The following is a 128270-nucleotide window of genomic DNA, read 5'->3' as shown; positions in this document are numbered from 1 at the left end:
AACATACATGGCTAGGTTCAGGAACTCAATGCGAAGCTCTGGCAACGCCCCACAGGGCAGGGAAACTTTATATAGGAGCTGCCTCACAGCGATAGGCTGGAGCAGCAATTCTAGCACACACCCATTCCTCATAAAAGCAGGGGAGGTGTGGCCGTGTGCACCCCAAGCACAGCCAGACACAAATCAGCATTGCAAAGGACACCTGGCAGGAGCTGGAAGACTGAACACACGTGAAAAGTCATGCACAGTGAAGAGGACCTTTCAACCCGCAGATAGCTTTACACAGCAGCAGCCAGGGACCGCACAAGCGGGTGGTCATGCAGCGCAGCGGAACCACTCAAGCATGTACGGCTACGCAGCAAAGCCGGGAACTGAGCAGCATCCATATAGGTAGCAGACAACAGTATCCCAATTAATTAAGGGGAAAGGAGCAAAGGGTTAATGCAGAGACATGCAGAGTAATGCCGGGGAAACAAGGTACAAACACACCAGTGTTACACATACCCTCATCTGCCGCCTTGACTACTGTAACCTCCTGCTCTGTGGTGTCCCCTCTAACACTCTCGCACCCCTCCAATCTATTGTAACCTCTGCTGCCTGACTAATCCAACTGTCCCCCTGCTATTCCATGGCCTCTCCCCTCTGTCACTCCCTGCACTGGTTCCCCATTACCCAAAGACTCCAGTTTAACCATGACATACCTGCATGCAACCTCCGATCCTCACAAGATCTCCTCTACTCCCTTCTTCCCACAATGGCATACAAGATTTCTCCCGCACATCCCCCCTACTCTGGAACTCTCTACCACAACATAGCAGACTCTCACCAACCATCAAAACCTTGAAAAAGAACCTGAAGACCTACCTCTTCCGACAAGCCTACAACCTGCAATAACCACCGATCGACCAAGTTACTGCACGACAAGCTCTACCCTCACCTACAGCATCCTCACCCATCCCGTGTAGATTGTGAGCCTTCTCGGGCAGGGTCCTCTCTCCTCCTGTACCAGTCGTGACTTGTACTGTTTAAGAATACTGTACTTGTTTATATTATGTATAGGTGGCGCCCCTGAGGATCCAGTCGCCACAGAGGTACTGCACCTCAGCCACAGGTGTGGTACTCTGCTCTCGGGTAAGAAGGGGGCACTCTCCAGGACCCAACACTAGACCCCTCCGGGCCCAGGAGGAGCTGGGTAGAGGGAGTGAGTCGAGGAAGTGGAGAAGGGGAGGAGCTTAAGGGAGTGACAGTTAGGGCAGTGTGTTCATTTGGTGCTGGGGACTGGAGCAGTGAGGCACTCGTCCCTAGACTAGAGAAAAGAGAGAAGAGAAAGAAGGGGTCCTAGGGGAACGGTAAGTGAGGAATCCACCCGTGGCACCCGAATCCATGCAGACTGTAGTCTGGTGAAGGGACCAGGTCGCAGTAGGGGACCGGCCCCCGACTAGTAGAGAAACCGAGGACTCGGTTAGCTAACCGGAGGTTGCAGCACACATTCGCTGAAAAGGCAGCTGGATAGGATCAGGGGATCAGGAGAACATCACCTGACAGGATCCGAGGCTGCTGGCTTGGGACACTGTGTGTGAGGCTCACGGCAGGAGAGGAGGGAGCCAGCTCAGTGAGACGGCCAGGAAAGGAACATCAGAAGGGGGTTCTGGGACAGTGTACCCCGAATTACCTGAGAACTGGCTGGACCACTGACCCGGAGGACACAACACCCTGGCAGGGGATTGTAACTGGAAGAACTTTGAGTAAAAGTGTAAAGACTGCACTCCACTGTGTCCTCCAACTTATTTACTATGTCATCTGCCCTGCACTACAACCACCATCATCACATTTAACACCATAACTGCCCTGGGGCCTAGCTCTACCTGTGGAGAGCTGTACCAATAAACTGAGTCACCAACTGCCCCAGTGGATCTGAACTGTATGTTGTTGGCCATATCATCATTGCCGAACACCACAGGTGGCGTTACAAATTATTCCCCATCTTTATTCCCCAAAATCATCTTTATTGCCATTACATGCCCAGGGCCATGGACCGGGTCACTGCTGCCATGACAGAACCCCCTGAAAAACCGACTGGCCGAGACCGAGTGCCTCATGGCCCTGGTGGGTGCTGCATTTACCCCTCCTCACATGAGCAGGCGCCTCGAGTCACTGTGACCTCTAGTGCGCGCGCCGATATGGTGCTCTCCCCACTTTTTTCCTGCATAGTTATTGCCATGTACACATGGTTACTAGCGATGACTATGCAGGGAGGAAGTGGGGAGAGTATATTATCGGGGTGCAAACCAGAGGTCACAGTCACTTGCCTGCGCAGAAGATCCCTGAATACAACGCCAACGGATGGAAGGGTGAGGTATGTATTTCTGAGCGAGTGCAGGGTGCAGACACAGGATTCTGGGACCGTAACTGACGCAGATGGGAGGGAGGAAGTATTAGGCTGGAGTCACACACAACCATTAAAAAAACGGTCCCATTTTAACGGTCCGAAATCGCACAAAGGTATCTTAACCATTGATCCGTTTTTGATGCGATTTTTCTTCATTGATGCGATTTTAATCGCATGTAAGGATCCGTTTGACATCCGTCTGGCGAGATTTTCTTGCAAGATAGCTAAATGGACATATAATGGAGCCCAATGACAGGTTTCCCCACACAAAGAATGAATAGATCTAGACACATATATATATATGTATATATATTTTATACATGTCATAGAGACACATTAATATATATATTACAAATTCATACAGTTCATCAGTGCAGATTAGCCGCAGAAACACAGAAACATTTGCCGGCTTTTGGATAATTATTCTCCTGCCCGACATGAAATGACACATGGTTTACATATAGTTAACCATTTCATTTCATGTTTTTTTTGTTATGTCTATCACTATTAATTAGAAGAGGGTTTGTGGTGAAAATTTTGGACTTGTAGGGGTTAATTTAAGGGGTTAATTCGTTGTATTAAATTGCAGGGACTCCTGCTGACGTCACTGAGGCTACAGGGAGTCCCCATAATTTCATACAACGAATTAACCAATTAAATTAACCCCTACAAGTCCAAAATTTTACCCACAAACCCTCTTCTAATTAATTGTGATAGACAGAACAAAAAAAACATGAAATGAAATGGTTAACTATATGTAAACCATGTGTCATTTCATGTCAGGCAGGAGAATAATTATACAAAAGCCGGCAAATGTTTCTGTGTTTCTGCGGCTATTCTGCACTGATGAACTGTATGAATTTGCAATATATATATTAATGTGTCTCTATGACATGTATAATATATATATATATATATATATATATATAAATATATATGTGTGTCTAGATCTATTCATTCTTTATTTAACCGGTCTCTGTGATTTTACTGTATTGGAAGAATTGCCGGCTTTTGCTAAAGGACACCGGGTGCGATTTTATCGCAAGTCACACATCTAGTCCGTTTTTAGTCCCATTTTTTCTCGCCCCCATAGACTTGTATTGTCGAATCCAATCCGAAAATCGGTGACAATCGCAGCATGCTGCGATTGTCTCGGTCCAAGGATCGGATCCGATCAAAAATCGCATGATGGGAGCTGCCCCATAGAATAACATGGGTTCGAATGCAATGAGATTTTTTATCGCATTGCATTCGTCCGTTTTAATCGCTAGTGTGACCCCGGCCTTACAATAAAGAGAGGAGGCAGGGATTTTTTACAAGCATCGCACGCCCCAGAACCTGGGAGAAATCATTAACATAAAGAATATAACATCTCTCAGCAACCAGACCATTAATGTGAGGCATACAGGTAGGACTAATGCAAGATTTCTATTACCTGTTTGCCCATATTAATAGATCATATACGTCCTGGGGGGTGACAGATTCCCTTTAACCCCTTCCTGACATCCGACGTACTATCCAGTCCACGGTACCCGGGCCCGTATGACCGTGGACGGGATAGTACGTCTCAGCGATCAGCGGCGCCCACGTGATTATCACAGCTGACACCCGGCACAATGTGTCAGGGGCGGTCACAGACCGCCCCCGACACGTTAACCCCTTGCACACCGCGATCAAACATGATCGCGGTGTACCGGGAGTTAAAGGGAAGCATCGGCAGGGAGGGGGCTCCCTCCGTGCTTCCCTGAGCCCCCCACGGCAGCGCAATGTGCAGCACTGCTGCGGGGGGCTCCTTTCCTCCAGGCCCCCGAATCCAAGATGGCGACGGGGGCCTTCGGGGGCCTGCAGGAAGCTGGCTTCCTCAGTGCCTGCAAAGCGCAGGCATGAGGAAGTCTTCTTCAATGCCTGTGACAGATTGCTGATCTGTCACAGTGATCTGTGATGTGACAGATCAGCGATCTGTCACAGGACAGTGATGTCCCACCTGGGATTATGTAATAAAGTAAAAAAAAATAAAAAAAAAAGTGTAAAAATAATTTTAAAAAAATCGCCAAATAAATTAGCAAAAAAAAAAAAAATATTCCCCAATAAATTCATTTTTTGAAAATAAAAAAAAAAAAACAATAAAAGTACACATATTAGGTATCGCCGCGTCCGTAACGACCCGCCCTATAAAACTGTCCCATTAATTAACCCCTTTAGCGAACCCCTTAAAAAATAAAAATAAAAAACAAAGCAAAAAATAATGATTTATTATCATACCGCCAAACAAAAAGTGTAATAACGCGCGATCAAAAAGACGCATATAAATATCCATGGTACCGCTGAAAACATCATCTTGTCCCGCAAAAAACCAGCCACCACACAGCATCATCAGCGAAAAAATAAAAAAGTTATAGCTCGCAGAATAAAGCGATGCAAAAATAATTATTTTTTATATAAAATAGTTTTCATTGCATAAAACCGACAAAACATAAAAAAAGTCCTAAATGAGGTATCGCTGTAACCGTACTGACCCGAAGAATAAAACCGCTTTACCAATTTTACCGCACGCGGATCGGTGTAAACGCACTCCCCCAAAAGAAATTCATGAAACGCTGGTTTTTGTTCATTCTGCGTCCCAAAAATCGGAATAAAAAGCGATCAAAAAATGTCACGTGCCCGAAAATGGTACCGATAAAAACGTCAACTCGTCCCGCAAAAAATAAGACCTCACATGACTCGGTGGGTCAAAATACGGAAAAATTATAGCTCTCAATATGTGGTGATGCAAAAACTATTTTTACAATAAAAAGCGTCTTTTGCAACAGCTGCCAAACATAAAAACCGCCATAAATAGTAAATCAAACCCCCCGTTATCACCCCCTTAGTTAGGGAAAAATAATAAAATAAAAAAAAATGTATTTATTTCCATTTTTCCATTAGGGTTAGGGTTACGGCTAGGGTTAGGGCTAGGGTTAGGGTTAGGGCTAGGGCTTGGGTTAGGGCTAGGGTTAGGGCTGAGATTAGGGTTAGGGGTGTGTTGGGGTTCGGGTTGGAGTTAGAATTGGGGGTTTCCACTGTTTGGGCACATCAGGGGCTCTCCAAATGCAACATTGCGTCTGATCTGAATTCCAGCCAATTCTGTGTTGAAAAAGTCATATGGTGCTCCTTCCCTTCCAAGCTCTGCCATGCGCCCAAACAGTGTTTTACCCCCACATGTAGGGTATCAGCCTACTCAGGACAAATTGCAAAACAATTTTTGGGGTCCAATTTCTCCTGTTACCCTTAGGAAAATAAAAAATTGGGGGCAAAAATATCATTTTTGTGGAAAAAAATGATTTTTTTTATTTTCACGTCCGAGCGTTATAAACTTCTGTGAAGCACTTGGGGGTTCAAAGTGCTCACCACACATCTAGATAAGTTCCGTGGGGGGGTCTAGTGTCCAAAATGGGGTCACTTGTGGGGAGTTTCAATAGTTTAGGTACATCAGGGGCTCTCCAAACGCACATGACACCCGTAAACCATTCCATCAAAGTCTGCATTCCAAAACGTCACTGCTTCCCTTCCGAGCCCCGTGTGTCCATACAGTAGTTTTCTCCCACATATGGGGTGTCAGTGTACTCATGACAAATTGGACAACAACTTTTGGGGTCCAATTTCTCCTGTTACCCTTGGGAAAATAAAAAAATTGGGGACTAATAGATCATGTTTGTGGAAAAAATACGATTTTTTTATTTTCATGCCCGGGCATTATAAACTTCTGTGAAGCCCTTGGGGGTTCAAAGTGCTCACCACACATCTAGATAAGTTCCTTAGGGGTTCTCGTTTCCAAAATGGGGTCATTTGTGGGTGTTTCCACTGTTTAGGTACATTAGGGGCTCTCCAAAGGCAACATGACACCCGCAGACCATTCACTCAAAGTCTGCATTCCAAAACGTCACTACTTCCCTTCCGAGCCCTGACGTGTGTCCATACAGTAGTTTTCTACCACATATGGGGTGTCAGCGTACTCAGGACAAATTGGACAACAACTTTTGGGGCTCAATTTCTCCTGTTACCCTTGGGAAAATAAAAAAATTGGGGACTAAAAGATCATGTTTGTGGAAAAAATACGAATTTTTTATTTTCACGCCCGGGCGGTATAAACTTCTGTGAAGCACTGGGGGGTTCAAAGTGCTCACCACACATCTAGATAAGTTCCTTAGGGGGTCTAGTTTCCAAAATGGTGTCATTTGTGGGGGGTTTCCACTGTTTTGGTACATCTGGGGTTTTCCAATCGCGACATGATGTCCGATCTCAATTCCAGCCAAAAACGTCAAATGGCGCTGCTTCCCTTCCGAGCCCAAATAGTGGTTTACCCCCACATGTGGGGTATCAGCATACTCAGGACAAATTGCACAATAACTTTTAGGGCCCTGTTACCCTTGGGAAAATAAAAATTGGGGTGAAAAGATCATTTTTGTGGAAAAAATATGATTTTTTAATTGTACCGCTGTACGTTATAAACTTCTGTAAAGCCCTTGTGGGTTCAAAGTTTTCACCACATATCTAGATAAGTTCCTTGGGGGGTCTAGTTTCCAAAATGGGGTCACTTGTAGGGGGTTTCCACTGTTTAGGTACATCAGGGACTCTCCAAACGTGACATGGCGTCCGATCTGAATTCCAGCCAATTTTGCATTGAAAAAGTCAAACGGCGCTCCTTCCATTCTGAGCTCTGCCATGCGCCGAAACAGTCGTTCCCCACCACAAATCAGGTATCAGCGTACTCAGGACAAATTGCACAATAACTTTTGCAGTCCAATTTCTCCTGTTACCCTTGGTAAAATAAAAAAAATTGAACCTGAAGTATTTTTTTTGTGAAAAAAAGTTAGATGTTCATTTCTTTTTAAATATTCAAAAAAATTCCTGTGACGCACCTAATGGGTTAATAAACTTCTTGAATGTGGTTTTGAGGACCTTAAGAGGTGCAGTTTTTAGAATGGTGTCACTTTTGGGTATTTTCTATCATATAGACCCCTCAAAGTGGCTTCAAATGTGATGTGGTCCTAAAAATAAAATGGTGTTGTAAAAATGAGAAATCTCTGGTCAACTTTTAACCCTTATAACTTCCTAACAAAAAAAAATTTTGGTTCCAAAATTGTGCTGATGTAAAGTAAACATGTGGGAAATGTTAGTTATCAAGTTTTTTGTGTGCCGTATCTCTGTGATTTAAGGGCATAAAAATTCAAAGTTGGAAAATTGCGAAATTTTCTAAATTTTTGCCAAATTTCCATTTTTTTCACAAATAAACGCAAGTTATTTGAATGAAATTTTACCACTAACATGAAGTACAATATGTCACGAGAAAACAATGTCAGAATCACCAGGATCCATGGAAGCGTTCCAGAGTTATGACCTCATAAAGGTACAGTGGTCAGAATTGTAAAAATTGGCCCGGTCATGAACGTGCAAACCATGGGGGTGAAGGGGTTAAAAGATGCTAAAAAGAATGAATTCATGCCCTGCAATATAAAAGTGATGTGCTTAGCCATCTTGGTCTTCATTTACCTGTTTCAGGATGTGAAATCTGTGAAGCAGCCTGAAATATAATATGTAATACGCCGGATATGTGATACACTGAGCATGTCATACGCCAGGAACGTCATACACTGGGCATGTGATACACGGGGTATGTGATACATCGGGCACATGATACGCTGGGAATGTGATACACCAGGCATGTAATACGCCGGGCATGTGATAAACTGGGAATGTGGTACACCGGGTGTGTGATACGCAGGGTATGTGATAGGCCAGTAATCTGATATGCTAGTCATGTGATATGCTGGGCATATGATACACCAGGCACATAATACGCTGGGAATGTGATACGCTGGGCAGATAATACGCACGGTATGTGATAGGCCAAGCAAGTGATACGAAGGGCACGATAGCCCAGAAATGTGATACGCTGGGCACATGATATATGGGGCATGTGAAACACCAGTCACGTAATACGCTGAACATGTGATACGCTGGGCACGTGATAGGCCATATGCACAGACTCTGAGGGACATATCTGTGGTCCATGCGTAACAAGTCCAGACCACGCCGCTCATGGGACAAAGGACCACAGGCCACTCGGGCAGGCGCCATCGACCACGCCGCTCATGGGACAAGGGACCACAGGCCACTCGGGCAGGCGCCATCGACCACGCCGCTCATGGGACAAGGGCCCACCGGCCACTCGGGCAGGCGCCATCGACCACGCCTCTCATAGGACAAGGGACCACAGGCCACTCGGGCAGGCGCCATCGACCACGCCTCTCATGGGACAAGGGACCACAGGCCACTCGGGCAGGCGCCATCGACCACGCCTCTCATGAGACAAGGGACCACAGGCCACTCGGGCAGGCGCCATCGACCACGCCGCTCATGGGACAAGGGACCACAGGCCACTCGGGCAGGCGCCATCGACCACGCCTCTCATGGGACAAGGGACCACAGGCCACTGGGGCAGGCGCCATCGACCACGCCGCTCATGGGACAAGGGACCACAGGCCAATCGGGCAGGCGCCATCGACCACGCCTCTCATGGGACAAGGGACCACAGGCCACCCGGGCAGGCGCCATCGACCACGCCTCTCATGGGACAAGGGACCACAGGCCACTCGGGCAGGCGCCATCGACCACGCCTCTCATGAGACAAGGGACCACAGGCCACTCGGGCAGGCGCCATCGACCACGCCTCTCATGGGACAAGGGACCACAGGCCACTGGGGCAGGCGCCATCGACCACGCCGCTCATGGGACAAGGGACCACAGGCCACTCGGGCAGGCGCCATCGACCACGCCTCTCATGGGACAAGGGACCACAGGCCACTGGGGCAGGCGCCATCGACCACGCCGCTCATGGGACAAGGGACCACAGGCCACTCGGGAAGGCGCCATCGACCACGCCTCTCATGGGACAAGGGACCACAGGCCACTGGGGCAGGCGCCATCGACCACGCCGCTCATGGGACAAGGGACCACAGGCCACTGGGGCAGGCGCCATCGACCACGCCGCTCATGGGACAAGGGACCACAGGCCACTGGGGCAGGCGCCATCGACCACGCCGCTCATGGGACAAGGGACCACAGGCCACTCGGGCATGCGCCATCGACCACGCCTCTCATGAGACAAGGGACCACAGGCCACTCGGGCAGGCGCCATCGACCACGCCTCTCATGGGACAAGGGACCACAGGCCACTGGGGCAGGCGCCATCGACCACGCCGCTCATGGGACAAGGGACCACAGGCCACTCAGGCATGTGTCATCGTGACCCAGTAATCCATGGAAAAGCTTTCACTGCCGACACCAGGGAACTTCTGGCCTTTCGGGAGGACTGACCGAAATTTGCAAAAACTAATAGAAAATCCTCTGATTTACCACATACAATTTAAGGGCCTGATCAGATACAACCATCGCCATGACTGCCTGGGCCCGAACTGTGAGAACACACCATGCTTTCTGTGCTGTTTCTGCGTTTTCCCTCGCTCCCGATGAGCGTGCATAGTGCTGGAGGCCATCCCCGCCCCCACCACAGTCCGCACCGCCACTTAGTCAACAATCACCACACAGAACAACAAAGAGCGGATAGACGCGCATGCTCAGTAGGAGGCAGTCGCTGGCGGAGTCAGTGCGCAGGCGCAGGTCCTTCATCTGCCGGAGGACTGCGCTGTGCAATCGGCTGCGGCCCTTATTGTCAGTCCCTGCTGTCCAGCAGCAGCTCCTCCTCACAAGTGTCCGCTCCGGCCTGTACACAAAGCCTCGTCTTCTATTGGCTCTGGTGAACGATCTTGGTGGCATCAGCGCGCGATATATCACCATGGCACTAGTGATCGGGTGCCAGAGAGGGGGCCCTGACCTCCTCCTCTTCTAGGGGAGCTGTCACCCCTTCCATCCAAGCTGCATTTTCCTCCTCTGCTACCCACTAACATGCAGCAGGGAGGACCGGAGTGCTGGGAGCAGCGGCCCATGCAAGTGACCCCCCGGAGCCTGATCCTCAGCAGCAGGGAGGTGGACAGGAGAGCAGCCCTCCTCTTCCAGCTGGCCTTCAGCTCTTGATTTGCTCCCTCTTCCTTCTACCCATCAATCCTAAATCCCTCCTCACCACATCGCACTATTGTCGGCCGATCCAGGGATTTACAATGGAGTCGGTTGGGAAGTTTGAGTTCAGTAGGAAAGATCTGATCGGCCATGGAGCTTTTGCTGTTGTGTTCAAAGGCAGGCACAAAGAGGTAATGTACGTTACAGCCACAGAGGTTGGCACGATCTGATTGCTCTAGTGGAGCCTTTGTCTCAGGGGATGGTGGCCGATCTCTGTCTCAGGGGATGGTGGCCGATCTCTGTCTCAGGGGATGGTGGCCGATCTCTGTCTCAGGGGATGGTGGCCGATCTCTGTCTCAGGGGATGGTGGCCGATCTCTGTCTCAGGGGATGGTGGCCGATCTCTGTAGATTGTCTCTGGGGATGGTGGCCGATCTCTGTCTCAGGGGATGGTGGCCGATCTCTGTCTCAGGGGATGGTGGCCGATCTCTGTCTCGGGATGGTGGCCGATCTCTGTCTCAGGGGATGGTGGCCGATCTCTGTAGATTGTCTCTGGGGATGGTGGCCGATCTCTGTGTAGATTGGCAGATAACACAATATATACTTTTTATAGGATTGTTTCAATGATAATGGTAAGCAGCCAATAATGTAAGGGTCTGTACCGTGAAATACTGGGCAAATTGTTTCTGAGCAGTGACCTGGTGGCAGTGGGGGATGTGTGATGAGCTGGTGTCATGGAGGCTTCTCACTTCTGTGTGATCAATTGCTTTAGAGGAACAGCACAAACCTGTGTGATAGGGATATTACCATGTGTGACAGGGATCTGATAAAGCTATGAACATGTGTGATAGGGATATGCTCCTAGCACATGACCTGCGCCCATGGGACCCAGCGCTGCAATTTAATAGGGACATTTGTATAATAAAACTGGCTAAGATTAGATCTATTCTTGGAAGCTCTGCATGGGGCAGAAATTAAATCCGTCCCATAGAGTTTGGACCACCATCAATTCCCCACCATCTCACAAGAAGTCTGAATTAATAAATAATTCTGGGCTGGGCAAGTCTGGGCAAGGACCTGTTCAGGAACAATGGTACCCCAGTGTATACTCTATAGTACACTGGATCAGAGCTAGTGGTACCCCAGTATGTACTCTATAATAGACTGGATCGTACCCCAGTATATACTGCACACTACACGGGATCAGAGCTAGTGGTAACCCAGTATATATGGTACACTACAAAGGATTGGTTCTTGGAGTACCCCTATACTTTACACTATTCAGGTTCAGTGCTAGTGGTACCCCAGTATATACTGTATACTACATTGGCTGAGTGCTTGAGGTACCCCAATACTGTACACTCCACAGGATCAGTGCTGGTGATATACTGTACACTACACAGGATCAGTGCTGGTGATATACTGTACACTACACAGGTCAGTGCTTGAGGTACCCCAATACTGTACACTCCACAGGATCAGTGCTGGTGATATACTGTACACTACACAGGATCAGTGCTGGTGATATACTGTACACTACACAGGTCAGTGCTTGAGGTACCCCAATACGGTACACTCCACAGGATCAGTGCTGGTGATATACTGTACACTACACAGGATCAGTGCTGGTGATATACTGTACACTACACAGGTCAGTGCTTGAGGTACCCCAATACTGTACACTCCACAGGATCAGTGCTGGTGATATACTGTACACTACACAGGATCAGTGCTGGTGATATACTGTACACTACACAGGATCAGTGCTTGAGGTACCCCAATACTGTACACTCCACAGGATCAGTGCTGGTGATATACTGTACACTACACAGGAACAGCGCTGGTGATATACTGTACACTACACAGGTCAGTGCTTGAGGTACCCCAATACTGTACACTCCACAGGATCAGTGCTGGTGATATACTGTACACTACACAGGTCAGTGCTTGGGGTACCCCAATACTGTACACTCCACAGGATCAGTGCTGGTGATATACTGTACACTCCACAGGATCAGTGCTGGTGCTATACTGTACACTGCACAGGATCAGTGCTGGTGATATACTGTACACTACACAGGTCAGTGCTTGGGGTACCCCAATACTGTACACTACACAGGATCAGTGCTGGTGCTATACTGTACACTACACAGGATCAGTGCTGGTGCTATACTGTACACTACACAGGATCAGTGCTGGTGATATACTGTACACTACACAGGTCAGTGCTTGAGGTACCCCAATACTGTACACTCCACAGGATCAGTGCTGGTAATATACTGTACACTCCACAGGATCAGTGCTGGTGATATACTGTACACTACATAGGATCAGTGCTGGTGATATACTGTACACTACACAGGTCAGTGCTTGGGGTACCCCAATACTGTACACTACACAGGATCAGTGCTGGTGATATACTGTACACTACACAGGATCAGTGCTGGTGATATACTGTACACTACACAGGATCAGTGCTGGTGATATACTGTACACTACACAGGATCAGTGCTGGTGCTATACTGTACACTACACAGGATCAGTGCTGGTGCTATACTGTACACTACACAGGATCAGTGCTGGTGATATACTGTACACTACACAGGATCAGTGCTGGTGCTATACTGTACACTCCACAGGATCAGTGCTGGTGATATACTGTACACTACACAGGATCAGTGCTGGTGCTATACTGTACACTCCACAGGATCAGTGCTGGTGATATACTGTACACTACACAGGATCAGTGCTGGTGCTATACTGTACACTACACAGGATCAGTGCTGGTGCTATACTGTACACTACACAGGATCAGTGCTGGTGATATACTGTACACTACACAGGATCAGTGCTGGTGATATACTGTACACTACACAGGATCAGTGCTGGTGATATACTGTACACTACACAGGATCAGTGCTGGTGATATACTGTACACTACACAGGATCAGTGCTGGTGCTATACTGTACACTACACAAGATCAGTGCTGGTGATATACTGTACACTACACAGGATCAGTGCTGGTGCTATACTGTACACTACACAGGATCAGTGCTGGTGATATACTGTACACTACACAGGATCAGTGCTGGTGATATACTGTACACTACACAGGCCAGTGCTGGTGCTATACTGTACACTACACAGGATCAGTGCTTGTGATATACTGTACACTACACAGGATCAGTGCTGGTGATATACTGTACACTACACAGGATCAGTGCTGGTGCTATACTGTACACTACACAAGATCAGTGCTGGTGATATACTGTACAGTACACAGGATCAGTGCTGGTGCTATACTGTACACTACACAGGATCAGTGCTGGTGATATACTGTACACTACACAGGATCAGTGCTGGTGATATACTGTACACTACACAGGCCAGTGCTGGTGCTATACTGTACACTACACAGGATCAGTGCTTGTGATATACTGTACACTACACAGGATCAGTGCTGGTGCTATACTGTACACTACACAGGATCAGTGCTGGTGATATACTGTACACTACACAGGCCAGTGCTGGTGCTATACTGTACACTACACAGGATCAGTGCTTGTGATATACTGTACACTACACAGGATCAGTGCTGGTGCTATACTGTACACTACACAGGATCAGTGCTGGTGCTATACTGTACACTCCACAGGGCCCCTATCACTCTGGAGGATCAGTGTGGTGCTTGTGGCACCTCCAGTATAAACTGTCCACTATACCATAGTGCCCCCTCCCAGTGTGGCCTGCAGGTTGGCAGCCCCTCTGCAGGGTCTCTTCCTGTCCTGTAGTGCTGCCCCCATGCGATACTGATGGGTCTTGTGTTCCGCTTTCAGAAGCAGGACTTGGAGGTGGCCGTGAAATGCATCAATAAGAAGAACCTGGCCAAGTCCCAGACTCTATTAGGGAAGGAGATCAAGATACTGAAGGTGAGCGCAGCCCTGTGCGGTTTCTGTGCGGTCTCTGTGCGGCTTGCTGTAACCATGCTCTTCTCATTGCAGGAGCTGAAACATGAAAACATTGTGGCCTTGTACGATTTCCAGGTAAGAGATAATACCGCTGCTAACCCTGCGTGCTGTGTGTAACGTCACACAACGGGACTGTGGCCTCTGCGTCTCAGGCTGCTGTAAAACTACAATTCCCAGCATGCCCGTGCAGCGGCAGGTTCGCTGCGAGTGTTCCCGGTGTGCAGCGCTCCCTCCCGGCACAGCCTCGGCCGCGGCTCTGCCGGCTCCTGCTTCCCTGTCACGTGGCCGCCTCCTTGTTTGTTGACATTTCTGCTTATTGAATTCTCATTGGTCCCGCGATTAATTACGTCACGGAATTCTAAGAAAACCTCGCCCAGCTGTCAGGCTGAGCAGAGCCTCTCGGGAGTTGTAGTTGGTTACAGCCGTTGTACGCTCTTCTGATGTGACGTGGAAACTACGACTCCCATGTAGCCGTGCGCGATGTAAACACATTTTCTTGCTTTGGCATCCGTCCTAGTTAGATTATTTGAAGAGGGTACAGTTTGTGTACTGTGTCCCAGGCGAAGGGTGGCAGGGAGGAGAAGTGCTCAGTCATTGTACGAGGAGGCAGCCATCATTATTTGGACAATCGCTCTGAGATCTTAGATTGTAATTATTGACATTTTACAAGACGGGAGGAATATGTGTGACAGTGTGTGATCTGACCCTGTGCTGTCACCTTGTGCTGTCAGGATGCCTGTCATTAAAGGGACTAGGAAGTCTGGGTGAACAGGTCCTTTAGGGTTGATGAAGGCAGAGTGTTCACACCTGCAATCTTCTTAGCTAGGATTGGTGACGCTTTTCGAAACCAGTACAATTTGTGGTCCAAGAGCCTCGGACCATCAGTCCCATGTCAGTAACATCTATGCATACACCACCCGTGCCCACCTGCCCCCACTGACTGCAGCAGCCCACAGGACGAGGACCGTCCGCTGAGTACAGGCTGCTGCCGGAAGCCTATAGCCACTGGGGGGGATGGGTACGCTGAATTACTGATGGCTCCTGATCCCCAACTAGAAGTCATAGCCGATGCCGGGCCTGGAGATCCTACAGTGACGTAGATATTATCTCAGCTATAGGGAGTTGTGCTTTAAGGACCCTCGGTGTGCTGGCACCAGGGATGCGGCTGCCGGTCTGAGATTTCCTTGCTGGCTAGTTTGCGCATTTTCCTGCTTCCAGTAATAGATCTGTGGTCGGGCTTAGCTCATAAAGCAATTTCCTGTTAGTTACGCTTGGTTTTAGAGGTGGCCGGTCACCAAACAATTCACCACCGCTGCACAATAGATCTCTTCAAGGAATTGTCCACCTCTGAACAACTCCAGTGTAAGGTCCTATTGTGTGGGCCTACAGGTGGTGGGGGCTTATGATCTCTGGGAAACCTGAGAGTGCAGCTTGTCTTATGTGACAGGACTAAGGTGAGCTGCGTCTAGATGTAGACTTGTGCAAATGTCCATGCCCTTCCTCCATGTTTATCTTTTGGGATTCTTCTGCCCAGAAGATAGCCTATATCAGGACACGGGCCATCCACATACAAGTTTAAAGCAATATAACAATTAAAAAGGATCTATTTTTGACCAAAGGGTGTCCTATCTCCGCTAACCTTTGCTTCTGATTGTTAGGTTGTCTGATCCTTTGTTTCTTCACATGCTGTCTCATGCATTTCATTCAGACGCCTATACCTTTATGTACTTTGGATCTTTTTTTAATGCTAAGTAAAACATCTAGGGCAGATCTAGATTATAAGTAGTAAATATTAGTCCATTGAACTCCAGCAGAGAAACTCAATGTCCCCTGAGGCCTCCTTCATCTCCATGTCTGCACCATGGAAAAACAAAGTGATCCTTGTTCCAGTGATCCTGGCTACTGTCTGCCACCTTCATCTCCTGGCATCTGCACCCAGAAGGGCTGGTGGCACATATAAAGGTACCGCAGTGCGTGCTATATGAGTGTCAGCCACCCTGCCAGGCACAGCGGGAATCACACAACCATCTGACGTGTTTGGGGTGTCCCAATTCTCCTCCCAGGGCAGAAGAATTAGCTTTCAACATGTCATGTTTTGTTTTTGGGGGATACAAGTTGTTGCCACAAGTGTTTGGGAGTTACTCAATTCCATGTCCTCACAGAGAACACTGGTATGCTCAGTCGAGCCGAGAATGCATGTGTATGGGGCACTCATAAGATATATCTGTCAGCTAAACTTTAGTTCTTCTGACAGCTACGTAAGGTGTTGACATTTCTATATAATGTGAATTACCGTGCTTAATCTCCCTACCAGAATGAAAATCCGTCATTGTCCCCCCACCGCCAGTATGAAATGGCCACATACACATTAGACTAAAGATGTCTGAACTCACCAATTATAGCATGGTCATCTAATGTACAGTGGGTACGGAAAGTATTCAGACCCCTTTAAATTTTTCTGTTTTTTTTTTCATTGCAGCCATGTCGTAAATTAATAGAAGTTCATTTTTCTTCTCATTAATGTACACTCTGCACCCCATCTTGACTGAAAAAAAGAGAAATGTAGAAATTTTTGCAAATTTATTAAATACGAAAAACCGAAATATTACATGGTCATAAGTATTCAGACCCTTTGCTGATACACTCATATTTAAGTCTCATGTCCATTTCCTTGTGATCCTCCTTGAGATGGTTCTACTCCTTCATTGGAGTCCAGCTATGCTTAACTAAACTGATAGGACTTGATTTGTAAAGGCACACACCTGTCTATATTAGACCTCACAGCTCACAGTGCATGTCAGACCAAATGAGAATCATGAGATCATAGGAACTGGCCAAGGAGCTCAGAAACAGAATTGTGGCAAGGCTTAGTTCTGGCCAAGGTTACAAAAGAATTTCTGCAGTACTCAAGGTTCCTAAGAGCACAGTGGCCTCCATAATCCTTAAATGGAAGATGTTTGGGACCACCAGAAGTCTTCCTAGACCTGGCCGTCCAGCCAAACTGAGCAATCATGGGAGAAGAGCCTTGGTGAGAGAGGTAAAGAAGAACCCCAAGATCACTGTGGCTGAGCTCCACAGATGAAGTAGAAAGATGGGAGAAAGTTCCACAAAGTCAACTATCACTTCAGCCCTCCTCCAGTCTGGCCTTTATGACAGAGTGGCCCGACGGAAGCCTCTCCTCAGTGCAAGACATATGAAAGCCCGCATAGTGTTTGCTGAAAAAACACGTGAAGGACTCCCAGACTATGAGAAATAAGATTCTCTGGTCTGATGAGATGAAGATAGAACTTTTTGGTGATAATTGTAAGCAGTATGTATGGAGAAAACCAGGCACTGCTCATCATCTGCCCAATCCAATCCCAATAGTGAAACATGATGGTGGAAGCATCATGCTATGGGGGTCTTTTTCAGCTGCAGGGACAGGACGACTGGTTGCCATTGAAGGAAACATGAATGCGGCCAAGTATAGAGATATCCTGGATGAAAACTTCTTCCAGAGTGCTCTGGACCTCGGACTTGGTCGAAGGTTCACCTTCCAACAAGACAATAACCCTAAGCACACAGCTCAAATACCAAAGGAGTGGCTTCAGAACAACTCTGTGACCATTCATGACTGGCCCAGCCAGAGCCCTGACCTAAACCCAATTGAGCATCTCTGGGAAGACCTGAAAATGGCTGTCCATCAACATTCACCATCCAACCTGATGGAACTGGAGAGGATCTGCAAGGAAGAATGGCAGAGGATCCGCAAATCCAGGTGTGAAAAACTTGTTGCATCATTCCCAAGAAGACTCATGGCTGTACTAGCTCAAACGGGTGCTTCTACTCAATACTGAGAAAAGGGTCTGAATACTTATGACCATGTGATATTTCAGTTTTTCTTTTTTAATAAATATGCAAACATTTCTACATTTGTTTTTTTTTCAGTCAAGATGGGGTGCAGAGTGTACATTAATGAGAAAAAAATGCACTTTTTTGAATTTACCAAATGGCTGCAATGAAACAAAGAGTGGAAAATTTAAAGGGGTCTAAATACTTTCCTTACCTACTGTATACAGGCTATATGTATGTGTATAGGGGAGTAGGGAGGTATACAGGCTGTATGTACAGTAAGTGTATGGGGGAGTAGGTAGGCATACAGGCTGTGTGTATGTGTATGGGAGAGTAGATAGGTATACAAGCTGTATGAATGTGTGGGGGGGGAGTAGGTAGGTATATAGGCTATATATGTTTATGGGGGAGTAGATAAGTATACAGGCTATATATGTGTATGGGGGAATAGGTAGGTATACAGGCTGTATGTATGGGGGATTAGGTAGGTATACTGGCTGTATGTATGGGGAGTAGATAACTATACAGGCTGTATGTATGGGCGAGTAGGTAGGTATACCGGCTGTACGGGGGAGTAGGTAGGTATACAGGCTGTATGTTTCAGCTACTATCTAATCTGTATTTGTCCAATATATGTAAAGAATATTGTATTAGGAGAATAGAGCTGTGTTTTTCTTGGCATTAGGGCTCATTAGTAACAAAGGAAGTGATGTTAGACCTCAGCTATGGTAGAATGGCCATCACCTTGGCACTTGTTTGATGCATAATGTGCCTTGGACCTGCTTTCTTATGTAATAAATGCCAAATGTTACATCAGGCCTTCGGTGACATGAGGACGGGCATGTGAATAACGTCATTAGTCATCTCAGGGCGTTCTTGCTTTCTTTAGAGTTTTTAGAGTGAATCACTAATAATGGCCAGGAACACTTTGCCAGGCAGTGAGCACGTTTAGCTGGAGCCGACGTAATTGTGTATTTGCCTCCAGGAGATTGTGTGAATGCCATGCACCATCATGACAGCAAATGTCGGCTTTCTCAGCTTTACTCCGACTGCAGCATTTGAACATTGAACATTGTCTTACATTTCTAGAAGAGCATTGAAGAAGTCATGTTTCTAGCTCTGGCTGGTCACCCAGTAGTCACCCAGTATACAGTTATATCTCAGCTACTAGTGATATATTTATCGAGGACCTTTGTATGTTGGAATTTTCGTAGCAAAATGAGGTTATATATCATTGAAGACACTATATGAAAGAGAAAAATCCTGTAAATCATAGTAACATAAGCTAAACCACGGGATGGAATAAATTGTCTACTGATATTCTGCCGTGCTTGATGTTGATGTGTATTGGGCGCCATACAGATGATGTTAGGGAAGATAAAACTGGGTCATTTGGAATTCCCTGATTCTTTTGTTCTTTGTGATATAAGCTGCCACCAGAACTCTCTGGCAGCTGCATTCTTCTTTCTTCCCTTTGAAAACACGTGACCGATTGACTGAGTTGAATGTTCATGTGTAGTGTAAATTGGAAGAGATAGCTGTTGGCTGAACAAGTGTTTGACTAGCTTGGGACTAACGATGAAAAGTCCAAAAATCCCTGCCCGTATGGACCTTATTACTTGCTTGGTGAATCTTTAAGTAATGAAGACTGAGAAAATACACATGTAATCTTAGTTTAGTTAATACGTATATTATAACTTTATCCACGGCCCTTGGTGTTTAGCAACGTAAGATATGGACGTGCTATCAATGTGTGGTTGGTAAGTCCAAAAAGTTCTGACTAACATTACACATAAAGTAATTTGCATGTGTATAAGCTTCTCGCCAGCTGACTCAGGAGCCAAGCTTTCCAGTCTTGTAAATATAAAGATATCTCTTTCCTAATGGCTTATCCCCATGCATGGTACATCTGCTGGTTGTCCTTTCTAAGAAACACAAGGCTGGTGACGAGCGCCAGAAAGCTGTTACTTTTTATAGTGTAATAGGTCATTTTTCCCAAGTGGTGCTAGTGTCAGACATCCATTACCTTGGGATATTTCTGTTAGATACACAGGACTAGTTCTTAAGTATGTGGAAAACCAACCAAAAATGTCTGTTGGGTTTGGTTTCTATCTCTGATCATCGAGAAGGTTCCTTTTTGTACCTATAGTAGAATTTGTATTTCCTATAAATAATGAATTAGTTTGTGGAGAAATAAAATAGTGACATGAACATTATCACCATCACCAAGATGTTATTAGCTCGTGTGACGGTGTGTGCAACAGACCAGGCCGAAGATCAATCCAACAGGATTTATTGAGACCGAGAGCATAGAACATAAAATATCAATAGCGTCTCTTAAGAGTCCACACAAAGGGAGCAGATCTGGGGGTGCCACCTGGCAATCCGACGCCAGGAAAATAGAAATAGTCCTTGGGTGAATTCAATGGATCCAGCAGATGAGGGACACAACACGGTCCCACATGGCAGCTTCTAACAATACACACGGTCACTGGGATCTCGCCTCAGCATAAGATCCCAGGCCTATCGGCTCCATTCAGTCTTACAGGTTTTGAGTATTGGAAGAGTCTCATGCTGAGAAGAGCAAAGACATAATCCCCACTAGATGTATTACAAGTGAGGTGGACCTAGGGCTTATTACATAACAGTCCAGGAACACAGGCTGGGGGAGGGACACGCTGTTACACTTGGCTCTAGTAAGGATAGTGGTTCTGAAATGGTTAATCATCTAACTAAGGAGTCTATAGGAAACAATGCTATTTTGTATGACGAGCTGGACTATTGTCTCGTTCCCGTGCCACCTGTTGACAACAGGTGAATTATAGGGTGTTATTCCAACACATTACTGTAATTCTATTTTACCTAATGACTCATAGCTATGTCACCACTTTGCTATGAAATGTGGGATTCCTCGGCCATCATTCATCTTATCATAGTCCGCACAGCCAACATTAATTCTGTGCTCATGGGGCAAAACGTGAGAACCAGCTCAACTTGTAGTGACACTCACATATCGTGTATGAATTAGGAGGAATACAAGATGACAACTTTTTTAGTTGTTTTACTTCTTTTGATGTTTTCTTGACCCTGAGTCAAGACCAGTCATGACATGAGTGAAGGGCAAATCAGTTCTGTTCCACCACCACATGTATACCCGAGAGCAACAAATCGATTAGTAGCGGGAGAGGTTCTTCATTTCACCACCAGTAATTTGCTTCATCCTTCTGCACAGCGTCTAATCTACTTTGAGCTGAAATATGTCTGACCATCTAGTAGATAGGGACACGCTGGTTAACAACCACAGATGGAGCTGGCAGGCAGCAAACAGTCATGCTTAGGCTAGTTTCACATTAGCGTTTTTTAGCGCTGCGCTTCATGCGCCATAGAAACGCATGCAAAAAACGCATCATGCATGCGTTTGCTTTTTAGGCGCATGCGTTTTAACCAGTTTCTAGCCATGTTAACTCTTAAAACACATGCGATTTTAAACGCAGGCGTGCGCATGTCCATGCGCACGCCTGCGTTCCCATAGACTGTAATGTGTTGTTTTGGCGCATTCCATGCGCATGCGTTTTTTTGACACAGGTTTGACGGACCAAAAATGCAACAGGTTGCGTCCGGCGCGCCTAGGCGCACACTACAAAAAAATAATGCACACGAAAACGCGTGCAAACGCTAGACCATGCGCCCCCATGTTAAACACGATGCGCTGCGCTAAAAAACGCTAATGTGAAACCAGCCTTAGATGGGTTGTCCGGTGACTCTCACTTTGGGACGTGAGCATTGCTAAAGACTTTGGCCAAGTTCACATTTCGCAGTATTGCGACTTCAGTAATTTACAGTACAATACATTCTTGTGCAGGTTTTCACTGTGGATTTCACCCTAATTAGTACTTAAAAAATGGAGTAGGGTGAAATCCACAAATAACACATGTGTTTCATGTCAGATTTGTGGATTTGTTACCAAATCTATAGCAGAGATTTTATGCAGGGTGTGAACATAACCCTTATGTCTTCACGTACCTTCCAGGATGCATCTTTCGTCATCTATTAAATGAATAATGCTGGTGCAGAAGTGAGCGGCACCGAAGAATCCCTTTAAGTTATGCTCAATACAGAAATAAGGTGCTCGTATGCTTAAAAATATCTATCAGCCTAATTCTAAGGCGCGTTCTTTCAGGCATCACATCTGCTGTCTGGGGAGGAGTAAGGTAAACCCCAATATCAGATATATATGGCAGGAAAAAGCCTCCAGGGTTGGCATGACTTAGACACGTATATGCCCAATGTGGACCTATAATATTTTATAACTAGTATAACAACCTGACTGCTGCCATTCTATGCACTAGTTTTTCCTAGTACTCTTTCTTGGAAATGTATTACCGTAGTTGTTTGCCCAAGTATTCCAGAAAAAAAAATATTATTTTGACCTAAGATTTGCATAAAATTGAAATTTAAAAAAAATATCTAAGTTAGCAGGAAATGGCATTGGCCTTCCAGATGTCCTATATTTCACACCATATATTAGCAGACTTCAACACTAGTGTAGATTTTAAGTTGTGGCACAGCTTTAAGTGCATATATTGTATCTGTTATTCACAATTCATTTTAGAACTGACTACAAGTGACCCCACTGTTGTGCTTTGAAGACCACTAATCTCCTAAAGGTGGTACTTCAGGTTTTATGTATGTACATTGTATCTATAAATAAGAGCAAATAGCGCCAATCAAAAATGCTAAAAAATAACACACATAGTATTAGCGTTTGAGTCCACAGCGTGGGCATGCGTCTACTTGCGTCGTTTTGAAGTGCCCTCCGAACGCAACATGTTGCATATTCTTGCGCTCGGCGGGCATGTCAAAACGACGCACGCGGAGGCATCCGCATACAACGCATGTCCCTGCATACACAGTGTTAAAGATAGGTACGCAGGACTCATGCAGAAGTTGGCAGACCTTAAGGAAAGAAGTCCGCAGCACCACGCTGCGTACTCAAACGCTAATGTGAACCCGGCCTTAGCTAAAATTAACTGATGCCTAAATGTGTAGGAGATTTATACATTTCATTCCTTTAGGTTCCTATGCACATTAAACTAAAGTCATCTGAACCCGCAGATATTGACAGGAAAAGCCAACAGATATGTATGGGAGCCTCCCGACCTTCGCCGTACTGATGATGTTGGTGGAGAGAAGGTTCCAGAAAGTCAGATTTCTGACGACCGATCCTTTTGTTCTCCCTGGGGATAAGGCGCAGAACCTTTCATAGAGAACACAAGGGCATGCAGCCGAACGGTCCCATGTATGGGGGGATTTAGGACACGTAGCTGTTGCCAGAATGATTGTTCCCCGACAGGTATCTAATTGTATGGGGGGCTTTATTACTCAAGTTTGTAAGGTGTCCTGATGCTTATCAGTGAGAACTGGAGAGTTAAGCTAGTCTGACCTGTTTCTTTGATTAATGAGAATTTAATGGTGGCGTTGTTTATAACTTGGAATGAACGTCTCTGATTATTTCCTCCATGGACCTGCTGACACAATCTTGTCCTTGACTGTTAGGAACAGAAATAAATAGCATCTGATATATTACTTAGAATCCGGTGACAGCTGCTGTACGTCTGACCCCAGTGACCCTCTGCCGCAGGTGAACAACCTGGGCCCGACCCATTAGAGGATTCTTCCCCAATCACAGTCAGACTTGCTGAGCTGACACCCATGACTGCTGTGCGCTGCCGGATATGTTAGGAGTTATTCATTAGTTGGTGACGTGTGTCTAAATGAAATGCAAATGAATATTACCATATGTAGACTCATAAAATAACGCACACAAACAGACATGCTAAGCATAACAATATATCACACTATTTTTACAATGCAATAAGGCAAAAAAAAATCTCAATATCAATTTTATTGCTGTAATCAATATGTACAAAGAATAATGATAAGTCAGTGTAAAACATCCAGAAAACAGTAGGATTCTCGGGTATTGGGTTGAAAAAAAAAAAGTAGTCAAAGACTTGTAGATGTCTAGCAACCATCATGCGAAAATTGTATACTATATATGCTCTAGTTAATAAGTAACTAGCAGTAGATGGTCAATCTAGTAGGGCAGATGGTATGGTGTAAAGACAATAAAATCATACAATAGACCATTCTGATATACATGCTGACAGTTAAAAAAAGGTAAAAAGCAGTGCACACCCACTACATATGTTGTAGGTTTCGCCAGTCGGTCTGCCACCTCTAGAGATTTTATATGGCTAGCATATCCTGAAAATCCTGTAAGGCCGGGGTCACACTGTCGAGGAATACAGCCGAGTGAGAGCACGCATTACACACGACAAATGATTCTCTATGGGGTCCCTCGCACCAGCCGTATATTTCTCATCCGTATTCTACGGTCCGTGCCAATCGCAGCATGCTGCGATTGTCAGCGTACTACGGCCGTAGTACGCCAATGCAAGTCAATGGATGCGCAAAAAATACGGATTACACACGGACCACACATGTGACTTGCGAGAAATACGCACCCGGTGTCTTTTAGCAAAGCCGGCAATTCAGTGCGCTATACAGTAAAATCACACTGACAGTTTTAATAAAGAAACGAAAGAATAGATATATACACATAGAATACATAGAATGTATATATATATATATATATATATATATATATATATATATATATATATATATATATATATATATATATGTGTCTATATCTAGTCTTTGGTTTCTGTTAGAAACCCTGTCATAGGGCTCCATTATATGTCCATTTTGCAAGCCTGCGAGAAAATCTCGCCATACGGATGCTTACATGCGCAAAATACGCGACCGCACCTTGATTACGGAGCACTGTTTAGGGGCCATTCATCCGTATTACGCATGTAAAATACTGACCGTATTTTGCGTTGGTTAGTGTGACCCCGGCCTAATGTCTGTTCACAACTTTAAGGCTATGTGCACACGGTGCGTGTTAAAACGCACACCAAAAACCGGACTCCTTCCCAGAAATCGCGCGTTTTTTTCCGCGCAATTTCACCGCGATTTTACCGCGATTATGATCGCGATTTTGCCGCGATTTTCGTGTGCGATATTCAAGCACTTTCCAAGCGATTTGAAGCATCGCTTGGAAAGTGATTGACAGGTTGGTCACACTCGTCAAACATAGTGTTTGACAAGTGTGACCAGGTTTTTACTATTGAGGCCGCCTATGCGGCCTCAATGTTAAAATGCTAAAAAAAATTTAAAAAAATCGGTGTATATTTACCTTCCGGCGTCCCGCGCTGCATTCCCGGGCCTCAGCGTTCCCAGTAATGCCTTGCGAGACCTGTGATGACGTAGTCTCGCGTTGCTATAGCGATCTCGCAAGACCGCTAGAGTCACGCGAGACTACGTCATCACTGGACGGTGCCGCAAGGCATTACTTGGAACGCTTAGGCCGGGAATGCAGCGCGGGACGCCGGAAGGTAAATATACCCCGATTTTTTATTTTTTATTCTTTTTTTTACAGGGGTATGGTACCCAGGGCCCGGAGGACAGTCTCCTCTCCTCCACACCGTGGGTACCAACCGCACATGAGACGCTTAACTTCCCGCATGGTGGGCATAGCCACATGCGGGAAGTAAGCGATTCTCATGCATTCCTATGGGTGCGGAATCGCGGCAATTCTTTGCGATTCCGCACAAAAGAATGAGCATGCTTCGATTTTTTCCGCGATGCGATTCCGCCGCGGAGAAAAGCGCAGCATTAGCACAGCATGTGCGGAATGCCATAGGAATGCATGGGGGGCGTTCTGTACACGATTTTTAAACGTTTTCGCGCCGAAAATCGCGGCAAAAATGCTTAAAAATCGCTACGTGGGCACACAGCCTAAAACTACGTAACAATGTTTCTTTTATTTTTACACATTGATGCATAAACATTGTTACATCAGGCGCTCACCAAAAGCCCCCCCCTACACATTAGACAGCCGTCGGCTAAACAATCTCCAGGACTGTACTCGACCTGGCGCTCTATGAGAGATCCGCTGCCTTTCCCCTCTCACATTGACTTATCTTCTCAAGAACAAAAGGATTAGCTGTTGGAAATCCAACAGGGCGGATCCTTCTCTTCCCCAACAGCATCTGTTAGGGAGAGTCGGGAGACCCCTATGCACATTAGACTCTCTGACAATCCCGCGGAAGTCAGAGTGTATGATCCACTTGCTGGATTTCTTCAGTTCTACTTACATTGTTGGGTGCCCTCTTGTCTAGTTAGTTTTATTATTTCGAGTTTTCAGAGACTCCCTCGTTGTGCTTCTATATTTTATGATACGTTTTCAACACGTGTCGGCAAGACATATTTGAGCAATAGGTCATGGTCCGTTTTCAGCGAGAACACCTGCCTAGATAATACAATTTCAGAACGTGTTGCCTGTGTAGGCTCCTCTATATGTTATGAGCTCATAGATATCCTTACTGCACCTATGTCCTAGCTCTACCTTGCTGTTTTTTATTGGCAGGACCATGACCTTATTTTGTTTCCAAAGAGCGGGTAGCATGAGGACAAGCAAGAGGATTTAGGTCAGCTGTAATTCACATCAAACATCAGAACAGACACAACGAAGACTTAAGTAGCCCAGATCCTATTTATTAAAGAAGTAGCTTTGCAGGCTTAGAAGCAGGTCTTGCTTGTCGGCAGCTGTGACTAGCCATCTCCATCTGTATTCCTGTGTTACTTCCATAAGTTGTTATTCTTTTATTTCATATTGTATCAGGACTGGCATTAATTAACTAAAATGTTACAATAAATTGTGTCCAATTCCATTACAATACTAAAATATTTAAAAATGTGTGTACTTCAAAAGGAGAAGCTCCTGTCATCCGGGATTTATTCATTTGGATTTTTTCTCATCTCTTATGTGGTCACATTTTAGAAGTCTCCTTGACATCTATTCCTAAACTGATACAACAGTTGAAGGGCAAATTGGATTCCTTGGTCGTAAATCAGAAAAAAACAAGAATTGACAGTAAATCATGGATAGCAGCTAAGCATTTCAGTTATCTATGGAATGTGAAAGAGTTAAGTGGTATATGCCCATTTAAAGGTAATAGTGGTTTAACTTGCTTTTCAAACTCTGTTGCCTGTGTCTCAGGACTTATTACAAAACGTAAAAATAAAGCCCATACCATTAGTATTAAATTAATGTGGCCAACATAGGAACACATGGTGCGTCATCACACTGCGATTGATGAATACATGAACTCCGTAATAATAAAGAATTGTGGGGGAACCACAAGCGAATAACCATGGGATCCAAGCCAGACCTATAAAAATAATGACTACCATATTTCAAGAAGAAAGATATAGGCCAAAAAAAGGGGGATCACCACACAACATGGAAATCGCATAGAAAATATATTTTTTTTTATTAAACACCAAAAAACACACAAATTTCTTTTTAAAAACAATAAAAGTCACTATTGTGACATATATTGACTATACATAGGCATGTAATAAAGCCTGTGAGCCAGGAGACATAAATGCAAGCACCTTTATCAAAACACAAAAAAGCAGCATACCATCAATGAAATAACTGGCATGGAAAACATGTGTTAAGTTCATTAAAAACGGAAAACCCCCACACTGAGAACACAGTCAAGATTTTGAAAACATGCGACAATTATACAAACTTAAAAACTATATTTGTGAGCTGTAAGGGTAACAGCCAAAAAGTAATATAAATCCATATGAGCTAATACTTCACCCAGACATGGAGTTCCCACAGTTGAAACAAGATGAGGTTGTATAGCAAAGCCAAAAATCCTCCACGTGGAAATAGGTCTCTAAATAGTTGCTCAAGTGGTGACCGGACTGCAAGTACCGTAATAACCTGTCCGAAGATTATACAGTAAATTCATGGTGCAAAAAAGCGCAAGCAAATAGTCAGCCTCTGTCAGTCCCAGTATGGAAGTATGGAATACATGAACTCCAATATTGCTGTAAACGTTAAAAACGTAAGGCACTTATCGTAGCGTGATCACAAAAACCGTCCAACCACGTCAAGGTGTACCTTTAATATGGATGGTCCCTAAACAGTAATGAGGCTCATGAAGCTGCCGTCACACTGTCTAAGGCCTCTTTCACACTTCAGTTTTTTGCATCAGTTATAATCCGCCAAAAAGGCGGACAAGCGGATCCGTTCTCAACTGATGTGAACGGATGGCACAGGATCCGTTTTCAGACGGATCCTGAAAATGAAGAAATTTAAAGGAATCGCTGGCCGGGAAGGAGAGAGAGAGAGAGAGAGAGAGAGAGAGCAATCCGTCACAAAAACCAGTGACGTTATAGCGATATTGCTAGCGATAGTGTCCATTAGCATTAAGTAAGCCGCTGCCAAACACTATGCGGGACCACCACCTCATTGTCAGCCTCTTATTTATCCCATCGACCTGCATTAACAATTTTATTAAATATGCATTAGAAAGTGGCCCTAATACAAACGATTATTCACGTAGAGTTTCTCTGGTATGATGGAAAAAGACTCCAATCACTACCATACAGAATCTATCATTCATTTTCATAATGATTATTACTTATTATTCTCATTTACAGTATATAATGCCAATTGATTCCACATGACTGTTCAGATCACCGCTGTCCCCATTGGGGCTCACATTATAAATTCCCCATCAATATTGTCTTTCGAATGTGAGAGGAAACCAGAGTACCAGGAGGAAACCCACGCAAACACAGGGAGAACATACAAACTCCTTGCAGATGTTGTTCCTGGTGGGATTTGAACCCAGGACTCCAGCGCTGCAAGGCTGCAGTGCTAATTATGGCTAGGGATGGGTTAAGGAGGGTTTTTTTATCGGCAGATATCTGCCCATTGAGGGCCAATTAACAATATATTGAGACCCTCAGCGCTGATAGGGACAAAATCAATGTTAGGGTACCGTTACACCTAGCGATGCACCAGTGATCCCGACCAGCGATATGACGCGGTCAGGATCGCTGGTGCATCGCTAAGTGGTCGCTAGTGAGCTGCCACACAGGCAGATCTCACCAGCGACATCGCTGGGGACGGTGGTCGCTACTTACCTGTCACACCAGGCGATCCTGCATCCTCCCGCCCGGCTCCACGCGTCGCTCGTCGTCACAGCAGGAAGCGCCGCAGGAAGTGACCGACGAGGAATGGTCCAGGAGCTTCTCGCGCGATCAGCGATAACCAGCGGGGGAGCGGGTCGGAGGTAAGTATCACATGCAGCGATATCGCTAGCAATATCGCTGCAGCGTCACAAAATCGGTGACTTTACAGCGATATTGCTAGCGATATCGCAGTGTGTAACGGGGGCTTTAAGCTATGTTCACACGTTGCATTTTTACGACGTTTTACAGTAACAGCAAAAGCTATGATGTTTGTAAAATTTCAGGCACGTGATTGTTTTTTTTTTCCCTGACTGAATTGCACAACTGCAGTGTTTAGTCTGCGGCATGTCGATTCAGAATTCTTACAGTGTTTTTTCACCCGTAGAAAAAAATGAGAAAGTGAAAAACACTACAAAAAACACATGGGTTTTTTTTTGCTGTGTTTTCGCAGCATTGTTTAAGCATTTTTGGTTAATACAACTAAGTTTATTAAACAAGTACTGTAGAAAAAACAAACCTGTAATCCACACCCAAAAAAAGCGTAAAAAATGCTGAAAAATGGGTGTTTTGAAGCGTTTTTACTGCTAAGAGAGCAGGTTTTGACTGCAGAAAAAAACACAGCAAAATTGCAGCACGTGAACATTGTCTTAATGCGTTGTATGTGTGTTGTCAGCAGCACGGCCCCTGGTTACATGGGGAGATGTGCTGCCGAGAAAGGTTATTTATAGGCCCACAGGAACGATCCAGTCATTCACTGGTAAAGCGGTGGAATGTAGTCAAACCAGTAATTAGGAACAAGCTCGCCGTTCTGCCTGTGTGAAAGGGTGTTGAGGCTTTGGTTACATCATGGCTTATGTCAGGAGCATTTCCCAACCTATACCTTGTTGGAGGCTTCGGCGTATTCCATGTTATGACCATAGAGTGGCCAACAGTGTTTAAAAAAAAAAAAGTATATAGGAGAATATAGTTAGAAGTCACACTTTTACACATACCAGAAGGACAGAGGCCAAAAGGACTCTCTTTTGGTTTCTGTAGTGTAAAAAAAGGGATTTTGGATACATTAGGCTCATGCCGCTTTTGATTTTTTTTTTTGCCACATATACTGAATGTAATTGAAAAACACTATATAGTGTATATATATATATATATATATATATATATATATATAGCCTTAAAAGCCATGTCCACACACAGCACTTGTCTTGACACAAGCTTTTAAAATGACGGATAATTACAGCAAATTTGAACACTTTTTTTTTTCCAGGCCATTTCGATCACCTGAATAGTAGGTGATATGAATTAAATTTGTATAAATGGACAAACCCACAATGAAATTCTCAGAAGCTTTTGTTCTGGACATTCCAAAATGTAAAAAGGGTGATAACACCAAGATATTATGGGGTCATTGTAGGCCCCACTATTGGATAGTCTTCATTTTACTTGCCTATAAGGCCTCGTGCACACGTTGAGTATTTGATGATTTTTTTTACCTCAGCATTTGTAAGCCATTACCAGGAGAGGGTGATAAATGCAGATGTGACGTGTTTCTATCATATTTTTCCTCTGATTGTTCCTCTCCTGGTTTGGCTTCCAAATACTGAGGTAAAAACCTCAATAAAAACTCAACGGGGCCTAATACAGACACATGCAATGTCTGAGTCTTTTACTGCAGTAGTCCTCCTCTGTAGACCACTGCCCAATACTGATACCACTCATTGACATTTGATGACCTTTGGCCATGTTAGTCAATAGGTTTCTAAACCCCCCCATGGGTTAGCGGAGGGGGGATGGTCACCTTCTGGTCACACATTGTCATACAGTCTAATTGAGAGCGGCAGAGTATTTCCAGCTGAATGGTTCCTCTGCCTTTATATCTCAATCCCCTGGAGCCTGTGAATGGTGGCAGATGTCCAGCTACGAATGGAGGGGATGGAATGTTTCAGGTAGTGTCTATCTATACCGCCATAGTAACATCAGTCTCCTGCCTCATCTGTAATGCAATTGGCTTTGTTCTTGTCACTGAGAAGAGGCTAAATGCTTTTGTGGGAAATATCGCATCACCCGGGATTATCTATAATACATAATCTACAGCTCTCACATGGGATTAAAGGCACGGTTTACTTCAGGTTGCTGTTGTTATACTTAGGATTTATTATACTTGCTCATATAACGCCAACATATTCAGCAGCGCTTTACAGATTTAGTCATCTGTATTGTATAGGCCTGTGAAAGTGGAACCATTATAATTAGAGTTGAGCGAATATCTTCGGTTCCCCGCTTATTCGGCAAGCTATAGCGCTTGAGAAGAAAGCAATGGGTGACGCAATACTCACAAATTGGAGCGTATTATTGCCGCTGCTACTCCCACATGTGTTCACCTTTATAATATTATGATTTGTTATTTCTCAGTCTGTAGGAGGCCCACTGCCCCATCACAGCAAACCCCTTATTGGGTCCATGACGTAAAGGTGCGGCGCCATGTGCCCATCACCTCCTCAGCGAAACTGCACTAGCTGGGCAAATGACCTGGTGCCCCACAGATCCCACGCTGCAAGTCAGAGCCCCCTGATGAAGTCCATGTATACTACGGATATAGTGCATTTATATATTGACCTACTGACCTTGGATTCAGACACTGTACAGTGAGATCTGTCAGGGCACATCAGACCATGAATTGTTGACCAGGAACCACTATATAATAAAGTTAAACTACAGAAGTCGCTTCAGTTTCCAACTATAATACCATGTTTACACGTTGAGTGAGTATTTGGTGAATTTTTACCTCAGTATTTGTAAGCTAAAACCAGGAGTGAAACAATCAGAGGAAAAGTGTAATAGAAACCCATCACCACTTCTGTATTTATGACCCACTCCTGGTTTTGGCTGACTGTCCATACCCTATAAACCTGCCCCTCTCCTTTCCCGGCGCAAAGAAAGACACTAACACACACTCTTCAATGAAAAATATTTTTGGGAGAGTAACCAATCACAACAACTCTCTTCTTTTAACACCCAACTGTTGGAGGGGTAAGGTCGCAGCACTCCAAATTAACCATCGGAAAATTGTGGGGATTTGTCACCCGACTCCCGGCACATGTTACCCATTCTTGCTTTTCCGCCACTGCTGCGACTTTCATCACATTGAGACAAAACCAAACCATAGCCCACTAAACCATCCGGGCGGGAGGGCCGCTCTCGATCCACCGGGGTCAAAGAGGCCGAGAGACCCCAAGGTCATCAGTTTATACCTTCTGAAAGGGGAGGAACCAGACCCGGAAGAACCCTTTATCAGCCAATGAGCGCATCACCATTAAGGTAAGAGACCAAATCTCTTAACCCTTTCCATGCGCCCCTAGGAAAGAAGGAGAAGGCAAACTGACTCCTTCTACCCACGGCTGGTCAGTCAGTGGACCCCCGCATACAAAGCCGGGCTCCCTCATACAGATACTGAGGTAAAAAACTCACCAAATACTCAATGTGTGCACATGGCCTAAGAAAAGACACTCATCGGTCGTATCCCTGCCTCTGATGCGGGCTCTGTCACTCTCCGACAGTGGCATTAAACATGCGCTCTACGGAAACACCTCACAAGACCCACCTATTGGCGCCTCCGTCACATGATTGCGGCGATCTGATGGATTGTCATAGCCAGCCGAGGATCTGCAGAAGACCCCATGCCTGTCATCGTAAATCTATCAACGCAGGCCTGTGTCTGGCGTTCATAGGAAATCCTGATATATGCTGAAGCCCTGCTATGTGTAGCACAGACGGTCGCATGATCACTGTTTCAGGTCTCCTAATGGGGCTATTGAAGCCAGTAAAAAATAAAAATATATATAAAAAAAAAATTAAAAGAAAACACAATAGTTTTTGCTCCATTCAAAATAAAACAATTTTTAAAAAATACACATTTTTTCTATCACTTCATTCAGAAATATCTGATCATGTCCTATCAAAAGATAAAGTAAATTAATCCAATCAGTAAACAGCGTAGCGACAAAAAAAATTGAAAGCCAGAGTTACATTTTTTTTTACCATCACAACATTGCAATAACCGGTGATCAAAACATTGTTTCTATCCCAAAATGATATCAATAAAAACGTCAGCTCGTCGCGCAAAAACTAAGCTCTCACCCAGCCCCAGATCATGAAAAATGGAGATGCTACGAGTCTCGGAAAATGGCGACATTTTTTCTTACAAACTTTGGATTTTTTTTCATCACAGAACCCATACATGATTGGTATTTGTGTAATCATAATGACCTCGAAAATCATATTGGGAGCTCAATTTTAACATTTATAGCTGACAACTTGCTGCATCAGCCACGATCAGTGTTGTCACCGTCCATATCTGTTTAACCCCTTAGATGCTGTTGTCAATAGTGACTAGATGATATAAATGTTTAAGAGTATGGGCTTCTCCCTCTTTATCCCCATCGGCACCCTGAGATCATGACTGTGTGATCCTGATGTTTGCCATGGCAATTCACGAGCAAATAGCGGCCTTAGACTTAAGGTACTGTCACACTTAGCGATGTACCAGCGATCCCGACCAGCGATATGACGCGGTCAGGATCGCTGGTACATCGCTAAGTGGTTGCTAGTGAGCTGCCACACAGGCAGATCTCACCAGCGACATCGCTGGGGACGGGGGTCGCTACTTAGCTGTCACACTAGGCGATCCTGCGTCCTCCCACCCGGCTTCACGCTTCTTGCTCATCTCTCCACAGGAAGCGCCGCAGGAAGCTGACGACGAGAAACAGTCCTGAACGTTCTCGCGCGATCAGCGATAACCAGCGGGGGGAGCCAGTCGTAGGTAAGTATCAGACACAGCGATGTCGCTAGCAATTTCGCTATAACGTCACAAGTTATAGCGATATTGCTAGCAATATCGCTTAGTGTGACAGTACCTTAAGAGTCTGCCGACTACAATGACCTGTTCAAAAGTCAGCGACATTTAGGTGGTAAAAATCAACTTTTTCATTCCTATCACGTCGCTTTGTATTAGTTCCTGAAAAGCACCTGAAGGGTTAATAAACTACCTGACAGCAGTTTTCAGTATGTCAGGAGGTGTTGTTTTTAAAATGGTATCACTTTTGGGTTTTTTCCAATATATAGGACCCCTAAACTCACTTCAAACCTGGATAGGTCCCTAAAAAAAATTTGGGTCTATTGCTCGTGGTATGGTTCTGAGTGGAATGGTCTTAGTATTGGAAAAAAATATCCCTGGAGTTATTGGTCTACAATGCCATTAGCTATAGAATCACATTTAAAGGGAACCTGTCACCTAGTTTTGCCGCTATAAGATTTGGCCACAGCCTTTTGGGGCTTATCTACAGCATTCTATAATGCTGTAGAAAAGTCTTCAGTCTGACCTGAAAGAGAAGAAAAACAAGTTTTATTATACTCACCCGGAGGCGGTCCAGTCCGATGGGTGTCGCAGGTCCCGGGTCCGGCGCCTCCTTTCTTCTAGCGATGACGTCCTGTTCCTTTCTTCGTGTCACTCTCCTGCGCAGGCGTATTGATTTGCCCTGTTGAGGGCAGAGCCAAGTACTGCAGTGCGCATGCGCAGGCGCCAGTCCTCTCTGACCTTTCCCGACGCCTGCGCACTGCAGTACTTGGCTCTGCCCTCAACAGGCCAGATCAGAATGCCTGCGCAGAAGCGCGGCACGAAGCAAGCAGGATGACGACACCTCATGAAGATGGGAGGTTAGATCGGGGGCTTAGCTACAGCATTCTAGAATGCTGTAGCTAAGCCCCGAAAGGCAGTGGCCGCATCTTCTAGCGGCAAAACGAGGTGACAGGTTCCCTTTAAGGGTATGTTCACACATGGCATATTTGCAGCATTTTTTCTGCACCAAAAACCAGAATGGTGGCAGGAAGAAACCTTGCATAAAATAGTAGGTGCATTTTTACTTGCGTCTTTCACCCATTTGTTTGAGTAAAAAAGGTTGCAAAAACGTTGAAAGAATTGACATATTGCATCTTGGGGAAAAACGCAGCAGGGCAGAAAATGCGTGTCCAAAAAAATGAAGCGTGCTCAAAAGCATGCGCATGAGATTTCAGAAACCTCATTGATAAAATAATGTTGGTAATGAAAAATGTTCCTAGTTTTACTCACCAAATATGCCACGTGTGAACATAGCCTTAGAGACCTGAATCACATAAGGCTCCTGAGCTACTGGTTTGGGGAAAAAAACAACCATAAAAGAAAAATCATGGAAGCTACAAGACACACACGTAGTTACCACTATCACATGACAAACTTTAGACATAGAACATTACAACGCCCACGTCCAATATTACAAGACCAGAGAAGATCACATGTTTCCGGGGGGCTTTAAATAGTCATCTGTATCTGTAAACGATCCAGCATATAACCTAACGTCAATCCAAATTGCAGTTGCACCTGGTCCATGGACGCAAGGAAGTCCCGAATGGTCCCTATGTCCTATATGAGATCAGTACTGTTGATGGTTGGGAGTCCTTTTTGAGATCTTGTATTGGGGCCTTCAAGTTTCACGTTATGAAACCAATTGTTATAGGAATTTGGTCCTGGGCATGTGTCTGTAGTGTTGGGCATGTACCAGTTACATGGCGGGACCCTTAATTACTGGTCCAATTCTCTTACAACTTTTGGAGAAAATACACTATTGCTCTATTAATCCCAAGTGTTTCCTTTACATTCATAGTTAGGATAATAGAGCATAGTCGAAGTTATGAAAGAATCTTTACAGCTTTTTAAAGGAATGGGATCTTCAGAAAGTTACCTATAGTTTAAATTCGGATTTTGTATTATATATACATGTACGTACATACATTTTTGGCAGTATTTTTTTCCATATTACGATCTATGTTAAAAAAGCAAAATTAGAAATCCTATTAAAAATAATGAAAAAAAAGACAGCCAATGAGGCTGTTTTAGACACAGTAATTTCCTGTTCTTTTATGATAGTCACTTGAACATTAGCAGCAATAGACTGCCTCAGACCCCATGTTTTGTATTGAAGCATCTAATGAGCGTGTGCAAAGCTCATTGTGAAGCCGGGAGCAAGGGGACATCGCCTATTGTTAATGGTGGATCCTGTGTTATCAGCTGTGTACTTAGAGGTGTCACCTGTTATAGTAACCCTACCTCTGTTGATAAGAAGCCTCCTGAATGTACAGGAGGTATGAGTCTAAAAAGTCCCAGCAGATAATGTGAAAACTACCAGATCATTAATAATACTGATCATGAGCTGAATACCTTCTGTCTTTCAATCCACATATTATCAGTGGTATTGGATGATATTATTATAATATTGGATGGTTTTGGTTGACATTTTTTAGTTGTGCCTATATGTGATCAGTGTAGGTGACCTCTTATTAGATTACTATTGGATGCTGGTTAGTAACATTGCTTACTGGAATTTGTCCTGAAAAACGCACCATTGTATGAGCACATCCGGTTACACAAGATGACTTGCAGCTAACAACAAGTGTGTGTGTAATATATATCTAGACATAAATTACACCAATGTATAATATATATGGCCATTCCTTGTCTCCTGTCTTCAGCAGGTGCCTAGTGTCTGACTCCAATGCATTGATAGGGAAATGAGGGAGGGTGAAACAGGAGCAGACATGTCCTTATACCCCCAACGTCTTTGTCCTTTCTATATAGCAGAATATCTGGCCTATGTGCTCCTGACACCAACAGATGGCCTGCAATGGCCCCTTATCATTGTGAGACAGCTGCGAAGAGTGGGCAGAGCTGGCAGGCCTGTTACCAGGCAGAGTAGACACCAGAGCTTGCATTCAGCTCTTTGTCACTAGTGATCGCCTCTTGGGATTTTAGGTGGGAAAAGAGAAAATGTTGTTACTCTTACAACTGAGGTCTGATACTATAAAAGTTGGCTATAATTTTTCTTATAAGCAGCTAGTGAGCTTCCATGTCTCCTACAACCTGTACGATAGGATGGCTATTAGGCTGGGGTCACACTGGCGAGGAATACGGCCGAGTGAGAGGCGCTAAAAGCACGCATTAGACATGGACCAATGATTCTCTATGGGGTCCCTCGCACCAGCCGTATATTTCTCATCCGTATCCTACGGTCCATGCCAATCTGCTGCGATTGTCAGCGTACTACGCCCGTAGTACGCCAATGCAAGTCTATGGGTGCGCAAAAAATACGCATTACACACGGACCACACATGTGACTTGCGAGAAATACGCACCCAGTGTCTTTAGCAAAGCCGGCAATTCAGTGCGCGATACAGTAAACTCATACTGACAGTTTTAATAAAGAAACGAAAGAATAGATATATACACATAGAATGTATATATGTATATATATATATGTATTCTATGTGTCTATATCTATTCTTTGGTTTCTGTTAGAAACCCTGTCATAGGGCTCCATTATATGTCCATTTTGCAAGCCAGCGAGAAAATCTCGCCATACGGATGCCATACGGATTACATACGGATGCTTACATGTGCAAAATACGCGACCACACCTTGCTTACGGATGACATACGGAGCACTGTTTAGGGGCCATTCATCCGTATTACGCATGTAAAATACTGACCATATTTTGCGTCGGTTAGTGTGACCCCAGCCTTAGAAACGAATTGGGTTTGATAGTTGAAGCAGAATTTGTAGAGATGTTCTCCCTTGAAGATTTCTACACATACAAAGAGCGGTGGAACACGCAATGTCTTATGCTGGGATGAAGAAAGCGTCTGTATACCTCTGTATGACATGAAAGGTTATGGAGGTACAGAAGAGGCCCCATGTACCTTAGTGAGATCCATGTTATAGACCCGTACAATACGGACCTGCAGTGTGAACATGTACATAAAAGCCCTGCGGTTAAATACTGGGGAATTATACTAATAGGTTCTTTACATTTCCTGCTGCAGTTTTACAAAATTATGGGGGGAAAAAAGTGGCATGACTGCAGCGTGTACATAAGCTGTGTAACGGCAAAGTGGCTCAGTGGTTAGCACTGTTGCCTGGGGTTCTGAGTTCAAATCTAATGAAGTATACATGGTGTTTGTATGTTCCCCCCCCCCCCCGTGTTTGTGTGATTCCCCTGGTTACTTCGATTTCCTCCCGCACTCCATAGACATACTGATCGTGCGCCCCACTCGGGTAGTGAGTGCCAAAGCGCTGCAGAATATGTTGGTGCTATATAAAGAAATGGATGGGTAGTAAATATACTGTAGAGTAATTGTGGTCGATTACAAGTTCTTTGTCCCTCTTCTTTTTGTGCGATGCAGCTTTACTCCCCCGGTCTTGTTGAATCCTTTTGCTTCGCCCCTAGGCTTCTGGGTATGTTATTAACTAGGCCGCAGAATGTTAATGGATAATGTCATGGTCAATAAATCAAAACAAACATTTCTCAGAATTCCCTGTTCTTTCAGTGCATTGTTAGGTGTCATAAAATAAATACTGCACAAATGGCCTGGCCATGTCAGGCAGTACATGCAGGTGTACCATATCCACAGATTAGCTGCATTAAATAACAACCAACAATAAAACTTTTGCTAGGCAAATGATGACAGGTGTAAATTTGCACATCTGGTTTTGCATTAATTTGCCTGATAACCCTTTGTGTGCTGTATTGTGCCGCATCCACGTATCATATACGGCACCCTTGTCCGTCACCCTGGCCTGAGTAGAAGCTGTGTGAGTCAGTAATCGGATCCTACCTGATGTGTGTTTCTATGTTTTCAGGAAGTGGCCAATTCCGTGTACCTGGTTATGGAGGTGAGTTCCTCTGCTATATTCTCACACATGCACACAGCATTGGTTGAAGTGGTTATCAGTTGGGTGCCATTGCCCTATATTGGTAGACAATAATACAGAAATGGTGACTTTTCTGTTACGTGACAACTAGGCTGCGACTTTGGTGGGAACAAGGTTCACATGGTCAATTATATCACTATTTGCCTCTGTGATATTGCAGCATAAAAGAGAAGGGGTCGCATTGCAACCTACAAAGTACTAGCCTAAATGTCCTGCAATTCAAACCCCTTACTTTTTTAACTTTCTCTGAGAAATCATCCTTACATATTCAGAACCTGAAAGGTGATAGAGAAACTCCCACTCTCAATTAGCTTGGGTCTACCTGTGGAACTGGCAATTTTTGGGCAGCAGATTACATTAATCCAAAACTAATGCTGCCTATACAGTGGGGAAAAAAGTATTTAGTCATCGACCAATTGTGCAAGTTCTTCCACTTAAAAAGATGAGAGAGGCCTGTAATTGTCATCATAGGTAGACCACAACTGTGAGAGTCAAAATGAGAAAACATCCAGAAAATCACCTAGTCTGATTTGGCAAGATTTACAGTGTCTTGCAAAAGTATTCAGCCCCCTGGAACTTTTCAACCTTTTCCCACATATCATGCTTCAAACATAAAGATACCAAATGTACATTTTTGTTGAAGAATCAACAACAAGTGGAACACAATTGTGAAGTTGGACGAAATTTATTGGTTATTTTAAATTTTTGTGGAAATTAGAATACTGAAAAGTGGGGCGTGCAATGTTATTCGGCCCCTTTACTTTCAGTGCAGCAAACTCACTCCAGAAGTTCATTGTGGATTTCTGAATGATTCAAAGTTGTCCTAAATGACTAATGATGATAAATATAATCCACCTGTGTGTAATGAAGTCTCCGTATAAATGAACCTGCTCTGTGATAGTCTCAGGGTTCTGTTTGAAGCACAGAGAGCATCATGAAGACCAAGGAACACAACAGGCAGGTCCATGATACTGTTGTGGAGAAGTTTAAAGCCAGATTTGGATACCAAATGATTTCCAAAACTTTAAAATGGAAGGAGTATCATACCACTGCAAATCTACCAAGACCCGGCCGTCCTTCTAAACTTTCATCTCAAACAAGGAGAAAACTGATCAGAGATGCAGCCAAGAGGCCCATAATCACTCTGGATGAACTGCAGAGATCTACAGCTGAGGTGGGACAGTCTGTCCATAGGACAACAATCAGTCATACACTGCATAAATCTGGCCTTTATGGAAGAGTGGCAAGAAGAAAACCATTTCTCAAAGATATCCATAAAAAATATTGTTTAAAGTTTGCAACAAGCCACGAGAGACACACCAAACATGTGGAAGAAGGTGCTCTGGTCAGATGAAACAAAAATCGAACTTTTTGGCAACAATGCCAAACGATATGTTTGGCGTAAAGGCAACACAGTTCATCACCCTGAACACACCATCCCCATTGTCAAACATGGTGGTGACAGCTCATGGTTTGTGGCTGCTTTTCTTCAGCAGGGACAGGGAAGATGGTTAAAATTGATGGGAAGATGGATGAAGCCAAATACAGGACCATTCTTGAAGAAAACCTGTTGGAGTCTGCAAAATACCTGAGACTGGGATGGAGATTTGTCTTCCAACAAGACAATGATCCCAAACATAAAGCAAAGTCTACAATGGAATGGTTCACAAATAAACATATCCAGGTGTTAAATCACAAAACTCAAGATAAAAAGCGGACGGCACCGCTGTTACCGTATGACTTCAAATGATGTGCGGCATACAGAAGCCCAGCAGCTGGGAATCTTGGGTGCCAGACCTGGAAACAGTCAATCCTGGGAATCCATGCAAAGAGAAAAGGTCGCACTCATCGAGATGAAAGGTTCACTGATTTATTGACATATGAACATGTCAAGTCGGGGGAGTGACATAAGGAGTGCAAGAAAGGCTGACAACGGCCGTTTCGCGCTGCTCGAGCGCTTCAACGCGTTGAAGCGCTCGAGCAGCGCGAAACGGCTGTTGTCAGCCTTTCTTGCACTCCTTATGTCACTCCCCCGACTTGACATGTTCATATGTCAATAAATCAGTGAAACTTTCATCTCGATGAGTGCGACCTTTTCTCTTTGCATGGATTCCCAGGATATCCAGGTGTTAGAATGGCCAAGTCAAAGTCCAGACCTGAATCCAATCGAGAATCTGTGGAAAGAGCTGAAAACTGCTGTTCACAAACGATCTCCATCCAACCTCACTGAGCTTGAGCTGTTTGACAAGGAAGAATGGGCAAGAATTTCAGTCTCTCGATGTACAAAACTGATAGAGACATACCCCAAGCGACTTGCAGCTGTAATCGCAGCAAAAGGTGGCGCAACAAAGTATTAAGTTAAAGGGGCCGAATAATATTGCACACCCCACTTTTCAGTTTTTCAATTTCCACAGAAATTTCAAATAACCAATAAATTTTGTTCAACTTCACAATTGTGTTCCACTTGTTGCTGATTCTTCACCAAAAATGTACATTTGGTATCTTTATGTTTGAAGCATGATATGTGGGAAAAGGTTGAAAATTTCCAGGGGGGCCGAATTCTTTCGCAAGCCCTGTATTTTGCAAATTATGGTGGAAAATAAGTATTTGGTTACCTAAAAACATGCAAGATTTTTAGCTCTCACAGACCTTTAACCTCTTCTTAAAGAGGCTCCTCTTTCCTCCACTCATTTCCTGTAGTATTGGAACCTGTTTGAACTTGTTATCAGTATAAATGACACCGGTCCACAACCTCAAACAGTCACACTCCAAACTCCACTATGGTGAAGACCAAAGAGCTGTGGAAGGACACCAGAAACAAAATAGTAGCCCTGCACCAGGCTCGGAAGACTGAATCTGCAATAGACAAGCAGCTTGGTATGATGAAATCAACTGTGGGAGCAATCATAAGAAAATGGAAGACATACAAGTCCACCGATAATCTCCCTCGATCTGGGGCTCCACTCAAGATCTCACCCCGTGGGGTCAAAATGATCACAAGATCCGTGAGCAAAAATCCCAGAACCACACAGGGGGACCTAGTGAATGACCTGCATAGAGCTGGACCACCATAACAAAGGCTACCATCAGTAACACACTACACCGCCAGGGACTCAGATCCTGCAGTGCCAGACGTGTCCCCCTGCTTAAGCCAGTACATGTCTGCGCCCGTCTGAAGTTTGCAAGAGAGAATTTGGATTATCCAGAAGAGTATTGGGAAAATGTCATATGGTCTGATGAAACCAAAGTAGAACTTTTTGGTAGAAACAAAACTTGTGTTTGGAAGAGACAGAATGCTGAGTTGCATCCAAAGAACACCATACCTACTGTGAAGCATGGGGGTGGCAACATCATGCTTTGGGGCTGTTTCTCTGCAAAAGGACCAGGGCGACTGATCAGTGTACTTGAAAGAATTATTGGGGCCATGTATCATGAGATTTTGAGTGCAAACCTCTTTCCATCAGCAAATGCATTGAAGATGAAATGTGGATGGGTCTTTCAGTATGATAATGATGATCCCAAGCACACCACCAGGGCAACGAAGGAGTGGCTTCTTAAGAAGCATATAAAGGTCCTCAAGTGGCCTAGGCAGTCTTCAGATCTCAACCCCATAGAAAATCTTTGGAGGGATTTGAAAGTCCGTGTTGCCCAGCGACAGGCTTAAAACTTCACTGCTCTAGAGGAGATCTGCATGGAGGAATGGGCCAACATACCACCAACAGTGTGTGCCAACCTTGTGAAGACTTACAGAAAACGTTTGACCTCTGTCATTGCCAAAAAAGCATATATAACAAAATATTTAGATGAAGTTTTGTTAATGGCCAAATACTTATTTTCCACCATAATTTGCAAAATCTTGTCAAATCCGACAAGGTGATTTTCTGGATTTGTTTTCTCATCTTGACTCTCATAGTTGTGGTCTACCAATTATGTCAATTACAGGCCTCTCTCATCTTTTTAAGTGGGAGAACTTTCGCAGTTGGTGGCTGACTAAATACTTTTTTCCCCACTGTACATATTACATATTTGTCAATGGATTCCACCAAAATTATCTAGCATGTTAGACTTGGATTTTTTCTTCTCCTTGAGAGATATTTTGGACATGCGCAGTATCAGAGGTGTGATTGGCTTTACACTAGACATCCCCCACACATTGAGGGCAGCATGCAATGATTTTGTCGGAACTGGCCATCCATACAATGTGCCGAAGGCCTTCTGATTGGACTTCAATATGCCTGATCCTTTTGTTCCCTGAAAAAAAAGCCACACAGATCTCTGTCAGTGACGTACCCCCTCTTCCTATGCAGAACACATGCATGCCCACATGTAGCCCTGCCACTACCATTGTAGAGTATTACATATTGTCCGGTGTGTGTTTTTTGCAGACTTTCACAATGTTTATTTTCTTTGTGCTTTTCAGTACTGCAATGGTGGCGATTTAGCAGATTACCTGCACAGTAAGTAAAAAAAGTATTTTATTTCATTCAGTATTTGTAGTCTGAAGACAGTTAAGGCTAAATGCACACTGTGTCCATACATCTAGCCATTATATACACCTGAAAGTTTTCCATACATACAGTGGCTTGTGAAAGTATTTAGCCTTGGCATTTTTCCGTGTTTTGCTACCTCACAACCTGGAATTTCACAGTTTTTTTTAAAGAGTTAGCATCAGTTCATGTAAAGAACATGCCTACAACAGTGAACATTTGGCTTTCTTTTTGTTGTGATACAAACAAATAGGACAAATTAACCGAAAACTTCAGTGTGCATAACTATTCACCCCCTAAAGTCAGTACTTTGTAGATCCTGTTTTTGCGGGCAATTACAGGTGCCATTTTCTTTGGATAAGTCTCTATGAGCTTTCCACATTTTGCCACTGGAATTTTTGACAATTTCTCAAGGCAAAACTTCTCCACCTCCTTCCCTGCAGCGTGATGCTGCCACCACCATTTTTCACTGTTGGGATGATGTTCTTAGGGTGTTGAGCTGTGTTGATTTGACACCAGACATAGCATTTATCTTGGTGGAAAAAAAGTTCAGTTTTGGTCTCATCTGACCACAGCACCTTCCTCCATACATTTGGGGAGTCTCCCACATGTCTTTTGGCAAACTTAAAATGAGCTACACAATTTTTGTGTGTAAATAAAGTTGTTGTTTTTTTGTCCACGCTTCAGTCCACCTCTATGGAATGTACTTTTTATTGGGGTCGTATGGACAGATACTCCAGTCTCTGCTTGGGAACTCTGCAGCTTCTTCAGGGTTACCTTTGGTCTCTCTGCTGCCTCTCTGATCAATGCCTTCCTTGCATGGGCTGAGAGTTTTGGTGGGAGGCCCTCACTTGGCAGGATTGTTGGAGCACCATCAAATCCATTATCATCAAATGGAAAGGACATGGTACCACGAGGGATCATCAGAGATTGGGACATTTTATTCTAACCCAACCCTGACTTGTACTTCTCAACAACTTTGTCCCAGACTTATTTGAAGATCTCCTTTGTCTTCATGGTGTTGTTTGATTAGTGGTGCCACTTGCTTATTGGTGTTGCAGCCTCTGTGGCCTTCCAGAAAAGATGTGTATATATACTGACAGACCATGTTAGATTGCACACAGGTGGAGTTCTTTTCACTAAATATGTGACTTATGAAGGTAATTACTTGCACCATAAATTTTTAGGGGCTTCATAGCAAAAGGGGTGAATACATATGCACATGCCAATTTTAGTGATTTGATCCTATAAATGTTATTTATGCCTATATTTTTGTTACTTCACTTCAACAACTTAGACTATTTAGTGCTGATGCATCACACACAAATCGGATGAGAAAAATATTTAAACACAGGTTGTAATGTAACCAAATAGGTAAAAATCCAAGGGGGTGAATACATCTGCAAGCCACTGTTTATACTTTAGGCCGTCATTCACCAGACCAAGGTGACAGTGTGTTCTATTGGCCTCCGTCTGGCAGATGTGCAGAGGACCCCTGCAAAGAAAAGCATACAATATGGAAAACGTTTGTTAGCAGTGGGTCCCTATGGTGGATGGATGCCTTGGCATCAATCCTGACTGTGCACACTGTCGGCATCATACCTGTACCCTGGCTTTCGTGCACAATGAACTGATTGAACATAACTGATTGAACATAACATAAAAGCTACATAAAAACCACAAAAATTGAACTGGAGGAATAAACCGTCTATTTCTTACAGACTTGCTGCAGCATGTTGTGCCATAAATGTATAACGTGCCTACTGCCAGATTATGGCTGGTAATCGGATCCGGTGGTATTCAGCGGGCAGAATATTTAACCGCTTTGTACATGTCCGATTTAGTTGTTGTGTTATTATGTCTGATTATTTTATGTCTTTCTTTGCCGTCATTGGAGATGTTGTGTTTTATGCTCTTGTTACTTGGGTTGTGTATGATAGAGATATATCCTATGAATTAGCATGCAAATCTCTGTTTTGATGACTTAAAATGTAAATTATTATTTACTATCTAGGATATTTCTCCCGGGAGGAATAGGAATATACTGTACAATTAAGTGTCAGGATATGTCGTGAAATAGCCAGACTGCTGAACGTTTTATGGCTGCCTCAACAGCAGACAGGATGATAAGGCTTGTGCCCCAAATTTTCTGTTCTGCCTATAACCACCATCTGGCCAGACATAGACTAACCATAAGGACAACAAAGACACTTTACATATTATTAGATGCCACTCTGTGTGCCTTCATGAAATCCTCCTTAAAGAACATATACTTACATCAGTGCTAAAAGTAGAGCTGCCATTACAATATTAGACTTGAGTGTGTTTCCGTTCGAACCTCGCGTCATGTAGATACTCCTCCCATGTAGGAACCCCATGTACAAGTGTTGGATTACAGAGCACATATATGGGATATAACCCGTATCATGAGAACCATCCTTCAGCCTCTGTCTTCCGGATGGGATCTCACAGGGTTCACTGCCATTTTGGAGGTGGTTGAGCCAGTCTTCTAGTGTGCTTCAGGTATTGCCTAGGTTGTAGATTATAAGGTATAGCATTGATCTGATTGTATAGGATTTCAGGTCCTGTAGTATTCATTTAACACTGATTTTTAGTGGGACGATAATTGCCAAACAAACGTACCTGGTTTCCAACTATGAGTCCATATAAACGGGCCAGCAATCGCCTGTTGAACGACAAAAACACTTGTTCAGTGGATGCGATGATTTTTACACCAAGTTAAAAAACGTTGTTAATGTCAGCATATTATCCTGTGTAAACAGGCTGTGCGCTGCCAATAATATTCTATGGACACAGAATGCTCGCATTGACAAACGTCCTGTGACTGTGGTCTGCCTGTCCATACATACCATTCTATGAGTGCCGATGTAGCTTGCATGTAGCTGATCAGTGGTCCTTTAACAGCTGCGCTTGGCCCGTGTAAACCCAGCATAAGACGTTAGCATAAACATATGTGGAGCACTGGATTATCATCTTGGGAATGTCTTGATCTTTTCCATTCTCTTCGCGTGGACTTGGCGCTGTCTGATTTTCCATGCTAGGCAGTAATGTTAGTAAATTCTGCCAGGATGTTCGGATGTTGCACCAGACTGCTCCTAGGAGTGACCGGGTCAGACAGCGTGTGTTTACCCTGTGAAACCGATCTCATGTCAAGCAGATGAGAGGGAAAACGTCTAAACAAACAGCCCCGTTCCTGGGAGAATCATTTGGTCACATCGTCATCCCAGAGAAATAAACAAAGGATATAGTTACTTCCAAGCACTCCTGGCAAAGCAGCGTCCTGAGAGCAAAGAGACTGCTTATTATCGGGTACCGCAGAGAGCTCTGATGAGTACTTGGCTTATTAATCCCCTGTGGCCTATCCTACTGCATGCATATACTACTAGGGTTTATCATGCTAGTGTCTGAGGCGGAAGACGAGCCAGTCACAGGAAGACTCGGTACTCTTTATAGCTCACACGTTATTTGCCTTGTCAATTTTTGTTTAACAAGGTGGATATTGTGCAATATAAATGACGCATATTAAAGTCGCAGAGGAACTCTCCACAAGGAAAAGCTTTACCATTTTTGACCCCTGTCAGAAGCCTCTCACCCAGCCAAACAGATCTCTTGCTTTGCACTGATGAGGGTAAAATATCCGAAACATGTCTGTAAATGAAGTTTTGGTCTGACAAAGTTGTGTAAATAGGCCTTTTGAAGAGTTGATATTGACTTTTAGGAATGTTACCCCAATAGGTAGCATAATATAATAATAGATGTAGCTTATAGGAGGCAGAACTGCTTCAGTATTTGATCTTATATTTTCTACTAAGGAAGGGAAGATTGTAGGGTTAGAGAGGTGCGAAAAGACAGGATCTGGAGTGGAACATAGTAGATTTCTTATTTCATTCTGTATTTTGCTCCTTGCATCTGTACAGCAAAGCTTAGGCTCAAACTGGCTTGAAATGCTTTTTTTTGGGGGGGAGGGGACTTACAGGACTTCTGCTGCTGTATTTAAAGGGAACTTGTCATCAGGTTTCTCTGATATAAGATACGGCCACTACCAGGCGAAGGAGCGCGATGCCAGAGAGCCATGAAGCAAGCAGGAGGGTGGCATCTCAAGAAGATGGGAGGCGCTGGACCTGCGACACCCATCGGACCAAACCGCCCCCTGGGTGAGTATAATAAAGATATTTTTCTTATCTTTCAGGTTGGATCGGGGGCTTATCTACAGCATTATAGAATGCAGCTGACAAGCCCTGAAAGGTTGTGGCCGTATCTTATATCGGACAAAACAGCTGACGGGTTCCCTTTAAATGTCTGTGAAATCTAACTATTTTAATGCCACAGAGTAGAGATGGGCAATTAAATTTCCTGAGGGGCCACATGACAGACCATGACTGTTGTTGAGGGCCGAACCAATATGTCGAAATTAATTCTACTCAATATTAATATCAATATATTATAACTATATTATTGATAATTGTGCTCAATATTAAGTGATACAATTAATAATATAATTAAGTATGCTGACATCCTCCTAAATATCGTTTGAACCCATGTACAGCTCCTTCTGAATATCGTATGAGCCCCCACACAGCCTCCCTATATACAGCATGAGGTCCACACAGCCTCCCAATGTGCCGCATGAGGCCCCCATAGCCTCCGCTTGTGCAGCAAGACACCCCTATAGCCTCCCCTTGTGCAGCTCGACACCCCCATAACCTCCCCTTGTGCAGCTCAACACCCCTATAGCCTCCCCTTGTAAAGCTCAACACCCCTATAACATCCCCTTGTAAAGCCCCTCCTCCACCAGTGCAGTCAGCGGTGCACATGGAGACAGTGAGCGGGCGGGCACGGTGTGGCCCGTGGACCACAGTTTTCCAGCCCCTCGGCTGTCTCAGTCTGCGGGCCGGACTAAGACAGCCAGCGGGCCGGATGTGGCCTGTGGGCCGCATTTTGCCCAGGTCTGCCATAGAACGACCAAATAATATGCAAACAAAAATAATTGCACTATTCCATCTTGTGGGGTCTAGTTAAAATGTCATACTGTCTTGTGGATGAATGATGCCACTGTATGCTCTCGGTTAGGCCTCCTTCACATGTCCATGTTTCCAGTACGTGTGATATCCATTTTTTTCATGGCTACCAAACATACTCATGGTCCAATGCACATGTACGTGTTTTAACATGGACCGTGTGTCAGTGCAAAACACATGGAGACTTGGCCGCTTTTTTCCAGCAGCATGGGTGACAAGGGACAATACAAGCCTATGGGTCTGTGAAAAACATGTATGGCACACGGATTGCATCAGTGTGCCATCTGTGTCCTGTACATGTTTGACACTGCAAAGTATGGGAGAAGCTTTGTAATTTCTTCCTTTCTCAATCCATACCGGAAAAACAACGATGACCACACTGATGGTAAAACGGACACACGGATAACACACTGATGCAAGTTACTGACACCGGTATCGGTTTCTTATGTACATGTTTTATACGGACATGTCAAAGAGGCATTAGTGTGTGTCCGCAAGCTCCAGTGATGGCAGTATAATGGGCCACTTATCAGTAGCGCTTCCACAGGTGACCATACAGGAGCGAACACTAAGGTCTGCTCTTGGTCCAGGTGAGACTGCGGAGACTTTGTGGGAGGACACTCTGCTAAATGCAATTATTCCTCCCCACACCTCACCCCCAGGCTCTCACCTCTGCTTCTCCAGAGAATAGTCAGTGCTTTGTGTCAGGGAAGTGCGGCTTCAGATATGGTAAGGTTCCACCAGTGCTACAGTAATGGTTTGGTGGTCTAGAAGAAGCAAATGCTGCATTGTTCCTCTGCAGATCTACTACTACAGTGGAGGCATCAGAGCAATGCAACCAGCGTCAGCCAGTTCAGATGTTTCCCCCCACCTCCTGTTATCAGACCACAAGCAAAGCCCCCTGCACTCAGCCTGCAGTCCCATGTCAGAGCAGGGTCTGCAGAACCAGTGGTGCAGAGGGGAAGAAGGCTACATATACAACAACTCTTGTGGTATGCCTGTATACAATGTGATACTCCTCAGCTTCCCGAACTCCCATGCAGCCTAAATATTGTGATAGAACAGGGCCGTATAGTGCATTTCTACATGCCGATTTTAGCCTGTGAATTCACCCTAAAGAGGGTGTTAACTACTTGGATAACTCCTTCTCAAACTGAACGTTTGCTCCCCATCAAAATAAAACCACCTATACTCACCTCCTGTGCCGGCACCATACCAGTGGTGCTAGCACTTGCGTTAATGGGTCGCATGCGAGGTTGTTATGACACCTGAGTATATGAGTGTATGTATGTGTGTGTGTATATATATATATATATATATATATATATATACTGTGGTAGAGTGGCACACTAGGCTGCACACAGAGCTAGACACGGGTACACTGCGGCTTTAAGAACTTCCTTTGGTTTATTGTAGGCAGCATAAACCAAGGTGTGGTAAAGAAAATACAGCCCTCAGGGCAAAACAGGAAGACAAAACAAAATGGTGGCAGAACAAACACAGTCCCGCTTGCTCATGGCTGGCAGAACACACACTGTTCTAGTTCACTAGTCCAAGCACCACTTAGCTGGAGAGCTCCTTCTCCTGGCGCACCCACTGAACACTGAAAGCTCCTTCCTTCGGCCATTTAAGCCCATTCCATGTGACTGATCACATGACTGTGACATCACCAAGGTCCTGTCAGCACACGGTGGTGTCTGCTCTGTAGGTGGAGATAAGGGGGAACATTCTCCCACCCGCTCTATGAATGTCCCCCTGAAAAGCAGCCCATGACATACGTTAACTTAACCCTCGCAACACTTACTGTGCTGGAGGAAATAAAACTCTGGATTTCATATCACTGACCCCATTAGGCGTAGTGAAACATATCTCCCCTCTATTACATTGCCAGTGACTCTGTCACAATACACACACACGACTATCGGTGCTTGATTACTTGCATGTTTATACAAGCCGCCGAATACTGATGAGAATAGAACTGTGATCATAAAAGACTGCGTCCAAAAATGATACCTGACAGAGCACATGGTGAGTCTGAGGGTTCCATTATAGTTAATGGCTCCCTGTACATGGGAATTTGGATGTAAGCCCTGTGAGACTAACGAATGTGGGACAAAGCGCAGTGTCAAAGCTGTAAGGGTTTAAAAAATTAAGACTTTTTCAGAAAACTTTGCTTTTTTGTGGCATTTTTAGTGGATTTTACTTTTTCTGATCTGCTTCAAAGAAATGGCATGCATGCATCTTTTTTTCTTTTTTTTTTTTTACCAGATAATTTCATAACATCTTAAGGAAAACAGAAAAGTTGAGAAAGCTCATCACATAGAAATGAATGAGGGTATGTGCCCATGACGTCATTTGGACATCGGCACAGCCGCCAAGTTTCCCCGGGCCAAACTACTTCAGGAAAAAGCCTGCTCCTTTGCTATACTGTAAAGCCGCTAAAAGAATGAGCATGTCACTTCTTTTAACCGTTTCAGAGTTTCCGAACCCTGAAGAAGTTAAGAGAAGTGACGTAAGATAGAACATCCGCACTGTAATTTCATTTATGTGCATTATGTTCATTTTATGGAGATGTTCTGCAGCGCTTTTTTCAGGGGGATTCGTTGCAGAATCCCACCAGAAAATGACAGGCTGTGCAGGATTCTGCCTCAAAAAGACGTCATGTTCACATACACTTAGAACGGTTTTTCAAGAGTTTTTAAGGAGGATTTTTAGAAATCATTTAGCTCTAAAAAATAAAAAAAAAAAATACAATTTTTTTTTTTTTTTAAACTGTCTCATATGCCCTTACGATTTATATGTTCGTGCAGCTAGAGGGAAAGGATCGCAGTTGATATTATGGAATACTAAAGCTGTTGACTGCAATACATAAAGGAAGCCGTGCCGCTATTTAGCTAGTTGCATGTATCGGAGCCCGCTAACATGTTTGTGTAATCCCAATAATAAAACGCTCTCCATTATTTATTCATGTTCCCTATTTCCCCTAAAGCCCATATTAAGCCGTGCACTTTCCCACGCTTGCTGGGAATTTAACCTTTCATTTCCTGTCTTGCGCTCAAGTGCTGTTACAACATAGACTATATTTTCCTAAGCGTTTAATAACCTCCAGCCGTTACGTGACTGTATTGGCACGATGCTGAGCTTTCTTTGAGCTGCTGCGGCCCTGCAGAGTTGGCGGGGCGGCCGGGGGGAGCAGAGTCGTGTTTGATGTGTTGTATTTGCAAATGGAAACGTTCTCTTATATCTCAGGTCGGCTTGTGTCCTGTGAATGTCTGATTCCTGCTGGGTTGTGTGCATATTGAACAGCGTGTGCCTGTACACGGTGGGAAACGGACGCCATTGTTTATTATCTCAAGAATAAAAAGAACAGATTTTACTAAATATCTATAAAAAGAGGTGTAAGGGCTCATATAGACTATCCGACCTGCGGCTGTTAGCCAGCCGACTACATGTAGCAGGTAGCTAGGCTAATCGCGCTTCTTCTGACACCGAGGGATCAGTTGTAGATCATTTTATGCTCGCAGACTTTAATTGTTCTCGGCAGCACATGTCCTGTTTACATAGGATGATGTGCTACCGAGAATGATGATTTCTATACAAGCTTTAGGCCTCATGTCCACATCAGTATTTGTATGCCAAATCCAGCAGTGGATCCTACAGATAAACTATTCATTGAAAGATTGACACCTGTTCTGTGTTTTGGAGACGCTCCTGCTTTTGGCATACAAATATTGATAAAATACTGATGCAAAAATCCTGACATGTGAATGAGGCCTTACTCATAACTGTTTACCTAAAACCCATTGTACTTCATTAACAGGATAGTCAGGGTTTTGAGCTGGGCATCACTTTTTGTCAGAGACTTACAGAACATATTGATATTGATGGGGTCTGAGCCCCTTAAGCCCCCTTTACATTTAGCGATGCACCAGCGATCCCGACCACGATATGACCTGGTTAGGATCGCTGGTGCATCGCTAAATGGTCGCTAGTGAGCTGCCAAACAGGCAGATCTCACCAGCGATATAGCGATGCAGCAGCGGTCGTTACTTATCTTTCAGACGCGGCGATGAAGACGTCCACACGTCGCTCGTCGGCGCCAGCAGGAAGCGGCCAACGAGAAATGGACCTGGACGATCTCGCGCGATCAGCGATAACCAGCGGGGGAGCCGGTCGGAGGTAAGTATCACACATAGCGATATCGCTAGCAATATCGCTGCTGTGTCACAAAATCTGTGACGCTTTAGCGATATTGCTAGCGATATCGCCATGTGTAAAGCCCCCTTTAGAGTGTGTGCACACGCTGCGGATTCTGCGGTTTTGGTCCTGCGGATCTGCAGCAGATTTCGCTGCGCTGTGCAGTACCATTAAAATGAATGAAAAATGAAAACTGCAGTGCACACTGTGCTGATTTTTCCACGCGGATTTGCTGCGGTTTCAAAACCGCAGCATGTCAATTCTTTGTGCGGACTCCGCTGCGGTTTGGCACCTGCTCCATGGCAGGTGTCAAACCGCAGGGGAAAACCGCAGAAAAACTGCAGATAAACCGCAGGTCTTTTGACCTGCGGATTTACCTGCGGTTTTTGACAAATTTGCGTGGAAAAATCCGCAGGACAATCTGCAGCGTGTGCACATACCCTTATCAGTTGATATCCACCATCCAGTGTCATGCCCGATCTCGTATTGTGGTAAGTCCCTGGTAACCCCTTTAAGCGCCCAGCAATATTAGGCCTGTGATTCAGCAATTATAACATGTCCCATTAGGACATAAAGAACAAGAAGAAACAGTGACAATTAAAACAATATATATATTAAGTGTAAGATATTCTCCATTTGTTTTGTCTTTTTTTTGCTTGTTTTAAAGTCATTAGCTAATGATAACATTTGATAATATTATGCTACAACTTGAGTATATTTCTTATATTAGATGATGCTTCTGGTGCCATCATTCTTTTGCACGTTTATGGAATTGCATATGAGCGTGTATATGTGTATATATATATATATATATACATATATATATCATATACTGTATGAGATAAATGTTCACGTGACGGATCGGCTTGTAATCACTTTAGTACAATATTGATATTGCTGTAAGGAGTCATGAGAGATCTAGCATGTGACTGTATGCGACCTTCACTCTCCTTTGTGCCTTCTAGCAATGCGGACCCTGAGCGAAGACACCATCCGACTATTTCTGCAGCAGATTGCTGGAGCGATGAAGATGTTGCACAGTAAAGGCATTATTCACCGTGATCTGAAACCTCAGAACATCCTCCTGTCCTGCACAGGTGGCCGCAGGTCCAACCCCAACAATATTCGCATTAAGATAGGTATGGTGCTCTTATATATGGATCCCTCCATGTTTTGCAGTGCAGAAGAATATACAACGTGCCGAGGAATGGTCCCCCCCCCATATTTTTAGTTTTCCTTAGTAACTGATGACATCTTAGGTCGTCGTCCTATTATTAATAGTCACTGTGTAGCATAAATCCCAAGCTCTGTAGGAGCCTTGCTCCGTTTATCCTGGCTTTGTTTCAGATCCCTTTCCTGGCGCCTTGCATACAAGTATTTTATCTAGGTATTTATAGTTACAGTACTGTAGTCTTATTCTTCTTGCTTGTTTAGTGCTTGCTTTAAGTCGTCTTTCAAGATTCCCCACCCACAGTCTCTTTTATGTGAGGCAAGTGTTTTTTCCCCTGACATTGCAATAAGGCGGGCATATTTCATCCCATAAAGTAGCGCCAATCAATGTAAACATCGTGATACTATCTGTATAAGGGCAGAATGATCATTGTTTTTTATGCCAACGTAAACCATCCAATCAGCTGAGATACCAGCATTTTGCTCGTTCATCGGCTGATCGTTGGCATATTCACACAGGATAAGGAACCACCATTCTTATAAATGATCCATGTAAATGAACCTTAACTTTTTGTGATCTGCTTTTAGGCCCTTGTGTTTAGTTTCTTATACTCCCCCATGACAGCAAACTAAAGCTGGTAACTGGAGTGTAGTTGTTCTGTAGTGATTATCTCCTGCTGATGAAACACTGATTGTACTGAAGCCGCAAAACACAAAAAGTGGTATATCCTTGTAATCAGGCTCTCTTCCACTACATCATAGTGCTCTCATATTACATAGCAAAAGCATCGTGACAGATTCCTTTAACGATAATTTTATTGTTGGGTTTCCTCTTGAAAGTAGCTAATTTTTCCATGCTGGGTATAAGCAAAATGTGTGCAGGGTAAAAGGGGAGCGTGAAATTGGTTTGTAACCATTTGTATGTTTCCCATTCACAGCTGATTTTGGATTTGCAAGGTATCTGCAGAACAACATGATGGCGGCAACTTTGTGTGGATCCCCCATGTATATGGTAATCAATGTCTTCCGTGAAGTCATCTAGACCTTTGGTTATAACTATAATGGCCTGTTATGCTTTGTCTGGACTTGTTGTCTGCAAAAATAATGTCCTCCAAAATTTACAGTTATTGTTTTGATATGTAAAAAAAACCCCCAAAAGCTAAAGCTGGTCCCCATATGTGCAGCATTGAAAGAAGAGATGCTTCAGCACGGTAATCTATTAGGATGAAGCCCCCAAAACAAAGCAAATGAATGTTTCTGGGTTTGATATTCTCTAAATATAATTCCTCACCTATAGGTTGGCAAGCAGGCGCCTGTTCTGATCTCTTCATTCCCAGGTGCTTTCACATAAAGTCTCAGGGCTTAATTTGCTGTTTCTCCTTCTATAATGATGGTTTATTAAAGCCTTTCCTGTGCATTGTTAACCTCGTCAAGCATACAAGCTTTTGGTGGTTTTATGTGTCGGAGTGGTTACACAAGCACATGCTGCACGTTGGGGACATTGTTAGCGGAATCAATAACATTTTGTTTCTTTTCTTTACCGTTTATTTCTATTAAAAGGAACTTGTCACACGATTTATGCTGCCCAAACCAATGTATTTCAGAGAAAAGGTTAGTTGAAAGCGCCACCAGGACGTTGTGTCTAGTAAAGATGAGCTAACCGAATTGCAGTACTATCACCCCCAGGCCACATCAGTATTCAGCCGCCTCCTGCTTGCCGGCTTTCCCATCATCTCTTCTTGTAGGACGGTGTGACGTAATTGTTGCGGCATGATCTAAGCATGCAGTCACTCTAGACCTTCTAATCAGAAGAGGTGCCTGGCATGCCAACAAGTAGGAGACAGTTTGCAGTGCTCCCTTCCGGCAGCCATGCACCACTGATGTAGCCGCGGGGCAAGTGAACTGCAAATCGATTAGTTAATCCCTAGTGATTAGCTAAAGAGCTATGTTCCTGCAGCTACGTCCGTTCTCCCTGCCCACTCAGCTAGACTGACAGATTCCCCTTTATTCACTCCCATAGAGAGAGACCTGTCAGTCTAGCTAAGTGGGTGGGAAGGAGGCAGCTGTGCTTGATTCAGGCAGCGTGAATCATGTGACAGGTTCCCGTTAATGCATGATTGTGGAAGAGGAGGCAAAATTGCAACACAACTAGGGCAAGACTTGTTTTGGAAAACTGGTTGAATACCTCTCTAAAGGTGGTTATACCCATTAAATTTAGGTAAGGTGAGCCCATGGATTTTGACAGGACAGGACAACCATCCTCTGCATATGGGGGCCTCCCGATTGTCTCTTCACAGAAAATTTTTGGGAGAGAAGGTTTGGGCAGTTGACGAGTCTGTTGGGTTTAGCGATGTGCTGCTGAGTCCCCAAGGCTGGTCGGTGTACCAATCAAAAAGCAGGCTCGGTGGCTGACGGTGCTCATGATTGAATTTTCCAGAGTACCTACATTGATTGCCGGGTATTGTATGAGTACTACCCAGAGGCAAGGATTACTTTTCTGTGTTCTGATCCTGGCTGTGCTCTTCATAACTGCAGCTCCTGAAGTGTAATTTCTGTAATATTGGTTGTCTTTGTTTCCATTTTGTAGGGCGTGATCTGTAATAAACTGTAGCTGGCCAAGTTTGTTTTTTCTTGTGTCTGCACTCAATATCAGAGATGGATTGGAGTAATGCAGCTTGTAGAACCCTTCCCTGCCTGCTTTGGGGAATGTTGACAAATGTGGTTCAAACCAAGGTTGTGCCTACTGACTGCTTGCTGCTAAGTAGACAGCTGGCACCCTCCCAGAAGTGATGGGAATGAATGTATCCCAGTAGTTCTCATTGTCAGTCAGGCCCTGCTACTTATTCAGCGGGACGGACAGGTGGGCCGCCAGTTTGATGTTATTTATACCTAGTGATTTACTGCCTCTGCCTAAACATCTACACATGCAGAATATGAATCCTAAACAGATATCTTACTAAGGGTCCGGCTCATGGAAAGAATTCGTAATTCCGGCATATGTGTTTCCTCCGTCCTCTGCATCATATCGTTTAGCTAAACACATACTTGTAGGTCTGTTAGGTATACACATAATATAGCTGCCTGGGCCGCAAAGTTGGTGTTGCCTGTCGGGGCCAGATTTGTACCTTGTATGCTTGGGGGGATACTAGTCAAGGTTAACATATTGTAAAAGAGCTACAGACTACACATCCATGGTATTTTTTTGTGTTTGTCCTGCCAGGCACCGGAGGTAATTATGTCTCAGCACTATGATGCCAAAGCTGATCTGTGGAGCATTGGCACGATCATCTACCAGTGCCTGACTGGCAAGGCTCCATTCCAGGTAAGTGTCATCTCAGTTCTACCACAGAATTAGTGACTGTGAACTGAATGTTCTCTTGACGATTTACATTGACTGCCTTCATTGTATGATACAGTTAAACAGATAGTCTGAATCAGGGACGGACAGAGACAAGAACGGTATGTGGGCCCTATATGGCCTATAGTTCACCATACCGCACCCCTTTATTTGTCTGTGACATGCCGCTCGCTGACTTGGAGGTGTAAGTGGTTCCTTTTACGTCTTGGGCTCCCGTCCGGCTGCACAGGTGGCAGCACTGGCGTGTCCCCGCCTGCCCCGGGGTGGATTATAGTTCTCATTCAGCTATACCGGTATCCTTAACATTACGACCTTTGAAAGCTGTTAACCTTTTGTTAACCCCGATTAAATGAGCTCAGACCTTCATCAAGCTCATAGACAGGGTAACAAAAGCCTTGTATGTCACCACCTTTTAGTCGTTGACATCCCTGAGAGAAACTGACACCTGTCTATGTAATGAGAACCTGTCTCATGTCCCCATCAAAACTGGCTAAAGCACCAGAGTGGAGAACATGGGCAGTTCTGCAAGAAACCTCCCCTCCATGAAATGTCTCTCTAGATGTGCCTCCAGAAAGGCATTGATATATTATAGCATGGTGGCTTAGGGATGGGTTAATTTACCTTGATTACCTTGATTTACCTTGCTGTTCAGAGTCAAACACCTGTATACCTGTCAGAGTTCTCCACTCCACATGTGGATTGTACGCTTCATTGTGGCCTACAGGATTGATTACTCCGGCTTCACAGCTTGGTAGGAAGTTGCCATTTTAACAGTGGGTTATGAAAAGCTTTGGTTGTGTTAAAGCGATGTCTATAGTCAGTTGACGTTATGCTTCATATTTGATGGCATTATAAATGGGTGCTGGGCATCAAATTGTATGAACACTATTTCCATTGTACTTTATCCCAAACATCCCACATGTTACTTTTAAGCTGATGTACCTGGAGTTTTCTTATTAAAAGTTTGGGTTGCTGATTCACAGGCCCCTCTGCTGCCACCTACAGTAAGTTGGCTGTTGTGCTTCTCAGACCATCTGGCGCACAGGGTTCAGCGGTAGTCCGAAACGCTCTATGCAAATAGTTGACAAGCTTTTGTTCAGACGACAGTTATCACCATTAATAGGCATATTTGACTTCATCTAACTTTGACACCGATAAGTAGGATTGGTGTAAATTAATTCTCAGAACCCTATCCATCAGCCAAATAAGCCACAGATTACTGTTGTGACCGAAGGACAGAGTCTAGCAAATCAGCTCGCTACAGCTGTAGGAATAAGACAATGAGGCCAATAATATAGTAACGTACGATGAGCTATTGGTTGCAACAGTCGGTAGCTCTCTGTATTTACCCGTACATAGAATGGTTAGAATACATATCATTGTCATCTACAACTTATTGTCATTGGTAGCACTCTGTATCTACGCCTACATGTCATTGATAGCATTCTGTATCTACCCCTACATGTCATTGATAGCGCTCTGTATCTACACTTACATGTCTTTGACAGCACTCTGTATCTACACCTACATGTCATTGAAAGCACTCTGTATCTACCCCTACATGTCATTGGTAGCACTCTGTATCTACCCCTACATGTCATTGATAGCGCTCTGTATCTACACTTACATGTCTTTGACAGCACTCTGTATCTACACCTACATGTCATTGAAAGCACTCTGTATCTACACCTACATGTCATTGATAGCACTCTGTATCTACCCCTACATGTCATTGATACCACTCTGTATCTACCCCTACATGTCATTGATAGCACTCTGTATCTACACGTACATGTCATTGATACCACTCTGTATCTACACCTACATGTCATTGATACCACTCTGTATCTACATCTACATGTCATTAATACCACTCTGTATCTACACCTACATGTCATTGATACCACTCTGTATCTACACCTACATGTCATTGATAGCACTCTGTATCTACACCTACATGTCATTGATAGCACTCTGTATCTACACCTACATGTCATTGATAGCACTCTGTATCTACACCTACATGTCATTGATAGCACTCTGTATCTACACCTACATGTCATTGATAGCACTCTGTATCTACCCCTACATGTCATTGATAGCGCTCTGTATCTACACTTACATGTCTTTGACAGCACTCTGTATCTACACCTACATGTCATTGATAGCACTCTGTATCTACACCTACATGTCATTGATAGCACTCTGTATCTACACCTACATGTCATTGATAGCACTCTGTATCTACACCTACATGTCATTGATAGCACTCTACATCTACCCCTACATGTCATTAGTAGCACTCTGTATCTACATCTACATGTCATTAGTAGCACTCTGTATCTACATCTACATGTCATTGGTAGTACTCTATATCTACACCTACATGTCGTTAGTAGCACTCTGTATCTACATCTACATGTCATTGGTAGTACTCTATATCTACACGTCGTTAGTAGCACTCTATATCTGCACCTATGTCATTGATGGCACTCTATATCTGCACCTATGTCATTGATGGCACTCTGTATCTACCCCTACATGTCATTGATAGCACTCTACATCTACCCCTACATGTCATTGATAGCACTCTACATCTACCCCTACATGTCATTGATAGCACTCTACATCTACCCCTACATGTCATTGATAGCACTCTACATCTACCCCTACATGTCATTAGTAGCACTCTGTATCTACATCTACATGTCATTAGTAGCACTCTGTATCTACATCTACATGTCATTGGTAGTACTCTGTATCTACATCTACATGTCATTGGTAGTACTCTGTATCTACATCTACATGTCATTGGTAGTACTCTATATCTACACCTACATGTCGTTAGTAGCACTCTATATCTGCACCTATGTCATTGATGGCACTCTGTATCTACCCCTACATGTCATTGGTAGCACTCTACATCTACCCCTACATGTCATTGATAGCACTCTACATCTACCCCTACATGTCATTGATAGCACTCTATATCTGCACCTATATGTCATTGGTAGCGCTCTATGGAATTAGCACTCCAGATATGGCATCTAATGTGATGGGGCCCTTAAGCTTATGGCACACTGAAGAAGTCCTACATTGTGCAGACAGGAAATGGAGAAGGTTTTCCCGTTCTGTGTGTTTATGAGAGATATGGTTGTTGGTGGTCTATTCATCCAGTAAAATTCTTACTGCATAGACAAAAGTGAAACAATTGAATTGAATTTATATAAAATGTGTTATAAAACTGGCTCCAGTCATAGTCTGAGCCCCAGACATAATCCAGAATGCATGCCTGTACGTCGTCTGTCAGTGCTGCAATGCAATATCCTGTATCGAATAGATGAGAGAGCCGCTCCATTACTGACAGACCCCGTTCTTCAGATATACGCTTTTTTATATATTTTTAACTTGCAGTGATTTTTTGGAGGGTGTGGGATAGTGCTTTTCTGCCATTTTTGTGGCACCTTTTTTTTTTTACTAGCGTTTTCCAGTCATTTTTTTTAAATCCATTTACCATTGAACAATCCACTTGCAAGTTTTCAAGTAGACGCACTGTCAAAACAATCAAAAAGATGCACAGGCATCTTCTGGGTGTCCTTTATGCCTTCCCATTGACTTCTATTAGAAAGAATAGAGCGTCTTCAGAGCGGAAAACATCTGCAGAATGGTTGACTCATTTTAAGCCGCTTGGTGTTTTTGAAAACTTGAAGAGGTTAAAAGATGCTCAAAAACCTAAACATAAGTACAGCAAGATGTCTTTACACAGAAATGCACATATTCATCCTTTTGAGAATTTGGGTAGCGCTTTTTCAGGTGGTTTTCAGAGCGGAATCCCCCTGAGAAAGACATTGTGCGCCAATACCTTGAGGGTCTTAAATTTGAAAGAAGTGCTCCTTTCCTGTTCTGTGGGTAGGTGTGTGTTTTCGGAGGGTACTAATATATATTTTTTCTCTTTAGGGTATTTTTAGTCCATCATCTGGCTTGAAGTTATATATTACAAATCTCCAAATAATGTACTGATCTTCTTGTACGCTGTGTACACAGGAAAAGCCTAAGTAAAAATAGCATGTGTCCATGTTGTGTTAGCCCTAAGAGATCCGCAAGGTTAATTGATTGTTGCTCACGTATTTATAGATCATTGACTCATGAGGATTAATAAGGAGAGAATTCAGCACGTACAATGGCTCTGCCCCCTGCTGGAGATACAGCCCCATTGCTCCCTGGTATAAATGCCCGTCAGTGTGTGTCTGGAGGAACAGGACCTCGGGCTTGTTTTGATCTGTTCTGAAGGACAGGCAGAGTTTTTGAAACGTCTTCTCTGCTGAGCTCTCTAGTTCTCTGCACTCATTACACCACCATATATATTCTCCTTCTAGACATGAAGAATCCTATTCACTGAGCGTACAAGACCGCTCACGTAAATCCCCTGTTCCTCACTTTTCTTTTGGCTTACAAGTGGCTGATGCAACTTTTTCAGTCTATTGCCCCCAGCCTCTCCTGTAGATAATTGACACATTTTGGATGTAGTGGTACGATACTTCACTGTTACACAATGATTTCCTGGAAAGGACGCAAAGTCTGTTCCACAACATAAAATGTAAGCTCTTTGGCACATGAAATAAAGCAGCACATAACAACACTCAGATATCCTTCATCCCATGACTCTATGACTTATCCTTTTCTTTTGTTTGTTCACTTTTTTTTACAACACCCACGATCAGAATTTAAAGGCGACCTGTTTTTTTTTTCCCTTTATTATTGTATTCACACCGCTCCGCTGAGAATTTCCTTTTCTTTTATTATTGTTGTTTTTTTTTTTTTTTAATCCACCGTATAGTTTTAGAGATTTGGGCCTTTTTATGGGGGCGTTGTTCACAGGATTCTCTGGGGCGTGCCTTTAAGGCTGTTCGGTGTCATTAACCTGTGTGAAACGACCCCTTGTAAAGACCATGAAAATTAGCTCTAAATAAAATGGCCCATATCTCTATTACCATGTGGCGGATAGTGGAATACTCAGGGGAGCACAGGGAATAAAGGCCCCGTCACACACAGCGATCTCGCTAGCGAGATCACTGATTTTGTGATGCCACAGCGATCTCGCCAGCGACATCGCTGTATGTGATGGGGATCAGCGACCGGCCCCTTTGCCGGGTATCGCTAATCGCGCTCCATCGTCCTGGGCTGTTTTTTGATCGCTGGTCTCCCGCTGGCCAGCGATGGCGCATCGCTGCGTGTGGCAGCGAGAGACCAGCGATCAGCGACGCTGGACGCTGATTTCCAATGTAAACTTCAGGTATCTAAGAGACGCGCGGGTCTAACAGCCATGAGACATGCAGCCGCCGGGACATGAACATTGTATTTGAGCACGCCGAAGTCACTCGGTTGGCACACGAGCATGATCCGATAACCTTATCCCAGCACGCTCGCCCATCACGGTTTTCTACGAATTACCATGTTTGATGGTTTCGAGGAATGTGAAGAACAAGGTACTTGGAATACGTTGCTGTTGGACATGTGTTTCTAATTAAAACTGATATTATTTAGATCCAAAGAGGAATGGTGGTAGAAAGGGAAAGCTTTATAACACACCTCACTTGAAGTGTCATCAAGAACACCATATACCCAACCTTGAAATATAGGGGCTTTTTCTCTGTACAGTAAGATACTATACCAGCAGGAATGTGCAGCCTTGACCCGGGCCCCACATGTTTCCTGAAATGCAGTTCAACTCTGTTAACACTTTCAGTAACTTGGAAACCTAATTCCTGTTTACGTCTAGGCTGCCCTCGGCATATGACTTTCGAAGAAATCCTTCTTCCAAACCTTATATAAAGGGAGCGTTGTTTTGGCGACTAAGAGTTGTGAATGCATAGATGTATCTAGACCCATATTTTATAGGGATATTTCAAAGTGACAAAATAATATTCCTGTTAATAAAAAAAAGGAAGACATTTGTACTTGGCAAGATTTTTGAGGTTTTACTGCTAGAAAAGATTTACTAGAAAAAGTCCCTTCACTCCCTTATGGTCTCAATGGTCAAATGTGTGCTGGGTCAAGGGTCATGTGTCAGAGAATTACTGAAAAGTATATGTAAAAGTAGTTTGTGAAATTGGCAAAACTTGGCAATATAAAAAATAAAAATGGCCTCAAAGTAATAACCAGTACTAAACATGGAGAATGAAACTAAGGGCTAAGTCTTTGGAGCGTTACTGGTGCCTGTCTCTAGTACTGAAATAACTGTAGGACTGGTGCTTGTTCAGTCACTTATCCAATCCTTGTATAAGAAGTTGTTTTCCTGTTTCTTTCTATAGTTAATGTAGCCCTTTGTGCGGAAAGATGGCCCCTGACATACAACTATTGAGTTGTCTAACTGAAGTTCTGTAAAATAAAGGTCCTTAAAGGGAATCTGTCAGTATGATTTCAACCTCCCTCCCCTTAAATATTTATATGTGCCTGTAGCTCTTCCGAACCCAAATCCAGCAGACCGTTTCTCCATTCATAAGTAATCAGCGTTTGAATCAATATGCAAATGAGGCTGAAGTGCTTTCACATATGGAAGCACTTCCCAATCCTTTGTCACTCTGATTCTATTTCCCGCCCAGGGTTGCCTTCTCCTACTTGAGTGACCGGTACTTTGTCATGTAACGTCAATCACAGGAGGAGACAGCCCTGGATGGAGAATAGAGCTGGAGTGACAGAGGTTTGGGAAGTGCTTCCATGCATGGATATTTCTTCATGCTCACTTCATTTTCATGTCCATTTATATGGTGAGGAATGGACTGTATAGCTAAAGATATTGCTGGATTTGTCTCTGACATATACCGTAAATAGTTAGTGGGTGAAATCCTGCTGACAGATTCTCTTACTGTACATGACTTATCAAATCGTTGTTAAGCACATTCTGTTCCATGGTCAGTCCAGGTTACCATGCTAATATTGAGATTGTAATCTTTATTTGTCAGACCATGTTTTCTATTCTTATATAATACGTCTCTGCTTTCGTTATGCAATAGATAGGCACAATTGCATTGATTCCTTACAGTGACTATAAAAATTCTACACATCCTTGTTAAAGTGCCAGGTTTTTGTCATGAGAAGAACCATTTTCCAACTTTTATTACCTCTAATGTCACCCATAATCTGGACAAATCCTTTGAGAAACAAACTGATATCATTCTGAAGTGGAAATAACAAAACCAAAATAACGTGGTTGCATAAATGTGGACACCCTCATTTAATTGGGGATATGGTTGTTCCATTCACATTTAAACACATGTTAAATAGTAGGCGGGACACAGCTCTATCATGTAAGGTGATTCTATAGATTTTAGCCCCTCTTGTAGGATTTTCCTGACATTTTCTTAGTAGCATTATGGTCAGTAAACAGCTTACAACACAACAGAGGGATCTCATCTTAGATCCTGAAGATTTTCCCACAGTGAAAATGCAAAGCGTCAAAAACTCATCATGGGAACTTAACCTAACTGGAGTTTGGGATGGGTTTGTTCTTTACACATTTAAAAATGCATGCATGCATGCTTGGCTGAGCTTGCATATTTAGCGTACCATGAGGTGAAGCACTGTGGATGGCTGAATGACTGAACAACCTTCCTTATTTCTTCTCGAGTGCCGGCTCAGGAATCGCTGCTTGAGTGTAGCTGACCTACAATATAATATGCCATTTTTGGACACCATACAAACCTTGTACAGTAAGGATTTTGTTTTTCTAGCGTCCACAGAGGAGTGGATGTGTATTGAAGCACCTTGTGGTTTACATGACATGGTTGCACCTCTTCTATTTCAGATAACAAGAATAGCTCCTTTCATGTCGGCTCTAAATAAGTCCACCGTGGTTAGGGAGGTGTTGGATAGGCCAATAGGGTGTCTTAATTATCGTATGACTATGATAAAAATAATAATCCGCAGCCCAGATCTTTTAGAGAACACAGCACACCCATGGTTAAAGCTTCCTTCTCTTTTCAGGCCAGCAGCCCTCAGGATCTTCGTCTCTACTATGAAAAAAACAAGACCCTCACACCCAAGTAATCATTCTCTCAGCATGACGGACTTTTTCCATTGACTTGCTCTCGGCCTACACCTGTTGATTCTGTGCTGAAGTTCCAAGCTGCCAGGGAGATGGGCGATGGGCACTACATGTCTGGCACTAACTTGAGCATTCCTTATTTAACACTGCATAACTGCTTGTGCCAGGCTTAGACAGAAAGGCCTTTAATCCCTTCAGCAAATGGGGCAGGTTATTTGAGGAAACCTTTTTTTTATTACAGAAGAAGTCTATGGGGCACAAGAAAATGTTTAGATTAGTTTATACTTTTAATGAGGTGTTATACCAAAAGGTGGCCAAAGTGAAATATGCATATAGTCCTGGAATGGCAGGGACTGTGTTAGCACAGTGCACAAAGTGATATTGCCACTATCTGTACATAGTGGGGTTGTATCAAGTTTAGAAGTTACCCCTTTATCTATAGGAACTTCCCAATTGCTGGAGATTTGACGCCTGGGACCCCCTCTGATCCAGAGAACCAGGACTCTTCAGCATTTGTCAACCATGCGCACTTCCGCTACATTTATTCTTAATGGGAGTTCCGAAAACAAGCAGAATGCTATACTCTGGTGGTCCCATTCCAATGAGCTCCAGTTCTTGGGATCAGTGGGGATCTCACCAGTTGGCCCAGGATAACTAGGTACAACTCCTATAACAGATCATTACCAGCACAAACGTAATATCTTCACATATGTAAGACCTAGAGAAGTAGGTTAGGGGCTGCAAACTTTGATGCTCTTCATCATAACCCCCTCCTATAGTTTCTGTATAGATGAAGAATCGCTTTGGTCCCTTTCCAATATTATTTGACTGGCATGGTGTTATTTCCCCAACTTTCCTACATTTCTGTCCCCTTTCTGAGTACTACACTGAGTCTAGTTTAGGAGTGATGAAGACTAATACCCAGGCTGCCTGCAACTGTTAAATTTAACCCTGGCAAACAAGCTCCCCTCTCGCTTTACGCTCGCACAGACTGCTCGAACCTTCTGCTCAGCATTTTTCCTATACTCTGACTTCTCACTCTCGGCTGCACAGCTTTGCCCTTGTATTTTTGTGCCGGTGTATGTTTAACTGTTGTATATGTTGACATTTCAGTGTCCCCCGAGAAACCTCATGTCATCTGAAGCAGCTTCTTTTTGGGCTTTTACAGAGGAACCAGAAGGATCGAATGGACTTTGGTAAAGTGTTAATAATACTTCTTTTGATAATCCTCCTGTAAATTCATAAGGAACTAGTAAAGCTGTTTCTACATCTCTGTATGTCTCAAAATCTCAGCCAAAATGTGTACTTAAAGGGTTTGTCCTCGTTTAGGGACATTTTTTTCTTAGTTAAATGCATTCATTTAGGGTTAAAATGCACAGTTGTTTTTGTTTTTATTGCCTCTATAGCAGGTTACAGAATGAGATAACAGAGAATCTGTCAGTAAGCCAGCTATGATAGTCTCACAAGGAGTTTTTAACTCTTTTATCTGTGGTTTTCTGGGCATCACTCAGCTGATTTATCACCATGGATTACATCATAGTTGAATGTGCAAGGAAACAAAGAGCCTGTAAAAGCCAAAAAGTGCCATATTTTTAATGAGACACAAATGTAAAAATGATTTTTAGTCCCAAATCCATGCAGTTAAGTTTACAAACAAAAACCTAATGCTTCACTGGTTACATTCCAGTAACGGTAAAGGCATTAATAATGCTAAAATATCTGAAAAACATCATCCATATTTGTCTTGGTTGGTTTCTCCCAGATTACTGCAGTTACTCATCATTACATTATTTTATTATTTGTAGAAATCCCTTCTATGTTGGTGGATTGTTGGTTTTATAAGTCACAGATAGTGGAATTGATGTAACGTCTTGGATGTGCAGTACTTTCTTTGGCTTGATCATTAACTTTGATTTTGTTTCTTCAGATGAATTCTTCCACCATGCGTTTTTGGATGCAGGCTCCTCCATGAAGAAATGTATGTATCATTCATAATAAACTAGATTTAGCACAGTTATCATTTCCTGATTGAATAAAAAGCTTTTATAGTGTATAATTAAAAATAATATCATTTTCCAGTGTATTTTCAGCTTTTAGTTACTTACGATTTTCAAAATCTCTGCTTGCTTTCATTCATTAGGCACCATAAAGGGGGTGTTCCCATCTTCAAGATCCTATCCCAAAGTGCAGTAGGTGTAATAATAATATTAGCAAATACCTCCAATTAGAAATATAGTATAGTTTTTCTGATTCGCTACGTCACTTTCCTCATATGCAGGCATTGCAGGACCTTAGGTATCCATGGCTATGAAGTGACAGCTAGTTAGCTAGTTGCTAGTGGTCGTAACCATGGGTACCTAAGGTCCTGCAATACCTGCACATGATGAAAGAGTCAGCAAATCAGAAGAACTATGCTACATTTCTAATTTGAGGTATTTGATAATATTACTATTATTATTGCACCTACTACATATTGGGATAGAATCATGGAGATCGGAATACCCCTTTAAGGTTTATCTTTAAAGCCTTTAAAATCATCAGGGGTTTTTTTAGATACAAGTGCCATTAGAGTTTCTTTAGAGTTTGGTCAGCGGTTTTATTTTTTTTTCACTGATTTAAAAAAAAACTTTTTCTCCACCTTCTCCTATCAGTCAGTGAGTGAAAAACGGACGGCACATGGATGGCATCCGAATGCTGCCTGATTTTGTTTTCACAGACCCATAAACATTCATTGCCGAGTTTGATCCGATACTCGTAAAATCACTGAGACATGGCCGATGTTGATCTAAAGACCCCTCTGTTCGCAAAAATCCCAGACATGTGAACAGCCTCATAGAATGTAATGGGTGCGAGAGTTATCTGTGAAAATAAATAAATAAACAGCAGTCGTGCGTGAAGGACTGTCATGTGAATGAGTCCTAGGGGAAAAACATCTGTGATGAACACGTGTACACGGCTCATTAGACGTACAGCGCAGTTATTAGGTCCGGATAATAAGCAGAGTACGTGTGTGGCCGTTGCATGACACGGACTGATTTTCATCCCATAGAAGTAAACAATGAATGTTCTAGCAAGCAGAGATCTGAAAAACAGTGAGAAATGAATCAAGAAAATGTTTTGTAATATTGTATTACTTTCCATAATGCTTTATTTGCAGAAACCAGAATACTCTTAAAGGGGGCCTGTCAGCAGGATTTCTCGCCCCACACTGTTTACATGTGACAAGTCCAACAATACCTTTACATGGCCAGTCTGTTCCTCCATTCCTGAGAAATGAGTGTTTGAATCAATATGTAAATGTGGCTGTAGATCTGAAGCCACTGTCACTCCAGCTCTACTCCCCACCTACGGCTGCCTCCTCTTGCTTGACTGACAGCATTTATATTGTGTGTCTTCAGGCAAAGGGACAGTCATTCAACAAGGAAGAAGAGGCAGCTCTGGGTGGGGTGTAGATCTGGGGTGACAGAGGTTCAGATCTACCATAGTTCTGGAGTCTCACAATTCAAACATGCTGTTCTTAGAAGAGTGCAAAAACCTGGTGATAGATTCCCTTTAAGTATAATTAATTAGATTAATAATTATTCATCTCCATCTGAACATGTGTGGATAACTTAATAACTAGTAAATCTGTGCTGAAGCTTTCGTGTATTAGATACTTTATCACTCAGCCACGGCAATGCTCCTGTCTTCTAGCTGCACCTGTGCCAATGCCATCGTATCCTAGCTCAGGCTCGGGCAGTTCTTGCAGCAGTTCTTCCACGTCACACTTGGCATCTCCTCCTGTAAGTATAGTGATTTGCCCTAGAAGCACATAAATACAGTATCTTAAATCCTGCATTAAATTTTTACATAAAAATGTTATCTAGGCCTCGTTACTTTACACTAAGTACATGTGAGCACGGAGCAGTGATCCAGACGTCGCCCTATTCATTGTAGGAAGCTGGACTACATGTACAAGTGTGGCCACAGTTTTCTCAGTTTGGAGCCTGCATGAAGATAAGACTGAGGAAAGCTCCTAATTCAGGCCCATGCGATATTGGGCACTAGAATCCATGGCATCACGGATGCTGCTATTTAGCATATCAATATTGGGGAGTTTGGGTCCTTTCATGACAAAATGAGCCCATTCAGGTATAACCCCCCCTTAAAATGTTGTTTTCTTTCTTCTTAGATTGTGTTCATATATCGTGGCCATATTATACTTTTTGCATCCAGTTTTTTATTAGATAATGTCGTTGATTATTTTGAGCTTATGAATGGGAAACAGCATGAATATTCTACTGAAGCTAGTGCTATGGCAGTGTTGGGGTTAATACAGCAATAACATTGATTCCTGTTTTGCAGTAATCCAGTGTACCGGCACTGAAAAATCCCGCTTTGAAGATATATTCAAATTAGATTAGAAGTGCAATGTGGGAGTGTCAATAAAGACAATCTGTCAGCAGGTTTCTGCTGCCCCATCCGGGAGCAGCATAATGTAGAGACAAAGACCCTGATTGATGCAATGTATCACTTACTAGCCAGCTTTCATAAACTCCCTGTTTTCCCTTCTGCAGATCTAGCAGTTCTCTAAATGCTGAGCCCTGTATAACCCCGCCCTCACCACTGATTGACAGATTCTGTGTAAGGTGTACATAGGAAGAAAGCTGCCAATCAGTGGTGTGGTTATACAGTGCTCATGAATATGAAGGACTGTAGCAAGCAGCCTATTAAGTGACACATCACTGGAATCAAGGGTCTCCGCCCCTACATCACACTGCTTTCAAATTAGTTGACAAAAACATATTGACAGATTCCCTTTAAGGCTCATCGACATGCCCCTAATGCACTGCCAGGCTAGCTTGCATCTGCTTTCACAGCTTGAGTTCCCCGTGCTGGCACATCGAATTACTATGATGCAGGTAATGCGGTCATACCACTAGTGTCAATAGTCCTGACAGGTTCTTTTTAATGGTCTTTCTAGCGGTACCAAGAGTCTGAAGTGTTAGTTTCACAATGTCAGTTGTAATTTCTCATTATGTATAAATCAATCATTAACTCATATTTTGTGCCCCCCTGTCCCTCCAATGTTTTGTCAATCTCCTCATGCATATCTGTTATTCTCTATTCTACCTACACTATATAAGAGGGATAGGCAATGCATTGCAGTGTTAATACATTAAATGGTAAATTAATACTACTATTACTGCTAGTTTTATAGTTTGATCCTTTTACTCCCAGCAATCCTTAGGTGAATTGCAGCAGCTACAGGAAAAAACACTGGTTTCCCCAATTCCTGATTCTCCAGGATTTCTTCAAGGTTCAAAGGAATCTGCAGGGAGCAGCAGCAAAAACTCCTCTTGTGACACTGATGATTTTGTTATGGTGCCTGCACATTTTCCAAGTACCCAAGGTTTGTTTATTGAAGACTGTATAATATTAAAGGGATGTTACATCAGAAAATGATAGATAGATAGATAGATAGATAGATAGATAGATAGATAGATAGATAGATAGATAGATGTTACTTTTCAGTTCTCTGCTGCCTCTTATTTTGGATTCTTATACCTTTGATGAGATCCTGGGACAGAATCCTTGGGGGATTTATATATACACCCAACACACACACATATATATATATATATATATATATATATATATATATATACAGTATATAATTTTTTTTTTTTTTTTTTCTATTACATTACATTACAATTTCTGCAATTTTCACACTGGCAGCTAAGGTTAATACTGGACTCATACTTCCTGTTATGAACAGATGACATTTCAGCAATCTCATTATCAACACAGACAGGATTACAATGACTAGTGTGGCAGTTCAACTCACTCAGAGGTACACGGAGGTAGAAAACAGGAACAGTGTCTCTTTAAATCTTCTGTTGGTTTATTATATTGATGGCATAAACCAACATGAAGGGAAAAGTAAACACAGCTCTTTGGACAAAATGAGAAAAAAAAATGCTGTGAAACAGTCCATACATTTTCGAGACGCCGCCCACTCTGAAGCAACATAGGTTCAGTCTTTCCTCCTCAGGTCACAGACCACTGGAGATCCTCTCTCCAGCCCTACTGAACAAAGACTGCCTCTGGAGCCCAGGTATGGAGATAAGGTGGTTGTCCACAAAAACCCAACCCATTATGTAGGTTAGCTGTTAACCCTTGACACCACTTAGTGTACTGTAGGAAAATCTATGGTTTTCACATCACTGATGCCATTAAGCGCAGTGAAACATATCTCCCCCTGGAACTTTATCAGTGACTTTGTCATGCTGGTAACACCTCTATACACCGATGATAACACAGGATCCAGCAATCAAAATCAATGATGTTACAGCTTGCCTCCTCCAATCTCCGTCACAATAACCTTTGCCCAGATCAGGGCATGCTTAGAAACTTTTATATAAATAAATAGGATCTGAGCCAGTCTTTTGCAACCTATGTCCATGTGGCATTCTGTACAAAACAGTCTAATATTAGGCCTAGTGGGCAGCAGGAAAATAGCAAGATTTATCACATAGTGATATGAAAATAATAAAAAAAATATATCTATATATCTAAAATTGAATTTATGTGTGTGTGTGTATCACCAACCAATCATGAAGCATCTTTCATTTCGCCAGAGCTGTTTAAAAGAAGCTGAGCTGTGATTGGTTGCTATGAGCAACAGTTTTCCCACTCCACAACACCTCAGCAGACACTGACATGGTGGGAGAAATCTAGCATCCCTGTGAACATCAGCTCCAGCCATTTTCTGCCCCCCAGAAAGGAGCAGAGAGCACATGACAGAAATGAATCCCCCCCTCCCTGCCCATATACCCATCACACATCCTCCATCCCATAGGCACATCTTCCCCTCTTAAAGGGATCTCCGGTATGGAAGATAGGGCAAATCCCTGAGCGCTCTGATACTGACCCCAGGCCTCTCTTAAAGGCATCATTGGTATGGAAGTTTGGGAAAATCCATCCAGCACTTTGGTTTTGACCCCAGGCCTCTCTTAAAAGGGATCGCCGGTATGGAATTAGGACCGTTCCACTCAGCGCTGCGGTTCTGACCCCAAGGTCTCTTAAAGGGATCATTGGTATGGAAGTTAGGGCAATTCCACTAAGCACTCTGATTATGACCCCAGGCCTCTCTTAAAAGGATCCCCGGCCTGGAAGATAGGGCAAATCCCTCAGCGCTCTTATTCTGACCCCAGGCTTCTATTAAAGGGATCATTGGTATGGAAGTCAGGGCAAATCCATCTAGCTCTTTGTTTCTGACCCCAGGCCTCTCTTAAAGGGATCCCTGATATGGAAGTTAGGGCAATTCCACTCATCGTTCTGGTTCTGACTCCAGGCTCTCTTAAAGGGATCCCCGGTATGGAAGTCAGGGCAGTTGCTTTCAAATGCTCTGGTACTGACCCCAGGCTCTCTTAAAGGGATCCCCAGTATGGAAGTTAGGACCGTTCCACTGAACGCTGTGGTTCTGACCCCAGTCTCTCTTAAAGGGATCATTGGTATGGAAGTTAGGGCAATTCCACTCACCGCTCTGGTTCTGACCCCAGGCCCCTCTTAAAGGGAACCCCGGTATGGAAGTGAGGGCAAATCCACTCTGCCCTTTGGTACTGATCCCAGGCCTCTCTTAACGGGATCTCCGGTATGGAAGTTAGGGTAAATCCCTCAGCACTCTGATTCTCACCCGAGACTTCTATTAAAGGGATCATTGGTATGGAAGTCAGGGCAAATCCACTCAGCGCTCTGGTTCTGACGCCAGACCTCTCTTAAAGGGATCCACGGTATGGAAGTTAGGACCGTTTCACTCCGCGCTCTGGTTCTGACCCCAGGCTGATGGGATGATGTGGGATATTAGGGGTAGTAGTCCGGTGGCTCTGGCTGATGGGATGATATGGGATATTAGGGGCAGTAGTCCGGTGGCTCTGGCTGACGGGATGATGTGGAATATTAGGGGTAGTAGTCCGGTGGCTCTGGCTGACGGGATGATGTGGGATATTAGGGGTAGTAGTTTGGCGGCTCTAACGGGATGATGTGGGATATTAGGGGTAGTAGTCGCAGCTGTGATGGGATGGTGTGGGATATTAGGGGTAGTAGTCGCAGCTGTGATGGGATGATGTGGGATATTAGGGGTAGTAGTCCCGTGGCTTTGGCGGAATGATGTGGGATATTAGATGTAGTAATCCGGTGGCTCTGACGGGATGATGTGGAATATTAGTGGTAGTAGTCCGGCGGCTGTGACGGGATGATGTGGGATATTAGTGATAGTTGTCCAGTGGCTCTGGCTGACGGGATGATGTGGGATATTAGGGATAGTAGTCCGGTGGCTCTGGCTGACGGGATGATGTGGGATATTAGGGATAGTAGTCCGGTGGCTCTGGCTGACGGGATGATGTGGGATATTAGGGGTAGTAGTTTGGCGGCTCTAACGGGATGATGTGGGATATTAGGGGTAGTAGTCGCAGCTGTGATGGGATGGTGTGGGATATTAGGGGTAGTAGTCGCAGCTGTGATGGGATGATGTGGGATATTAGGGGTAGTAGTCCCGTGGCTTTGGCGGAATGATGTGGGATATTAAATGTAGTAATCCGGTGGCTCTGACGGGATGATGTGGAATATTAGTGGTAGTAGTCCGGCAGCTGTGACGGAACGATGTGGGATATTAGAGGTAGTAGTCCGGTGGCTCTGGCTGACGGGATGATGTGGGATATTAGGGGTAGTAGTCCGGTGGCTCTAGCTGACGGGACGATGTGGGATATTAGGGGTAGTAGTCCGGTGGCTCTGGCTGACAGGATAATGTGGGATATTAGGGATAGTAGTCCGGTGGCTCTGGCTGACGGGATGATGTGGGATATTAGGGGTAGTAGTCCGGTGGCTCTGGCTGACGGGATGATGTGGAATATTATAGTGAATGTGGCTATGCGGAGTGGGCGGGGCTATACACTCAGCTTTATATATATATATATATATTTGTTATAACTAACCGTAGTTAGTTACTATGCCCAGGCAGCGCCGGGCTCTTCAGCTAGTATTATATATAATAGCAATAATAATAATCTTTATTTTTATATAGCGCTAACATATTCCGCAGCGCTTTACAGCTTGCACACATTATCATCACTGTCCCCGATGGGGATCACAATCTAAATTCCCTATCAGTATGTCTTTGGAATGTGGGAGGAAACCCACGCAAACACGGGGAGAACATACAAACTCCTTGCAGATGTTGTCCTTGCCAGGATTCGAACCCAGGACTCCAGCGCTGCAAGTGCTAACCACTGAGCCATCGTGCTGCATATATATATATACAGTGCCTACAAGTAGTATTCAACCCCCTGCAGATTTAGCAGGTTTACACATTCGGAATTAACTTGGCATTGTGACATTTGGACTGTAGATCAGCCTGGAAGTGTGAAATGCACTGCAGCAAAAAAGAATGTTAATTCTTTGTTTAATTTTTTTTTTAAATTGTGAAAAGTTTATTCAGAGGGTCATTTATTATTCAACCCCTCAAACCACCAGAATTCTGTTTGGTTCCCCTAAAGTATTAAGAAGTATTTCAGGCACAAAGAACAATGAGCTTCACATGTTTGGATTAATTATCTTTTTCCAGCCTTTTCTGACTATTTAAGACCCTCCCCAAACTTGTGAACAGCACTCATACATGGTCAACATGGGAAAGACAAAGGAGCATTCCAAGGCCATCAGAGACAAGATCGTGGAGGGTCACAAGGCTGGCAAGGGGCACAAAACCCTTTCCAAGGAGTTGGGCCTACCTGTCTCCAATGTTGGGAGCATCATCCGGAAGTGGAAGGCTTATGGAACTACTGTTAGCCTTCCACGGCCTGGACCGCCTTTGAAAGTTTCCTCCCGTGCCGAGGCCAGGCTTATCCGAAGAGTCAAGGCTAACCCAAGGACAACAAGGAAGGAGCTCCGGGAAGATCTCATGGCAGTGGGCACATTGGTTTCAGTCAATACCATAAGTAACGTACTCCACCGCAATGGTCTCCACTCCAGACGAGCCCGTAAGGTACCTTTACTTTCAAAGCGTCATGTCAAGGCTCGTCTACAGTTTGCTCATGATCACTTGAAGGACTCTGAGACAGACTGGTTCAAGGTTCTCTGGTCTGATGAGACCAAGATCGAGATCTTTGGTGCCAACCACACACGTGACGTTTGGAGACTGGATGGCACTGCATACGACCCCAAGAATACCATCATTACAGTCAAGCATGGTGGTGGCAGCATCATGCTGTGGGGCTGTTTCTCAGCCAAGGGGCCTGGCCATCTGGTCCGCATCCATGGGAAGATGGATAGCACGGCCTACCTGGAGATTTTAGCCAAGAACCTCCGCTCCTCCATCAAGGATCTTAAGATGGGTCGTCATTTCATCTTCCAACAAGACAACGACCCAAAGCACACAGCCAAGAAAACCAAGGCCTGGTTCAAGAGGCAAAAAATCAAGGTGTTGGAGTGGCCTAGTCAGTCTCCTGACCTTAACCCAATTGAAAACTTGTGGAAGGAGCTCAAGATTAAAGTCCACATGAGACACCCAAAGAACCTAGATAACTTGGAGAAGATCTGCATGGAGGAGTGGGCCAAGATAACTCCAGAGACCTGTGCCGGCCTGATCAGGTCTTATAAAAGACGATTATTAGCTGTAATTGCAAACAAGGGTTATTCCACAAAATATTAAACCTAGGGGTTGAATAATAATTGACCCACACTTTTATATTTAAAATTTATTAAAATTTAACTGAGCAACATAACTTTTTGGTTTGTCAGATTTATGCATCTGTTAATAAATCCTGCTCTTGTGTGAAGTTTGAAGGCTCTAACTTATTTGCATTTTATCAAACCTGCTAAATCTGCAGGGGGTTGAATACTACTTGTAGGCACTGTATATATATATATATATATATATATATATATATATAATCATATTTAAAAATGAAGCAGAAAAACTAATTCAAACAATCGGTCCTTTCCTGGTGACACTTTTGCTGTAAAGGCCTTCCATGACAGTAATGTGGACAGTCCAGGTGAAGCGACTTGAGAGCAGGCACTCGTGGCAGGGGAGCACAGTGTGGCTGATTACAACATGTCTTGGGTCGTGTGGATTCCATAGGTCTCCCCTTCTTTACGCTCATGGAATCATTAGTGGAGAAAGCAACACCTAATTTTCTGTCCTAGGTAGCACGGAAAGAGGCGAGGGATGAAACAAAGAGAAAGCCTTCCGGTCCCCATTATGGTAGGCTATAGAATGCATCAGCAGGGGCTTCGCTTTGCTCCATCTGCTCTACGAGACTTCTTTTCTTAGGATGATCTCTAGGTTTCCCTGATGTACATTACTGAGGCAGCGCACTGACATAGGTAATGAAAGAAGAAATTTGCAAATCTAATGCATTCACCAAGGACTAAGCCATTGGGCAAGTTCTGACTCCATCTTCACAAATGACTGACTAATGAAGGATCTTTGAGGCGCCTGAAACTCTTTATCCGACTCAAGTCTCAGCCATTGTTTCTTTTAAGCATTTAGCAGTTACAGACTTGTCTCCCCGCCTGACATGCTGCGAAAAGCAGGAAAGCGAGGCACAGCACACTTCCAAGCTTTCTAGAAATGCAGTATTTTGTCCACTGAAGCCCCTTCTGCTAAGTTGTCCCAAGCTTAATGCAGCTCAGTGACCAACAAGGACAAATAACAAAGGATAGCCCCAGAGATTAACACTGGTAACGGGACAATTGTCATTCTCATTCTGTCCCTATGATCTTCAGTTCTGCTTGGTTCTGGCTAATTAACACTGCTCCGTCTGAACATAATAATTAAAGTCTGCAGTCTGGGCTGTTTCTCAGGTAATTAAAGCAAAGATTCACATATGTTTTCATGCCCAAGCCTCTTTAGGTTTTTTTGGCAGGTTGGAAATAACCGTTTGGCCAGGAGCTATAGGAATGGTTTGGAAAGATTCCAGTTTTTATTGTTTTTCTTTTCATGGATCCATTGACTGTGAAAGACAGATGGATATTATATTTGTCTCCATTGCCTATGATAGATAGATAAAAAGTCAGCACCCACCCCCTGTTAAAATGCCTGGTTTTTGTCATGTAAAAAAAATCATACCAATAAGAATCATAAGAAATAATAAGAAAACACATTGCTGAGAAAACCTAAAAGTAACAAAACTAAAATAATGTGGTTGCATAAGTGTAAGCACCTTCTTATATTTGGGGATGTGGTTGTGTTCAGAATTGGCAAATCACATTGAAACTCATGTTAAATAATGGTTAGTAACCCCTCAACTCGTGCCTACCATTGGCGCTTAAATGATTTTTTGATTAAGGATCCCATTATCAGGAGCATCTTAACTAAACATTTAAGCCAGTATTCCCGTTAAATTCTGGCTCAGTTTCTGCCCAAACCATTTTGCGGGACGCTCATAAGATCGTAATGAGAGGTTGTTGTATAGTTGCAGGGTCTAGGTTAAAGAAAAATGCTAACCAACTTCGTTCCACCCTCAATACGCTTAAATTAAATGCTTGAAAGATAAATTAGTCAAACCCTTATCTACTGAGGCACTGAGGAAACTGGTCGCCATCAGAGATACATTAAAAGACCTATCTAAGCGTAAGATTGAGAAGTTGCTTCAATACAATAAACAGAAGTATTACAAAAAAGGTACACTCACAATCTGTGGCCTCGGCCCCCCAACCCCTTAAAGGGAACCAGTCACCAAGTTTGACAGATATGAGATGCAACCACCGCCTTTCAGGGTTGATATACAGGTGTGCTCAAAAATTTACATACCCCGGCAGAATTTTTGCTTTCTTGGCCTTTTTTCAGAGAATTTAAATGGTAATACCAAAACCTTTTGTCCACTAATGTTTAGTGGTTGGGTGAAGTCATTTATTGTATTGGATTGTCATTATGATTTAAAAAGAGAAAACACAGTAGTTTGACAATAAATGGCTTCACCCAACCACTAACCATGAGTGGAGAAAAAGTTTTTGTGTTATCTTTCATATTCTCTGAAAAAGGCCAAGAAAGCAAAAATTCTGCCGATGTATGTAAACTTTTGACCCCAACTGTGCAACATTCTATAATGCTGTATATCTGTCCCCGACCTGAAAGACAAGAAAAACACCTTTTATTATCTCACCTGGTGGGTGGTCAGGTCCAGGGGGTGTCACTGGTCTTGGCCCGGAGCCTCCCTTCTTCTTGATTCATGTGGATGACGCGTCCCTGCATCATCCACACAGTCTCCCCAGCATCGCGCTGCTGTGCAGGCGTACGTCTCTGACCTGTTGAGGCAGAGCAAAGTAATGCAGTGCACAGGCGCCGGGAAAGGTCAAAGGGGCCCCTGCATATGTTCACTTCTTCAGTACTTTACTCTGCCCTAGTGAAGGCAGAGAAGTACACCTGCGCAGGAGCGCGATGCCAGGGAGACTATGTGGATGACGCAGGGACCCATCATCCACACAAAGCAAGAAGGAGGACGGCATTGCAAGAAGATGGGAAGTGCGAGACCAGGACCAGTGGCAATCCTCAAACCTGACAGCAGGTGAGTGTAATAAACAGGCCTCTTTCTTGTCTTGCAGGTCGGGTTGGGGGGCAGATGTACACCATTATAGAATGCTGTATATCAGGCCTGAAAGGTGGTGGCGGTATCTCATATCTGTCAAACCTGGTGATAGATTCGCTTTAAAGATTCATTTGGTCCATTATGACCATTCAGCTATATCAAATATTTTCCTTAATTTAAAAAAAAAAAAACTACATAACTTTCAGGATTCTTTACTGACGGATCTGGAATGCCCGCACTGCCTATTTATAATTAGTTATTTAATTTTAAACTAGCTGTCCTTTAACCAGACACTGTGGATTCTCTCAACAAGCAGATTGCTAACGAGGAGATCCTTGACATCTTAAAAAAATCTTTCCTCTGGTAGATACCTAAGCCCAGATGGGTTAACCTGTATATATTATAAACTATTACCTCACATGAATACGCTTTTTATTTATTTTTATTTTTTTTTAATTCGTTTATTAAACAGCAAATTTATTTTTTTTTAACGGGCACACCTAGCCTAGACTGCAAGGGGGCCTGACAATACTGGAAATTAATAAGTATTATTGGGCCGCTCACCTGAGAAGGATCCCATCTTGGGCTTCACTGTGGACGACGATAGAGAACTGTGGTTAGTACCTATTCTTCTGAACGTGGTCTGGCCAACACCTTAGGATCCCCACTCTGCTTCTGGGACCAATGCAGTTTACTAGAGATAGTTCGTTTACCTGTACGAGACATTTCAATCGCTCATGCTTGAACTCCACTATGACATCTTTCATGCCCTTATTACCAAATAGCCTAGCCATCAATGGGTAATATAATGGATTATAGTAAAACTAATTTTCCTATTAGTGCAATAATAATCTTTATAATAATCTGCAATCATATAATCCCTTTAAAAATATGAAACTTTAATAAATTGAGGTAAAAAACACCCCCCTAGTGCAATAACACAATTAACAACCTCTATACAATAATAACCTACGATAGCCCTACACTAGCCTGCTATCCCTTCCTGACAGTGGAGGTTGGCACCCTAAAAGATACGATTTGGCGCCCCCACTCCGTGGCGGCTGTCTCAGACTCGCCCTAAATGACCCTTATAAACTACAGGTGGGAAAACAATAAGCAAATAAGAGATGAAAGATAGTGCTTAATATAATACACAGGCTATTAATGTACAATATATAAAAGTCGGGCTATTGCATGTAAACATAGAGAAACCTCTTGTATAACCAATAGATAGTAGCAAGTCTTGTCTTTTTGGGTATTAATTTGGGAAACTGTCAAATTCCTGATCCAGGTAGTGTTATTTACAGAGGTCTTCTTAGACCCATTGGCCTACCAACTCAACTCAATGCTTGGGAAAAACTCATCTAAATTGCTCTTGCAGTTAGTTATGACTTCTAGGTGTTTGATAGCTTGCTGCTAGAAGCAGATTCTACTTCCCGCTCACCAAGGAGATCTCAGAAAAGTTTGCGATATTCCTCACATGGAACCCGTGACTGCCATTTGAGACAATCTGGTCTCAACAAGACATGTAGCTTCCTCTTCTCACTCCCTGTCAGTGGCGCATACATAGGTGATGGTCCAATGAGCGTTCTGCTGTTGGCTCTCTGGTACTTGACTAGCTTCAGTTTCCAGTGAAAGGTCATTAGTCTTGCATTTGATGCCAGCATCATTATATACTTTTGTATTCACTGCCATTTGATCAATGTTTCATCAGTTTAGTACATTTTTTAATTCGAAAAGAAAACATAAAAAATGAATGTGACTTTTTAAATGTGTGTTTTTGGCAATGATGGGTAAGACTCTAACATGCAGTTAAGGATGGAGACATTTTGCTATATCTTTCATGTCTGTTTCATTGAACAAAAACCTGTTGGATTGTAATGGTAACGTTATAATTGGCTTTATTATAGCTTTAAGCTTAATCAGTTGTTTTCTATGTTCTAGGTGATCTCGCAGAAGCTGCCACAAGCAAGCCCATTCATGATACCTTAATGTATAGTTGGTAAGTAAAGTACAGTTACTAACATATCACCTAATCAGACAATCCGACCCCTGAATTTGCATGCCTATATTAGCTGAGCAGAGAGATCATTTTCTGTTTTTACTGTAAACTATGGAAGTCATACCACATAGTGAGTGATGTGACTGTTCTGTGTCGCAGTGCAATATCCATTCCATATTTGAAAATTTACAAGGCTTTATTGCTCCAATTACAAATATCTGACACATGGACATAGTAATATTAATTCATACTTTAAGGTGTTCATCCTTATCTCTGTTTCTTATCAGTTCTCTGACATCAGCGGGTCTCGAGAGTCGGGCACGAACGCCCTCCCCAACGCTTCCTTATAGCTGCTCCCCCAGTCCATCTCGGTAAGAACTATTCAAAAACTCTTTTCACTGATAAAATGTCAACATGGGCATGCAGGTGTCACGCACAGTGAGGGAAAACCAAGTGTAACATAAAGGGAAATGGGGAAGGGGCCCAGACACTAAGGAAGGGATTTGGAGACCCCTAGGCTAGATCTAATCTCTCCCTAGAACTCCTACTGAGTCCCTATATTGGTTCCTCACCAATCATCGAGCCGGAACCTGAGACCCTGAATCTCCCTGTGGCCTAGTCCTGAATAGGGAACGGGAGGGAGATCCGCGCTAGGCAGTCTCTGCTAAACTAAAGATGGTGAGGTGAGACAAACAGGGGAACACTTAGCTGAATTGCCAGATACGGATACCAGAAGAGGGATTCCAGACACTCTGAGAAGGTCCAACCCTCTAGCAAGCAGAAGTGGAAATGAAGCTATTACCCACACTGGGTCACGGCTGAGCCACTAACTAAATAGATCCAAACTTCTCAGGGCAGGAGGAGGTCAACGCTGGGTCCTAGAGGCAGAGGGTTCAGGGAGCAGTCTGTATGGACAGGCGCTCAGACCTTCTGAGGCCTGATGCAGGATGATAGCCTGTCACCTCCAAAGCGTTCGTGACAGCAAGTCATAGAAAGTGGAATAAATTGATACCTTCATATCTGCGATCCGATGTCTTATTCTAGAGAAATCTGTGTTTTTCTTAATATTTAAATGAGTTGTTAAGATCTATGGGCGGACACTGATCTGCTTGAGACTTTGCTTCCAGAGCTTATTTTGAATAAAAGTTGACATTTACCAGTGTGAGACATATAGATGAGGAGAGCAGACAGTCAGTAGTTACATTTCTCATAGTGGTAATGCCCCCTGTCATATAAACTAATCTCTAGGGGCAGATTCTCAGAGTGATCTATGTCCGGCCTAGAGATCTGAACAGCACATTTACATATTAAGAAAAACATGGATTTCTCTGAAGTAAGACATTCGAATCGCAGATATCAAAATCTAATTTTATTCAGCATTCTATGAACTACCTGCCCCTATGTGGCTTAGGAGGGTTTATCCTACTGACAGATTCCCTTTAAAATGAATCCGTTTGAATCATTTTACACAATCTTAGTCAATATCTATATTAAAGTGAATGTATCTTTGGAAACTGTACAATAAAATCATAAATAATAACAAACCCCAAAAGAATCTATACCAGCTTTACAGCTCAAGAGCCTGTATGGACAGAGCCAGCTTCACTCTATGTTTACATGTAATGTATCCGGTTATCTCCAGTATTGCAGCATTGTATGGAGAGACTCCTACTGAATACCTATAATATGACCTAGGCAATGGCATCTTAATCTGATCTTAACCGTCCGGAAGTATTAGCACAGCTTTAATGATAGAACATCTTGTATTCTTTTATTTCTCCACTTAAGGCTGTCTCAGGCATCAGCTAGTAGATATGGTCAGTCTGTGCCCATTCCTGTTCCGTCTCAAATTGACAATTATCGGAGGATTGAACAGAATTTGCAGTCACCCAATCAGTACCCGCCACAGAGGTTTGTATGCCTGTATGCGATATAAGAACGGTTTGCATTTTTCTGTAGGCTGCCTATCTACATCTGTCCTATTAGAGATGGAGCAGGTTAAATAACTGCTAATAGTAGTATTATCTAAAAAGATCTAGTGTGACTTGTGTGATATGCCCACAATCTAAATTAGTAACTAAAAGCCCTTTTCATATGGTAACAATCATACACAGAAGTTATCATTACTATTTGTATAACCAGTAGTTACACAAGTAGTTGTCCCCCAAATGCTGTACAGAAAAAAAAAAAAAAAAAAAACAGCCCCTCCTAACAGAATAAAACAAATGTGAACAGATGCAAGCCGCAGTGACTGCAAGATTTCGGTAGAAAAAGTGCCATCACATACTGTTCATCCGGATATATGCAGACATTGAATATATGATCTAGGAGCTGCATTTACTGCTGTATAAACCATATTTACAAAATTGATTTACTAAGCGCACAAATTAGTTAATTTGTGTGTGCTCACCAGCCACAACAGGAAGTATCTGAACAAAGGTACGCCTTGACATGGCTGGTGGGCACACATGAATTGGGCAGCATGTGCTTGTATAAATAGTTTATATAGCAGCAATGCAGTTCAAAATTAATCTATATAATGTTTGCATATATATCTGTGCACACAGTGGGCTGCGGCACTTTTTTTGTGGCGCACTGAATTTGCTGTTGTTGTCAGATATCCACAATTGTTCATAATAATCTACCTGTAATGGTGTAAACATCCGTCTTACTGACGTAGAAGATTCAGAAGACTGCTGTCAGTAGTGTAGGTTATTAGTACCTTCCTTGTGATGGGCATCTACGGAATCTAATAGCTGTGATTAGCATAGTGCCCAGTCTACAAAGTGTGCCAGATTGATTGTGTAGCCTCCGCACTGCGCGCAGTGTGTACGTATGTATGCACGTGTAGATGTTCTCTGTTGTGCATATCAAAAGGTAACATGATCTCTTTTATTACATTTCTTCAACGCGGCAAACATGTTTTGTATGTGATCTTTCAGACCTGGCATGGTGCGTAAGTCCAGCAGTGCCAGCCCTCTTCATTTCATGAGAGCTGGAACCTCGCCTCCTTTTCCTGTAGAAGCCACCTCCGCACCAACAAGGAGATTGTCTTTCGGAGGCGCAAAGCCATACATTCCCTCTCCACAAGGTACGCTGGATTTTTACACTGGTAATCGCCTGTATTCCCATCTGTAGGCAGTTTACGTTTGTAACGGAAAACCATGATGGCTGACGTACCTAAATACCGTGATGGCCATTGATTTAAAAATAGCATAAATGCCAATTGCATCTCTGATTTCTCAGTCAATGTAACAGAATCTGTAACGGAACCGAGTAGACCGAGCCTAAAAGGCATAAACTTCACGTTGGCATAAGTTTTATATAGTGTACCCAAATGTTTATGACTGGACCTCCACAATTATGTTAATGTTTGTTTGTATGTTATTTTCCCATTTTAATAACGAAGTTATACTACTCATAAAGGAACATCAAAATATTGTATAAATAGTTTTATTGGCTATGTTAAAGGGAATATGTCACAAGGTTTTTGCTACCCTTCGTAAGAGCAGCTTGATATAGGAGCAGAGACACTGATTGTAGTGATTTGTTACTTTCTGGGCTGCTTGCTGCAGTTTTGATAAAATCACTGCTATATCTGCTGCAGATCTACCAGATTACTGATGTCTGAGCTCTGTATAACCCCATCCACACCACTGATTGATAGCTGCCAATCTGTGGCGGGGCCATGGTTACACAGATGTCATGAATATGGAGGACTACATGGAGGTAGGCTAAGTAGTCCTCTAGTAATAATCTCCTGCTGATAAAACTGTGTTTTAATCAAAACTACACCAAGCAGGCTAGTCAGTTACACATCGCTGGAGGCTAAGTTTCTGCCTATACATTATGTTACTCTTAGATTAGGAATCTTTAAAGGGCACAAGATCCCCCCACCCTCCATGTTTTCCATCTATCTCTGCCCTTCTCTCTTCCTGTAAAGTCATTGAAGGAAGAGCGAGGCACAGATGAGTACAAAACGCGTAGGTGGGAAGGTGCTTGGTCATGTCAGGGTGCACCGAGCCCATGTGCTTGGTCTGAACAGTCATTCTGTGCATACAGACCCCCTTTAAATACACTGTGCACACAAAACATTGTATGAAAAGCTCTTGAAAACTGCGATATATTTATTTCATACTTAAAAGCTCTATGTTATTGTTAACAGCAATTTTGCCTCTATGTGTCACAGTGGGCACTATTCCAGAGCAACCAGTGGCAGTCTACAGCAGAAGCCCTGGGGGAGCAGAACCTAGAAACAGGAGCCCTGATTATGGTGGGTACAGCAGGAAAAATAGATGCCAGAGTCCCTGTGGTCAATTGGTGGGGTGCTACAAGTTGGACCCTTATTTGTCTGCCATTGATATAGTAATGGGCATCAATACCAATGTCCCCATGCCTTTGAAACAGAAAATCTGTTCTAATAGTTTATTGCTTATAGACCTGAGAATATCTTACAATGGATCAGTGTAGGTAAGAGCGATCAGCACTGTCGAGGGGGACAGAGATTTGGGCTTGTACACTTCAGCTGTGGCCATGACTAGGTTACCCAGTATTAATATCTTTACAGGGTGCACACAACACACTCCTGAAATGAGGACATGTGGTTGTGGTGTTTGTAGCAAACATATCTGCCCCATTGTGAGCCACTCGGATAGTAGTCGGCACTCGCTGGTGTGTTTCCAGCACTGGGGTAGGAGCTGCTCGAGAGCTATTAAGTGGAGCTTACTTCGGAATGTCCAGATTGTATATGTGAAATGCAGTCATTAGAGAAGTGGAGGAGAATCTAGTCTAGTTTTTATCAAATGTCACCAGAATCTGTCTGTAAATGGTATTTCTAATTGAACGAGTGGTGGAGAGTCATTAAGTGGTAAATTTTAAGTTATTTTCTAAAGATCCATGTCTTCAGCTTTACCGAATCTTGGGGCATACTCTCCATTATTTGTTTCACCAGGTATTGCAATGGCTGCCCAGAATTGTAGAATGGGATCCCGTCTTAACAGCGCCCCAAACCTGTCTGACCTACAGCCAAGCAAGCAAAAGTTAAAGAAACAGCTATCGGATCCTGTTATACCTAGAGATGTCTTTATAAAGCCAAGTTCTCCGCAGCAGATCCATGGCCTTCAGTCCACTCGACCTCTCAGATCCTCCCCCAAGTTATCTGAGTTTATGCATAGGAGCCCCCTTCCAACTATACTGGGTTCACCCACAAAGGTAAGAAACCATTAACCCATCAATGAGTAACAAAAAGTATATTACTTCTATGTTTAATGGGAATCTGTCACCAGGTTTTTGCTACCCCATAGGAGAGCCGGACAATGTTTGGGAGAGACACTGATTTCAGCGGTGTCATATATCCCTGTGTTATCTGCCGTAGATCTAGCAGTTCTCTGAGCGCTGAGCTGTGTGAAAGCCAGCCTACACCGATGATTGGCAGCTGTCTGTGTACGCTGTCCATAGGCAGAAAGCTGCCAATCTCTGGTGGGGGTGGGGTTGTACCAATCTCATGAATATGGAGGACTACATGGCCACAAGTTTACTAATTCTCTAGTGATTATCTGTTGATAAAACTGTAATTTAATAAAAATTACTGAAAGCAGTCCTGTATGTGACACACCGCTCTCTTTCTAGATCATGCTGCTCTCAGATCAAATGGCAAAAACCTGGTGACACTTTTTTTTTTTTTTTTTTTTTTTTTTAAATTAAAAGGTCATTCCTAACTTGACAAGGTGATACCTTGCTGATGGTTGGGGGTTCTACTGCTGGGACCTGCGCCAACCACAGGCACAAGGTTCTAAAATTCCCTGTCAGAATTTACTGGTGTGTGCACATAATTTGCGCCCATTCTCTGCCTATGCGAATTAGCCAAGTACAGTGCACGACTAATTCCAGCAGACCCATAGACCATGAAGGGGGCAGTGGTGCTCATAAGCGGCCACCTATTAATTACAGTGAGGGATTCCTGAGCCCTGTTCTTAGATTCAGTGCGGATCCCAGTAGTCAGACCCCCATCAATCTTCCATTTTTCCTATCTAGGTAAGTTGGGAGTAACCGTTCAATCGTCACTTATAAAAAGAATGTTAGTTTCCTGGTCCTAGAAAGGAGTAGGGAGGCAAGCTATGTTGGGCCCTAAACACATGTCCATGACCAGCTGAAAAGGGGTTTTCTGTAAGACATAACTTACCATTACCTGAGTGTAGGTGCTGATGATTCATGCACACGCCTCTCCTCTTTATACCATATGTGCCATGAAGTGTGTGTGTAGTGCGAATGACTCACTTTGTTAGAGTGTAATCTATGAATACTTCATATATCTCCTCTTTTTTCACTCTGCAGAGTATATCCCCATTTGAGTTTCCCAGGGGAACCAACTCTCAAAATCTTGTGACGCTTCTCGCTCACCAAGGAGTGATCATCCCACCAACCAGAAACAAGACCCTCCCTGACCTAAAGAATGTAGGGCAATACCAGTGCCAGCAAACTGGCATGGGTATGCGTCCTGTGGAGGAAATGAAGGGGCCTTTTGGCAGGTAATTATGTTACTGTATTGTGCCTTGCTCTCACTATGGACTCTTACGCATACTATACACAGTATATAAGTTTATTGTGCTGTGTTACATGTTTACTACATCCCCTCCCTTCAGTTATAAAATTACATGAGCGTTCCCTGTACATAACAAATGCTCAGAAGCAGTGGCCTAGAACTCTAGCACCACCTATTGGGGGGTTGCAATCCTAAAAGTCAGTGCCAACCCTTTGACAAGCCTTGCCACATGATTTAGGATAAAAGCCAAAAAATGCAAAGGAGACACTGTTTGCAGAAAAGTGTTGTTTCGGGGTGTTTAAGGTTTGATCTGGCACTGAGGAAGGGCCAACATCCATAAACAACATGTGTTTGCAAACAGAGTATCTGGTTCGCGTTTATCCTAAGTCATGTCGCAAGGCTTGTTAAAAGGTCATTATTAACTTTTAGGATTCCTATATCGTATAGGGGGCATTAGACTTCTAGTCCTCTTCCTCTCTGAAGAGGCAATTTGCATATTTAATTTCCCAGAAGAGCACTGCATGGCCTTTACGTCTCCTTGTCACTTTCCACAGGGAGAGTTGTTACCCCTTAGACCCCTGTTCATATAACATATTCCCCATCCTTCTTTACTACGACATCTGCTGTAAGTGGAAACTGCAGCCACTTCCATTCTTATTAGATGGCCGACAGATCCAACCCCAATCAGCAAACTCAGCGCCAATGTACACCTAATGTGTATGGCTACCTTATCTTTGTTTCCCCCTGCCTGTAATTACCCTTTTATTGCTTTCATAAGTATGCTTGTGTACAGCTGAGATCATTATCGTTTGGACAGCTATATATAGATGTTTTATTGGCATCTTTATCATCCCTCTCAAATATATTTAGCATTGGGTTAATAGAGTAGAAAACAGCCTTTTAGTCCTAGAGCAAACATCACAGGCCCCTTCATATCAGGTTGTGATCAGATTATGTCAATGTTCTCCTATAAAGACTTTGGTCAGATTTAGAAAAGGATGACACAGACAAGGGTTCTCTAGTCTTTGCTGAGTAATCAGGAGGTATTGATAAGCAGTTGGCCTTGACTATTTCCAGCAGGGATTTCTGCTACACTTCTAAAGGCCCCGTCACACATAGCGATCTCGCTAGCGAGATCACTGCTGAGTCACAAGTTTTGTGACACAACAGCGATCTCACCAGCGAGATCGCTGTGTGTGACAGCGATCAGCAACCGCCCCGCCTGCCGGTATCGCTGATCGCTGCAGGAAAGGCCAGGACTTTTGTTTGGTCGCTGGTCTCCCGCTGGCCAGCACGCATCGCTGCGTGTGACAGGCGGGAGACCAGCGATCAGCTGATAACTAACGTACACATCGGGTATCCAAGGGACGTATCCTGCATCAGTTCGCTGGTAACCAACGAACACAGTGACGCCGCACGCTCAGCGTCGCTGTGCTGATCGCTGGTGAAGCTGTCTGTTTGACAGGTCACCAGCGATCACATAGCGACTTACCAGCGATCCTGACACGTTGATATCGCTGTCGGGATCACTTTAGACCTACTGATAGGGAATTTAGATTGGGAGCCCCAATGGGGACAGTGATGTCTGTAACACACTGTGGAAATTAATGGCGCTGTATATATGATAAACTTTCACGAGGTCACAAACTAAGTTTTTGTAGAAAAATTGATGTCATTTTGAAATCGTGATTGAGAAAAGTTACCCACATTAGGTGAAGATTGGAACTTCAGTGAAAAAAATTTCAAAGTGGTCTTGTTTTCGCAGAGTAATGCGCCTGAGCATAAGTCTCGTGTTGCCCTGCAAAAACTTAGTGAAAATGTCAGTCATCCACCATATTCTCCTGATTTGGCTCCATCTGATTATTCTCTCTTATCGAAACTTAAAAGCCCGAAAAATTGATGTCGCGGAATTGTGGGTTTCAAAAAAGGATCACGGGCAGCACGGTGGCTTAGTGGATAGCACTGCAGCCTTGCAGCACTGGAGTCGTGGGTTCAAATCCCACCAAGGACAACATCTGCAAGGAGTTTGTATGTTCTCCCCGTGTTTGCGTGGGTTTCCTCCGGGTTCTCCGGTTTCCTCTCACATTCCAAAGACACACTGATAGGGAATCTAGATTGTGAACCCCATCCGGGACAGCGATGATAATGTGTGCAAACTGTAAAGCGCTGCGGAATATGTTAGCGCTATATAAAAATAAAGATTATTATTATTACAATTACTTTTCTAAAGGATTAGAATTACTTTTTGATCAATTTATTAAATGTGTAGAGTTGAAAGGTGATTACGTTGAATAAAATAGTATTACTTTGAAAACTATGGGCCAGATTCATTAAAGGGCATGTCACACTAAGAGATATCGCTAGCAATATCGCTATAACTAGTGACGTTATAGCGATATTGCTAGCGATATCTCTGTGTCTGATACTTACCAGCGACCGGCTCCCCCGCTGGTTATCGCTGATCGCGCGAGAACGTTCAGGACTGTTTCTCGTCGTCAGCTTCCTGTGGCGCTTCCTGCTGTGAGGACGAGCGACGCGTGGAGCCGGGCGGGAGGACGCAGGATCGCCTGGTGTGACAGGTAAGTAGCGATCCCCGTCCCCAGCGATGTCGCTAGTGAGATCTGCCTGTGTGGCAGCTCACTAGCGACCACTTAGCGATGTACCAGCGATCCTGACCGCGTCATATCGCTGGTCGGGATCGCTGGTACATCGCTAAGTGTGACAGTACCTTAAGACTGGTGTTGTTCATGCCAGTCTTGATGAGGGATCATGTTGGAGTCAGTGACACAAGTGGTGTGCGCCTCACTATAATTCTTACTTCAGTAAAGGGGTGGGGTAAGGTTTGTGACATAAAGCACGCCACAGCTCATCATGAATGAGACAAGTGGGCATTGCCATGCAGCGTTTCGCACAGTCCTTACCCATCTGCGTCCATGTTGGCAGAGCTTGTTGAAACTGGTATAGAACTGCAAAAGTCACAAAATGTTTACACAACCTCACATTTCGCAAAAATGTTGTGATTTCTCAAAGTGCTTTGCTCCACATGTCTGGCGTAAACACTTTATTCAGGGCCATGGTTTTTTTCTTAGATTAGACCAACAATGTAGTAATACCCCTTATATGTGAACCAAGGGCAAACTTACTGATTTTGGCAAGGGACGTCTAGGACACTAAAACAGGAATATTATAATGTACCAAACCTTTACATGATGGTGATTTTAGATACTATAGATTTTCTATCAATTTAAGGTTTTATTTTCTTTTTATATTTGCTTCAGCTTAAATAAAATATTGCGTAACAATAGTTGATCTATGGGGTCCCTCCATGCCCACTTCTGTATACTAAAGTATACTCTTCATACCTGCGGTTAAATTGCAGATTTTGATGGGTCCATAATGTGTGTGAAATCATGGAGTAAGATTAAGACCACTAATAGTGATGAGCGAACGTGCCCGGATAACGTCTTATCCGAGCACGCTCGGGTGTTATCCAAGCATCTGGGAATGCTCGTATATTATGTTCGTGTTTCTGCTGCTGCATGGTTTGTGGCTGTTACGCAATCCCCACATGTGAAGAGGCTGTCTAACAGCTGCAAATCAAGCAGCTGCAAAGACTCGAACATAATATGCGAGCACTCCCAGATACTCTGATGACATCCGAATGTGCTCGGATAAGACGTTATCCGGGCACGTTTGCTCATCACTAACCGCTAAAGAACCAGAATCTCAGCTGCCCTATGGCTTGAGTGCATTTTGTCCAGCCCCCTGCTCACTTGGTTCTCATATCTGGGTCCCTGCAGGTCTCTCAGCACTGGCAGACTCACAGATCTCCTGCTGAAAGCAGCATTTGGGACACAAGCTCCCGACATTGGCAGCACAGAGAGCCTCAATGCAGAGAAACCAATGGAGATAGCAGGTGAGTTTCCCTTTCCTTCTACAATCCCATATCATGCTCTTTTCTCAGGGTAATACATCTAATGTCTTTTATATGTACTGGTGTAAATCGGCCTCTTGTGACATTCTAGCCAGTCTAGGGTCACTGAAATAATGTCCGGTCCCTGACAATCCTTTTATACTGTGGTCAGACTCCAGTGATCCAGCAGTGCCGTTAGTGGTGATCCATTAGCTCCGCAAATATTCTCTTATATCATTTTGAAAAAAGAAAATAATAAAATGGTAGCATTGGTCAAACTCTGCTTTACAAGTTACCCATTTGCTTTCTCAACATAAGAATTAGCTGTCGGCTAGTGATGTAATATTCTACTATTCCTGTATATTACTAGTGTCAAAAAACCACATAGTGATCACCCTATAATAATAGGGATGTTATACACGTATTTCAATAAATATATAGTGGGGATTCACTCTCTCAGGTTGGCATTAGGTAATGTTCACACAGGCAATGCGGTTTGTTTCAAACAGGTGCAGTTTTATTGCTTTCTTAAAACTCCAAGGGATTCACACCCAAAACCTCTTCTGGGCACAAAGCTATCACAGCAGATAAACAGCTCATTTAATAGGGCACATATGTCAGTGCAGTGTGCAGGCTCACCCAGTTACAGTACTTTCTCCAGGAGTAGACTTCATACACATACACTAGTCTCAATATCCCCTTCAGCTCAAGCTCCAGATACCAGTGCCAAACAGAAGTGTTCAACTCCGGACACAGTTCATTTGAACAGGCTGCAGCTTCTTCATTCTCTGCAGCTCCAACACACAGACTGCTCAGCTTTCCTAGCTAACCCATGCAGTCGCCATTCAGATAGAGACCTCAACACATCTCTCTCTCAGCTACAGCAGCTACAGTTTACATTATAACTGGTCACTAACCAGCAGCACACTCGACTCTGCTCAACATCCAGCAGACTGACACCCATATTAAACACAGGCCCTGGTTTTAGTAAAAAGCTAGGCAGGTGCATCTAATCAAATCCTGCAGAGCTGGGACTTAACCCTGTCCTACCTGGCTTTGCTACAATGTATATAATGTAGTACATAGTTACCTAATAAACATATTGATAAGTATGTATTTAAATATCCACTTTATTATATTTTCAATATTTATGTAATGTCAAAAGCATTAATACATGTTTAATTATATCTAACTGTTTAATAATATTTGTATATATATTATATTTCTGTCAACTAGCAATTTTCTATACTATTTTGCTTTTTAGCTCCCTTAATTGGTTATGGGGGGAACCTGTACTGTGGGGCACAAGCCTCAGTCAGTCCCGCTCCCGTCATTTTCACAGTGGGTTCTCCACCAGATGGCATGACCCCTCCGCAGACAACACGCACGCGACTCTTCTCAGGTAATTTGGACTGATTGTATATTATTATACTACTAGATGGAGGCCCAATGCTATCGCATCGGGAGGGCGGTAATGTCACGATGGGGGCAGGATTTGCAGCATTGAGAATCTCTGCCCCCATGTGCTCACCCACCTATCCACTCTCTCTTTCCCCATGTGCTGACTTCTCCCGTCAGTGCTCTCTTCTTTGATCTGTCTACCCCATGTGCTATCCCCCTTGTCTGCTGCCTCTCTCCTTTCTGTGCTGTGTTCTCCCCTCATGTGCTGTCCCATTTGAGCTGTCTCCCCTCTGTGCTCTGTCTCTCTCACTCCTGTGTCTGACCGTGTACAGAACAAACCACAGTTCCTGGGCAGGGGAGGAAGCAAAAGACAATACTGACATTACAGCAGGAGATTGCAGAGGATTCATTTTGTGAGGTAAAAATATTGCTTAAAAACAAGTGAAATATTTTACCTCACAAAATGAATCCTCTGTGATCTCCTGCTGTAATGTCAGTATTGTCTTTTGCTTCCTCCCCTGCCCAGGAGATGTGGTATGCTCCGAAAACGGTCAGACACAGACAATTTTTAAAATGAACTTTCGTTCGTGGGAAAACCCATTTAATATGACCGGCTTCCTCTGCCTGTAGACACGTCACACATCTGCCACCGGGATTAGGTGATTGATTCACTGCGCGGAATTCGCGCAGGCGCAGTGCGATGGTGTTCCGCTGGTGGTACCGCGCAAGAGGCTGCGTGAGTGTGTGTGTGGTGCGTACGGCATATAGAGTGTGTGTTTGTGGTGCAACGGTGTTCCGCTGGTGGTACCGCGTAATAGATAGGTACCAACTGTCGCGCTCGCGCCTTGGCTGAATGGCACGAGCTGGGGGGTTGTGGCCCCACTGTGCCACAAACCAGACTACCCTGGAAGGGGCGTAACTACGGCAGCTTCCTTGGTCTTCACTGGAGCCTCTGATGGTGAGGTCAGGCTTGTGCGGCAGGTAGCTGCCGGGTGCCACTCCAGGGTGGTGTCTGGCTGTGGCTGCTGATCCCACTCGGGAACAGGACACCTTGACAGAGGCTATAGACAGGCAGGCAGGTGGACATGACAGGCACGGCTGAGACACAGGGCAGGCGGGCACGGCTTGGAGACACAGGACAGGCGGGCACGGCTTGGAGACACAGGACAGGCGGGCACGGCTTGGAGACACAGGACAGGCGGGCACGGCTTGGAGACACAGGACAGGCTGGCGTGGTAAGAAAAGGAGCAGGTAGGGACCTGTTCACACAGCAGGTGTAGGCAGGAGGGAGTGGTGTATGCTGGAACAGGATCTGGACCTGTTCACACAGGAGGTACAGGTATGGATCTAGGCAGGAAGGAATGGAATATGAAGGAACAGGTTTGGGCCTGTTTACACAGGAGGTGCAGGTATGGATATAGGCAGGAAGGAATGGAGTATGAAGGAACAGGTTTGGGCCTGTTCACACAGGAGGTGCAGGTAGACAGAGCCGCAGGAGTGCGGAGCAGGCAGAGCCAAAGGAGGTGCAGGTAGACAGAGCCGCAGGAGTGCGGAGCAGGCAGAGCCGCAGGAGTGCGGAGCAGGCAGAGCCGCAGGAGTGCGGAGCAGGCAGAGCGGCTAGGGAGCCGTGCAGACAGAGCGGCTAGGGAGCCGTGCAGACAGAGCGGCTAGGGAGCCGTGCAGACAGAGCGGCTAGGGAGCCGTGCAGACAGATAAAGAGGACACAAGGAAAGACACGGCAGGGAAGGAACCACAAACAAGGAGACTGACAGACAGAGGTAAGACTGAGTTCAGACAGAGGCACAGGGACAAAGACACAAGGACCAGGATATTCAGCCTCCTGGCAGGCAGACAGAGTATGGACAAGGTACAGGGAACAAGACTCAAGGGCCAGGATATTCAACCTCCCGGCAGGCAGACAGGGCACAAAGCAAGACTAGAGTAATCCTCCAAAGAAGGAGACAGACAGAACAGGGCCTGGCTTCCTCAGCAGCGGAATACTAACTGAGTATAGACATTGCACAGGCAATGTTTCAGTGGGAGTGGCGAAACTAAATAGTCAAGGGCTCCAGGTGATTGGTCAGGGACAGATTACCCAGGTGCACCCAGACTGCATAAGAACCAGAGAGTTCAGGCGCCGCCCCCCTATACACAGAGTCAGGAAACATGGAGAGCAAGCAGGAGAACAAGAGGCATAGCACATGGAGCTCAGGGCTGGCAACAGACAGATTTCACAGCATGGCTTGAAGCAGAAAGTAAGTTGGTGTGCGGGGGATGGGAGGCCATGCAGTGACGCCAGCAAGGTTGTTACAGTACCCCCCCCTTTACGGCCCCTCTTCCTCAAGCCTGCCAGAATGGCCTGAAGAAGGAGTATAGGACCACACACAGTCCAGGTTGACACAACATCCTTCAGGTAGGGTGGAGTATGTGTGCCATCAGGAATCCCAGATTGCCCGGTTTCTTGGTGCCTATGGAAGTCAGGTTCTAACACAGAGGGTACAAAGACTTCTTCCTCCTGATTGGCACAGCGCAGGGACCTGGAAGCTTCAGACTTGACCTCTACATCAGCCGGCCAGCTGGAAACAGAAGAGACCTTCACAGAGTCCAACTTCAGCCCGAAATCCCAAGAAAATTGGACCTCCTCCTTAGGATCAGGAGGAAGCATCTCTGCCCAGGTATCTTCACCAAGTAGCCAAATGGAAGCTGGAGGCATACATACAGGGAGCCACTTCAGCCTGTTACCCTGAAAAAATTGGTCCTCCCCTTCCAGGTTGGTGAGAAATGGAGATACGTGGGTCACTGTTCCAACCTCTTCACCCACTTGCCAAATGGAAGCTGGAGGCATACATACAGGATCCATCTTCTGCCCATGGCCTAAAGAAAAATTTTCAAGCGACAGGGATGCTTCTGGGAACTGGTCACAGGAGGTGTGTGGAGAGAGCGCCACTGCTTCCTTTTCTTCAGTGACATCAGCACACCATGACCCAATAGCCAGCAGAACAGATGGGGAAGGTAACACTGTAGCCTGACCTTGTAACACTGGAACTAGATACCTTTGGTGACTAGGTAGCTCCAAGTGTGGCACCACGCTGGGTCTTCGGACCGGAACAGGCAGTAGAGTATCTGGCTCAGAAGGACCGATGGGCAAACTGGTCATCAAGTGTAAAATGAACTTCTCCAAATATAATGCTCCGATTTGGAGCTGTAGTTGTCCCTTCGACACTCGACTGTTCATAAGTAGGGCACGACCATCACCAAACACCGTCACCGGATTCTGGAGCTGTGGAACAGGAACCCTACACAGACTCCGTCTGGCTTGCAGCTTTAACACATCTGCAGGGCCGAAGCTCCCACAAGGCACACGAACAGTCACCGTTCTTAGTGAGGAGGAGGGACTCTTACCAAGGGCAGCCTGTCCCACTGACCCAAGGTTGTGGAGCTTGCGCTCATTTGGACAGAAGCCGTCCGAGTGTTCCACACAACCACAGCAATACTGTATGCCCATCTTACGACTGGTTTCAGGCTGCTGCTTTGCCAGCCCACTCTTAACAGTCTTCTTGGGTTCAACTCGAGTAGCTGTTTTAACAGGTGGAGGAACTAGAGGGTTTCGGACGGTGGTCGCAGTCTGACGAGGCGGTTTCTTCACTGATTTCGCCCGTCTGGCGCGCCTCTCAGATCTGGAAAGGGAAGACTCTTCAGGAGACACTGCACTAAGCTTGTCAAAGGCTTTGCAGAAGGCCACCAGGAAGGCCGGTAAGCTCGATGTGATGGGATCCCCTGCTTCCCAAAGGGGGTTAAGCCACTGCAACGCATCTCCTGTTAGGTAGGACATTAGTAATCCTACCTTTACCCGATCGCTGGCGAAGTAGGGAGCATGCCATTGAAAATAGCGTAGGCACTGCTCCATAAAGGCACGACACTGCTTGGGGTCCCCATCATATCTTGGCGGGTCTGAGGGAGGTTCAACTTTAGGTATGCCAGCCTCTAGTTGAGCAAACAGTGTATTGGAGACCACAATGGTGGGTGGAGCAATGAAGGATTGGGCTTCAGACCAGGTAAATTTATTTGGTTGCCCATACTGGCAAAAAAGTTCATCTTGCTCCGAGGGCGAAAGGACATGGGACTCAGCGTGGACCATGGCCTGTGCAAACTGTCGCGCTCGCGCCTTGGCTGAATGGCACGAGCTGGGGGGTTGTGGCCCCACTGTGCCACAAACCAGACTACCCTGGAAGGGGCGTAACTACGGCAGCTTCCTTGGTCTTCACTGGAGCCTCTGATGGTGAGGTCAGGCTTGTGCGGCAGGTAGCTGCCGGGTGCCACTCCAGGGTGGTGTCTGGCTGTGGCTGCTGATCCCACTCGGGAACAGGACACCTTGACAGAGGCTATAGACAGGCAGGCAGGTGGACATGACAGGCACGGCTGAGACACAGGGCAGGCGGGCACGGCTTGGAGACACAGGACAGGCGGGCACGGCTTGGAGACACAGGACAGGCGGGCACGGCTTGGAGACACAGGACAGGCGGGCACGGCTTGCAGACACAGGACAGGCGGGCACGGCTTGCAGACACAGGACAGGCGGGCATGGCTGGCAGACACAGGACAGGCTGGCGTGGTAAGAAAAGGAGCAGGTAGGGACCTGTTCACACAGCAGGTGTAGGCAGGAGGGAGTGGTGTATGCTGGAACAGGATCTGGACCTGTTCACACAGGAGGTACAGGTATGGATCTAGGCAGGAAGGAATGGAATATGAAGGAACAGGTTTGGGCCTGTTTACACAGGAGGTACAGGTATGGATCTAGGCAGGAAGGAATGGAATATGAAGGAACAGGTTTGGGCCTGTTTACACAGGAGGTGCAGGTATGGATATAGGCAGGAAGGAATGGAGTATGAAGGAACAGGTTTGGGCCTGTTCACACAGGAGGTGCAGGTAGACAGAGCCGCAGGAGTGCGGAGCAGGCAGAGCCAAAGGAGGTGCAGGTAGACAGAGCCGCAGGAGTGCGGAGCAGGCAGAGCCGCTATGGAGCGCGGAGCAGGCAGAGCCGCTATGGAGCGCGGAGCAGGCAGAGCCGCTATGGAGCGCGGAGCAGGCAGAGCCGCTAGGGAGCGCGGAGCAGGCAGAGCCGCTAGGGAGCGCGGAGCAGGCAGAGCCGCTAGGGAGCGCGGAGCAGGCAGAGCCGCTAGGGAGCGCGGAGCAGGCAGAGCGGCTAGGGAGCCGTGCAGACAGAGCGGCTAGGGAGCCATGCAGACAGAGCGGCTAGGGAGCCGTGCAGACAGAGCGGCTAGGGAGCCGTGCAGACAGATAAAGAGGACACAAGGAAAGACACGGCAGGGAAGGAACCACAAACAAGGAGACTGACAGACAGAGGTAAGACTGAGTTCAGACAGAGGCACAGGGACAAAGACACAAGGACCAGGATATTCAGCCTCCTGGCAGGCAGACAGAGTATGGACAAGGTACAGGGAACAAGACTCAAGGGCCAGGATATTCAACCTCCCGGCAGGCAGACAGGGCACAAAGCAAGACTAGAGTAATCCTCCAAAGAAGGAGACAGACAGAACAGGGCCTGGCTTCCTCAGCAGCGGAATACTAACTGAGTATAGACATTGCACAGGCAATGTTTCAGTGGGAGTGGCGAAACTAAATAGTCAAGGGCTCCAGGTGATTGGTCAGGGACAGATTACCCAGGTGCACCCAGACTGCATAAGAACCAGAGAGTTCAGGCGCCGCCCCCCTATACACAGAGTCAGGAAACATGGAGAGCAAGCAGGAGAACAAGAGGCATAGCACATGGAGCTCAGGGCTGGCAACAGACAGATTTCACAGCATGGCTTGAAGCAGAAAGTAAGTTGGTGTGCGGGGGATGGGAGGCCATGCAGTGACGCCAGCAAGGTTGTTACACCAGCAGCACTTTCCATATTGAGACACCCATCACTTTGGTGTGCCAATATGGCGGTCGGTGAACTTCCTCCGCTTAGAATTCTGGGATACGGTGACATCTGGACAGAACAGGAAATGAAAACATTACAAGGCAATTATATAAATAGATGTTATGTTTTCATGCATTTTTTACAGTGCATCCTTACTTCTTTTTCCTCTTAGTGGGATCATCCAGCTCTCAGAGCTCGGCTGGCTCATACACTGGAAGACATCTTGTAGTTGGCGCAGGTGGTGAAACATTTGAAGCCCCGTCAAGCCTTAGATACGCATTCCCTGACACTGGGATGGCAAATGCTGAAGGCATTGTGATGTTTGAAGTGCCTGAGCTTCCTGAAGAGACGCTGATGGAGGTAAGACGGATGAGTAGGTTTGGTAAGATGATTATGGTTGTGTTTGATGGTAGATGCCCGATCACAGCTAAAAAGCAGGAAAAGGTCAGTACAGCAATTTTCACGGAGAGCACACAGTATCCCAATATAGTTTTCATCCTTCCTCTCTATATTAATAGTCATGTTTCCTGCACACACCCTTGTAGAGCGGCTGACCTTAGAAGTGGACAGGATCAGGCCACCTTACAATGGAAGTGTGCCATGTTTTTCCAGATTCATGGGAAATATGAGTGTGTGACGCCGTGCCCAGTTCCAGACCTCATTCTGTGTGATGAGCAATCATCAGGTCATGTTTGGTCAGGTGCACACACGTCCGCTGCGTAAATGTCGTCCCTTCACTCCATAAGTGGTTATTATGGGATTCTGTAGAATCAGAGGCACTTGTGGTTACATTGAGTTTTTTCCACTTTATTCGGGTCAGAACTCGGAGTACTAATGCTGCTATTTCCGCCTTGTGGTTATCCAGTAATTCAGAGGAGCAGTGATTACTCAAATCCTGTGAAGCTCAAAGAAACTTTCTTGTTCCTCTACGATAAGCATTTCAGAATGGCAGATGTCAGTGGCGGCCGATGTGCTGTCCATTGACTACATAGATTTCCATTGTAGTCTATAAGAAATGAGCATCATCTTTCCTGAGCCATAGCTATCAGTGCAATAACAATGATTCCATTTCACATTTTGAGTCTGACCTGTGATTTATGATCTGCCGTGTTCACATTATAAACACTATTCAGACTGTGTGGTTATGACTTTATCAGTATGCGAAATCTTCCAAATAATTTCATGTCTGATTTGAAGATAGTGAACTTCTGTGTTAATTGGAAATACTCATTGTGTTTATTGGATTTAGTTATTTTATAGGGAATCTGTCACTAGGTTTTTGCCAATTTATCAAACAGCAGCATAATGTAGAGACACAGACCCTGATTACAGCGATGTGTCGCTTACTGAGCTCTCAGCTAGGGCAGCAAAAACCTGAAGACAGATTCTCTTTAAGGCTACGACTACATGAGACATTGAAATTGCAGTTTCCCATTGTGACATTGCATTTAATGATTTTTCTTGTTGTTGCTTTGTGATCTAATGCAATACAACGTCACAAATGTTTCAACATGTGTTAGATTTTCTGTGGCTGGTTACTAGTTGCACACAACTTGCTATGAGCCCAACTAAATGTAAGTCGCTTTTGACTGTGACTTGATTGGAGTTTAGCTATGTTTTAGAGCAAAATCACAGCTCTAAAATAGTCAATTGTAATGTGCATTTGTATTCAGCTCCCTGTAGTCTGATACCCCTAATAAAAAACCTGATTAAGCAATTACCACCAGAAGTCTCATAATTAGTAAATTCAGTCCACATGTGTGTAATTTATTCTCAGTATAACTACACCTATTACACGTGTGTGTGTGTGTGTGTGTATGTGCGTGCGTGTGTATACACAGTGGCATATAAACGTTTAGGCACCCCTGGTCAAAATTACTGTTATTGTGAACAGTTAAACAGATTGATGATGAAATTATCTCTAAAAGGCCTAAAGTTAAAAGATTACACATTTTCTTTGTATTTTAGGCAAAAAATATATATATTATAATTTTTTACCTTTTAAAAATTACTAAAAGCAAAATGGGACGATGCAAAAGGTTGGTCACCCTTGGAGATTTGTGTGCTCAGAACTTTGACCAAGGATTCAGACCTTTATTAGCCTGTTAAAGTTGTGACTTGTTCACTGTCATCGTTAGGAAAGGCCAGGGGATGCAAATCCTCGTTTTATACAAACCCAGCCTCCTTTAACCTTATGCCAAAAAACAGCCGCCCTGGGTACTTCTAAGCAGCTGCCTAGCACTCTGAAAATTAAAATGGAGACCTACAAAGCAGGAGAAGGCTATAAGAAGATAGCAAAGCGTTTTAAAGTTGGCAGTTAACAGGAACAGTGGAGGTCAAGATAAGATGTGGAAGACCAAGCAGAATTTCAGTGAGAGCTGCTCGTAGCATTGCTAGAGGGGCAACTCTAGGCCACACCACTTGACTGCAAAAGACCTTCAGAAAGATTTAGCTGACTCTGGTTGTGATATGTTGTTCTACTGTTCAGCGGCACCTGTACAAATATGCCCTTCATGGAAGAGTCATCTGAAGGAAACATCTCCTGCGTCCTCAACATAGAATTGAGCATCAGAAGTATACAAACATCTAAACAAGCCTGAAGCATTTTGGAAACAAGTCCTGTGGATCGATGAGGTTAAAATACAACTCTTTGGCCACAATGATCAAAAGGTATGTGTGGGGGAAAAATGGCACAGAATTGCAGAAAAAGAACATCTCGCCAACCATTAAGCATGGGGGTGGATCAATCATGCTTTGGGGTTGTGTTGCAGCCAATGGCACGGGGAACATTTCACAGGTAGAGGGAAGAATGGATTCAATGAAATTCTGACAAATTCTTGATGCAAACATAACACCATCTGTAAAAAAAAGCTGAATTTGGAAAAAGGGATGGCTTCTAGAAATGGATAATGATCCTAAATGCACGTCAAAATCCACAATAGACTACATCAAAAGGCATAAGCTGAAGGTTTTCAATGGCCCTCACAGTCCCATGATCTTCGTGAGCATCAATGAAAAATAGCAGAGCATACAAGACAACCCAGGAATCTCACAGAACTGGATGAATTTTCTTAGCAAGTATGGATAAAAGTTCCTCAAACAAGAATTGTCTGGCTACAAAAAGTGTTTACAAGCTGTGATACTTGGGGGTGCTACTAAGTACTAACCATGCAGGGTGCCCAAACTTTTGCATTGGACCATTTTTCTTTTTTTAATTTTTACAATGTAAAAAATGACTATATTTTTTCCGCCTAAAATACAATGGAAATGTGTAATTTTTAACTTTACGCTTTTTAGAGATGATTTCATCTTCTACTTGCTTAACTGCTCACAATAACAGTCATTTTGACCAGGGGTGCACAAACTTTGACACGCCATTGTATACTATATATATACACACACATGCATATGTTACTCATAAGTTAACCTACTCTTAGTTAGCCATTTATCTACTCTTTAGATCTGCTTGATTTCTTCGTATTCTATCATCTACATGTAATATTCCACTTTTCTCTACAGCAAGAGCATACAGACTCGCTCCGCAGCCTCCGATTCACACTTGCCTTTGCACATTCTATTATGGAAATTGCCAGTCTCAAAGGCGGGTCTGTGGACGTGAGTGCGTCTGTGACATCTGAGTACCAAATGCAGGAGAGTGTTGTGGCGGATCAGATTAGCCTGCTAAGCCGAGAGTGGAGGTAAGCCTGTCTGCTACAAGTGATAAATCTACAGCTGTAATATCCAGACACGGGGATTAGTGGTGACTAGGTTATTAGGACTTTACCATGAATTTAACCCTCCCGACACCATGTTACAATTAGACCCTATGAGGATTGCTTTACAAGTGTTATTTGAATCTTATTACTTTGATGGAAAAAAAAATAATTTACCCTAAAAGAAAAAGCAGCTGGGCCTAAGATGATACAAGCTGCTTTTTTTCTGTACTTTAAATTGGACCCAGATAAATTCTGGGGGGTTTTTGTACAATCGTTAACTCCCTGTCTTGAAAGTCCTTTTTTTTTTTTTTTTTTGTTCTTGAACATAAAACCGTATGTTACTCTTGGATACTAACACGAGAGAGTGAATATAACAAATATGGATGCCAACTTGTGGCTAGCTCATTTTTATGTACTTTCTTTTAGTTACGCAGAACAACTGGTTCTCTATCTCAAAGCTGCAGAACTTCTCTCGAACGGGCTTCAGACGGCCATCGAGCAGGTCAAGAGTGGGAAACTGTGTCTCTCCTGTACAGTTAAACAGGGTAGGCATTCGTGTGCATGACCATGACAAATCCTTAGGTATATGGCCACAATTCTTCTTCTGACTGTTCATCCAGTCGATTGACAAATGGGATCAGGAGGGAAGAATTTGCTCTTTTAGGCCACGTTCACAATTTCAGTATTTGGTCAGTTCTTGTATAACTATTTGTAAGGATTTGGTGAAAAATACAGAAGTGGTGATGCGTTTCTATTCTACTTTTCCTCTGATTGTTCCACTCCTGGTTTTCTCTTACAAATACTGAAAGCTTAGAGCAGATTGGATCATGCATTTTTGTTGTACCGACATACTTACCCTTTCCCTTATCACATTCCTCCGTAAAACTTGAAGGACATGTGCTTTTTTTTTCAATCGTACTAACCACGTAATAATAATATGGTCAATAAAGCTTCCCTTGTGTCCCACACATGACAGGCAACGCTAAGTAAGACTGTCGGGAGAAATGATACAAATATCCAATATCTGCACCTTCCTGATACCATTACTTAGTATAGCTGCCAGGCACATCCATTGCTGATCATCTCTGATTAGACCAGGCTTCAGATTACAGATACAAATCCAATGTATCGGATCATTTCACTGATCTCTTGGAAGAATCTGGTCAGCTTCATAGACATTAGATGACCATTGCTGACAAATCCTGAAGTCTACGGCCACTTCAGACATACAGTTAGGTCCATATATATTTGGACAGAGACAACATTTTTCTAATTTTGGTTCTAGATATTACCACAATGAATTTTAAACAAAACAATTCAGATGCAGTTGAAGTTCAGACTTTCAGCTTTCATTTGAGGGTATCCACATTAAAATTGGATGAAGGGTTTAGGAGTTTTAGCTCCTTAACATGTGCCACCCTGTTTTTAAAGGGACCAAAAGTAATTGGACAGATTAAATAATTGTAAATAAAATGTTCATTTCTAGTACTTGGTTGAAAACCCTTTGTTAGCAATGACTGCCTGAAGTCTTGAACTCATGGACATCACCAGACGCTGTGTTTCCTCCTTTTTGATGCTCAGCCAGGCCTTCACTGCGGTGGTTTTCAGTTGCTGTTTGTTTGTGGGCCTTTCTGTCTGAAGTTTAGTCTTTAACAAGTGAAATGCATGCTCAATTGGGTTGAGATCAGGTGACTGACTTGGCCATTCAAGAATATTCCACTTCTTTGCTTTAATAAACTCCTGGGTTGCTTTGGCTTTATGTTTTGGGTCATTGTCCATCTGTAGTATGAAACGACGACCAATCAGTTTGGCTGCATTTGGCTGGATCTGAGCACACAGTATGGCTCTGAATACCTCAGAATTCATTCGGCTGCTTCTGTCCTGTGTCACATCATCAATAAACACTAGTGACCCAGTGCCACTGGCAGCCATGCATGCCCAAGCCATCACACTGCCTCCGCCGTGTTTTACAGATGATGTGGCATGCTTTGGATCATGAGCTGTACCACGACTTCGCCATACTTTTCTCTTTCCATCATTCTGGTAGAGGTTGATCTTGGTTTCATCTGTCCAAAGAATGTTCTTCCAGAACTGTGCTGGATTTTTTAGATGTTTCTTTGCAAAGTCCAGTCTAGCCTTTTTATTCTTGATGCTTATGAGTGGCTTGCACCGTGCAGTGAACCCTCTGTATTTACTTTCATGCAGTCTTCTCTTTATGGTAGATTTGGATATTGATACGCCTACCTGCTGGAGAGTGTTGTTCACTTGGTTGGCTGTTGTGAAGGGGTTTCTCTTCACCATGGAGACTATTCTGCGATCATCCACCACTGTTGTCTTCCGTGGGCGCCCAGGTCTTTTTGCATTGATGAGTTCACCAGTGCTTTCTTTCTCAGGATGTACCAAACTGTAGATTTTGCCACTCGTAATGTTGTAGCAATTTCTCGGATGGGTTTTCTCTATTTTTGCAGCTTAAGGATGGCTTGTTTCACCTGCATGGAGAGCTCCTTTGACCACTTGTTTCCTTCACTGCAAAACCTTCCAAATGCAAGCACCACACCTCAAATCAACTCCAGGCCTTTTATCTGCTTAATTGAGAATGGCATAACGAAGGGATTGCCCACACCTGTCCATGAAATAGTCTTGGAGTCAATTGTCCAATTACTTTTGGTCCCTTTAAAAACAGGGTGGCACATGTTAAGGAGCTGAAACTCCTAAACCCTTCATCCAATTTTAATGTGGATACCCTCAAATGAAAGCTGAAAGTCTGAACTTCAACTGCATCTGAATTGTTTTGTTTAAAATTCATTGTGGTAATGTCTTGAACCAAAATTAGAAAAATGTTGTCTCTGTCCAAATATATATGGACCTAACTGTAGGTTCCTCATAAATAACAAGATGGATAAATTCTACAATTTCTGACCTACTATAGTGTAATCTCCAGCGCGTAGATAATACATGTGAGATCTCTGCTGAGTGTTTTGTGTTTTTTGGTTGCTTAGTGGTAAAGAAGCTGAATGATCTGTACAAATCTTGCGTGTCTTCCTGCCATTGCCTGAATGTGCGACTTCAGAGGTTCTTTGCTGACAAACAGAAGCTCATGGACCGGATCAACAGCATCACCGCGGAAAAGCTGATCTTCAGCTACACAGTCCAAATGGTGAGTGGCAGCAGACATAGGCATTGCATTCATTCTTGAGTTGTCGTCATCATGGAACTAATGAATGAAATCGCCGCACTCGCCATAATTCCACTGCATTTACTTAATTGCTTATTGCCGATCCAACAAGAGGAGAATACTACAGGACTGAAAGAGAAGAAGTCATACCAGTCAGACACATGTTCACATTTACTGCTAGAACCCTTTAAAACAAGTGATTGCATACATGGGGGACCAACCACTGGGAGCCCCATTGATTACTAGAATGAAGGATCTAAAGGTCTATGTCACGCAGACCCGTCCTGTGTGACATGACCCACAGGTCGGTAACTAAAACAACAAGACACGGCACATGTAACTGTCCTGTGTGACACGACCCGCAGGCCGGTAACTAAAACAACAAGACACAGGGGAAGGGGAAACAGTTACGACGGTGGGCCCTGCGATAGGGAACGGGGACGTGGAGACCTCCTGCAGTCCCCTGAGTCAGTGTCTCTACACTCCTAACGATCCCTAGGCCGGTTCCGCACCGTGCGCCGATCAGGATACCTAAAATCCCTAGCTCGCCCTGAACCAATCCCTTACTAGTGAAGTGGATGGTGCAGAAACTAATCCCACCACTGCACTAAAACACACATTGAGGAAAGTGACAAACAGGGAAACACCACTTAGCTTTGCTCTGTTGCTAATGCTCCCAGCAACAGAGTCCGACACCTGAGTGCATCTTTTCCTCCAACCGGATCCAACACCTCAGTGCAACTTTACAGCAACAGAGTCCCAGATGTGAGTGCAGCTCTTCCAGCAACAGAGTCCAGCATCCGAGTGCAGCTCTTCCAGCAACAGAGTCCAGCATCTGAGTGCAGCTCTCTTCCAGCAACAGAGTCCAGCATCTGAGTGCAGCTTTCACCATAGCTGCCACGCCACCAAGCTTTGCAAGAACTCCTTGCTGACACCATAGCTGCCCGGGACTCTTCTCAAGTTCCTTCCTTCCCCAAGGATGGTTGGAAAAGACCAATATCACCAACAGTGAGTGAAACCACCTGCTACACCTGTATAGGCAGGACCCAAGGAATCACACCTGCTTCATTTTCATGTGCAATAACACTAACCACCACCGGGGGCAAACTAGAACAAAAGACACCACCGTGCAATAACCCCAATGGCCACCGGGGGCAAAACCAACTCCAAGCAACCAGCTCAAAGGAAAAAAAAGGTTACTTATTCAAAACCTGTCATAATCCAGCATGGTTCATGACAGTCTATAAGGGGATATACACTCCCTGACAGAAGTTGTCGCTTATCCAAGTTATGTAAATAAAAGCTTATAACCTGACATTAAATTCATCCATTGGTTGTATAAATTATTCTTTTGAAAGCTGAAACTCTCCGAAATGTGGTTTAGGTTAAGAAAATAAACTGGCATCAATGCAGAAATATTGATCATTTAATGGACACAGAATGGTCAGATTTTGGCAAGACAAAAGTTTTGTCGCCTGGTCATATGATGCACCCAATCCTAGTTTACATCCTCACCTGTGCTCAGTAAATGATTGGTTAATTATTGGGTCTGTATAAAAAGAAACCCAGCACCCCAGACCTTCACTTGAGCTGCAACTTGAGCTCTGACAACGTGCCAAAAATCCACCCTGCGACCAAAGCCTGGATTATCAAGAGGCTGAAGACCAGATCCACTACAGAGGTGGCTGGCACCTTTAATGTGTCTCAGCGTCAAGTACAAAGAATTAAAAAAAGATTCGAAGAGACTGGAGATGTGTTGGACAAGCCCAGGTCCGGCAGACCCCGCAAGACAACTGCTCAGGAGGAACGTTTGTTGGTTAGAAAATCCAAAGCAAGCCCCTCTTCCACTGCAGCAGAGCTCCAACATGCCTGGTCACCTCAAGTCCCTGTGTCAACTAGAACAGTTTGTAGGATTCTGTCTCGAAATGGCTTCCATGGTCGAATCAGTGCCCAGAAGCCAGCACTAAACAAAAGGCAAATAAAAACCCGTGTGGCATTTGCAAAGTCCCACAGCCTGCTAAACAGATGGACCCTGGAAAAGTGGCAGAAGGTGGATTTCTCTGATGAATCTTCAGTAGAATTAGACCACAGCCGCCACAAATACTGCAGGAGACCTACTGCATCCCGTATGGATCCTAAATACACTCAGAAAACAGTTACATTTGGTGGTGGAAAGATCACGGTCTGGGGTTACATTCAGTATGTGGGTGTGCGAAACATTTGCAAGGTGGAAGGCAATATCAATAGCCTAAAATATCAAGAAGTATTAGCTACCTCTTATATTCCAAATCATAAAAGGGGTCAAATTCTGCAGCAGGATGGTGCTCCATCTCATACATCCATCTCTACAACAAAGTTCCTCCAGGCAAAAGAGATCAAGATGCTCAAGGACTGGCCAGCCCAGTCACCAGACATGAACATTATTGAGCATGTTTGGGGTAGGATGAAAGAGGAAGCTTGGAAGACAAAACCAAAGAATCTAGATGAACTCTGGGAGGCATTTAAGACTGCATTCTTTGCTATTCCTGATGACTTCATTAATAAATTGTATGAATCATTGTTGAACCGCAAGGATGCAGTCCTTCTGGCTCATGGAAGTCACACAAAATATTAAATATGACTCTAATAGGCACCACAACTTCATTCACCAATGTTATGCAACATATATTTGTATTTTAAGTTAATTATTTGTTAGAATATCACGTTACTTTCTGTGGCCGACAAAACCTTTGTCTTGCCAAAATCTGACCATTCAGTGTCCATTAAATGATCAGTATTTCTGCATTGATGCCAATTTATTTTCTTAACCTAAACTACATTTCGGAGGGTTTCAGATTTCAAAAGAATAATTTCTACAACCAATGGATGAATTTATCGTCAGGTTATAAGCTTTTATTTACATAACATGGATAAGCGACATAACTTCTGTCAGGGAATGTAGTAGCCTCTTCTTAATTTTCCATTCTTAAAGGGGTGTCCACTTTTTCTTAAAAGTGTTAAAAGACCTTCCTAGCAGGATGACTGATGGATTCTCAATTAAAAAAGCATTCCCCATCATTATTATTAGTGTAAACGTGTTAATATACTCACTGATGGCCATCCTCCCCAGTTTCTAGACTTTGATTCCAAATCCCTGGATCACACTAAGGTTTGTGTGAGCCAGAAGTCTCTTTTACAATGAAAGCCTATGGAGCCTTGTTCTGACACTGTATTGGCTTACATTATAAAAGTGATTTCTCACACATAAGCCCCAGGGTCAGCGAGTTGGAATAGAAGTCATGTGATTCAGAAGAGGACCGGATCGGCGCTGGAAACATGAGAACGGCGATCAGTGATTATATAACAAAGTCTATAGAAGACAAATGCTGCATAATTTTTCTCCTTCGCCTCATTGGGGGACACAGGACCATGGGTGTTATGCTGCTGCCACTCGGAGGACACTAAGCAACTATACAAAGAAATTAACTCCTCCACCGCAGTATTCACCCTCTGCTGGCTCTATGTTGAACCAGTTCTTGCTTAGTGTCTGTAGGAGGCATTTGGGTCTGGCTTTCAGACCCCAACTTTTCATTTTTTGTTTTGATTTTTTTTTTCAAACAGAATAAGGGGCGATAGGTCTTTTCAATGTACCGATCTCCACAAATCATCAACAGGTGGGAACGCAGAGTGTCGTCTCCCCTTACCCCTCTTGCACCATCTCAATGCCATGCCTGGGCTCACCTTAGGCGCGACGGGTCCCTTTCATGGGTCCGCTCTCCCCACACCGACAACAGATGGGAACATGGGGTGTCGCCCCCATGTGCGCCCTACTGGAGCTAGGCCTTCAGCTGGTCAAAATGCCCTGCCTCCACCCCAAAGGATGACCCCAGGGAATATGCAGAGGCTCCCAATGGCATCCGTGCAGCCCCACTGCAACCCCACTGTCAGGAAGTGGATGATGGAAGGAGGCGAATGGGCCCTCTCCACTTCCCTATCAAAGGGATAGCGGATCGAGGGTGATCTGCACAGCCAACATTTTCAACTGTGGTGCTGTTTCCGCCTATGTACCTGGCTATGCTGCATCTGGCCAGTAAGTAAGTGCAGAGTCCTTGGTCGGCAGGAGGGTTCCTTCCTTGGCGCAGGGATGGTTCTGGCTCCTAGGGGGATGGGTGTCCCGTCTGCGGAGCTTTCATTGCGCAATTGCTGCCGCCGCAAATCTAGCCCCCGGCTTCTGGCCGGGATAGTCCTAGCTCTGCCCACCGGGGTGGCTCCGCCCACGTCTTAGGCGCTTCTCGCTCTGAACAAGAAGCGCTGCAGTCGCATCCCTGCTCTCTGGCCTGACTCTGCCCACAGGGACGCACCTTATACACCGCAGGGCGTACTATCTCTGGGGGCACGGACACAGGACCTGGGTAAGCTGGACACAGTGCTTAACCACTTCCTTGCAGTAGCCTCTAAGCAGCATTTACAGGCCAATATTTCTCAGTCAAAGGCATCTAAGAAGGCTAATAAGACAAAAAAAGTGGTGTATGCCTCATGTAATGCCCCACTACCACGGAGACACCGTACTTCAATCTGTGTGGCCCGCGACCTTTCATGCGCACAGGAGCCGTCTGCTTATGCCGACCCTTGAGTGGGCCACGTCTCTGGCACAGTCCATGGCTTCCCTTGCTAAAGCTATAAAATCCTTCTGTGATTCCTCCTTAAGCCAGGGCATCAGTTTGCCTTGTGTAGAAGGCCCTTCAGCCATGCGAGAGTCTTCCTTAGACAGGGGCCGGACAACAGCAGAAGATGTGGAATCTTCTAGGAAACGTCCCCATAGCTCGTCCCCCAGTCATTCTGGTGCCTTGGCGTCCGCAAGCTCCGTTTCCTGCTCCTCCTTACCAGGGGATTGCAGCGAACACGACTCAGAATATGAGTCAGATGTGGCTGGAGACCCGGACTCGCAAAAGTATCAGGAGTCTTTAGATTCTCTCACTGAATCGGTCAATAAGTCTCTGAGAGTAGACGAAGAGACCGGGACTAGTCCGGGTCACACTATGTCCTTTAAAAGGACAAAACTTTCTCACAGGGTGTTTGCTAACCACCCTGAGTTTACGGACATTGCTCAGAGGTATAGAAGTCGCCCAGACAAGCGATTCTCAGGGCAAAAGCCGCTTGAAGCAGGGTACCCCTTTGCCCCTACTCTAAGAAAAGAGTGGACTGAGTCCCCTGCAGTGGATCCACCCATATCACGTCTCGCTTCCAAAACTCTCTTGTCTTTGTCTGACGGCTTGTCTATTAAAAACCCCACTGATTGACAGATTGATAATCTCGCTCGGTCAGTCTTTGAAGCTGGCAGCGCAGCACTTTTCCCATTCTTTGCCTCAACATGGGTGGCCAGAGCTATAGTGGCCTAGTGGCCTGGGCAGAAACTCTAGCTAAGACCAGCCGAGACAATAACCTACCTCACGAGGCGGTCAGTCTCGCTTACCAGATTGCCCAGGCTGGGGATTATGTTGTATATCCCTCTCTAGATGCAGCTAACTGTGCCGTGTTAGCAGCCGCAAATGCCATTACTATCAGGAGAGCATTATGGCTCCGAGAGTGGCGAGCAGATTACGCTTCCAAAAAATCTTTAACTTCCCTGCCTTACCAGAGCGAGCGATTGTTCGGAGACAAACTAGACCAAATTATCTTTGATACTACTGGAGGAAAAACGAAATTCCTCCCTCAGCAAAGACCCAGTTGGCCTTTTCGAAGCCAACTCCAGGTTCATTTCCAGCCATTTCGCAGCACCGCAAGCTGGTCCTCTGCAACCCCTTCCTCTAGCTCGGCCCGTCCCCCGCGTAGGGACAGGGCTCCGCAACCCTCATACAAGCCCTCTCATTCCTGGATAAGCAGACCCTCACAGTCCAGACCCAAGGGTACCACATCCCGCAAGTTCTCTGCTCAATGACTCATTGCGGTATCCGGAGAACACAGACAGAGTAGGCAGCCGTCTACTCTTGTTTCGTCAAGTCTGGCTGGCGGTCATTCACGACCAATGGGTCAGAGATCCGGTGTCCTCCGGATACAAAATAGAATTCTAGTCTCCCCCCCAACACACTTCTTCCAGTCGCGTCTTCCAAAGACGGAGGCGCATGCAGCCCTATTTTATCAGGCCATATATGCACTCCGCAAGGACCGAGTCATCGTCCCTGTCCCACACACAGAAAGGTTCAAAGGGTTTTACTCAAACCTGTTTGTGGTTCCAAAAAAGGATGGAACCATGCGTCCCATTCTGGACCTAAAACTATTGAACAGGTTTGTCAAGGTTCGTCATTTCAGAATGGAGTCCCTCCGCTCAGTCATCACCTCGCTGGATAAAGGGGAATACCTCGCGTCTGTCGACATCAAGGATGTATATCTTCACATTCCAATCTTTTCAGGTAACCAAAGATTTCTACGCTTTGCTGTCGGCGACGAGCACTTAAAGTTCACTGCCTTGCCCTTCGGTCTCGCCACCGCTCCCAGAGTGTTCACCAAGGTCATGGCAGCCATCATGTCTATTCTTCACTCACGGGGCGTGGTGATTCTGCCCAACTTAGACTACCTCTTCATCAAGGGATCGTCCCTTCCGGGCTGTACAGAGTGTGTCAGCATCACTGTGGACACTCACTCATTTGAGTTGGCTGGGAAACCTAAGCAAGTCCTCCCCAGCACCATCCCAGTGAATCTCCTTTTTGGGGTTATCCTGGACACTTCCCAAGGGTTGGTGATTATCCCTCCAGAAAAGGTCTCGGCACTAATCCAGGTGGCCCGGAAGCTTTCTCTTGGCCGTCCCACTCCCTACGGTTCGGCATGCAGGTCCTGGGGAAAATGGTGGTGACAATCGAGGCAGTACTGTTCGCTCAACTATATCTCCGTCTTCTGCAGCAGGCATTGCTGACAGCTTGGGACAGAAATCCGTCCTCTCTGGACCGCCGGTTTTGCCTGTCCCTCTGGATCAGGTGGTCTCTCAGGTGGTGGACGTCGATGTCCTCATTGAGTCAGGGAAGGTCTTTCCTTCCAGTCCACTGGCTGGTGGTGATCACAGACACCAGTCTTCTAAGTTGTGGAGCGATCTTACGTTACCACACGGCTCAGGGACGCTGGTCCATTTAGGATTCGCGTCTCCCAATCAACATTCTCGAGATTCGGGCAATCATGCTAGCCCTTCGGCGATTCCATCAACTTCTAGCAGGTCGCCCCATTCAGATTCAGTCAGACAACGCTTCGGCGGTGGCGTACATCAACCGTCAGGGGGCACACAAAGCAGAAGGGCGATGCTCGAAGTAGCACATGTTCTGCGATGGTCCGAGACAAACCATTCAGTCATCTCTAAAGTTCATATTCCAGGAGTAGAGAATTGGGCTGCAGAATTTCTCATCCGTCAGGGTCTGGCCTCGGGAGAGTGGTCCCTTCATCCGGAAGTTTTTCAGCAGACTTGCCAGCGCTGGGGAACACCGGATGTAGACCTCATGGCCTCCAGACTAAATGCCAAAGTTCTGGCATTCGTAGCTCGGTCCCGCGACCCATTAGCCATCGGGTCGGATATACTGGTGCTCCTGTGGCATCAGTTTCACTTCCCTTACGTTTTTCCGCCGCTTCCACTAATTCCAAGGGTCATCCAGAAGATCAAGGCAGAAGGAATCCCGGTGATTCTCGTCGCACCAGACTGTCCATGCCGAGCGTGTTACACGGAACTAGTGCAATTGGTCGCCCGACGTTCCCTGGCGGTTACCGGACCGCCAAGACCTTCTCTCTCAGGGGACAATTTACCACCAGAGCTCGAGAGTTCTGAGTTTAACGGCCTGGCCATTGAATCCTGGATTCTAGCCCAGGCCGGTTTCTCGCAACAAGTAGCTTCCACCATGATTAACGCTCGGAAACCTATATCCATGCGCATTTACCATCGTATCTGGAAGGCTTTTTTCTTTTGGTGCAGAACCCGCGGATGTTCCCCACTTATGTTTTCTATCCCTTCCATTTTGGAGTTTCTCCAAGTAGGGTTAGACTCAGACCTGGCACTGACTTCTCTCAAATGTCAAATTTCGACCTTATCCGTCCTGTTTCAACGAAGGATATCTTCCAAATCGCAGATTAAGTCCTTCGTACAGGGAGTGTAGCATCTTGTTACCCCTACAAGATGCCACTGGAGCCTTGGGACCTTAATTTGGTCCTAGGTGCCTTGCAAGAAGCCCCTTTCGAACCTCTGCAGGACGCAACACTTGTCCTTCTTTCTTGGACAGTTGCTTTTATTGTGGCGGTAACATCCATCAGGCAGGTCTCAGAATTGGCAGCCTTGTCTTGCAAGCCTCCATTTCTAGTTTTCCACCAGGAAAAGGTGGTGTTGAGGACGTCTCCAACCTTCTTACCTAAGGTCGTCTCTTCTTTTCATCTGAATGAGGACATAGTTTTGCCCTCATTCTGCCCAGTGCCGGTCCATCGTACTAAGAAAGCTCTCCAGACTTTGAATTTGGTTAGGGCACCAGGAAAAATACCTTTCCCGAGTGGCGTCTTTCCACAAATCAGATTCCCTATTTGTGCTTCCGGAGGGACACAGAAAGGGTTTACCTGCTTCTAAAGCTACAATAGCCAGGTGAATCCGCTCAGCGATCCAAGACGCTTACCATGTCAGAGGTTAGCCTATCCCAGCAGGGATTAAGGCACACTCCACTCTGTAAGTGGGGGCTTCCTGGGCCATTCGGCATCAGACATCGGCAAAGCAAGTTTGCAAGGCTGCGACTTGTTCCAGCCTACACACGTTTGTTAAGCATTACAACATTCATTCTTAAGCTTCTGCAGCTGTGGCCCTTGGCAGACAGATTCTGCAGTCGGCAGTATCACATCTGTAGGGCAGATTTAACCTGTTGGTACATGAGGTTTCAGCTGTCGTACTGTTTCCCACCGAGGGACTGCTTTAGGACGTCCCATGGTCCTGTGTCCCCCAATGAGGTGAAGGAGAAACAGGGATTTTTGAGTGTACTTACCGTAAAATACTTTTCTCCGAGCCACTCATTGGGGAACACAACACCCACCCTGTTAGCCTGTTTGCTTGTGGTTGTTCTTTGGTTTTGACATATTGCGTTACTTTGTTTGCTAATTACGAACTCCTACTGCTTTGGCACCGAACTGGTTCAACATAGAGCCAGGAGAAGGGTGTATACTGCGGAGGAGGAGTTAATTTCTTTGTATATTTGCTTAATGTCATCCTAGTGGCAGCAGCATAACACCCATGGTCCTGTGTCCCCCAATGAGTGGCTCGGAGAAAAGGATTTCACGGTGAGTACACACAAAAATCCATGTTTTCTGGAAACCAAGTGCAAAAATGATTTCTAGCTCCAATTACATGCTCTTATTTATTTATTTTTACTTGTCACCCAAAGTGGACAGTTCCTTTACTAGTGCCACTGTTGACCAAATGCTGTACCAGGTCTCAATTCTGCAGCTTAGTCTCCTATAATTAGTTAGTAGTTCCTCGTTTGGAGGATGAGGCACTTTCTCCCTAGGTCAGACCCCCACCAACACTTCCTACAATGTCTCTGTTCAAACATTGCAAAGGGAGGTTTCTTTGTCTGCTGGCATTCCCAGTACATAGAGGCTTCTTTTAGTGTCCACCATTTGAAACATGCCTTTACAAATCACAAACTTGCATACAAACTGATAAAAATGTTAGATTTTTAGTTTTTCCCTATTAAACAATATATAGTAATACTGAACTGTTATTTCAGGTGCAGTCAGCAGCGTTAGATGAAATGTTTCATCATCGAGAAGACTGTGTGCAGAGATACCACAAAGCTCTGCTCCTGATGGATGGATTGCTGAACTTCATGACTGACCAGGCAGATATAGAGAATATCAACAAATGTAAGTTTACTTAGTTATGTCTGTTACTGAATGTTAGCTCACTACAGTATATCTGCATATACAGTGCCTTGCGAAAGTATTCGGCTCCCTGGAACTTTTCAACCTTTTCCCACATATCTTGCTTCAAACATAAAGATACCAAATGTAAATTTTTGGTGAAGAATCAACAACAAGTTGGACACAATTGTGAAGTTGAATGAAATGTATTAGTTATTTTAAATTTTTGTGAAAATACAAAAATTGAAAAGTGGGGTGTGCAATATTATTCAACCCCTTTACTTTCAGTGCAGCAAACTAACTCCAGAAGTTCATTGTGGATCTCTGAATGATCTAATGTTGTCCTAAATGACTAATGATGATAAATATAATCCACCTGTGTGTAATAAAGTCTCCGTATAAATGCACCTGCTCTGTAATAGTCTCAGGGTTCTGTTTGAAGCACAGAGAGCATCATAAAGACCAAGGAACACAACAGGCATGTCCGTGATACTGTTGTGGAGAAGTTTAAAGCCGGATTTGGATACAAAATGATATCCAAAACTTTAAACATTCCAAGGAGCACTGTGCAAGCGATCATATTGAAATGGAAGGAGTTTCATACCACTGAAAATCTACCAAGACCCAGCCGTCCCTTTAACCTTTCATCTCAAACAAGGAGAAGACTGATCAGAGATGCAGCCAAGAGGCCCATGATCACTCTGGATGAACTGCAGAGATCTACAGCTGAGGTGGGACAGTCTGGCCATAGGACAACAATCAGTTATACACTGCACAAATCTGGCCTTTATGGAAGAGTGGCAAGAAGAAAGCCATTTCTCAAAGATATCCATAAAAAGTGTCATTTAAAGTTTGCAACAAGCCACCTGGGAGACACACCAAACATGTGGAAGAAGGTGCTCTGGTCAGATGAATTCAAAATTGAACTTTTTGGCAACAATGACAAACGATATGTTTGGCGTAAATGCAACACAGCTCATCATCCTGAACACACCATTCCCACTGTCAAACATGGTGGTGGCAGCATCATGGTTTGGGGCTGCTTTTCTTCAGCAGGGACAGGGAAGTTGTTTAAAATTGATGGGAAGATGTATGGAGCCAAATACAGGACCATTCTTGAAGAAAACCTGTTGGAGTCTGCAAAGGACCTGAGGCTGGGACGGAGATTTGTCTTCCAACAAGACAATGATCCCAAACATAAAGCAAAATCTACAATGGAATGGTTCACAAATAAACGTATCCAGGTGTTAGAATGGCCAAGTCAAAGTCCAGACCTGAATCCAATCGAGAATCTGTGGAAAAAGCTGAAAACTGCTGTTCACAAACGATCTACATCCAACCTGACTGAGCTCGAGCTGTTTGCCAAGGAAGAATGGGCAAGAATTTCAGTCTCTCGATGTACAAAACTGATAGAGACATACCCAAAGAGACTTGCAGCTGTAATCACAGCAAAAGGTGGCGCAGCAAAGTATTAAGTTAAATGGGCCGAATAATATTGCACGCCCCACTTCTCAGTTTTTGTCTTTCCACAAAAATTTAAAATAACCAATAAATTTCGTTCAACTTCACAGTTGTGTCCCACTTGTTGATTCTTCACCAAAAATTAAGATTTGGTACCTTTATGTTTGAAGCATGATATGTGGGAAAAGGTTGAAAAGTTCCAGGGGGCCAAATACTTTCGCAAGGCACTGTAGTAAAAATCACCGTCTCCTTTAAAGCTCAGCCATACGGGTGCCGTGATGACAGGCATGGAGGTCTTCAACAGACTCCTGACTGTTATAGCAACCCATCAGGTGCGTTGTTGGGCTCATGGGATAATACGCCCCCCGGCCGACACGCAGTTAAAGCCACTTCAAGAGTATCCGGGACTTTACAAAAAAATGTATCTAAGCACTAACATGCAGGTAAGCCGTTCTTTCCCAGCACAAAGTGGTCACAGACCGCTCTTGCCAGGAAATAAAAAGCCTCTGCTGACATCACATCACATACGGCTTCTTTTCCGCTCCGCTCTGTTAACAGGGCGGGACTTCCAAGGTCAATCTGATTGCCGGTTCCCGACTGCCTAACTGTGGGAGCAGGCTGTCAATCAATGACCTTGGAAGTTCCGCCCTGTCGCGTAAGCAGAGGCAGCTGATTCTCCTTCAGGAGCCCTCTGTGACCACTCGGTGCCTGGAAAAACGGCACTGGGCACAACAGGCAGGTAAGTTGCAATTAGTGTTTAGATAATTTTGTTGTTCTTTGTAAAGATACCTCCTTTAACAGCCACATTTAACAGGGTAACAAATGCTGTGGAATCTTTGCTCCACCCATGGCTGTAAGAGACACGTCCTGGCTGCAAGTGAAAGCCATTTTCTGCATGGAATGTATCGGACTGTGAACTCACTCCATATACCAGCTACAGGCATGTCCCACAACTGCAGCAAAGAGCCCATAAGTAAGCTTGCGAGCAGGGACCTCACTCCTAATGTCACTGTTTGAATTGTCTTAACTTGTATTGAATTTATTGTCTGTACATGTCCCCGCTTAATTGTAAAGTGCTGCGGAATATGTTGGCGCTATACACTCACTGGCCACTTTATTAGATACACCTGTCCAACTGTGTGTTAAGACTTAATTTCTAATCAGCCAATCACATGGCGGCAACTCAGTGCATTTAGGCATGTAGACATGGTCAAGACAATCTCCTGCAGTTCAAACCGAGCATCAGTATGGGGAAGAAAGGTGATTTGAGTGCCTTTGAACATGGCATGATTGTTGGTGCCAGAAGGGCTGGTCTGAGAATTTCAGAAACTGCTGATCTACTGGGATTTTCACGCACAACCATCTCTAGGGTTTACAGAGAATGGTCCGAAAAAGAAAAAAAATCCAGTGAGCGGCAGTTCTGTGGCCGGAAATGCCATGTTGATGCCAGAGGTCAGAGGAGAATGGGCAGACTGGTTCGAGCTGATAGAAAGGCAACAGTGACTCAAATTGCCACCCATTACAACCAAGGTAGGCAGAAGAGCATCTCTGAACGCACAGTGCGTCGAACTTTGAGGCAGATGGGCTACAGCAGCAGAAGACCACACTGGGTACCACTCCTCTCAGCTAAGAACAGGAAACTGAGGCTACAATTTGCACAAGCTCATCGAAATTGGACAGTAGAAGATTGGAAAAACGTTGCCTGGTCTGATGAGTCTCGATTTCTGCTGCGACATTCGGATGGTAGGGTCAGAATTTGGCGTAAACAACATGAAAGCATGGATCCATCCTGCCTTGTATCAACGGTTCAGGCTGGTGGTGGTGGTGTCATGGTGTGGGGAATTTTTTCTGGGCACTCTTTGGGCCCCTTGGTACCAATTGAGCATCGTTGCAACACCACAGCCTACCTGAGTATTGTTGCTGACCATGTCCATCCCTTTATGACCACAATGTACCCAACATCTGATGGCTACTTTCAGCAGGATAATGCGCCATGTCATAAAGCTCGAATCATCTCAGATTGGTTTCTTGAACATGACAATGAGTTTACTGTACTCAAATGGCCTCCTCAGTCACCAGATCTCAATCCAATAGAGCATCTTTGGGATGTGGTGGAACGGGAGATTCGCATCAGGGATGTGCAGCTGACAAATCTGCGCCAACTGTGTGATGCCATCATGTCAATATGGTCCAAAATCTCTGAGGAATGCTTCCAGCACCTTGTTGAATCTCTGCCACGAAGAATTGAGGCAGTTCTGAAGGCAAAAGGGGGTCCAACCCCTTACTAGCATGGTGTACCTAATAAAGTGGCCAGTGAGTGTATAAATAAAAATTATTATTATTATTATTATTATTATAAGTGATACATTTCTGGAATTATGCGGCTCTCGGAGGGTGTAGCAAAAACTTTATAACAGATTCCTTTTAAGAATTGTATGAAAAGGAGGATGAATGAACTCATGGAGATCAACATCCGACACTGCGGAGACACCAACACGTGTTTCTCAACGCAGTGATTCTATAGCAATGCCCCCATTCCTTATGGGAAATATGTAAAACATGCAAAACAGAAGCCGCGGAGACACCATCACGTGTTTCTCAACGCAAGCAATGACCAGCCAGGTCTTTGCCCGGGAAGGAACAACCACGGGAAGGGCAGTCTCCAATGAAGGAAACCACCTATGCCAAAACATGGTATCCATCCACATACAGCTGTTTCGGGGTATTGCCCCTCATCAGTGTGGAGTAGGAAACTGGCTGGTAGGAGCAATGCCTAGTAAAAAGACTATGAAAAGGAGGATGAATGAACTCATGGAGATCAACATCCGACACTGCGGAGACACAATCACGTGTTTCTCAACGCAGTGATTCTAGAGCACTGCCCCCATCCCTTATGGGAAATATGTAAAACATGCAAAACAGAAGCCGCGGTGACACCATCACGTGGAGATCTCCATGAGTTCATTCATCCTCCTTTTCATAGTCTTTTTACTAGGCATTGCTCCTACCAGCCAGTTTCCTACTCCACACTGATGAGGGGCAATACCCCGAAACAGCTGTATGTGGATGGATACCATGTTTTGGCATAGGTGGTTTCCTTCATTGGAGACTGCCCTTCCCGTGGTTGTTCCTTCCCGGGCAAAGACCTGGCTGGTCATTGCTTGCGTTGAGAAACACGTGATGGTGTCTCTGCGGCTTCTGTTTTGCATCCTTTTAAGAATTGTCAGGAACACTAAATACTGGATCACTGTCCTGACACAACTATTTCCTGCTTGCCAACTTTTGTAGTATTTTCGTCAGACTCTTGGGTTTCAATTGATTTAATACTGAAGATGAAAAACAAAAATTATTCCCATTCACAATAAATCATCCATAAGCTTTTAATGACTAAGCACAAGAAACGTATTTATAATGCTGATATATAAACTGGAGCAACTGTAACAGATTGACATCTCCAATATCATTCATTGTAATTGTCACGACTGTCGGATTTTCCGGGGCCAGGTTCTCCTACCCTGCTGTCCAGATTACTTCTAATGGTGAAGATGCCGGGGCCACTTGCTTTGCTGAATTCCTGAATCTGCACATATCTGTCCTCTCCTCCACCCAGGGAAATGGGTAGTCGTAGTGTATGAAAATACAGAAACCAGACTAACAAGGGATACGTACAGCGATAAAAGAAAATACAAATCACACAAATATGCACTCACAAACAATAGAGTGGAACCCCGGAGAGTGAAGGAAGGAAAAAACACAAATATAGGATGAGGAATTGCACACAGACAAATCACCAAGTAACAGTCTTTAGAAAAACACTCCAACCGCCTCCTCAAACAACCAACTACTCAAGCTCCTGGGCCAGACAGCAAGAAACTGACACTCGCATCCCTAATATCCAGAGGCGAGTATATATAAGAGAGGGGAGTGGCCTACACTGAACAGCTGAGACCATCAATGCTGGAAAGCTATAGCAGCGCTCAGCTAAACAGATTAAGGGTGTGTGCACACGCTGTGGAAAAAAAAAAAACGCTGTGCAGACGCTGCGGAATTGTCCGCGCAGATTTGCTGCGGTTTCAAAACCGCAGAAAGAATTGACATGTCAATTCTTTCTGCGGATTCCGCTGCGGTTTGCCATCTCCTCCATTGTGGTGATGAAAAACCGCAGGGCAAAACCGCAGGCTAATCCGCAGGTAAAACCGCAGGTCTTTTGACCTGCAGATTTACCTGCGGATTTTACAAAATCTGCGCGGCCAAAGCCGCAGAGCATTCCGCAGCTGGGCACATACCCTAACCCCTGCACTGCTAGCACCTACATCGTTTAATAAGATGGTGAGGTGTTGTGAACTCATTTTCTGGTTTACCTCTGGCTTCTGGTGAGGGTGGTGGAGCTGGCTGTGTTGACAGAGGAGTCGTGAGTTCTCCATCCGGGCTCCCTCTGGTGGTGGCAGTAGGTAATGAAGCTGAACTAAATGGCAAAAACCTGCCACCTGAGGAGGAGGACTGTGAGTGGACATCGGGAGTCTCTGACTGGATTTAAGACAGCCGACTCCCTAATTTTGTGCTGGTGATTTTTCCTGCCCTGAGGTTCTGGTTTCCAGTTCTGTTCCTGCCTTCTCAAGCTAAGCGTGCTCTGCTATTTTTTCACATGAGATTTGGTCTGGTTTACTCAGTTTTTGTGGTCAGCCAGCCCCTGCTGGGGCTGTGCTGAATTTCCATTCTCATGTCTCTGTTTATGCCAGTTTGCTTTTTGTCCCTGATCAGATTGGTCTCTTTTTGCTCTGTCTTCAGAATATACCAGAGTGCTGATATAGGGAATTGAAGTCTAGCGACTTCAGGGTTTTTTGTTATCAGAAAGTGTTGGACAGGGTTTTGTGCGTGATTGCAGACAGCTTCTTTCCTTTCCTGTCCTTTCTAGTTAGTATGGGCCCCATCGTTTGCTCAGCCTATTTTTCTATCTGTGTTTGTGTTTTCATCTTGTCTCACCGGCAATACATGTTTGGGGGCTGTCTATTGCTTTGGGGTGCCTACTCTGGGGCAGTTTAGATTTCCTCTTTCTTGCTTTAGGCTTTTTTAGTTCTCCGGCTGTGACGAGGCGTCTAGGATCATCGTAGGTACGCTCCACGGCTACTGCTAGTTGTGTGGATAGGATCAGGGGTCTGCAATCCGCTTAGTTACCAACCTCTCTGGTTTTCTGTGGCTTAGCTTGTTTTTGTTTTTCCTCCTCGGTGACTCATTCATAACAGTGAGGTGCTTCTAATCAGTGCAGGAAATCAGATGCTGCGGTCTACTGTCACCTCTCTGCTGTGGTAAACCCGTGATAGTAGCATATATATATATATATATATATATATATATATATATATATATATATATATATGGTACGTCATCTATGCTGAAATGTGTTTACCTTAATCCTTCATTGTCCTTGCACTCCATGAATGTTTCTGTTCTTTCTTACAGGTAAACTGTGTATAGAACGACGACTGTTTGCACTTCAAGGAAGCATTTGTGCATGAGTCCTTGTCCCAGATATCTTCAGGTTACATTTCCTCTCATTCTGGAAGAAGAACATTGCCAGAATTGTGTCCAGTCCATTCTTCTCATTTCCTTACCTGGGATGAACCCTATAAAACATTGATTCTCTCAGTACCTCATGGAAATCCCCCACTACATTTTTCAACATTCTCCTTTGTACATTAATATGACATTATTTCCGATGAAGAACGCCTGGAGAACATGTCATGCAATTTATGTTGTAGTAACAGGACAGCACAAAGGAGAAGGTAAATAAATTGTGGCGCCATGCACTCTTTAAGGACATGAATGGCCAAGAGTGCTTGTGAAGTTTTGAATAACAGCACAGTATGTCGCCTGTAGAGACTGCCCAGCTTGGTGTAAAAGTACACCCTCGGCAACATAATTCACCCAAGCCAAAATGGAGACATGATCTGCCTGATGGTACAAGAATGATAACACTGTTACTCTTTATATAGCCACATAGTCTAACCAGGATGTGGACTAAAAAGCAGCAATGTCCTGGTTACCTTAGTGTTCCCCTCACCAGCTGGCACTGAACATCGTAGGGTTCCTCACTGAGTCGCATCTTGCACAAAGCCGTCATTACGTTTTCTGCAGGTCTGTTAGTATTTCGTTTTGCACAGTTTCAAATAATTGAAGCTGTTCTGTAGATTGGATCCTTGCTCTCCTTTACAGAGAACTAATAGTATGAGAATTATGGATATATCTCAACACCATCATCAAGGAGAATCGAAAAAAAAGTACTGTATTTTATTTGCCAATGCTTGGAGTAACTTTTGCACAGATTGGAGTTTTTTTCATGAACTTTAACCTGCCACAGGCTCTGGACTAATCCAAGGACGTAAAATGAGCTAATTTCCCTATGTGTGCCCCTTTAGTATTCCATTTCCTTTGGAACGCCTCCTTTTCTCAATCTTGAGCAGTTTACTGAAGATTTCCTAGGAGTTTAGTGAACAAGTGTATTATGTGGATCAGGAACTGAGAAATATCCTCATGTAGCTGAGGACAGAACTGAGTCCCCTAGTGCAGCGTTGAATAATACCGTTTCCCTGCATGTTCTCTTTATAAAACTGTTTTTCCTTGCACTTTATTCACTTTTAATGAAGACTTGAGAATGTCAACCAAAATGTTTTCTTGAACATACAAAGAACGTGTCATTATTCAATTGGGCTGGTATGTTCAGAACTGGCATAGACGGCGAAACGCTAGGTTATCTGAAGCCAAGGTTGCTTCTCTCGTGTTGTTTCCTTTTGTACTACACTACCAGTGTAAATATGTTAGTGTACATAAAATATATATATATGTATATAATGTAGGTTTTACAAAGACTGTAAATTGCAGTAAGATGCGACTATCACACGTTTGTTGCTTTGTCTTCCTGTCAATAGTTTTCTTATTGTGTGATTCATTCATGTGCAACAGAGAAAATAGTCATGTTGCTGCTCCTCCGTGCTTATGTTGATGACACAATTCAGACTCGACACGCGTGCGTTCGCAAGGTCACTATTGTGGACTTATATGATGCCTAAAGAAGAAGGATTATCAACAAGCCCTATGGGATATTGCCACTTTAATACACCAATCCATGTAATACATACAATCATTTTCTAATAGGGATATGTATCAATGGATTAAGTCCAGACTTGCAATATAGGATGCAATATATGGCTGTGATAAGTGCAAAATTGCATTGACAAATGAGCTGGGAATGGATGGACTCAATAACCGAATTTGATGGTGGCAGAAATGGGATCTGATTGGAGCTGCTATTATGAAACAAGAACTCTGCTTAGATTCAGAAGTATTACTCCGTAACTTATGGTTTACAGGTCTTTTGAAGCAGTCGGTCATGTTCAGATAGTATACAATGGAGTTAACTTCACTGTGTATTGTCAGTAGACATGTCTATTAACCCTGAGTACAGGTTAAATAGTATTTATGGTGTTACCTTTGTTTCGGGTTCTGGGACTTAATCTGGGGTTAGTCCTACACAGTAGAGAATTCACTGAAACCTGGTCATTGTAACAACCTCGGAAGATCATGTTACCACTGCTTCTCCAATTTTACTTCTCAATACTTGAAAATTTATTTAATGCTTTTAGTCGATAAACATTAAGCGCCTTGAGGCCGATCGAGACCTAGGAAATCAGTTTTGTAGAAGCAAAATCTATTTTGCTGTGCTAGGTAGTGTTAGGCCTCTGGCCACAAGGGTGAAGTAACTGTTTTATTTGCCATTAGCTAGGTTGCATTTTTATCACGTTTTTATGTTATTTGTAGCATTTATTCAAAGATTTGGTATTTATTGTGTGCTAGCCAAAAATACGATAAAGAAAATAAAAAAGGTTAAATAAAAAAAATTGCAGATTTTTCACAATGAAAAGTGCCCTTTTTAACCCATTTAGTACCATAGTTGAACAGAGTATTGCAAGTGATGCTCTCAATATTGTCTACTTAAAGCTGAGGGTAACTTATTCTGCTTTGTCATGTGTGCTTATGTATGATATGGGAGTGGTCAGATGGAAAAATGTTTTACAAGACTTTGTTTTTAAAGCCTTACTAATTCAGTGCAGGACATTGGGCAAGCCTTTCTGGCGAATAGCTAGTGACTGGCCATTATGCCCACTACTCTTGGTTACACAGTCCAAAGTTGCGCCAAAGGCATACATTTCTGGAGAGACTCTGCTGGATTGAGTCAGTCTGACATTTCCACTGTTCTCTTAGAGTGAAAGGGTTAAACTAATGGCATAAATCTGAGATTAGCTAGTTGCACATGTAGAAATAACTTCTCGGTAGGCTTCCCTACTAAATGTGCTTTTTGTATTATGAAATACGCTGGTTTGGGTGATAAAATACATGGTTGGAGAAATATGATGTGGAATGTCTGCTTTTATAAAAATTTAGTTAAATTGATAGTGTTTGAGACATGATTGTTTTTGATTTTTCTTCGATTTTTGTTTTTTGTGTGCTGCATTGATTTATTTTATTTGTATACCTTCAATAAGAAAATGTAAAAAGAAAAAAAAAGAAATAAAATTTTAAAACGTATTTTACTTGTATTTATTTAAAACAACACAAACACACTTGCAAGGGCAATACGAGAAACTTGCGAAAGTCTCTCGCCTCAATACCCGGAACTGCCGCCGGCACTAGGGACCGGAGTGTGCGGCTGCATGTCTTTCTATGCAGCTGAACGCTCCAGTCCAAACCGCCGGCGGCAGTGCCGGGTATTGAGGCGAGAGACTAGCGTTTGTTTCTCGCCTTGCACTCGCAAGTGTTTCTTACAGCTGAAACTTAACGTCAGGGTAGCTGTCGATCAGTGACATCAGTCACGTGACACCACCGCTGTAGGAGATAATCAGGACCCCAGCGGAGGATTCCTTATGAAGGGATATACACCTTTTTTGAAGATTAGTGGCATTTTCTAGGGATATGTTATATACAACCCCTGGCAAAAATTATGGAATCACCGGCCTTGGAGGATGTTCATTCAGTTGTTTTATTTTGTAGAAAAAAAGCAGATCACAGACATGGCACAAAACTAAAGTTAATTCAAATGGCAACTTTCTGGCTTTAAGAAACACTAAAAGAAATCAAGACCAAAAAATGTGGTAGTCAGTAATGGTTACTTTTTTAAACCAAGCGTGTACCGGGGGTTAAAGGGAAGCATCGGCAGGGAGGGGGCTCCCTCCGTGCTTCCCTGAGCCCCCCAAGGCAGCACAATGTGCAGCGCTGCTGCGGGGGGCTCCTTTCCTGCAGGCCCCCGAACCCAAGATGGCGACGGGGGCCTTCGGGGGCCTGCAGGAAGCTGGCTTCCTCAGTGCCTGCAAAGCGCAGGCATGAGGAAGCCTTCTGCACTGCCTGTGACAGATCGCTGATCTGTCACAGTGATCTGTGATGTGACAGATCAGCGATCTGTCACAGGACAGTGATATCCCACCTGGGACTATTTAATAAAGTTAAAAAAAAAATAAAAAAAAAGTGTTAAAATAATTTTTTAAAAATCACCAAATAAATTAGAAAAAAAAAAATATTCCCCCAAATAAATCCATTTTTTGGAAATAAAAAAAAAACAATAAAAGTACACATATTAGGTATCGCCGCGTCCGTAACGACCCGCCCTATAAAACTGTCCCATTAGTTAACCCCTTTAGCGAACCCCTTAAAAAATAAAAATAAAAAAATGAAGCAAAAAATGATTTATTATCATACCGCCAAACAAAAAGTGCAATAACGCGCAATCAAAAAGACGCCTATAAATATCCATGGTACCGCTGAAAACGTCATCTTGTCCTGCAAAAAACGAGCCGCCACACAGCATCATCAGCGAAAAAATAAAAAAGTTATAGCTCGCAGAATAAAGCGATGCAAAAATAATTATTTTTTATATAAAATAGTTTTCATTGCATAAAACCGGCAAAACATAAAAAAACGACCTAAATGAGGTATCGCTGTAACCGTACTGACCCGAAGAATAAAACCGCTTTATCAATTTTACTGCACGCGGAACGGTGTAAACGCACCCCCCCAAAAGAAATTCATGAAACGCTGGTTTTTGTTCATTCTGTGTCCCAAAAATCGGAATAAAAATGTCACGTGCCCGAAAATGGTACCAATAAAAACGTCAACTCGTCCCGCAAAAAATAAGACCTCACATGACTCAGTGGGTCAAAATGCAGAAAAATTATAGCTCTCAATATGTGGTGATGCAAAAACTTTTTACAATAAAAAGCGTCTTTTAGCATGTGACAGCTGCCAAACATAAAAACCGCCATAAATAGTAAATCAAACCCCCCGTTATCACCCCCTTAGTTAGGGAAAAATAATAAAATTAAAAAAATGTATTTATTTCCATTAGGGTTAGGGCTAGGGTTAGGGTAGGGTTAGGGCTAGGGTTAGGGCTGAGATTAGGGTTAGGGGTGTGTTGGGATTCGGGTTGGAGTTAGAATTGGGGGTTTCCACTGTTTGGGCACATCAGGGGCTCTCCAAATGCAAGATGGCGTCTGATTTCAATTCCAGCCAATTCTGAGTTGAAAAAGTCAAATGGTGCTCCTTCCCTTCCAAGCTCTGCCATGCGCCCAAACAGTGTTTTACCCCCACATGTAGGGTATCAGCCTACTCAGGACAAATTGCAAAACAATTTTTGGGGTCCTATTTCTCCTGTTACCCTTAGGAAAATAAAAAATTGGGGGCAAAAATATCATTTTTGTGGAAAAAAATGATTTTTTTATTTTCACGTCCGGGCGTTATAAACTTCTGTGAAGCACTTGGGGGTTCAAAGTGCTCACCACACTTCTAGATAAATTCCGTGGGGGGGTTAGTGTCCAAAATGGGGTCACTTGTGGGGAGTTTCAATAGTTTAGGTACATCAGGGGCTCTCCAAACGCATATGACACCCGCAGACCATTCCATCAAAGTCTGCATTCCAAAACGTCACTGCTTCCCTTCCGAGCCCCGACGTGTGTCCAAACAGTAGTTTTCTCCCACATATGGGGTGTCAGCGTACTCATGACAAATTGGACAACAACTTTTGGGGTCCAATTTCTCCTGTTACCCTTGGGAAAATGAAAAAATTGGGGACTAATTGATCATGTTTGTGGAAAAAATATGATTTTTTTATTTTCATGCCCGGGCATTATAAACTTCTGTGAAGCCCTTGGGGGTTCAAAGTTTTCACCACACATCTAGATAAGTTCCTTGGGGGGTCTAGTTTACAAAATGGTGTCA

General features: G+C 44.2%; 1 protein-coding gene across 3 annotated transcripts; it reads left to right on the top strand.

Annotated features, from left to right (window-relative positions):
• Positions 1 to 10033: 10033 nt before the first annotated feature.
• On the top strand, positions 10034 to 125591 carry ULK1 (unc-51 like autophagy activating kinase 1). 3 transcript variants are annotated; one of them, XM_073557029.1, is made up of 29 exons: positions 10034 to 10635; positions 14281 to 14373; positions 14446 to 14487; positions 39092 to 39124; positions 43584 to 43620; positions 53852 to 54025; positions 54995 to 55068; positions 57277 to 57378; positions 65398 to 65456; positions 66572 to 66654; positions 67386 to 67436; positions 69152 to 69240; positions 70679 to 70850; positions 80971 to 81028; positions 81316 to 81399; positions 82817 to 82939; positions 83971 to 84119; positions 85218 to 85301; positions 85980 to 86239; positions 87362 to 87555; positions 91370 to 91485; positions 92747 to 92884; positions 98983 to 99170; positions 102330 to 102508; positions 102953 to 103071; positions 105526 to 105683; positions 114900 to 114965; positions 115415 to 115550; positions 122469 to 125591. In XM_073557029.1, the coding sequence occupies exons 1-29, from the start codon at positions 10546 to 10548 to the stop codon at positions 122522 to 122524; spliced, it is 3207 nt and encodes a 1068-aa protein (XP_073413130.1). In that variant the 5' UTR covers positions 10034 to 10545; the 3' UTR covers positions 122525 to 125591. The 3 variants fall into 3 exon arrangements, with proteins under 3 accessions (XP_073413130.1, XP_073413132.1, XP_073413131.1); XM_073557031.1 differs by lacking the exon at positions 85218 to 85301; XM_073557030.1 differs by lacking the exon at positions 114900 to 114965 and having other exon boundaries at positions 10035 to 10635.
• The last annotated feature ends 2679 nt before the right edge of the window (positions 125592 to 128270 follow it).

The sequence above is a fragment of the Dendrobates tinctorius genome, unplaced genomic scaffold (assembly GCF_039654945.1).
Source record: "Dendrobates tinctorius isolate UK_male_01 unplaced genomic scaffold, ASM3965494v1 ptg000243l, whole genome shotgun sequence".
In the NCBI taxonomy this organism is placed as follows: Eukaryota; Metazoa; Chordata; class Amphibia; order Anura; family Dendrobatidae; genus Dendrobates; species Dendrobates tinctorius.
This window is presented reverse-complemented; position numbering and strand designations above follow the sequence as displayed.

What these genes read in the sequence shown, in the direction of transcription:
- ULK1 (XM_073557029.1), top strand. Translation starts at nt 10,546, where the DNA reads ATGGAGTCGGTTGGGAAGTTTGAGTTCAGTAGGAAAGATCTGATCGGC. An exon ending in ACATTTTCCAAGTACCCAAG is followed by an intron (nt 70,851 to 80,970) that starts GTTTGTTTATTG and finishes TCTATGTTCTAG; the next exon opens with GTGATCTCGCAGAAGCTGCC. An exon ending in ACGCACGCGACTCTTCTCAG is followed by an intron (nt 92,885 to 98,982) that starts GTAATTTGGACT and finishes TTTTCCTCTTAG; the next exon opens with TGGGATCATCCAGCTCTCAG.